At 42.8% G+C, this 144,179-nt stretch overlaps 4 long non-coding RNA genes across 7 annotated transcripts; 2 read left to right on the plus strand and 2 right to left on the minus strand.

Annotated features, from left to right (window-relative positions):
* Positions 1–34,950: 34,950 nt before the first annotated feature.
* On the plus strand, positions 34,951–37,401 carry LOC127307236 (uncharacterized). Its single transcript, XR_007855341.1, has 5 exons — positions 34,951–35,234; positions 35,325–35,468; positions 35,673–35,789; positions 37,096–37,238; positions 37,328–37,401. It is a non-coding gene; the product is annotated as an uncharacterized lncRNA (long non-coding RNA).
* On the plus strand, positions 37,400–112,575 carry LOC127307237 (uncharacterized). 3 transcript variants are annotated; one of them, XR_011747315.1, is made up of 3 exons: positions 37,400–37,436; positions 111,849–112,343; positions 112,558–112,575. It is a non-coding gene; the product is annotated as an uncharacterized lncRNA (long non-coding RNA). The 3 variants fall into 3 exon arrangements; XR_011747314.1 differs by having other exon boundaries at positions 111,854–112,343; XR_007855343.2 differs by lacking the exon at positions 37,400–37,436 and adding an exon at positions 111,110–111,291 and having other exon boundaries at positions 111,854–112,343.
* LOC127307235 (uncharacterized) lies at positions 41,331–41,966 on the minus strand. The gene is made up of 2 exons (XR_007855340.1): positions 41,697–41,966; positions 41,331–41,602 (listed from the first exon to the last, which is right to left on the minus strand). It is a non-coding gene; the product is annotated as an uncharacterized lncRNA (long non-coding RNA).
* Positions 43,043–49,874, minus strand: LOC127307234 (uncharacterized). Of its 2 annotated transcripts, XR_007855337.1 has the most exons (8): positions 49,426–49,874; positions 48,979–49,169; positions 48,447–48,628; positions 47,277–47,685; positions 46,729–46,890; positions 46,525–46,585; positions 44,476–44,599; positions 43,043–43,568 (listed from the first exon to the last, which is right to left on the minus strand). It is a non-coding gene; the product is annotated as an uncharacterized lncRNA (long non-coding RNA). The 2 variants fall into 2 exon arrangements; XR_011747313.1 differs by lacking the exons at positions 46,525–46,585; positions 46,729–46,890; positions 47,277–47,685; ... (1 more) ...; positions 48,979–49,169; positions 49,426–49,874 and adding an exon at positions 45,757–45,823.
* Positions 112,576–144,179: the final 31,604 nt, after the last annotated feature.

Here is a 144,179-nt window from a genome sequence, read left to right on the forward strand (position 1 = left end):
CCACAAAGATGCAAAGTACTCAAACTAAAGATAACAAGAGCATCAACGCCCACAAAACCATTGTGTTCTACTCGTGCAACCATCTATGCATAGACATGGCTCTGATACCACTGAAGGATAATGTTGCATAGAAAACAAAAAATTTCCTACCGCGAACACGCAATCCAAGCCAAGATCCAATCTAGAAGACGGTAGCAACGAGGGGGTATCGAGTCTCACCCTTGAAGAGATTCCAAAGCCTACAAGAGGAGGCTCTTGTTGCTGCGGTAGACGTTCACTTGCCGCTTGCAAAAGCGCGTAGAAGATCTTGATCACGATCGGTTCCGGCGCCACGAACGGGCAGCACCTCCGTACTCGGTCACACGTTCGGTTGTTGATGAAGACGATGTCCACCTCCCCGTTCCAGCGGGCAGCGGAAGTAGTAGCTCCTCTTGAATCTGACAGCACGACGGCGTGGTGTCGGTGGCGGTGGAGAACTCCGGCGGAGCTTCGCTAAAGCTACGCGGGAGATATGGAGGAGAGGGGGGCGGCTAGGGTTTGGGAGGGGGTGGCCGGCCTCAAGGGGGTGCGGCCAACTTGTGGCTTTGTGGTGGCCGGCCCCCTCCCCTATGCCCCTCATTATATAGGTGGATCCCCAAGTGTTGGTGTCCAAGTCTTCGAATAAGACCCGAACCAAAAACCTTCCATATGAGGGGGAAACCTAGCCAAGCTAGGACTCCCACTAGAGGTGGGAGTTCCACCTCCCATATGGGGGGCTTGGCCGGCCCCCTAAGGGGGAGTCCACTTGGGACTCCTCCCCCACTAGGGTTGGCCGGCCATGGAGGTGGAGTCCCATGTGGACTCCACCTTCCTTGGTGGTTTCTTCCGGACTTTTCTAGAACCTTCTAGAACCTTCCATAGAACCTTCCGCGACATTTTAATTCACATAAAATGACATCCTATATATGAATCTTATTCTCCGGACCATTCCGGAACTCCTCGTGATGTCCGGGATCTCATCCGGGACTCCGAACAAATATTCGAACTCCATTCCATATTCAAGTTCTACCATTTCAACATCCAACTTTAAGTGTGTCACCCTACGGTTCGTGAACTATGCGGACATGGTTGAGTACTCACTCCGACCAATAACCAATAGCGGGATCTGGAGATCCATAATGGCTCCCACATATTCAACGATGACTTTAGTGATCGAATGAACCATTCACATACGATACCAATTCCCTTTGTCTCGCGATATTTTACTTGTCCAAGGTTTGATCTTCGGTATCACTCTATACCTTGTTCAACCTCGTCTCCTGACAAGTACTCTTTACTCGTACCGTGGTATGTGGTCTCTTATGAACTCATTCATATGCTTGCAAGACATTAGATGACATTCCACCGAGAGGGCCCAGAGTATATCTATCCGTCATCGGGATGGACAAATCCCACTGTTGATCCATATGCCTCAACTCATACTTTCCGGATACTTAATCCCGCCTTTATAGCCACCCATTTACGCAGTGGTGTTTGGTGTAATCAAAGTATCTTTCCGGTATAAGTGATTTACATGATCTCATGGTCATAAGGACTAGGTAACTATGTATCGAAAGCTTATAGCAAATAACTTAATGACGAGATCTTATGCTACGCTTAATTGGGTGTGTCCATTACATCATTCATACAATGATATAACCTTGTTATTAATAACATCCAATGTTCATGATTATGAAACTAATCATCCATTAATCAACAAGCTAGTTTAAGAGGCATACTAGGGACTTCTTTGTTGTCTTATATATCACACATGTACTAATGTTTCGGTTAATACAATTATAGCATGATATATAAACATTTATCATAAACATAAAGATATAAATAATAACCACTTTATTATTGCCTCTAGGGCATATCTCCTTCATTCATATGGACAACAACCAGGTGCTTCATCAACTAACTAACTTACCGCGCGTTATATGGTCTAGTAAACACCGTGAGTGCCTCTTGAAGTCGTGGACTACACATCGCCCATGAAGATCCTTCAACTGAAAATGGAAGATCGACGACTTCTTTAGAAGCCCCAGACAGAGCCACAAGGCAGAAGCTCGGGTTGCTCTGAAAACCCCCGACGAAAAATCTTAAGGGTGGAAGACTTCGTCTCCCACTAAAAATTTATGCTAGCCCTAAAATTTTAAACCTTTCTAAAAACACCGTTGGGAACTTGGGATGAACTAACTCCCCTTGAAGTTGTGGATTGCACCTCGCTCCCTGAAGATGCTTCAACTCAAGACGAGAGAAAGATCACTTCTTCGAAAGCACCGACAAGACCGTGGCCGAAGCTTAGAGTTTCTAAACCCCCTCTATGAACAATTTTAAGGGTGGAAGACTTCGTCTTCCACAAAAATTTAAAGTTAACTCTAAAAAGTTTTCAACCCTGCTAAAGCACCGCTAGAGTGCACTAACTCTCCCAGAATCTTGAACCCCCGCTAGGATCGCTTAGAAGCTACAGATCTAACACCTACATGGAGTAGTCAACCTCTTCATGAAGCTCGCCATCGGCAGGAATCCATCGTGTCTCCCAGAAGATGAAGCAACGACCTTCTCGGCAACGGCACATCTACATAAGAATGGAGTCTAACTTTAGTTAAACTTTACAACCCCTCTAGTCCTACGCTTATTTATCTCGGGACGAGATTATTTTAAGGGTGGAAGATCTGTAACACCCCAACTTTTGCAAGCATGTTTATTTATCCAAAATGCAAAAATTAGGGGGAACAAAAACTTTTTCTATAGACTAATTAAGAATGAATTGCCTTGATCTGTTGATAGATGAATTGTCTTGATCTGCTTGTTGAGTTTTTTTTTTTGAGCTACCTCAAAGAACAACACCTCTAGTGACAAAAAAATCTACCAACTCACCTAATTCTAGTCTCAAGAAAAATAGATTAGCTATGGTCACTCTTGTATTACCGTAACCTCCTTCCTTCAAAAACATTTGAGAAAGCATTCCACCAAAGATAACCAGAGCTCTTTATTTTGTCCTATAATTGAAAACCTTAATTCAAAGGACCTTGCCAAAAACCTTTCCTTTTAAATTGGCTATGATCCCCTTAGATCATACTACCACAAAATGGTGTTCTAAAGATATTTTGTTTTAAAAACAAAGCATTTTTTCCAAAGACCTACCCTTACTTTGTGACTCTAAAATTTACATAAAGGTTTTATATGCAGCTTTGGTTACCTATAATAAAATAGAATGATCCATATTTTCTTTCTTTTCTATGGATCATTCACTTCCAAAACCCTCTCTCTTTTTCTTCAAATACTTCAAGTAAGGTTTCTTATTTAAATCAAAATCAGGGCCATGGACACCAAATTAAAGGATATTTGATCTGTGATCAAATATCCATAGCATTGTCTTTGCCATTAAAACATCTCACATATCTACCAATCAAGTTCACCACTCCATCTATTCTTGATCTTGGAAAATGATCTTTTGTCCAACCAACAAGTAATCTCCTCTTGCATCTCTATCTCTTCAAGATAATCCTACTTAGCTTAACCAATTTTTACCTTGATGACCCCTCTATACCATCTTGTCTAAGACCCACTCCTAAAATCTTCACCCTTGAGAATTTTTCTAAGAGAATTCCTTTCTAACCCTAGAACCTTTTCTACACCTTACCAAAACCCTCTCTTGGGTTTTTGGGGCAAAAACCATTTTGTTTAAAATCTTGAGACTGAGGCCTATGCCATATTCTCACCACTTGGCTTTTCCTTTTAAAAATTTCTTTCCTCTACTTACAAAATGGTGCACCTACCTCTCCATGTTTTTCTTAACCAAAAAGTTCTATGTGGTGAACCATGAGCATTCAAGTCCCTAGTGACTTGTTCAATTTCCAAAACCCTCTAAAATATCACCCCTACTTCTTTATCTCTCTACCTTCTTGCATTTTAAGGATCACCTTGACATCACCATTATAATCCCACCTTATTGTGTTCCTCCTTTTCAAGTATTGCAATCTTGTGCAACCCTTGTCATCACTTGTTTAAATTAATGTCCACCATACTCACCATCTACCCTTCTCTCTTTTTCCTCCCTCTCTCTCTTACCAAACCCTAGCTAGGGAGCTTCTCTTTTTCTTTCTTCTTCTTCATGGCCGAGCCAAGATCTGCTTGGGCACCAGCCATTGCTCCCTCCATGAGCTAACCTTAGACCCTCAAAGCCCCACCCCTGGATCCCCTCTCCTCTCTTTTTTTTTTCAACCTCTTGTTTTTCTTCTCTTCTCTAAAATTCTTAAAAAGTGGCCAGGCCACCTTCTCCATTGAACACCAACCCTTGCACCCCTTCTGGGCCGACCCCAAGGCCCTAACCTAGTCCCTCCCTCCCTCTCCAAATCGCACCAGGCCACCAGGCCCAAAGTAGACAACCACCGAACCCTCACACGAACAGAGGCACGGCACGATCGTGCCAAAACCCGCCTCCCGCTGGACCTTCCCTCGTTCCCGCGCCTGCTGCCCCCTCTGATGATGCCAGCACCCTAACGTCACCCTCCAGCACCGCCCCTACGTCATCCCTCGCCTCTCCATTGGCCACCGCCACCGCACGCCTCGCCGCCCGTTGGCCAATGCCACCACCCACGCTCCCAGCTCGGCTATAAAAGCCCCTGCCCTACTCACTCCTCTCCCTCACAGCAGCCTCCCACTCCATCCCTCTCTCTTACCACCACAAGCCAGGAGCTCCGCGACACCTTCTCTGGCCGCTGCTCGCCGGAACAGACCACGCCGACATGGTTACCGCGAGGATGGCGAGCCAAGCTGCGCTCGTCCCCGACGCCCTTCTCCCGCCCTTTCTTCCCTATCCTGCTCACCGTCGTCTCCCCGTCCTAACGCACCCTTTTTCGCAGCCTAGGCCCGTCGGGAGCGGCCGCCGTCGTCGCCGGCCCGAGGAAGACGTCGGGAAAGGAACAGCACACGCTACTGCCGGGAGGAGCTGCCGGACGAGAGGAAGGCGCCGAGCGAGCCCTGGAGCAACCTCCGCCGACCACAGCCCCGCCCCAACGTCTCCGTCGACCTCCTCCGCCCGTAGGTAACCCCCCCTGGCCACCATCGCCCGTCTCTCTTTCCGCTCGCGAGCAGGTCTGGAGGGAGGCGATGGCCGATCCTCCCGAGCGTGCGCGTGCATGGCCTAGTCGCCACGTCGGCCCATGCACCTGGGCCCCGCCACGGGCCCCCTTCTCCCCTCCATTTTCCTTTATTTTTCTTCCCTCCACCTGGATAAATCACCTGGGCCGGCCCAACGCTGCCACCCCGCACGGCCCAGAGTTTCCCGCCCTAGTAATCCGTTTAAAATTTTGAAAATTTCTGTAAAACCAGTGACACTAATTTGTGAATAACTCCATATCTACACGCCCAAATCGAGTGATTCAACGTTCCACGGTTAGCTAATGAAAAGATCTACGACTTGGCACTGGTCTCATCCTCAAATTCATTATATATTTTTCTGGGTAAATAAAGTTCTGAAAACATGCAGAATCACTGTTTGTTAGATCTAAATTTTTCTACAAAACCTTTTTGAGCAAACTCAACTGTGGGTGCCAGCCCTATTAAATAGCTTCATTTTTCCATAGGTGCCACTTCAAATAAAGTCACAAATTTGAAATGGTTAACAGATCAAGTTCTGGTCAGATCTGACTTTGTCTAATTAAACCAGGAGCTTGGAAATTAATTTGAGAATGAAACCAATTGCATAAGTTCACAAATTAGATTATCTTTCCAATGCCACTGGTCCCATAGTTTTACGATTTTTGTACAATTTTTGGTGGATTAAACTTCTTCTATGAGTACTGCAGACTCTAACAAATTCCTAAAATTGTACGATTAATATTTTTGGGTGAATCCAATTGGGTTAGTCTTGATTTAGTACTTGCCATCTAGGAAAAATATTGTTAGTCTATGTTCATGCATATTTGTTACTATTAGTATGTGTATGTGTGACATGGATAGTTGAACCAAAACTTTTTGGATTTGTTTAAAAACTTTAACCACCTCTTTGTATTAAAATTGATCAACCAATGTTTTATTCTTACAAAACAAAACCTCTGCAACTTAAACTTAGTTTCAATGTTGAAAGTGCATGGAGCCCCAATGTGTGGTTTTGGTAATTAATGACAATCCCTATGGACTAATGTTTGCATTGAGTTATATTTGTAGGTGTTGTCCATAGGCAATGTTTGAACCATATGTTGGCTTCAAGGTTGCAATAAGAAGAAATTGATGAAGGATATCAAGTGTCAAGTATGTCTTGGTTGCAATAAGAAGAAATTGATGAAGGATATCAAGTGTCAAGTAAGTCTTGAAGATGAAGATGAAGTGAGCCCTCAAGTTACTTCAAGACATCAACATGAAGAAATGAAGTGCAAGTTCAAGATGAGCCAACTTGAAGAGATCATATGCTTGAAGCTTTACATGAAGAAATGAAGTGCAAGTTCAAGATGAGCCATCTCGAAGAGATCCTTTGCTTGACTCTTGCCATCCATATGGTGATCATGGATATGTGAAGATGCGCCAAATAAGAAGCTCTCCCATGGTGGATTATGGGGGAGCAATCCACAAGACTTCGTCAAGCAAGCACAATCAAGAAAGGCGTTCTATCTTGTTGAGGTCAAGATCGTCATCATCGAGCTCAAGTGGAATGCGCAAGTATAAGGTTTGCTCTTGATAGGGTTTCTTTCTCACCGGTCTCATAGTGTAGTTGGAGACCGGTTTATAGTTTAGTTGCCGTACTATCAAGAGGGCTCTCGAGTGAGTAACTCGATCGTATCGTTCGGAGAGAGCTCAAACCTTTGCATCCTTGCATCATCTTTCTTGGTTGTTATTTGGATCTTATCCATGTGATATTTTAGAGCTTGTGCTTATTCTCATGACAAGCTCTTAGTTCATCGAAAACGGATTTCGCATAGACAACTTGTTGCATTTTCAAGGTTGGAGGTTTTCACCGGTATGCCTTTTTTAGATAGGTCAAACCTTTCATCATTTGTTTCTATCCTACATTGTTGTATTATGATGGTTCCCTGCATGATCTTGTAGAGCTTGTTCCTAGCTTTAAAACAAGCCCAAGATCATCAAAATCGGAGTCCGGATGCTAAAGTTATGCCCGTTTCAGTTTGATGTTTCTGCCAGTTTTCGGGGCGGATATTCCGCCCCAAACTTGGGGCGGATAATCCCCCGAAAAATCCGGTTTTTGGGCAAATCCGGCCAAATATCCGGCCAAATATCCAGCCCCCTTGCTGAGAGCAGTTTTCTCATGTCCTTAGCCGTTTTTTGGGGCCCGGATATTTTGCAAATATCCGGCCCGGAAAATCCGGCCTGAGCACACCCAAACGGTCATATTTCGATGGGAGGGGGTATTTAAGCCCCCCTTCTTCCTCCTTGGGCAGCTACCTCTTCCCCTTTGTGCTCTCCACCATTGTTGACCTTGAGAGCTTCCATTTCCCTCTACTCCTCCTATGCTTCTTGAATCTTTTTGAAGGAAAAGGAAGAGGAGATCTAGATCTACATTCCTACCAATCAAATCCCTCTCTTTGTGAGGGGAATCCACTAGATCTAGATCTTGGAGAATTTTGTGTTCTCCTCTTTGTTCTTCCTCTCTTATTCCCCCAATAGCTTTTGTAGCTTTGTTGGAATTTGAGAGAGAATGACTTGAGCATCTTTGTGGTGTTCTTGCCATTGCATTTGGTGCATCGGTTTGAGTTCTCCACGGTGATTCGTGGAGGTGAAAGCAAGAAGGTTGTTACTCTTGGGTTCTTGGAACCCTAGACGGATTCTAGACCTTTGTGGTGATTTGTTGGGAGCCTCCAATTAAGTTGTGGATGTGTGCCCCAACCTTTGTGTAAGGCCCGGTTTCCGCCTCGAAGGAAATCCCTTAGTGGAACCGTGACCTAGGCCTTTGTGGCGAGGGTCACCGGAGATTTAGGTGACGTGCCTTCGTGGCGTTCGGTGTGTGGTGTGAGTACCGCATCTTGGGGTGAGGCCTTTGTGGTGTTGGTGTGCATCGAGCAACCACACCTCAAGGTGAGCCTCTTGTGGCGTTCGGGAGCACTAAGCCACCGCACCTCTCCACCGGAGATTAGCACTCGCAAGAGTGTGAACTCCGGGATAAATCATCGTCTCCCGCGTGCCTCGGTTATCTCTATACCCGAGCTCTTTACTTATGCACTTTACCTTGTGATAGCCATCGTGCTTGAAGTTATATATATCTTGCTATCACATACTTGCTTGTATTGCTTAGCATAAGTTGTTGGTGCACATAGGTGAACCTTTGCTTAGAATAAGTTGTTGGTGCACATAGGTGAACCATAGTTTATAGGCTTTGGACTTGACAAAGTAAACGCTAGTTTTATTCCGCATTTGTTAAGCCCATCTCGTAAAAGTTTTAAACCGCCTATTCACCCCCCCCCCCCTCTAGGCGACATCCGTGTCCTTTCAATTGGTATCAGAGCAAGGTCTCTCATTTTAGGCTTCACCGCCTTGAGATTAAAGATGTCGGCTAGAGGATTAGTGCATGATAACACTCTTATATTAGATGGCACAAATTATGATGTTTGGAAAATTTGCATGCTTAGTCATTTTCGGGACATTGACCCTCATATGGAGAAAATTGTAGATATAGGTTTTTCTCCTCCTATGGATTCACAAAATCTATCGTTAGAGGATGAGAAAAATGTATATCTCAATTCTCAAGCTTCTTATGTTCTTATGAATGCTTTGAGAGATGTAGGTCTTTTTCCATACTTGCCTTTTTGGAGCGCTCATGAGTTATGGACAAAGATTCAAGATAAATATGATGTGTTCAATATTATTAAGGATGATTGTATTGCTTCCACTTCCGGCCGTGATGAGGTCTCATCTTCTTCCACTTCACCAATGTGTGGCAAGACACAAGGTAATGATATGGTGAGTGGTGATGAAAATTGCAATGTTGATATTGAGCTTAATATTGATGATACTTCATCTCTATCTCATTGCAATGCTTCATCTATGGACATAAACACATATAGCACTATAAATCATCTACATGCTTGTGTTAATAGTCCTTGCATATCATGTGTAAGTTTGTTGAATAAATCTCAAGATGATATGCTTTCTTTGTCTTGTGACCATGATAAAAATGCTTCTATTTCCTCTAGTTGTTATGTGACTAACAATGTAGAGGAAACCAAAAATTCTATTGGTCAAGACAAGATCTTGAAAGGAGCCTCAAGTAACTCCTCATCTTTATCTCACGGTCCTCATATATGCCTTATGGCCAAGGGTTCCACGGTACCTCCTACCATGGAACCTAATATTTCTCGTGGTGATAAGGATGAGGATGAATATGAAGAAGAGGATTGGGTGGTCTCTCTACGCGATAAGGGTATGAGTGTATTCAAGGTTCTTTACAAAGATAAAATTGCTAGCTCTCACTTCTTTCAAATCTTGACTACCGCCATTGAGATCCAAAAACTTATTTGGATGCATGAGAACACCATTGATAAAAAAGGGTGCTCTTGAATGAGAGTATGCCGATGATGTAGAATCATTAAAGAATGAACTTGAAGAAGAACAAACCATCAAGGAAGCTCTTGAGGAGACCTTTGCTCTAGAATTGTCTAGAGAAAAGGAAAACCATGATAGAGCTCTTGAGATGGCAAATGAACTAAAGCTAAAAAATGATAAGCTTGTGTTTGTTAATGCTAAACTCCTTGAGGATTTTGAGCAACTCAAAAAGGGCTCAAGGGTCATTGAGAGTGCACTCACCAAACTCACCGAGTCGCATGAGCAACTTAAAGCTTCTTATCTAAAAGAGCATGCCATCTTGCCTTCTCCTATTGCTATTGATAATGATGCTTGTGCTACTAACTCTACTTCTTGTGAAGCATCTACCTTGAAGGAGAATGTTGAGCTAAGGGCTCAACTTGATTTGCTAACTAGCAATTATGGGAAATTGGAAGAAAATCATGGAAAGCTTTCTAGCTCCCATGAGGATCTTCTAGCCTCTCATGATAGGCTAAAGTTAGCTCATGAGGCTATCATATCAAAGCAAACACCTTGTGAGCCTCATGTGGATACTAGCACTACTACTCAAAATGATATATTGCCATGTGCTAGTCCTAGTAATTCATCCACTCATAATATTGCTAAATCTTGTGATGAATTATCTTCCTTGCCTTGTTGCTCTAACAATGAAGATTCTACTTCCTCTAGTACTTGTGTTGTTACTAACCATGTAGAGGAAATCAAAGAGCTCAGGGCCCAAGTCACTTCTTTGAAGAATGACTTGGTAAAGAGTCATGAAGGGAAATGCAAACTTGACACGATGTTAAGTGTGCAACAATCCCCCAGTGACAAGAGTGGACTTGGATTCAAATCCAACAACAAGAACAAGTCCAATAACAACAAGAATAAGAATGGCCAAGTACAAGTCAAAGACCCGGCCAAGATTGTTTGCTTCAAGTGCAATATTGAAGGGCACCATGTTAGATCTTGCCCTTTGAAGAAGAAGCAAAAAGGGAAGCGGCCTCAAGATCAAACTCATATTCAACCTCAAGTTGAAGAAATGCCACTTCCCAAGAAGAAGCAAGCCAATGCTCCCATTGTGGAGAAATCTAGTGAGAAGAAGGAGAAGAAAAGAACTTGCTACATATGCCGTGAGAAGGGCCACATCTCCTCCTTTTGCACTATCGGTACCTCATCCAACTCTATCACCATTGATAATGTTTATTCTCTTCGTAAGGATGAGGGTGGCAATGTGTTTGCCAAATTTGTTGGTGCTCAAAGTGGGGTCAAGAAAAGAACCATTTGGGTTGCCAAGCCTATTGTGACTAACCTCTTAGGACCCAACTTAGTTGGGGACCAACAATCCAAAGCTTGATCAATAGGTGCTTGTTGGAGGGCATTGGAGACTTGGCTACATCATGAAGAATTGAGGTATCTTCATCATTTATATTATCTCAAGCCAAGTCTTTTGGTTATCTTACTTCTATCATATACCCAACGTTCCTCCTTGCGGTAACATGTGCTCAACTCATTTATATTGAAAGTTACTTGCCCCTTTGCATGTGTTAGTTTTGTTCCTAACATGTGTTTGTATATGTTGTGCATCCTACTTGTTTTTCTTGAGAAATCAAGTCTATGAATGTTAGGTTGCACACCATGTATTTGTGCTTGTGTTGGAGCCTCTTTGCATCTTGTTGTATCTTATATGGCTCTTATGAGAGATTAATGGACTATAACATTTTGGGGGAGTGATATGCCTTTAGGAATTTCACAATCCTAACAATGTGTGTACATGAGGAATACCACTTAGAATTGATATTGCAAGATTATCTAGTCTCTATGTGGTATGTCATCTTCATGAGAAATTCAAATTCTAATGTCCATTAATATCTCTAGTTGGATCTTATTTGCCTCTTGTGAAAATAAATTCCTTATCACATTATGGGGGAGTAATAAGCTTTGTGCATATTACAAGCCTAGGAAATGTGAACATTTGAGGTTGTGTCACATAGAATTGATATTGTAAATTATCTCTCATATGTGACATGTTTTCTCAAACAAGTTCCAATTTGCCTAAATGGCTTCATTGCTAATATATTTGTGGATCTTTTTTGTGAAAGTTTTTCTTGGCATGGTTTTTCACAATGTGTCCCTCAATACATTTTTGGAAAACCATATGCTTCAAGTCATACTGTTAATTGCTTTGCATGTTGGTATGAATACTATTAATTGCTTTGCATGTTGGTATGACTAATTGAAGCTATCAAGAAACTCTCTTTGCATGATGGTTAACTCTTATCTTTTACCATATGCTTTATTTGGTGTAAATATGATCTTACATATACTTACAAACTACCACCGGGAAATATTTCCTAATACCTTGTGTCCTAGGACAATTGGCAATCTATTATGTGGTAGAAATTTATTGATCATATTTACACTGGCTCGTGTGTTTAAATTATCTTATTTATTGCCATGAATGTGTTGTTCTTTGACTCCCATGTGTCTTCCTTGCATCTTATGGATTTAATTTGTTTTTTCAAACTTTCTTAGCATTTTTAGTAGATATAGGTAGCGTGATGATCCTAGTTTTGTGCATTTTGTATTCATATGCAAAATCCTAGATAATGCACTAATCTTGTTGGAGCTCTCCTATATTTGCTAGAAGGCTTAACATCTCTTGATCATTATCAACAATTTGGTTTTGGGAGACATAAATTTTCTTTTTGGTACTTTGTGCCATCATAAAAAGTTTCGAGGGTTTGGTTTATGTGTTGGAACCTTGCTCTCTTGGGAGTTGGTTATATCATTCCTTGGTGTTTAGGTTTAATTAGCTTCTTATAATGAGATAATTCGTTGGAGTCAATCTTGTGTTGATTTGATTCTTTGATATAATTTGGACAACCATTGTCTCTTGATTTATTTGGTGTTTTGTCCAAATTATATCTTCCTTTGGTTCTTAAAAGTATTGTGCATGCATCTTTAATATATGTCTATCTTATGGCATGTGTTACTTTCTTTGATCCAATATATAGGGTAAACTCCATCAAATCCTAATTTGGCTAAGATGTGCATGAAATTCAATTTCATATCTATATGCACATAGTATTGTGGAGTTTGTCCTATATGTTGTAGTGTGTCTAACTACTTCGGACCCAATTAGTTTGGGGACCTTTTTGTACTTACCTTTGTGTTAGGTACAATGGATATGCATTGGATGCTTGTCTCACTCTTGGGGAGAAGTGGTGACTCAATGGTAACTTGAGGCAAGCTAGGATGGTCAACGAACACATATCTACTACATCCACACCAATGCTATCTCGGTAACAAGTATCTTCTAATGCATATTTTTCTAGCATCCAACCATGTGGTTGCATCTTGGCATGAATCTCTTGATTTGCAAATATTGTGCTTCTTGCTAAAGTCTTAACGAAACCTCTTTATTGCGAATGTGAGTAATTTGATATAAGTACATATGTTGGGAAGTATATAAAATCGTGCTCATGATTCACCCATCCCATCTATGCCCATCTAGCAATTTTATTGCATATCAATTCCTCAAGGCTCTCACGTGTGTAATATAGATGAAAGTGCAAATTTAGTTATTTCTTTTGGTATCCTCGTTTGTGATACTTGTTGCCTTTATAAATGCATCTCAACTAACTTCTATCCCTTGTTGATATTTGTGATGTATTTTAGATGTTTGTGGTTGAAGTTCATGAATGTACAATAAGACAAAATTGAGCCTTTGGCCATGCTATTAAGCAAAAATTCTTATTGGTATATTGCATGACTTCATTTTGGGATATCATACTATATTTCTTGAGTATCCATTTTGTGTGTGCATGTTTCTTTGTGGATAAATATCTTTGTGATATTGCTCACTTAGAGAAACTTATACACATAAGAGATGATACATCTCCATTTGATATCTTATTTATTTGTTGCATGTTGATTGGTCATGCTAAGCAATATAATTCATTGAAGACTATGCTGATGCTTTTTGCTCATCCTTGTAATAGTCTTATAATATGTTTTATCATGCCTTTCACATATCCTCTTGGTTGAGCCTTTTATTATGGTGCCTCCTACTTGTTGCTCAACCATTTGTTTGTTGCAAGTGTTAAGCTTAATTTTCTATCTATGATCTATTGCAAATGTTTGTGTTTTAAATGGTAATGAGGGAGTAAGGATTCCATGTTATGCATATTGTATTCAAATGCAACATTTTAATTTATGCATGTACCTTGGGTAGCTTCCTCATTCTATTTAAGGCACTATTTTGTGGTGATCATTAGAGTTTGATTCACTTAGTATCTTTTGTTTTGAATGATATTATGGGAGTGATGATTCCATGTTTGTGCACTTTATTCTCCAATGCAATTTGTCTAGTTTTGTGCACAAACCTTGGGGAGCTTCCTCACATTATTTAGAGCAATCTTCTTGATCTTATCATAATATCTATCTTTCTTTTGGTATCTTCTTTGTGGTTCATTTGGTTGCTTGCTTCATTTGTTGAAGCTTCTTGACTTTGTTATCTTTTTGCAATCTTTGATCCTATCTATGGTGTGATTCCTTCCGAATATTCTTTATTGGATATGTGCATTTGATTCCACTCAAATTATAAGAAATGCACACGCTATGGAGGAACTCTCACTATATTGGCCTTCTAAATTTTTCACCCATTTCGGCAATTGGTGCCAATGGGGGAGAAGTTTGGAGGTTTTAAGGGAATTTGGTTATGTCTTTGCTTTGTGCTTAAGCATGTGCCTTTATTGCATTGCATCTTGTTGCTTTGCATAGTTGAATATTTAGAGGAAACTCCACTAGGCTTTGAATGCCAATATATGCAATGAAAGTCAAGATCATTCACACATGCGTATATTATGGGGGAGTTTGCTCTATATATTCAACTTGTTTGTTACTTAAATTCCTTATATAAACCCTCTCAAAGAGATTGTAATCAATTACCAAAATGGGGGAGATTGAAAGTGCATGGAGCCCCCATCTGTGGTTTTGGTAATTAATGACAATCCCTATGGACTAATGTTTGCATTGAGTTATATTTGTAGGTGTTGTCCATAGGCAATGTTTGAACCATATGTTGGCTTCAAGGTTGCAATAAGAAGAAATTGATGAAGGATATCAAGTGTCAAGTATGTCTTGGTTGCAATAAGAAGAAATTGATGAAGGATATCAAGTGTCAAGTAAGTCTTGAAGATGAAGATGAAGTGAGCCCTCAAGTTACTTCAAGACATCAACATGAAGAAATGAAGTGCAAGTTCAAGATGAGCCAACTTGAAGAGATCATATGTTTGAAGCTTTACATGAAGAAATGAAGTGCAAGTTCAAGATGAGCCATCTCGAAGAGATCCTTTGCTTGACTCTTTCCATCCATATGGTGATCATGGATATGTGAAGATGCGCCAAATAAGAAGCTCTCCCATGGTGGATTATGGGGGAGCAATCCACAAGACTTCGTCAAGCAAGCACAATCAAGAAAGGCGTTCCATCTTGTTGAGGTCAAGATCGTCATCATCGAGCTCAAGTGGAATGCGCAAGTATAAGGTTTGCTCTTGATAGGGTTTCTTTCTCACCAGTCTCATAGTGTAGTTGGAGACCGGTTTATAGTTTAGTTGCCATACTATCAAGAGGGCTCTCGAGTGAGTAACTCGATCGTATCGTTCGGAGAGAGCTCAAACCTTTGCATCCTTGCATCATCTTTCTTGGTTGTTATTTGGATCTTATCCATGTGATATTTTAGAGCTTGTGCTTATTCTCATGACAAGCTCTAGTTCATCGAAAACGGATTTCGCATAGACAACTTGTTGCATTTTCAAGGTTGGAGGTTTTCACCGGTATGCCTTTTTTAGATAGGTCAAACCTTTCATCATTTGTTTCTATCCTACATTGTTGTATTATGATGGTTCCCTGCATGATCTTGTAGAGCTTGTTCCTAGCTTTAAAACAAGCCCAAGATCATCAAAATCGGAGTCCGGATGCTAAAGTTATGCCCGTTTCAGTTTGATGTTTCTGCCGGTTTCGGGGGGCGGATATTCCGGCCCAAACTTGGGGCGGATAATCCGCCCCGAAAAATCTGGTTTTTGGGCAAATCCGGCCAAATATCCAGCCCCCTTGCTGAGAGCAGTTTTCTCATGTCCTTAGCCATTTTTTGGGGCCCGGATATTTTGCAAATATCCGGCCCGGAAAATCCGGCCTGAGCACACCCAAACGGTCATATTTCGATGGGAGGGGGTATTTAAGCCCCCCTTCTTCCTCCTTGGGCAGCTACCTCTTCCCCTTTGTGCTCTCCACCATTGTTGACCTTGAGAGCTTCCATTTCCCTCTACTCCTCCTATGCTTCTTGAATCTTTTTGAAGGAAAAGGAAGAGGAGATCTAGATCTACATTCCTACCAATCAAATCCCTCTCTTTGTGAGGGGAATCCACTAGATCTAGATCTTGGAGAATTTTGTGTTCTCCTCTTTGTTCTTCCTCTCTTATTCCCCCAATAGCTTTTGTAGCTTTGTTGGAATTTGAGAGAGAATGACTTGAGCATCTTTGTGGTGTTCTTGCCATTGCATTTGGTGCATCGGTTTGAGTTCTCCACGGTGATTCATGTAGGTGAAAGCAAGAAGGTTGTTACTCTTGGGTTCTTGGAACCCTAGACGGATTCTAGACCTTTGTGGTGATTTGTTGGGAGCCTCCAATTAAGTTGTGGATGTGTGCCCCAACCTTTGTGTAAGGCCCGGTTTCCGCCTCGAAGGAAATCCCTTAGTGGAACCGTGACCTAGGCCTTTGTGGCGAGGGTCACCGGAGATTTAGGTGAGGCGCCTTCATGGCGTTCGGTGTGTGGTGTGAGTACCGCATCTTGGGGTGAGGCCTTTGTGGTGTTGGTGTGCATCGAGCAACCACACCTCAAGGTGAGCCTCTTGTGGCGTTCGGGAGCACTAAGCCACCGCACCTCTCCACCGGAGATTAGCACTCGCAAGAGTGTGAACTCCGGGATAAATCATCGTCTCTCGCGTGCCTCGGTTATCTCTATACCCGAGCTCTTTACTTATGCACTTTACCTTGTGATAGCCATCGTGCTTGAAGTTATATATATCTTGCTATCACATACTTGCTTGTATTGCTTAGCATAAGTTGTTGGTGCACATAGGTGAACGTTTGCTTAGAATAAGTTGTTGGTGCACATAGGTGAACCATAGTTTATAGGCTTTGGACTTGACAAAGTAAACGCTAGTTTTATTCCGCATTTGTTAAGCCCATCTCGTAAAAGTTTTAAACCGCCTATTCACCCCCCCCCCCTCTAGGCGACATCCGTGTCCTTTCAAATGTTTTGATTGAGTATTCAAAATAGTGTGGCATATTGTTTACTTCTTTTTATTGGGTAGTGTTTTATGAGAAAAATAAAAGAGGAAGAATGAGTTGTGCTTTACCAAAAATGATTGAAAATATAATGTGAATGTTTTTAATACCAAACTAATGTACTTCTCCTCTTTATAATGTTATCTACCAGGGGATATTTGGTTTATGCCATGGTGATAACCGAGAGAGACAATTGCTAAGCATGATACTCCCATGCCTTTACTAGGTAAATAAATTGGTCTTATTTTAAAATTGTTTTGGAGTAACTATAAGCTCTTTGTATGTTAGCCCCTAGTAAAGTGGTTAGCTATTGCTTGTTGATTGTTGAATGTTGTTTTGTTGGTGCAATGTGTTTGATTGTGTTCCTTTTATATTTTCCGGCGTTAGATGCGAACGTTTCCGGAGAAGGAGAAGAAGTGGTTCGGACAAGGATTTTATTTTTATTGACGGGATTCTTATATTGATGAAGTTGAAGAAGTCCAGGGACAAATAAGCCAAGGCAAGCCATCTTTTGATCTCTTGCTAATTATCCTCTTTGTTGTGTTCATTGTTCCATTATATGCTTGGTTCCTTGTATCTTGTGTTATGATTGGTCCTCTACTATGCATACTTGCTCCCAAGTATGTTGAACCCCTTGCTGATGTTATGCATGCTTACCCTAAGCATGTATGCCCCCTTGACCACATATATTATTATCTTCTTAGTGGTATGATGATTAACATCATGACCCTTGTTTAATCATACTACTTATGTTGTCCCTACGCATGCTTATCCTAAGTATGTATGATCCCCTTGACACCTCTTTTATCACCTCCTTAATGGTATGATGGCTAGCATCATGCCATTGTTGTCTCTTAGTTCTTACATGAAACTATAGGTTGGGAACCCCTTGGAAAAATACCTTGTTGAAAAGAATTTTTGGAAAACCTTGGGTGAGTTGGACTTACCTAAGTGTGTGTTTATGAAAGAAAAGGATCTTGGCAAAGATGGTTGGAAAGAGAATCTTGTTTATGAAAACTTTGGCGTCTAAGTATTCACTCGTGACAATTAACCCGCGCAACCACAGCTACTCCAACGTGGGCACGGAGCTTAGCTTGACGTTTGTTCTTCTTAGCATGAGGCACCGCACAACTATACAAGGGTACGGTTACCCCCGAGTCCGGGTTGTCATGATTGGGACAATAGTATAACGGGAGGCCTTCGGGGCTGACCCGTCCGGAAGACACTATGGGTCTCCTGGCTTGGCGGTGGAGCCACGCTCAAGAGGAGGTGAGCTGCCACGGTGCCGGGGAGGTACATACTCCATAGGGTAGGACCTCTTGCTAAGTCGAATGGGCGAAAGGCTATGTTCGGGTATCCATCGTGGCATATGTTGTTATGCAGGGATGATGCCCACACGATAGGTATCCGGATAGAGGTGGGGAAAGTGTGCAAACTCTGCAGAGTTAAATCTATTCGAATATCCGCGTCCGCGGTCATGGACGGTTGGAATGGTTGTTGCTTAGCCTGATGAGTTTTGTTTTACAAAATTGTTTGACAAAGGAAAGGAAAGAACTTGTTTTGAAGCACCGGAAGGGTACGGGAAAGGATGTGTCGACTATATGGAGATGGTTGGGAAGGATAAATAAAATTGGGTTACCCCATCCTAGTGTTTTATGTTGTGGAACTCTTTTGAAGTATCTTCTTCCACAAAGATATAGAGATGTCATAGAACCCTCTTAGTGTCCCCTTCAACTGCGATGTTGGGATGCTATATCCACAAGAGAAACTGATTCTCTTTCACATGCTATATCCACAAGAGAAACTATCATTCCTCTCTGGTCTCTTTTAGTTAGCATTGTTAGCACCTTTCTTGATGGTTTGCGAGTACAATTCCAATGTACTCACGGCTTTGTCCCTGGCTATTTACTTGGCCAGACCTGGAGGACTTCGACAGATGAAGAAGGAGTTGACAACGTCTATGCGAGCTAGGAACGTCTTCCCAGTCAGTTGCCTGTAGGGTTAAGGCAGATGACTTGGGCTCTACGCTGCTGAAGTGATTCTGCTACTCTGATGATTAGATTAGGCCCTTCGAGGCTATCTTGTAAAGATGGGTCATGTGACCTTATTGTAATTTTTCTTATTCCGTTTTGTAAAGGATGATGTAATTTGATATCAGTTCGGTTATGTGTTCACGGCACACTGATCATGGGAACGTGAACTGTATACATAACAGGGTATTTCGGACAGCTAGTCCGGGGTCCCCACACTCGCACCTCCTGCGCACTGACAAACCCTGCACAACCAGAAAAAGGATAGACACCATAAATAAGAGGGGCCCCGTGACTGCTCTCCCTTCTTCTCCTTCCGTGTGACCCCTCTTCCTCCGAGTTTCACTGGACGGGCAAACACACATGTGTTGCATAGTAATAATAAAAAAGTAAAAAAATTGACCTATGAATCTATGATTAAATAGGTCAAATCCTGGGTTTGACCAAGGTTTAAACAAGTTTAAAACATGAAAATGAATAGGTAAGCATGCATGGATCCTTCTTAGTCACTCTAAAATGAAGCTTTCGGGAGGTTTTTGAAATTTCCATGTTTGAAACCCAAAACCACTTCTCTTCATGCTTGACTTCATAAGACAGAGTTTAGGGTTAGGGGTAGATACATGCTTTTTCTGGTTTGAATATGTCTAGACCTTGTTTATCAACTTGAATGCTTACTATATGACATAAGAAGGCTATGTTCTTTGGTTTTTCATTTTTCTGATTTTTTTCTGATTTTGTATGCCCATTTGAATCTTTGTCAAATCCTAGGTTTTACCAAAATTTAAATAAGTTTAAAACATGAAAATGAAAAGGTAAGCCTGGATCCCGCTTCTTAGTCACACTCTAAAATGAAGCTTTTGGGAGGTTTTTGAAATTTCCATGTTTGAAACCCAAATCCACTTCTCTTCATGCTTGACTTCATAATTAAGATAGAGTTTAGGGCTATGGGTAGATACTACATGCTTTTTCTGGTTTGAATATGTATAGACCTTGTTTATCAACTTGAATGCTTACTATATAACATAAGAAGGCTATGTGATTAGGGTTTTTTATTTTTTTAATTTTTTTCTAAAATTTTATGCCCATTTGAATCTTGGCCAAATCCTAGGTTTGACCAAGATTTAAACAAGTTTGAAACATGAAAATGAGAAGGTAAGCCTTGATCCTTCTTATTCACTGTAAAACGAAGCTTTTGGGAGGTTTGTGAAATTTCCATGTTTGAAACCTAAAACCACTTCTCTTCATGCTTGGCTTCATAAGACAGAGATTAGGGTTAGGGGTAGATACATGCTTTTTCTGGTTTGAATATGTCTAGTGCTTGTTTATCAACTTGAATGCTTACTATATATATGACATAAGAAGGCTATGTTCTTTGGTTTTTCATTTTTCTAATTTTTTCTGATTTTTTATGCCCATTTGAATCTTGGTCAAATCCTAGGATTGACCAAGATTTAAACAAGTTTAAAACATGAAAATGAAAAGGTAAGCCTGGATCCTCCTTAGTCACTCTAAAATGAAGCTTTTGGGAGGTTTGTGAAATTTCCATGTTTGAAACCCAAAACCACTTAAGACCGAGTTTATGGTTAGGGGTAGATACATGATTTTTCTTGTTTGAAATATGTCTAGACGACCTTGTTTATCAACTTGAATGCTTACTATATGACATAAGAAGGCTATATATGTGCTTTGGTTTTTCATTTTTTGATTTTTTTCGAATTTTTTATGCCCATTTAAATCTTGGTCATATCCTATGTTTGACCAAGATTTAAACAAGTTTAGAACATGAAAATGAAAAGGTAATCATGGATCCTTCTTAGTCACACTCTAGAATGAAGCTTTTGGGAGGTTTTTGAAATTTCCATGTTTGAAACCCAAAACCACTTCTTTTCATGCTTGACTTCATAAGACAGGGAGTTTAGGCTTAGGGGTAGATACATGATTTTTTTGGTTTGAATATGTCTAGACCTTTTTCATCAACTAATGCTTACTATATTACATAAGAAGGCTATGTTATTTGGTTTTTCATTTTTTCTGTTTATTTCTAATTTTTTATGCCCATTTGAAAATTGGTCAAATCCTAGGTTAATTTGACCAAGATTTAAACAAGTTTAAACATGAAAATGAGAAGGTAAGCCTGGATCCTTCTTAATCACTCTAAAATGAAGCTTTTTGGGAGGTTTTTGAAATTTCCATGTTTGAAACCCAAATCCACTTCTCTTCATGCTTGACTTCATAAGACAAAGTATAGGGTTATGCATGGGTAGATACATGCTTTTTCTGGTTTGAATATGTATAGACCTTGTTAATCAACTTGAATGCTTAATTACTATATATATGACATATATAAGAAGGCTATATATGTGCTTTGTTTTTTTATTTTTATATTTTTTCCTGATTTTTTATGCCCATTTGAATCTTGGTCAAATCCTAGGTTTGACCAAGATTTAGACAAGTTTAAAACATGAAAATGAAAAGGTAAGCATGGATCCTTCTTAGTCACTGTAAAATTTAGCTTTTGGGAGGTTTGTGAAATTTCCATGTTTGAAACCCAAAATCACTTCTCTTCATGCTTGACTTCATAAGACATAGTTTAGGGTTAGGGGGTAGATACATGATTTGCCTGGTTTGAATATGTCTAGACCTTTTTATCACCTTGAATGCTTACTATATGACATAAGAATACTATGTGCTTTTGTTTTTCATTTTTCTGATTTTTTCGAATTTTTTTATGCCCATTTGAATCTTGGTCAAATCCTATGTTTGATCAAGATTTAAACAAGTTTAGAACATGAAAATAAAAAGGTAATCATGGATCCTTCTTAGTCACACTCTAGAATGAAGCTTTTGGGAGGTTTTTGAAATTTCCATGTTTGAAACCCAAAACCACTTCCTTTCATGCTTGACTTCATAAGACAGAGAGTTTAGGGTTAGGGGTAGATACATGATTTTTTTTGGTTTGAATATGTCTAGACCTTGTTTATCAACTAATGCTTACTATATTACATAAGAAGGCTATGTTATTTGGTTTTTCATTTTTTCTGTTTATTTCTAATTTTTTATGCCCATTTGAATCTTGGTCAAATCCTAGGTTAATTTGACCAAGATTTAAACAAGTTTAAAACATGAAAATGAGAAGGTAAGCATGGATCCTTCTTAATCACTCTAAAATGAAGCTTTTTGGGAGGTTTTTGAAATTTCCATGTTTGCAACCCAAATCCACTTCTCTTCATGCTTGACTTCATAAGACAAAGTATAGGGTTATGCATGGTTAGATACATGCTTTTTCTGGTTTGAATATGTATAGACCTTGTTAATCAACTTGAATGCTTAATTACTATATATATGACATATATAAGAAGGCTATATATGTGCTTTGTTTTTATTTATTTTTTTGATTTTTTTCCTGATTTTTTATGCCCATTTGAATCTTGGTCAAATCCTAGGTGTGACCAAGATTTAGACAAGTTTAAAACATGAAAATGAAAAGGTAAGCATGGATCCTTCTTAGTCACTATAAAATGAAGCTTTTGGGAGGTTTGTGAAATTTCCATGTTTGAAACCCAAAATCACTTCTCTTCATGCTTGACTTCATAAGACATAGTTTAGGGTTAGGGGTAGATACATGATTTGCCTAGTTTGAATATGTCTAGACCTTGTTTATCACCTTGAATGCTTACTATATGACATAAGAATACTATGTGCTTTTGTTTTTCATTTTTCTGTTTTTTTGAATTTTTTTAGGCCCATTTGAATCTTGGTCAAATCCTAGGTTTGAACAAGATTTAAACAAGTTTAAAACATCAAAATGAAAAAGTAAGCATGGATCCTTCTTAGTCACTCCGAAATGAAGCTTTTGGGAGGTTTTCAAAATTGCCATGTTTCAAAAACCAAACCACTTCTCTTCATGCTTGACTTCATAAGACAAATTTAGGGTTAGGAGTAGATACATATGATTTTTCTTGTTTGATATGTCTAGATATTGTTTATCAACTTGAATGCTTACTATATATGTGACGTAAGAAGACTATGTCCTTTGGTTTTTCATTTTTTGGGGTTTTTTCGAATTTTTTATGCACACTTGAATCTTGGTCAAATCCTAGGTTTGATGTAACACTCTACATTTTAATAAAGGCAAGATACCTGTGTATAGTGCTATTCCCGGAATCACTCACACACATTACAAAATATAGTAATCATTGCAATAGTATCAAATTACTACATCTTGATCCAGAGGGTAAAGTAAAACCTTACAAATTGCATAGTCACATGGACTAGCTCAAATAAATTGTTCAGAATAAACACAGCGGAATGTAAGTCATCAATGAGCTTTCATCATCTTCATGTGCCACAGGCAGTCATGTTGGAATGTAGACTCGAGATCCTACCGAGTACTTCTCCTTAGAAAATCCTGCACGTTTGAATATGCAGCCCCATGAATGGAGGTCAGTACAATGATGTACTGGCAAATGACACTTATTTAGCGGCAGTTTTAGACATGAGTATCTACATGATATTTGGCTGGTGGAGTCTTAGGCTAATTTGCATAAAGCTAATTTTATCCTATATTTTATTTAAAACAAAACATTTTGAAAATCTTTGAATGACATTAGGAAATCACACCACGGTTAAATCCTCCATGGGTTTTAGAATAATCACATGGTTACATCTCCCATGAGTTTTTCAAAGGTTGGTCAAATTTTAAGTACATTCAGAAAAGGTGATGAGATTCTTCCGTTCATTCCTTGCCTAGGAGCTCAAATTGTCCGTAACCGGGGACACTGCTAAGATCTTAGGTTTAACTCTCGAGAGGTTGTGCACTTTCACCTTACGACCCACCCTTCCCAAGAGAAGAATGAGACAAGATCTTTCAGAAGAAGAATTCAACCATACAAACTAGACCCGTTCCCTTGGCCGTCGCCTCCACCCACTGTCTAGCCACAAGTTGAATCATCACAACTTAATTAATCTTGGCAGAGCCCATAATACCATAAGGCTGCACTGGAAGCTATCTAAAACATGGACGGCATGGTAATCTCTTTAATCCTGGGTGGCCAACCATAAGTGCACTCTCAAGCGACGACAACCACATGACAAGTACTAGACAGGAGTCATGTGGCCCTGAGTGGCCCTGAGTAGCCACTCAACATTTGCGCACCCTCAGGCGAAGACAACCACATGACAAGTACTAGACAGGAGTCATGTGGCCCTGAGTAGCCGCCCACCAATTAATACCAAATCCACCCAGGTGTTTCATTAAGGTTGTTAATTTTAATTTTTCAAACAATCACATTCAACAACGAAACAACACTTGGCATTTGTTCTTGCAGGCAAAAGTAAAGCATCCTAGCAATGGGTTCAGGAGTAGCTACACACTACTAGGGTTTGCTAAGCATAGCATAATACTTTACTTTTGAAAACAAAATCCTACCATGCATACTAGTTTCAAAACACAAATGCATAAAGAAAATAAGTAGGATTTGAATGTCACTTGCCTTTTTGGTAATTGAAGATCGTTCACTTCTCTCAACCAAACGCGTCGCTCTTCACACGAACTATAAGATAAAATATAGCACAACATAAACACACCATTCAACAACAACAACAAAATCAAACAAGACAGCAATCGGAAATCGCTCTATGGTACTAAGGTGTGGCATGAGGTTTGGCTTGCAAGATATGGCGGTGAGAGTTTGGATGGCAATTCATATGTTTAGGAAGTAATGGACCATCTAAGATAAAATTGTAGAATCTTTATGCTTTAGAAAAGCATGAAAAGAATTTGGAATGGCTCATGAGAATTGAATCACATAAATGACAAATAGTGCAACGATAATACTATTGAATAAGTGTGACAACAATTACTCAAAATAGTATAAATTACACATAGGCTTGGGTATGGATTTTGTGGTATATTGAATTGCTCAGTTAACTCATTTGTAAATTGAATAGTTCAATATAAGGCAATAAGATTAAGTGGGCATGAGGTTGAATACGGATGATAGGTGTCGGGATTTGGTTCGCGGTTCCTAATGGATAACGAGGGTTTAACACATGGGATATGTAGTAGGGTTTCTTGGCCTCCCCGGAGCAAGGTGAAAGTCTAAAATAGAACATGTCACACTTTACTCAAATAACTCAGTTGTTATTTGAATAATATGAACTAGGATAATATTATTTGGAGAGATGTGAACATAGAGCAGGATGAATGTGTCTAGATGTGATCATGGGTTTGACTAAAGGATTCACCTTTGTAAGGATGAATCTTGTTTAGAATAATTAAAGAAAGGCATCTACAATGGAAATACTCAAATCCTCATGTTTGAATTTGAATAGTCGCAAAGGGTTGAACTAAATTTGATGTTTGTGCAAGTGGACATAGGGCATAAAAATGATCCATTGGCAAAAGAATCACTTGATTTGGGTTTATAGAATTTGAGTTATGTCAAAATACTCAAATTCACATATTCAAATTTGAATATTTGAACATTACTCGAAAGTCAGATTTAAATTCACATTGGTGTTCTAAACATTTTTATGAGTCCAGCCTCCAGCGGTATATTATTTGTCAATTTTGGATGTGTAATTATTTTTCTATAACTTTTACAAGATTAAACATGTCGCGGTTAAATTTTGATGTTGTACGAAAAGTTGCCAGAAAATGTTTTTCGGATGGAAAAACTTTCTAAACGAAAGTTGTAGATAATTTGATTACGAACTTAACGGAAGAACAACTATTCAAAACGAAGCTCTAGATGGGCAGTTACCGAATTTCAAAGTTTTCAGAAGTAATCTAGCCAGCACCATCTACGTTGATCGATACGGTTGTATGGAAAAGAAAAGAACTATACGTGGCAGATCTTGAGTGGAGGATACCTTCCATGTTCCAACGATGTCAAGAGAAAAGGCCACGCCATGCTGTTTTAGTCATTGAACACGCACACATGCAGCGGCGGCCAGATCGGTTGCTCCGTGTCGTCCATGACTCGATGGCCTCCAGACTTGGGAGAAGTGTGCAGGACGTATGGAGGTTGAAGCTGAATACGATGGCCCAGATCGGTTCCGTTCATATGCTAAGCCTGGAAGCGGCTGCGATGTCGGGGCGAACTCCGGCTGCGAATATCCATCGTTGAACCATCGATTTGAGAGTAGATGGTGTAAGAGATAAATCAAAAGGAAAAAAGAACCAATGCCTGCTTTACCTCGTCGCGGTCGTTAGAAACTCGCGGCGGCCGGCGAATGGAGTGGCGGAGGCACGACCAACAGAGACGATGTGACACACGAACATGTCCTGAATATAGGCGACGGATTGGAAACTATAAGGTTGAAAGGAATTAAGTTATAAGCTACTGGATACGACGTACCGTCGAGATGGACTCCGACGATATCACGGCCAATAGCAACAATACAAAGCGGCACCATGTCCAGGAGGTACACCTTGACGAGGGGAGTCTCGAGGTGTGAGGACTCTCAAAGATGATTAGTGTACACGACGTACGCATCTGAAGAACTCGGCAAAAGGCACGTGAAGACGTCGATGCTACGAGCCGTAGAGGGATTATCTGGGGATGATTTGAGAATGAAAGTGAGAGAGGACGACTAGGAACACGCTTTGGACATCTCGGTTCGTCTTTGTATGGCCTAAGCAGTGAGATCGGGGAGAAGTATGCCGATAGATTGCATTCGGTTCACGACGCCGGTTCCGGAAATTAAGTCCATTAAATGGGAAAGTAATAACCTGAACGGAAACCCCACTGAATTCTGGACATTTTTCGTCTTGAAGTCTAACCGAAAATATCAATAGAATTAATGGGAGGAGGAGAGGAAGGGGTGACTGCCATGGATGTAAGAGCAGGTCTAACAGACCCCGTAAAAGGGGCAAACCCGTATAATAACCGCCGGTTTGAGGGTTTCGCGTCTACCCGGCCGTCTAGCACGCCCCGTAAAAACGGCCCCCGAATCGTTTTTTGCTGTTTTGGAGTACGGGGCGGGTCCTCGCCCCCTACTTGTGCGGGGTGGGAGCGGGGATAGTGGGCGAAACCACTATCGTCCACTCCACTGCGCGGGAAGCATTTCGCTGAAGCCAACTGCCGCCGCCGCCGCCCGATCTCCTCCCCCGCGCCATTCCCGGCCGGATCCGGCCGCCATGGACCGTCCGCAAGAGCCGCCTACCGCCGGCGGTACACCTCCTTCGGGCGCGGTGGTTGATGTCTGCTAGAAGCGCCGCCGGCTGCCAAGAAGACAGGCCGGGTGAAGACCAAAGCCGCCGGGCCGAGGGGTGTGGCGCCGGCCAAGGTGCGGACCAAGGCCATCAGCCGCATCGGCCTCGCGCCTCCGCCGGCCTCCAAGGTCACGACCCCTCCTCCGTCCGTTCCGGCCGTTGCGCTGCCCGCGCCGCCCGCGCCGCCGCCAACCACCATCGACGTAGACAAGGTGTTCGATGTTGAGTCCACAACATCGTACATGGACATGCTCAACGATTCCGCGGTGAATTTGGACGCCGGTATCGGTGCATTCGATGGGGAGTGCAATGTTGAAGATATTGATGAGGAGGAGGAGGAGGAGGGTGACGAGGAGGAGGTGGTTGAGGTTGATCCGGCTGCCGCCGGTTCTTCGTCGACGCCGAAGCCACGCACGGCGAACTACAGCGAGATCGAGGACGTCATCTTGGTCCGTGCTTGGAGCAAGGTGGGGATGGATGCGTGCACCGGAGTGGACCAAGGCGGCAAGCGCTATTGGCAGCGCATTGAGGATCAGTACCACCAGCTGAAGCCTCGCACGAAGAGCATGGCGGACAGATCCTACCGCTCCCTTGAAGGCCGATGGAACATCATCAAGCCGGCTTGTTCTCGTTGGAGTGCTGCCATGGATCAAGTGGCCGACAACCCTCCTAGTGGATGCGTACCGGAGGACTATGTAAGTTTTCCTTGTGTTCATGATGTGCAAACATCACAAGCTATCCATATTGTGTTGATGATGTGGAAACATCTCCTCAAACTATTGTTGTGCAGCCCAAGTATGCTCAAGGTAGGTACAAGGACATGCCCGGCTCAAAGAACAAGGAATTTCAATTTGAACATTGCTTCTCCATCCTTCAACATCTTCCTAAATGGAAGTTGCGGGACAACGAGCCAAAGTGCAAGAAGGAGGCACTTGTCACCATGGATGATGAAGCGGAGGACATGACGGGGAGAAACACCGGCAAGCCCGAGGGCAACAAGAAGGCCAAGGAGAGGGTCAAGGTAGAACTTGAAGCAGCTAGCTTCCGGGAGAAGTTGGATCAACTCATGAAGTCCAAGGAGGCATTGACGATGAAGACGTTGGAGACCAAGCTCATCATCACCGACAAGAAGAGTGAGGTGAAGCTTGCCAAGGTGCAAGCAAGGAAGGAGCTTGACATGAAGATGATCGCAGCCAAAGAAGCCAAGGCCATGAAGGAGCTCTTGGCCGAGGAGAGGGAAATCATGATGATGCGCACCGACGGCATGGACGAGGATCAGCTGGCGTGGTGGAAGGAGACCAAGGCGGACATCATTGCGAGGAAGAAGGCTGCGCGTCAAGCTCGTGAGCCCGGTGAGTCTCCGGCGAGCGGTGGCGCCGGTGGTGATGGATCCGTTGGGAATTGATCACATTTGGGAATTCCGTGGCTTGAACATTGCCTATGATCGTGTTGTGATGTTAAAACTATGAATTATGCATCACATATTTTGGATGTGCTATGTTTGATGTGAAATTGTTGTGCAAATTGGTGTCTAAAACCCTGTTTTGAGGGGCCGGAAACTCGGACGAGCTAGCAGAGCCCGTATCCCCACCCCGTAAAACAGAATATTCTGTTTTACGGGGTGGGGATACGGGCTCTGCTAGCTCGTCCGAGTTTTTGGCCGGAGAAATCCGGATACAGGGCCCTCTACTCGGCTTTTACGGGGCGAAAAAATACGGGGCCTGTTAGACATGCTCTAACGTATGTAAGGTTGTAGGTGCCCAGGAGGAAGAAGACTGAGCGCTTCCTCCCTCGCGAGCGGGTGCGGTATTGGGCCGGCCAGCTGGGCTTCCTTGGCTGGTCGGCCAAACCGGGTCCGTTTCAGTTTTCTCAATTTTTTTCCGTTTTCTATTTCTCTCTCTCTTTTTCTTTGAACATCCAATTTGATTCAAAACTGAATCAAATCATTTCAGAAAAACTTAACAAAATACTAGTTCAAATAAAATTTAAAATAGAAGCTTTTTGTGCTGTATTTATTTGAAAAATAAAATTATGAAAATTAAAATGTTCCACATAAGCTATAGGGCTTATTATAAATGGATTTTCTTTTGGGTTTTGTTTTATCAAATAAAATCCTTTTCCAACACATCAATACTACATATACGGTTGGTTTAAAATATTTTGAAAACAAATGTTCAAGAAAGCTTTATTTTGGGAAATACTTTTAAATACAATTCAAAAGGTTTTAATTTCTTGTGAAATTTCAACAAACACAAACAATTCAATCAATTAAATTTATTATTTTAACATTTCAAAATTTGGAAAATTTTGGGATGTTACATACTACCACCCTTAAAAATAATCTCGTCCTCGAGATTCGAGAAAGGCTAGGAATAAAAAAAAAGTTTTGGGTTCAGGTCTTCTAGAAGGTTTGTCGTCATTGTTGTTTCTTTTTCGAACATCTCCGAGGAGATTTCGGAAGTTAACCTTGGGCTTTGAAAACTTTACACTAAACCATATGCGGTTATACCATCAACGGTATCCATTCTTATTAGGGTACCCCACTCGATCAGGGGAAACTCCTTATAATACCTTATCCAAGTACCATCTCATGCGGCATCTGCTGTAAACCATAATCCAAGGGTATGGCTTCTACCACCCTTAAAAGAAACTTTTGTAGATAGTCTCGGGTTTTGTGTTTAGGCTAAGCTCTTCTTGGATATGACTTGGCACATCCTAGGATATGATTTGACAACATGTCATATTTGGAAAACATCCATGGCTTGGGGCTTCTGAGTTAATATCCAATAGGTGGTTGTTTATTCACATATAATGAACAACATATCTCTCCAAGGTGAGTCGAATAGGTTTCCTTTATAGTACAGCTTCTAATCCAAATGGTTGGTTGAACTAATTTTGATACTGATGGGTTACTCCTTGGGTCAATGGATTACTTCAAGGCATCCTTCATTTTCCTACTTGTCGGTGTCATTGACGGTCTTCTTCTATTCTTCATGTAGTAGCTAGATCTTCAAACTAAACGTAGTCCTACGCTTGGCAGCACTTGCCTACTATAGGGTATAATATCTCTCCACCCTAAGGTTTAGCCTTATTCGCCGACATCTCTTTTGTAGGTATGTCTCTCTAGATTCGCAAAGTCAATATTACGAAAGCGAATAAGAAGAGTAGTAGGAATGGTGATCAATCCATCCTGCACCTAAATCATTACTTCATATTTGATTTATTGAATCTCGTATTCTAACTCTTGGTCAACCTCACAAGTTTGATGAAATTTCCATGGAGAATTGAATCAATGTTTCAGTCCCCATTATTGAATTGTTTTGAAAACACTTCTATCGATCCTTAACTAGGGTTTTGCGTATCTCGCATTCTACGCTTCTTCATCTTGATAGGAAACATCAAGGTTGGTTTCGCTACTGTTGTCTTCATAGCGAGTTGCCGAGAAAAAAATTCTGGACTGGGTATAGATTAGAATAGATAGAAAGATTCTACAGAAGATTCCTACCCAACACCGCAGGTCAAAGCAATTTGGCAAACAACAATCATCTAACAAGAATCAAGCAATATTTTTCAAACACAAGCAAGGTAGTATGGTCATACCTCAATTTGGTAAGATCAATACTTTGTTACTTTATCGTTGGTTCGCTAAAAGAGAACTAATGGTGGTCTGGTCCATTTCTATATTGGATGTTTCAAGTTTCCTATTCATCTTCTTCGTTGTATCTTTGAGTGTTGTGAGGTCTACGCCGAGGTCTTCCTTCAAGTTCTTCACTGATCTTCCATGCAACCCTCCTTGTGGAGTCGAAGAATATCATATGAAGCATCAGTCTCTCACATAACGCACAAGGTCATCATCTCTACTGCCTTGAAGGTTTTCATGAGGTAGGTCATCTAAGGTAAGAGGAAATTTTTTTGAAGGTGGAATAGATGAGAGTACTAGAAGTTCACAAAGCAAATCTTTTTGATTCAAATAGGATTAGACAAATTTTTCATCCTAGGATCTTCCTATTTCTAATCCAAACCTAGGGTCTCGATCCTACAAGCAACACTATGCTCTGATACCATTCTGTAATACCCTACCTTTTAATAAAGGCAAGATACCTATGTATAGTGCTATTCCCGGGATCACTGATAGCACACACATTACAAAATATAGTAATCATTGCAATAGTATCAAATTACTACATCTTGATCCAGAGGGTAAAGTAAAACCTTACAAATTGCATAGTCACATGGACTAGCTCAAATAAATTGTTCAGAATAAACACAGCGGAATGTAAGTCATCAATGAGCCTTCGTCATCTTCCTGTGCCACAGGCAGTCATGTTGGAATGTAGACTCGAGATCCTACCGAGTACTTCTCCTTAGAAAATCCTGCACGTTTGAATATGCAGCCCCACGAATGGAGGTCAGTACAATGATGTACTGGCAAATGACACTTATTTGGTGGCAGTTTTAGACATGACTATCTACATGATATTTGGCTGGTGGAGTCTTAGGCTAATTTGCATAAAGCTAATTTTATCCTATATTTTATTTAAAACAAAACATTTTGAAAATCTTTGAATGATATTAGGAAATCATACCATGGTTAAATCCTCCATGGGTTTTAGAATAATCACATGGTTACATCTCCCATGAGTTTTTCAAAGGTTGGTCAAATTTTAAGTACATTCAGAAAAGGTGATGAGATTCTTCTGTACATTCCTTGCCTAGGAGCTCAAATTATCCGTAACCGGGGACACTGCTAAGATCTTAGGTTTAACTCTCGAGAGGTTGTGCACTTTCACCTTACGACCCACCCTTCCCAAGAGAAGAATGAGACAAGATCTTTCAGAAGAAGAATTCAACCATACAAACTAGATCCGTTCCCTTGGCCGTCGCCTCCACCCACTGTCTAGCCACAAGTTGAATCCTCACAACTTAATTAATCTTGGCAGAGCCCATAATACCATAAGGCTGCACTGGAAGCTATCTAAAACATGGACGGCATGGTAATATCTTTAATCCTGGGTGGCCAACCACAAGTGCACTCTCAGGCGACGACAACCACATGACAAGTACTAGACAGGAGTCATGTGGCCCTGAGTAGCCACTCAACATTTGCGCACCCTCAGGCGAAGACAACCACATGACAAGTACTAGACAGGAGTCATGTGGCCCTGAGTAGCCGCCCACCAAGCAATACCAAATCCACCCAGGTTTTTCATTAAGGTTGTTAATTTTAATTTTTCAAACAATCACATTCAACAACGAAACAACACTTGGCATTTGATCTTGCAGGCAAAAGTAAAGCATCCTAGCAATGGGTTCAGGAGTAGCTACACACTACTAGGGTTTGCTAAGCATAGCATAATACTTTACTTTTGAAAACAAAATCCTACCATGCATACTAGTTTCAAAACACTAATGCATAAAGAAAACAAGTAGGATTTGAATGTCACTTGCCTTTTTGGTAATTGAAGATCGTTCACTTCTCTCAACCAAACGCGTCGCTCTTCACACGAACAATAAGATAAAATATAGCACAACATAAACACACCATTCAACAACAACAACAAAATCAAACAAGACAGCAATCGGAAATCGCTCTATGATACTAAGGTGTTGCATGAGGTTTGGCTTGCAAGATATAGCGGTGAGAGTTTGGATGGCAATTCATATGTTTAGGAAGTAATGGACCATCTAAGATAAAATTGAAGAATCTTTATGCTTTAGAAAAGCATGAAAAGAATTTGGAATGGCTCATGAGAATTGTATCACATAAATGACAAATAGTGCAACGATATTGAATAAGTGTGACAACAATTACTCAAAATAGTATAAATTACACATAGGCTTGGGTATGGATTTTGTGGTATATTGAATTGCTCAATTAACTCATTTGTAAATTGAATAGTTCAATATAAGGCAATAAGATTAAGTGGGCATGAGGTTGAATACGGATGATAGGTGTCGGGATTTGGTTCGCGGTTCCTAATGGATAACGAGGGTTTAACACATGGGATATGTAGTAGGGTTTCTTGGCCTCCCCGGAGCAAGGTGAAAGTCTAAAATATAACATGTCACACTTTACTCAAATAACTCAGTTGTTATTTGAATAATATGAACTAGGATAATATTATTTGGAGAGATGTGAACATAGAGCAGGATGAATGTGTCTAGATGTGATCATGGGTTTGACTAAGGGATTCACCTTTGTAAGGATGAATCTTGTTTAGAATAATTAAAGAAAGGCATCTACAATGGAAATACTCAAATCCTCATGTTTGAATTTGAATAGTCGCAAAGGGTTGAACTAAATTTGATGTGTGTGCAAGTGGATAGAGGGCATAAAAATGAGCCATTGGCAAAAAGAATCACTTGATTTGGGTTTATAGAATTTGAGTTATGTCAAAATACTCAAATTCACATATTCAAATTTGAATATTTGAACATTACTCGAAAGTCAGATTTAAATTCACATTGGTGTTCTAAACATTTTTATGAGTCCAGCCTCCAGCGGTATATTATTTGTCAATTTTGGATGTGTAATTATTTTTCTATAATTTTTACAAGATTAAACATGTCGCGGTTAAATTTTGATGTTGTACGAAAAGTTACCAGAAAATGTTTTTCGGATGGAAAAACTTTCTAAACGAATGTTGTAGATAATTTAATTACGAACTTAACGAAAGAACAACTATTCAAAACGGAGCTCTAGATCGGCAGTTACCGAATTTCAAAGTTTTCAGAAGTAATCTAGCTAGCACCATCTACGTTGATCGATACGGTTGTATGGAAAAGAAAAGAACTATACGTGGCAGATCTTGAGGGGAGGATACCTTCCATGTTCCAACGATGTCAAGAGAAAAGGCCACGCCATGCTGTTTTAGTCATTGAACACGCACACATGCAGCGGCGGCCAGATCGGTTGCTCCCTGTCGTCGATGGCCTCCAGACTTGGGAAAAGTGTGCAGGACGTATAGAGGTTGAAGCTGAATACGATGGCCCAGATCGGTTCCGTTCATACATATGCTAAGCCTAGAAGCGGCTGCGATGTCGGGGCGAACTCCGGCTGCGAATATCCATCGTTGAACCATCGATTTGAGAGTAGATGGTGTAAGAGATAAATCAAAAGGAAAAAAGAACCAATGCCTGCTTTACCTCGTCGCGGTCGTTAGAAACTCGCGGCGGCCGGCGAATGGAGTGGCGGAGGCACGACCAACAGAGACGATGTGACACACGAACATGTCCTGAATATAGGCGACGGATTGGAAACTATAAGGTTGAAAGGAATTTCTTCCTATAAATGTTGCAAGACTACCCAGCCATATCTAGGGGGTCTGAGAGGGACAAAACAATCTGGTTCGTTCGTTTCGTCAGCCACAATCCCACTTTTCACCACAGCCGTCGGATGTGGTACTTTTTTTTCCACCGATTTTTGCTTGTTCTGAATGCATGACGGTTGGGCCCGTGCTTGCGTGGGACCATTTGTTTGAGACAGTGAGGGTACGTTCTCGCGTCGCTCAAAAAAAGAAAACGGTGAAAACCCTAACTTTACCGAGAGCTTCCTCTCCCCAATCCCGTGCCTCCCTCTCCTCCCCTCCCCAATCCGCCGCCTTCTCCACACGACGGCTGCGTGGAGGTACTTGTGGCCGCCGGACCAGGAGCTGGAGGGCGTGCCTGCAGGGAGGCGGGAAGAGGCGGCGCCGTCGCTCCGCTGCGTCGACATGGGGCAAGATCGAGGAGGGGCTTGAGGAGTTACTCCATCGCGGTCGCCGTCTCCGAGCTAGCCCACGTCGCCCTCGTTGCGCCGCTCGTCACCTGCCGCTGGTGGGCGTGGGAGAGCAGGCTGCGGCCGGCGATCTCGCGGAGGCACGCACGGGTGCGGCCACCGCCGGCGGACGCAAAGGAGGAGGCGCGCCTGGCCTAGGTCGGGTGGGAGGAGGTTGCGTGGCAGCGGGCGGCGGACCAAGATCCGGATCTCCTGCTCTCTCTCCTCCTGGTCTTCAACGACACACGACAGATGGGGAGGATGGCCGGGAGGTGGTGACCTGCTTCCCAAGAATCCATGAAGAAGCTGGAGCTTGTGGCACCCTTTTGCTACAGGCCTAGGTATGTGATGCCGTGCATCCTTTCGTTCTTTGGCAGACCCTCCTCTTTCTCGCTTCATCTCTAACCCTTTGGTTTCTCTAATTTCTGCAGGAACCAATGGAAGAAGGAATGGAGGAGAACAGCAGATGAAGATGAGTACCAGGACGATTGGACAAGAGCAACATCAATACACATGTTGCTGGCAGGAGAGTGATGCAAATATCTGCTGGATTCATGATTTCTTCTCTGTCCTAGGTAATATGCTAGAATTAATTTTGAAGTTGGTAGGTCAAAGCTGCATTGTTTGCGTCTGGTTGCTTTTGTAAGCTGTCAGAGGACTTCTCATGCATCACCCTTCAAATTCTGGCTGGTTTAGTTACCTCACCAACATCAGAAGCTCAAGTTATTATAGCAGCAATTAGACTCGAAGCTTGATTGTACGTTGGCTGTTATCCGTAGAGTTCGTGAGTTGGAAAGGAGATGCTACTAGGCTGCCTGGAAGATGTATTCAAAGCTGAAACGCTCTTCACACTGTCTAGGATGGCGTCCAAGTCAATTGTTTTCTTTGGTGACCAGGTAATGTAACCCATAACTTGCCAAGTGATGAATTTATTTTGCTAAATTGACTCGATGTCATCTCTGCGAGTATGTTTCCTGAATCCTAATATGTCATTAAGTTCATTTCACCATAAGCAAATGTTAGTGTTTTAGTTGTTTATTAAAATAAATATACAGTTCTCCTTCAAAATACATTTGCTATCTTCAACAGATTTTGGTAATTGGCAACATATATTTTAATTCATATTAATTTATTTTAGTTTTCCTATGATTTACATCTTTGTTAATATGTAATGGTCAAATGTCCAATGCTCGGTAATTTTTTGAATATGTGCTTTCCTTCTGTAGTCTCGGTTTTCGGATCTAAAGGGCATCAAAATGTTAGTTTTTTCTATTTTGTTTCAATTGCCATTTTTAGACAATTATGTTACTTCAGATATCTTTCGTGCTGAACTGTTGATATGATATGTCTCTGCACGTTGCTTTTATCACGTGGGTTCTTCGCTGCAGAAGTGTACCAATTGTGTTTAAAGAAGTTAAGAGGGTTTTCATTTTTCCTCAAGTAAAAGTAGTCAGCTCATAGGCTGGCGTGCAAGTCATAGTTTGTAGAAATTTGTAAGATAATTTTTTGGAATATGATGTTTTCTGAAGAAAGAAGGCATACACCCAGATTAAATTTGTAGAATAAATATTTAGAATATGATCTGCAGCAGCTAAATTATATGAGGTTTGTTAAGCCTCCAGCTGAATCGTCAATCTTGTTGTTCTCTAATGGAGATGGTGAAACTGGTTTTCTGTTTTAGATGTCAACCTCCTGCTGTTCTACCCGGCTACGACGGGCTTCGTGTCTCTTTCTTTCCAATAAGTGGCTCGGCTTCTCTGTCAGGCTTCGGGTTCTTGCTAGTGCTTAATTATTGCTTACATGTAAATGTGGTAGGTTTATCTAATCAGCACTAGGGCCACGGCGGTGAAATGGTCAGGGGAAGGGTACGGAGTCCCTAGAGGATGTGGTTATTATTTGTGGCCTTATAACAAGAATTTACCTAGCCAATATGTAAATAGTTTGATATGTGGTAGTTTGATTACTTACCTTATTGCGGAACTATATTAAAAGTGTAGATCTGTTTTAGTTGTCAGTTCTCTCAACCTGTGTTTGGCATGTCTATCAACTCTACATAAATGATTTGTTTTTGGTTATTTGGAATATCAGTGGCTTATCTTATTAGAAGTATGGTGACTGTTTTTATACCTAATGCTCAATGGCGAATGCTTAGTTTTAGCTTCAAAACTGAATGTCAAGCTAATTCTGATGGGTCTTCTACAGGGTAAAAAAAATGTTCATGTTTAACTAGGCACGGTTACAGATGCCAATAAGCCTGCTGCTATTGTTTTACAATTGGAATTGATCAACTGGTTTGGTGATGCTGAGTGCAGAGCTGCAATTCATCTTCTTTTCCTCTAGACCGTGTATGTCTCTCTATCTCTGATCCCTCCTCGTTTAGTTGATTTGTTCGGTATGTTATCAGATCACTCGCAATCATTTTGTTTACTTACAGGCTGATGCAAAAGAGTTCTCTATAGCTGTCATTCTACTTCTAAAGACCGCTAGGATACCAGGCCATACGAGACAGACAGAATGTAGATAGTTTGATTCAAGAGTCAGAGGTGCATTATGAGTTTATTTTGTACTTTTTTATGCCTGCAGACTGCTATTTTCTTTTACTTTTTAGCATACAGTTATTGGTTGGAATAAACAATGCCAAAAATTCGTTCTGAGGTTTTTGTGCACTTCATTATGGATAAGCATTCCGAAATAGTGATACGTCCATTTTGCATCACTATTTTATATCATAATTTACTGTTATTCATTGATATATTTCATATTTAGAGATGATACTTATGTTATTTCACCTATTTTGCATGTTTCATGATTATTGGAGAATCATTCACCGGAGTCAGGATTCTGCTGGAAAAAGCACCGTCAGAATGCAATATTTCTGGAGATCAACAATTGACGGAAATTACACCGAAGATCTTATTTTTCCAGAAGAATGAGCCAGCCAAAAGGAGGAGCCGAGGAGGGCCACCATGGGCCCCCCATAGGCCGGCACGGGCTCCACCCTGGCCGCGCCGCCTTGTGGGGAGGGGGCCCACAGCCCCTCTCGGCCTCCTCTCTTTCGCGTACTTCATCTACCCGAAAACCTAAGGCACGGAGAATAATCACGGAGAGACACAGCCGCCTCTGCGGGGCGGAAAACACCAGAGAGAAAAGAGCTCTCCGGCGGGCAGAAATCCGCCGGGGAAATTCCCTCCCGGAGGGGGAAATCGACGCCATCGTCATCGTCATCGAGCTGGACTTCATTGGGATCATCATCACCATCATCTCCACCATCGACACCGCCATCTCCACCGCTGCACCTCGTCACCGCTGTAACATCTAGGGTTAAATCTTGATTGTCTCATAGGGGAAACTCTCCCGGTGTTGATCACTCCTTGTTATTGATGCTATTGAGTGAAACCATTGAACCAAGGTTTATGTTCAGATTGTTATTCATCATCATATCACCTCTGATCATGTTCCATATGATGTATCGTGAGTAGTTCGTTTAGTTCTTGAGGACATGGGTGAAGTCTAAATGTTAGTAGTGAACTATGTTGAGTAATATTCAATGTTATGATATTTAAGTTGTGGTGTTATTCTTCTAGTGGTGTCATGTGAACGTCGACTACATGATACTTCACCTTTATAGGCCTAGGGGAATGCATCTTGTATTCGTTTGCTAATTGTGGGGTTGCCGGAGTGACAGCAACCTGAACCCCCGTTGGTATATCGATGCAGGAGGGATAGAGGATCTCAGAGTTTAAGGTTGTGGTTAGATTTATCTTAATTACTTTCTTGTATTTGCGGATGCTTGCAAGAGGTATAATCACAAGTATGTATTAGTCCTAGGAAGGGCGATGCATTAGCATAGGTTCACCCACACAACACTTATCAAAACAATGAAGATTAATCAGCTATATGAAGTGAAAGCACTAGACTAAATTCCCGTGTGTCCTCAAGAACGTTTGGTCATTATAAGTAAACAAACCGGCTTGTCCTTTGTGCTAAAAAGGATTGGGCCACTCGCTGCAACTATTACTCTCGCATTTTATTTACTTGTACTTTATTTATCTGCTGTATCAAAACCCCCTGAATACTTGTCCGTGAGCATTTACAGTGAATCCTTCATCGAAACTGCTTGTCAACACCTTTTGCTCCTCGTTGGGTTCGACACTCTTATTTATCGAAAGTACTACGATACACCCCCTATATTTGTGGGTCATCAAGACTATTTTCTGGCGCCGTTTCCGGGGAGTGAAGCGCTATTGGTAAGTGGAATTGGTAAGGAAAACTTTTACTGTATGTGCTGATTTTATTTCTGCCTACTGCTATAATTCATTATGGAGAGATCTTCTCTTGAATTCCTATTTGGAAAATCTAGTACTACTGCAAAGGTAGTGGATGAGGCGTCAGGTGAGAAAGAGGTTCCATATAAAATACCTATGAAAATTATTGAACGTGTTGTGGATAACCGCTATGAAGGGGATGGAACTGTCCATCCTGGAGATCATTTACTGTTTTTACATGAATTATGCGGGTTATTCAAGTGTGCAGGTATTGCTATGGATGAAGTTAGGAAGAAATTATTCTCTATATCGTTGTCTGGTAAGGCGGCGCATTGGTATAAATTGCTGAAGAATGGAGATTCTCTTGATTGGAAGGATATTGTGCCTCTATTTTATTCTAAATTTTATCCTCCAAGTGAAATTCACAAAGACCGGAACCACATATATAATTTCTGGCCTCATGATGGAGAGAGTATTGCCCAAGCATGGGGGAGGTTGAAGTCCTTAATGCTCAAATGCCCCATTCATGAGCTTCCTGGTAATATCATTATTGATAATTTCTATGCAAGACTTTCTTTCCAAGATAAAACCTTGCTGGATACTACTTGTTCTGGATCATTCATACGCAACAAAGAAGATTTTAAATGGGACCTTCTTGATCGGATCCAAGAGAATACTGAAGGATGGGAGAACGACAAAGGTAGAGAGTCGGGTATAAATTATGATTATGAATGCATTGAAACTTTTATGGATACTGATAAATTTCGTAATATGAGTGTTACTTATGGTCTTGACTCTCAAGTTGTTGCAAATTTTTATAAAGCTTTTGCCTCTCATTTTGGATTGCCTAGGAAGAATTTTGATAAGTATCATGAACCTTATAAAGATAAAACTAATTCACCTATAGGTAAGTATGTTGAAATTAAAACTGTTGATCATATTCTTCCTGGAGCTTATATTGAAAAAACTCCTTTTCCTGCTAAAATGAAGGAGTATTCTGTTATAACTAGTGCGGTTAATAAAAGTGCAAAGAAACCTATAGAACCTGAAGAGCAAATAAAGGTTGAACCTGCTATTGCAATAGTTAAAGATCTTGTGACTGAAAATGTAGTAGATGGTCATATCATTTTTTGTGAAGATGCTTCTAATATTGTTTCGCATCCTAATAAGTCTAGGAAAGCCAGTGTTCCTATGCTCTCTGTTAGAATTGGTGATCATTGTTATTATGGTTTATGCGACATTGGTGCAAGTATTAGTGCCATTCCTTATGAGCTTTACACGGAAATCATGCATGAAATTGGTTCTTGTGAACTTGAAGATATTGATGTGGTTATTCGGCTAGCTAATAGAGAAACTATCTCTCCTATTGGTATTGTTCGAGATGTGGAAGTTCTATGTGGTAAGATTAAATATCATGCTGACTTTTTGGTACTTGGTTCTGCTGCTAGTAAGACTTGTCCTATTATTTTTGGTAGACCTTTTCTAAATACTTGTGGAGCTATTATAGATTGCAAGAAAGAGAAAATTGTGACTAAATTTGCTGGTGAATCTTATGAGTTTAATTTCTCTAAATTTGCCAAAACTCCTTATAAAGCTGATTTGCCTAACGATGATTTTAGAGTTGAACAGTGTGCATCTATTGCTCTCGCTCCTAATAATCCTTTGCAGCAACATTTGGAGGATAGTGAGAGTGAAGTTTTTAGGGAAGAAAGGAATGAGCTTGATGAAATTTTCCTTCGTCAACCTATTCTTAAACACGACTTGCCGGTTGAAGACCTAGGTACAATACGACCACCAAAGGAAGATCCTATTTTCGATTTGAAACCATTACCTGATAATCTTAAGTATGCTCATATTGATGATAAGAAAATATATCCTGTTATTATTAGTTCTAAGCTTTCAGAATTTGAGGAAGAAAGGTTATTGGAAATATTGAAGAAACACCGAGGAGCTATTGGCTATACTCTTGATGACTTGAAGGGGATTTCTCCTGCTATTTGCCAACATGCCATCAACATGGAAGATGATGCAAAGCCTGTTGTTGAACATCAGCATCGTCTAATTCCTAAGATGAAGGATGTGGTAAGGAATGAGGTATTAAAACTATATAAACCAAGAAAAGTGGTACAGAGTTCACTAAAGAGGAGTTTATCTTCTGAAAACGATCATCTCTCAAAGAGACGTCCACTTATATAAATATAGAAACCAACATTCTGCAATAAATTAAGCACAATTACACAAATATTACATGGGTTAATTTCTCCTGCAGCTTCTCTGGATTATTGTCGAACACCTTGAAGGCATAGATAAATGGCATCTGCACAAACAAAGGTTAGAGCTTATGGAGATTAATCTGAGGAGAGATCACGAGACAAATAAAGGAAGAGAAGAGTGCGGCTACCTCAAGAGGTCCAAATGCGTCAATATCTCGGGTGGATCCGGTGCTGCAATGTGAAGGATGTTCCATGTGTGAGTGCCCTAGAGAGAGAGAGAGAGAGAGAGAGAGAGAGGGGGGGAGAGGGGGATACAAAGCAACACCTGGGCTTGATGTTGTGACGCATCACAGAGGAGGAGCACCTTCCGCCTCCATCCCCGCCATCCTCTTGTGGGCGCTATGCATGTGCAAGACGATTCAGCGACTGTGCCGATTGTGGACGAATCGCTGGGCAAAGATCTTCACGTAGAGAGATGGGGGATGGTGGAGGCAGAACTTGGGGCATGGAACGGAGGAGGTGGACTTTGAGGAGTTCTTGCAGCGCTTCCTCCCTCTCGCCGCCACGGCAATCTCGTCCGGCTCCATCTGCTCACCCGCCGCCTGAAGCTCACCTTGTCGAGCGCGGCGGGTTCGAGGGCGGCGACGGAGCCCTGGAGACGCCGGAGGTCCCCGTCCAGTGCGACCGCGCTGCCCCGCAGCGCGTCCTCGTCGGCGGCGCGGCGCACGGCGAGGGCCGCCGCCGCCTCCCGCACCGCCTCGGCCGCGGCCGCCGCCGCCGCCTGCTCCTCCAGGCCGCGCGCGTCGCCGTCGGCCATTGCTTCCGCCTGCGCCTTCCTGGCCTGGCGCGCGGGGGAGATGGCGGTGGTGGGACCGGCGGCGGCCTGAGCAGGAGAGAAGCCACACGGGATTGGAGGAGGAGAGACGAACAAGGAGGGGATTGGGGGTGGGAATCGAGAGACACGACCGTGAGGAGACCCCTGCCTTTTCCCCTCCTACCGCGTGATGTCGAAACCACCCCTATCTACCCCGCGCCGATCCAGATATTTTGCTCGGCCAGCGCGAGCCTTACCGCACCGGCGGAACCAGCTGCAGCGGCTGACGAGCGGAGCCACCCAGCCGTAGGACCCAAACGCATTCACAGGCGGGTACATAACGGCCGTTGCATCATTTTCTCTAGCGGTAAGGAGCGACGCGATCAAAAGCACACGCAGCGGGCAGCCAATCAGATGGCGCTCTGCTGCCAAGAATAGACGGTTGAGATTGGACAGTGCCCATGGACAGTAAAAATCGGACGGTCCACATGCTTTAATCTCTGTGAGTGCCCCATGGGGGGCATCAATTATACCTTTAGACTAGATTTAGATATGCGCCTTGGCGCACGACCCTTGAAATTCGTATAGATTTATATTTTATATAACAGTAAAAAAACATCCAGGAAAATGATAATATGTTCATTTAAATTTTGCAAAACAAAGTCCGTAGGTAAAATTAGGATAAAACACATGGAATCAAGCACGGAGCAGTAAACACTTATATACAAAGAAAATAGGGAAATATATTTCAGTAACACTCATAAATGATAATAACATAATTATGCTGAATAATATATGTATACGATGAAAATGAAAGTTATAAGGTCATGCTCAAAAACAAAAACAAAATAGATTAATTTTAGAAAAATGCTTTGCCTAAAGCAAAATGGATCAAAATGGCAAACACATAAATCGAGCATGGCGCAATAGTAGAAGCTCCATGCACATAAGGTGCATAGAAACACCGCCGCAACGGTCACTTAGGTCATATTTACAGGACACCAATGAAAGGAATCAACACGATCTTCAGAACCCGGCGTACACAAACAACATAGAAATATCATTCACCTCCAACTCGCATCACCAAAATTCACCACCGTTGGAAAATTTTGTTGCATGTTTTCTTCCTCTCGCTCAGCTTCCGTGCATAACCTGGTTCATCGAAGGGAAATGCAAGCACATTGGACGGGCTTATACGTGTAAGCCAATTTTAGTTAAGAAAAGAAGTTACCTCTTATCTGTTGGAGTCATGGTAGACTGATTTAGAACAAATAATCATGAGGCATACACTAAATTACCTCTGTTGAAAGATTAGTGAATGATGGGGTGGTTCGGATCAAACCGATGTGACAATTAAGCATACATAGATCCAGTCCAAATAATCTGGAAACAATGAACTTAGTATTTAAGAATTCACCTCTCCGGCCAGAGTCCCTCTAAGCGGATACAATTTTAATGTATGATGTATAAAATTATGAACCACATGCATAAATTCCCAGGAATACTAAGTAGGGACACCATGTAGAGTTTCACAAGTGTAATTGATTCAGCCTACGCATCTTCTAAATTTGGCACAAGTTGTCGATTCAGCCTACAACTGCCAACTGTGGAAGCTCTCCTAAGCTAGGATGCAGATCTACACATTGTGACAACTCGCATGAGAAACTAAACAGCCACAAAGATAGTTCAAGGTGAGTTAAAAACAGGGGCCGAGTCCAAATAATCAAGAAACAATTGAACTTAGTGTGATTGAAATACATATACGGATGCATGATCGAAGAAGGAAGAAAACACATAAGTGTTTGTTCAATTTTACCATGCACTAATTAGAATAAAGAAATGTGAGAATTAATTATCATTGTCACAGAAAATACCTCAGCACACATACAAGTTCAATACCATGCGTGAACTGGCTTTCTTGAAAAATATATATCTTTGTTTTCTCAGTGTCATATTTCATTAATCCCATCTGTCACTACAATTTGTCCACAAAATATATGTTTCAGATAAGTTCAATATCGCAGATCTATGACAGTCCAAATTCATTTTTTTGCATTGTTGTTGGGCTAGTTTGTCAAGCTGATGATCTACTTACGTATTCCATTTACACTAAATAAGACCTAAGGAGGGATGTCTTATTTAGTGAGAACAATATCGACCATTTTTAGCTGGCAGGGTGAGAGGCGGTGCGATTTATTTGGTTCCATCCCTATAACTTGAGGCCAAAGTGTAAAAGAAGCAACATTATTTTGCTAAATAACATCACAAATAGTGAAATCTTGTGAATTACCTAGGAAAGTCCAACTGATATCTGTCTGCGATATCCAGCATCGAAGGACAAAGTTTTGTGCGCACCTATCATTGGGGAATCCTTGAAGCCGAAGAAGAGTGGGAACACTATTCAGCACATGCACCTGAATAGAAATGGTTATCTGAATTTAAATACCCAGTAAGAGAATGGAAGAAGCATGTCTGTTCTATGGCAGGATACCAAAATGCATGTTGTTGTGTGGACTTTCATCGGCTACATTAATGGCACAAGAATCAGAAGGCTATACTCCATGCACACAATATATGTGGTGTAAAGATGGAACACACCAAAGAAACAAAATGAAGCAAGATAAGACTTTCAGTTTGTGAACACGGTGCAAACATAGCCAGTGCAATGGAATGTGTAATCTAGAAATAACTTAAATACATGTCCAGTAAGATCAGCAAGAACACAGTCCATACCCTCGCAATCAGTTTATACTTGCCAACTCTACAAAGAAAAAGCTTCACTTGCCACCAACAGAAGAACGGTCTACAAACCACACAAATTCCATCAAACAGAAAGCGACACATATTTACAAAAATAGGAAACCATTAGTTCGTTCCTTTATTACATATATTATGTGAAAATATAGTCTGGTATGAAACTAAAATCGCAGTGGTACAAGAGCTAAATTTTCCGTACTAAAATAGTGCACTGAAACAAGTTACGAAATATAGAATGTCATGGCTAAAAGGCTGGTAATTCCACTTCTAGACTGCTATAACAACTGAATCTTGAATGCATGATTCTCTGAAGCAAAACAGTACCATGGAGCTGATTATTTATTCATACTTTCTACCTCCTCGGTTGTTCGTTCATCATTAAGGTAAAAATGACAGAAGTTTACGTAAGAGCGTAAGTGTCGAATAGTCTGGGGTTTGTTTTTCTATAAAAGAGTATCTCCTCATGCTGCCCACAAAACCTAATGCCATATAATTTTGAATATCCAAAAGTGAAAGCAAATAACAGAGGCATTCGAGAGTTGTAATGGTTTATTTTGTTTTTCACATGGCATCACTCCATCGATTATAACGAATCATGCCAAAGAAAAAGTATCTATTGATGATGTGCCTAATAGATTAGTAATTAGCTCCAACTGGCAAACCACATATTCACCTATGGTTTTCCTATAAAAACATGTATTATCACAGGCACCTAGACTTAGCCTTTCCTTTAGCAGTTCCCACTCCGCTGAGAGCAGTCAACAAAAACCCTATACTGCAAAAATAGAATTAAAAAGCTAGAAGAACACCTCACCCAGTGAATGGATCTGATGAGGCTTACAGGTAAAATTGAGATCCATAAATTTTCTTCATCAATTACAAAATAATTAGATAGTTGCATTTAGAATAAAAAAAGAATAAGCTACTTATTAGATAGTTGATATATCATGATTTTTTTATCCTAAGCCACAGATGCATCATATTTACATAGCAAACCTATGTCACAAAGTGGAGTCTAAGAAATATCAGAAGGTGTTCAGTAAAAGAAGCAGGATTGCAGCAGGTCATGTGCACCTTGGAACTGCTCGCCACCATCCAGCAGCAACTAAAAAATATATATAACAATGTTTCATATTATGGGAAGAAAGAAACATGCATTCTTGCAAGTACAAACATAACCGAATCTACAACTGAACTAAAACTATGAAGAAAATCCACTTCTAAGTAAGGTATCTTCAAGTGGCATCTTTGCTAATTAAACTATTAGCTACTATTTAGTTTTGGAAATTCCACCATATATAAGAATTGGAAAATATATGAAAAGGGCAGGGGGATCAAATCTGCAGATGATATCATCAAGGCAGTAGCATGCCAAAGCATAGTTTCAAAAGGAGAAAGTAAACATAATTGATTTCACTATATAGAATGCACTAAAAAATACAAGGAAAATGCACGAAAAACAGGTATCTAACATCTTCAGATGATATCATCGAGGCAGTGGCATACTGAGGTATGCATGCAAAACTTCTCGTCAATGTGGTCATGGTGCATTGAAAAGAAAGTGGTGTTCAGGATAACTCACCTCCATGTATAATCTTTTGTGATTCTAGTGGATGAGCCAAATATTGCCTTCAATTGCTGGACTGCATGGACAACCAAAATATGAGGTCACATGAGGGGAACAACCAATTAACATTCTTGAACTGAATCTGAACGGAACAAAATCACGGCCTACCAAAATCCACAACTAATGTTTTAGTGTTTCTATTTTTATATAACGATCCACCTTGAAATTTGCAGGCATAGCTCCTGCTCCAAGATTGAACTGGTCTACCATTTAACGTGAGCTTTGCAAGTGGAGAGTTTTCAATAGGGAGTTCATCACTATTCTAGGCTCTTTGTTCATCAGAAAAGCCAATGCAGTGGGAACAAAATCGCCGACAAAAACCTGCCATTGTAAGGATGAAATCATCAAAATTAAATCGTCAGATGACAATTATTTAAGTCAAATAGAAAAAAAATGTAAACCATGACTACAAGCAAGTAGAGTATCAAAAGCCTTACTGCCCATGATAATCAAATTACAAAGCAAAATTCATCAATTAATATCAAATAATACAGGCCCCAAATGAACACCTTCCGTTTCATCAGTTTATAATAGATATTATCCTCAAAATACCACAGAATAATGTAGAATCATCATTATTATACCTACAACATGTGAATGAAGAAAATTACAAGGCAACCGGAGATGCTAAATTACGGATTTAGATATGTCAGTATCTAGAAAATAAAGAATGGCCTGTTTTCATATATGCTAAAGAAGGGTCTTACCTGATCATAATTGAGCATTTCCTCACATGCATGATCTACCGCAACAACTGTACCAACTGGTTGGCCACGAAAATACACTATAGATTTCCTGAGTGCCTCTCATGCCTCAATCACGGGGGGTGTGGTCCACTTGGCTCACCAAAGTGTGTTCTTATTGAAAATGGCGAGTGAAACCCAATATGGAATGCAGGTGATTGCATTAAACTATCAAAGCCATTGTTTTATCGATGGGTGAGCTCGCACCACGACTGCTCATCAAATGTCCTCTTTTACTCCAGCGTGAACCATGTCTTATGAATTAGTAACCGCGAGAGTTCAAGATTGATTTCAACCTCTGAGGCAATGGAGACGTGCGATTAGACCCTCTTCATGATATACCGTTTCGGTCACCTGTTATTCAGTTGAAGTTCTACGAGAAAATTTTACATCAGGTCAGGTCCAAACAATGGTTACTTACATACAAACATTGTGAGAAATATAGGTGCAGAAAGTTTTTCTATGGATTGTAAAAAATGGTAAATTATCAAGGAAAGGTAAAGCCCAGTTTACAAAAAGTTCCTGCATAAATAATAACTGCAGCTACTACGAGCGAGGCTAAACATGTTGAACGAACATAAGATGTGGATATAAAAAAAACTTTGTAGATAGCAAGCTTCAGTTAGTCAAACATAAGCTCCTGCATAAAAGGACACATAATCAAGAGGTAAAGCAATATAATTGAGACTGGGTCACTCGCCAACTTTATTTAATTCTAGCATCATACTTCAGCATTTAGATATTCCATTTTCTTTGCGTTTGCGCCTAAATGATTCTATTTGTAAATTTTGACATTTCTTCGGCTCTTACATAGTTTATAACCATTTCTCTAACGAACACCAATAATACCTACATACATAAATTTAGGTTTACTATCATCGCAGCTATCAGACCCCTGACCTGATCCTTCCCTTATATTGCTCATTTCTCTCATTCAACACATGACATTGGACCTTAAAAATCTTCGCTGAATGACAGAGTTTCGATATAATTAATTAAGGAGCCCAGGCCAAAATAAGAAGCTGCGCTCTATGAACTTATGAACAACAATGCAAAAGAGCCCACCTTTCTAAACTTATGAACAAAGATGCAGAAGATAGAGAAATCAGCTAGACATGTCGCTGGTATTGGTACCTTCAAAGGTGGAAAGGTCACAAATGCCATCAAACAACGACTAGAATCACTCCTTGGTGGATACAGCATAAGGAGGGGGTGACCCCATGCATCACGGTCATCACTGAACTTGAACCATAGATGGGGCATCGCCAAGCCATCCGAGCAGCTATCCATGCAAAATACTCAATTTGCAAATTTTCCTAGAAGGTGACCAGAAATATTGGTTATTATCAAAGCAAGATAACCAAAGGAATGAAGAATTTATATGTCTTCAAGATAGAGCTGCATTCCTGTATCATACAAGAACGACACAAGCTTCTTATTTCTACATGACACTATAGTTTAAAATAGGCATACTTCATTCCATTTGTTATTCTCAAAGCAAGATAAAAAATAGACTCCAAGTTAATCCAAGATATAAACAGCTAACAATACTGAAATTTGGCTAATGCACAAAATACAAAACGATGTAATAGAATAAATCTGGTCATGAAGTTATGCGCATGGTCACTTATGTCAAATGATGCATAACAAGAGCATTAGCACTGACCTATTGCACGTGCTGACAATAATTGTATCTGAGCACATCACGAATGCAGCTCTGAATCCCCCACTCTTATTTACACCTGGGCATTGCAGGAAGCCCTCCAATGTATCCCTCCGAGTAATCCAATGTGTGGACAACATCTGATGCCCACCTTGGCGAGAGTTGTGACTGCACACCACCATGGTGGCACAAGGCTACATAGAAAGCAAGCACAATTAGCAAAGTTCAGTTACAAGATGAAAACTTTTCTCTGTTGGGTACAAAATTTCTAGGCACCACCAAGATTCGTAGCATTTTAAGAAGAGGGTGTGAATCTACGAGCATAAAAAATCAAATATTGACCGAATAGTGGCACCACACAACATGATAGCTGAGGTGTTCCAACTATATTAGTGAAAAGGGGGCGAGGGGAAGAAGACGAACAGCGTGGCTAGGGATGTCAATGCTTACCGTCCCGCAGTCGGAGTTGGCGCCTCTCTGGCTGTGCGGCGGCGCTTGTACGTGACGATGAGCTCGGACGAGCACAGTTCTCCCGAGGCGCAGCGCTTGGGCGTGGCCGGCGTCCGGGCGGGATCGGAGTCCGGACGGCGCCGTACTGGTAGGGCATCTTCCGGCGGATCAAGCGGCGCCGTCCTGGTAGACCGACCGAAGAGTCACGACGATGGGGGCGACGAGGAGAGATGCGGCAGCGCGGGCGAGGGGATGTCGGTGGCCGCGCCCTAGAAGAGGCGCGCGCTGCATCCGAGCACATCGTGGCCCAGGTAGACCGCGACGAAGGCGAGGCTCCGGGAGGCGCAGACGATGGAGTGAAGGGGGGATGGAGGAGGGAATCATGCCGGCCGCCATCGGAGATGAGGGAGAGGAGGGGCCAGGAGGAAGGAGGTGGGATTGGGGAGAGACCGACGGCTGCGGGAATTGGGGTAGGGTTTCATCTGCATGCTACTTTTGTCTCACCTTTTCCTCTCATATGAGCCAACCAAATCGCACCACGTGGATAGGCTCTGAGGCCCCCGTGGGGGGGCATCATATATACCCCTGGATGCCTGCACGTAAAGGTCTTATCAGCTCTGTAGTTCATCAGAGCGGTCATAATGTCATCAGAGCGGTCATGATGTTATTTGTTTTTCTATTTGCTGCAGAAGAACCTCCAGGACATAGCTTGTTTGGACCTTGCAGATTTTGTTATCTTCTTTTTGACTGTAAAATACTTGTAAGAATTTAAGAATAAAGAAGCATTATTGGCCGAGGATGTGGAACCTGGCACACGCAGAGAGAAGAAGACTAGCGGGTACTAGGGAGGAGTAGATTCTTTGTTGTAGCTATAGCTGCTGTGGGTCTGGGTGGCTATGCCACATGTAAAGCCTTGTAAATCCATTTCTCTGCCTTAATGAAAATGACAAGCAACATTTCGCTGGTCCATGAAAAAAAAGATTGTTTTACAAGAGACAAATACAACAATGAAAAACATGCGGCTGTGAGATACTATTTGCATTACCGGCAGCCTTATGATTTATTTTGAACTGCACTGGAAATGGCCGACGACAAGGGGGCCATTAGCCCCCGCTAAGCCTGTGCAAAAACGGTTTGGGCAGTTCGGCCGGTTTCTGCTAGTTCAATATTTTGTACTAGCTCCGGAGTTTGGATTTGATTTGTGAAGGAGATTGAACTACGAAATCCCTGACCGAGCGGTTTCGATTTTTGCACACCCTTAGCCCCCGCTGTCAAAAAAAGCAACCAGCCTAGGCGCAAGCTGCTGAGCACCTGAAAATCAACACCAATTGGCAAATAGCTCTATAGCGGTCTTGTCGTTGCCTAATCGACGGTACCTCGGAGGAGGGATCCTCACGAGGGGGAGAAGTAGTAGGGGCCATAGGGCGGAGTGCACACGGGACGGTGGTACGCGAGTTACCCAGCTTCGGAACACCTGCACGATGACAAGGCCTACTGCTACTTGTCTGGAATTATCTGGGCGCTTTCGCGTTGTTACAATGAGTTGAGGTTGTGCCTCTAGGGCTCCCAGGATCCGGCTTATAAAGGCGCACGGATCTAGGGTTTACATGGAGAGTCCTAGCCGGATTACAGACAGCCTAGCTACGGTACAATATCTTACCGTGCACGTCACGGATCCGCCTTCCATATACATCGTACTGGATCCGGGTTCCTCATGGGCCTCCATGGATCCGGGTTACTCCTAATGTCGGTACGGATCCGGCTTACTGATCCTGGGCTGGACTTCTTCCTTCATGATCAACAGCAACTGGGCCGCCCGATGGGCCACATGCCTCATCACCGTCTGTGGGCCACCCGGGCTTGCCGGATCTAGGCACTGTCGATGGTACACCCATGAAGTATACCCACAACAGTAGCCCCCAGAGTTCTCCGAGTTTCACTTGCAGTTTCCGCCTCGCTAGTCCATCATGATCTCCGGCAAACGTCGGTAACGCGGAGAAACTTGAAGAGCTCCAACTTTGCATTTTCTTCCTTTTCCAACTTATAGCCGGAAAATGCTCCCATCCCGCGGGACTTCATCCATCGACGTTCCAAAGAACATTTCCGGGTTACTCCCTGCTCGAATGAGAGCCAACTTATCCTCACGGAATTACCCGGAATCTTAAAAGACTCAAACGGTTCCGGAAATCCTTCATCTTCAGATCATACTTAATCAACGGAAGTTCCACATTTCCCGTGCACAACTTCCTCATTTCCCGCGCTAAATTTTCGCAGATGCAAATCTTCAGCCGGAATTTTCGGGAGCGCATGGTTAAGTTACCTCCACGTCGTTTTACCGCAGTTGACCTAAACACGTGTCATCCATCCAACGGCGTGACCGTTCAGTTTCCACCGTCATATCCGGATCCCGAATCTCCGCGCGCGGCCTATAAATACCCCGCGGCCCGGTAAAAATCCATTCTTTCACCCCTTCTCACCACCTCGTCTTCCTCCTCGCGCCGCGCCGCCCGCCAGATCTCGATTCCGGCGAGCTTCGCCACGGTGAGCTTCGTGCGCCGCCAAACCAAGGCTCCCCTCGCACCAAGATTCTCACGTTTGAACGAGAAATTCGCTCCGCCGCCGATTCGTGGTCACGCGGGACGATTTCCTTCAAGTTCGGCGACCTCATCTTCGCCGGAGCTCCGTCGAGCCACCGCGCCATTAGCGGTAAGTACGCCGGCCTTGTAGAAGACAACCTAGTGTAGAAGATAGACTTAGTGATCCGGGTACTCAAATACTTTGTATGGGTGCAGCCGGAAGCATGCCACTCGAATCGTCGCATTGTACTGGTAGCTCTCCGAGTAGCCCGGATCCCAACCAAATAGAACCCATATGCCCGGATCCCATATCATTCCTGCCACCATATGTTTCCGACATCAGACTAGCTCAACCTTTTTCCGCATCTTCCAGCACCACTCCAGGCCGGATCCCTTCCCTCCAAGAGCTCCAAGAAGAACTCGAGGGACAAGCTCGGATGGCAGCAAAGGTGCAGGAGGCGGAAAACAAGAGGGCATCCAAAGCCCGGATCCGCGAAGGAGAGCGAGGTCAGTGGTGGCCTTGCGCCACTACCGATGTGGAGCTTAGAGAGCTCCAGAACGAGGGCATGATCTCCACACATTGGAGTTTCACGCGCGACTCCGACGTCCCCAAGCCTGAAGCCGGAGAAATTGTTATGACCAAAGCTTGGGTGGAACGCGGACTCTCACTTCCCTGTTCGGAGTTTTTTCTCTCCGTCCTCAACACATATGGGCTCCAGCCCCACAACATCTGCCCAAACTCTTATCTTCTTTTGTCCAATGATACGTCCAAAACGTATCTACTTTCCCGAACACTTTTGCTATTGTTTTGCCTCTAATTTGTGTATTTTGGATGCAACTAACACGGACTAACGCTGTTTTCAGCAGAATTGCTCTGGTGTCTCGTTTTTGTGCAGAAATCCAACTTTCGGGAAAAACCTCGGAATTTATGCAGAAGGCCCTATTTTCCCAGGAAACTAACGGAGCCAGAAGGGCAATTGAAGTGGAGGCCTGAGGGCCCCACACCATAGGGCGGCGCGGCCCAGGGGGGGCCCGCGCGGCCCTGTGGTGTGGCCCCCTCGGCCGGCCTCCGACGCCCTCCTTCGCACTACTTATTCGCCTCGACCTAAAAACGCCAAAAAAGAAGTCGAAGTCGCCAGAAACCCTCCAGAACGCCGCCACATCGCGAAACTCCGTCGCGGGAGCCAGAAGTCTCCGTTCTGGCACTCCGCCGGGACGGGGAATTGGAGGAGATCATCACCGCCATCACCGCCAACGCCTCTCCATCAACCAGCAATGTTTCCCCCATCCATGTGTGAGTAATTCCCCCGCTGTAGGCGAAGGGGATGGTAGGGATTGGATGAGATTGGTCATGTAATAGCATAAGATTGTTAGGGCATAGTGCCTAGTGTCCGTAATTGGTACTTTGATGATATTGTTGCAACTTGTTATGCTTAATGCTTGTCACTAGGGCCCGAGTGCCATGATCTCAGATCTGAACATGTTATTGTTTCATCATGATATTCATTGTTTATGGTCTTACCTATAAGTTGTATACACATGTCGCTGTCCGGAACCAATGGCCCCGAAGTGACAGAAATCGGGACAACCGGAGGGAATGGTAGTGATGTGAGGATCACATGTGTTCACGGAGTGTTAATGCTTTGCTCCGGTACTCTATTAAAAGGAGTACCTTAATATCCAGTAGTTTCCCTTGAGGCCCGGCTGCCACCGGCTGGTAGGACAAAAGATGTTGTGCAAGTTTCTCATTGCGAGCACGTACGACTATAATTGGAACACATGCCTATTGATTGATTAGTACTTGGACACCGTTTTATTACTATCTGCAAATGCCCTGCTATGATTGTTACATGAGTTTCTCTCATCCATGCAACGCCCGTTATCCGTCCCCGTGCCTACAGTATTTTAATCCTGCTGTTTACTAAAATCACTACTGCTGTCTTTGTTACTCTGCTGCTGTTATTTCATTACTGCTACTGCTATAAAACTGTTACTACTGATAAACTCTTGCGAGCAAGTCTGTTTCCAGGTGCAACTGAATTGACAACTCCGTTGTTAAGGCTTCCAAGTATTCTTTGTCTCCCCTTGTGTCGAATCAATAAATTGGGTAATACTTCCCTCGAAGACTGTTGCGATCCCCTATACTTGTGGGTCATCAAGACTATTTTCTGGCGCCGTTGCCGGGGAGCATAGCTTTATTTGGAAGTTCACTTGGATTAATATTGTTCGCTGCAAATTCTCCATCATGGGTAAACCTCGCGATACTAAGATCGCCATATTACCATCCACTACAAGAAAAGGTACAATTCTGAATACCTCTGCTGCTCTTGATTCACCATCTGTGATTGATAAACTTGTTTCACCGCCACATGCTTCGCATGCGGGTACATCTGCTGAATCTGAACACTCTCATAATATTGATAATGTTTCTGCTGTGCTTGATGATAGTGGTTCATTGGGATCTTTTCTAGATGCTACAATTGCTAAGTCTAGACAAATTGAAAATACTGAAACTCCTAATGCTACTACACCTGTTAGTTCACCTGAACTTGATTATTTTAGTGATGATCTTGAGGAAGATTATGTGGAGCTTGATGATGATTTTATTGAAAAATGCAATGCTACTACTGATGCAAGAAAAATTAAAAAGTTGCTTGCAGAACATACTGTTAGATATAAACTGTCTCCTGATCCTAAATTTGCCACATCTCCTATAAACATTAGGGATAAAGATTATGATTTTTCTCTTGATCTATCTCATATAGCTATTGTTGAGAAAACACCTTTTTGTGGTACTGAAAAAGAAAGTGCTGTTGAACACATGACTGAGTTATCTACTTTGAGTAGCTTGTTTTCTGATGATGTTAAGAAGCGTACTTACTTTGTTGCTAAAATATTTCCATTCTCATTGAAGGATGACGCTAAAACTTGGTATACTAATTTGCCACCAAATTCTATTAAAATTCCAAAAGAATTGCTTGCTGTTTTCTTTCGGAAATACTTTCCTGCTAGTGCTCAACATGCTGCTTTGCAGAGAGTTTATAATTTTGATCAGGGAGATGAAGAGAAATTGCCTGAGGCTTGGGCGAGATTTTGCTCTCTTATTAGAGCTTTGCCTGACCATGATTTAGAAAAGCATGATTTACTTGATATATTTTATAGTGGACTAACCATTGATTCTAGGGCATACCTGGATAGTTGTGCTGGTTGTGTTTTCAGGAAAAGAACTCCAGACGACGCTGAAGAATTATTGGCTAAAATAGGCCGGAATTATGATGATTGGAATACGCCTGAACCAACTCCAACGCCAATAGTGAAGAAGAGGGGTTTAATTAAATTGAATGATGAAGATATGAGGGAAGCCAAGAAGTCTCTCAAGGAGAAAGGTATTAAATCTGAAGATGTGAAGAATCTACCTCCTATAGAAGATATATGCGAGATAATTCCCCCTTCATCCATGGTTGAGGTAAACTCCCTTCAACGCTTTACTAGGGAAGATATTCCGTATTCGAAACCTCCTGCACAATGCTTAGATGAGTTTGATAATTATATTGTTAAGCAAGAAAATTTTAATATGAGAGTAGAGAATCATTTAATGGAAAATTCCCGAGCTATTAGTGAATTGCATGGTATTGTGGAGAGAACCTCCAATGATGTTAAGATGCTTGTTAAACATTTTCATATGATTCAAACTCAAAATGATCAACTCACTAAAGTGCAAAATGACTTGTTAGGGAATAATTCTAAAGAGAAACATGCTTATGAAGTAACAACTAGAGGTGGTGTCTCTACCCAGGATCCTCTATATCCTGAAGGGCATCCCAAAAGAATTGAACAAGATTCTCAACGCATTGAACCTAGTGCTCATTCTAAGAAGAAAAAGAAAAAGAAACATAAAAATGTTGTAGAATCCTCTGAACCTGTTAATGATCCTAATAGTATTTCTATTTCTGATGCTGAAACTGAAAGTGGTAATGAACATGATAAAGATAATGATAAGAATGATACTCCTGATAAAGAAGAGGTAGAAAAAGAACCTGAAAAGCATGCTAAAAATAAAAAGTACACTAAAGAAGATTTTATTGCTGAGAAACATGGTAATGAAAGAGAACCTTGGGTGCAAAAGCAAATGCCTTTTCCTGCTAAGAAACTAAAATCAAAGGAAGAAGAACACTATAATAAATTCTGCGATTGGATGAAACCTTTATTCTTGCAAATCCCTTTGACTGATGCTATTGAATTGCCTCCTTATTCAAAGTATATGAAAGATATTGTTACTAACAAAAGGAAAATCCCCAATGAGGAAATTTCCACTATGCTTGCTAATTACTCTTTCAATGGCAAAATTCCAAAGAAGTTGGGCGACCCAGGTATACCTACTATTCCTTGTTCTATTAAGAATAATTATGTTAAAACTGCTCTATGTGACTTGGGAGCCGGTGTTAGTGTTATGCATTTTTCTCTTTATAAGAGACTTTACTTAGATAAGTTGATACCTACTGATATATCTTTGCAAATGGCTGATAAATCTACTGCTATTCCTGTTGGTATATGTGAGAATGTTCCTGTTCAAGTTACTACAAACTGCTTGATATTAACTGATTTTGTTGTATTGGAAATGCGTGAAGATGATAATATGTCTATTATTCTTGGGAGACCTTTTCTTAACACCGCAGGGGCTGTTATTGATTGCAATAAAGGAAAGGTTACTTTCAATGTTGATGATAAGGAACACACCGTCTATTTCCCCAAGAGGATTGAGAAAGCGTGTGGAGTTAATACTATTTCTAATGTGAGAACTATCAAAGTGGGAACCATCGATTGTCCTATATATGAGCCTAAAGAAGAATATCAAACTCTTGTGATTGGATCGATATCAATACAATTCAAGGTAACATGATTGATTTGAGGTTTATTTCTTCATATGCTATGTAAAATTTATTTGGTGGCAAGACTTGATCAACCTTGTTAACAAATACTTTTTATATGCATAGAGGAGGTAAACAACACATCTTTCTTCCTCCACTTGCTCTAGTTGCTGTAGCACTTTTAATTTGTAAAGTTCTTTGGTTATTTGAAGTTTTCGAAATTTTTCCTGGCCAGTAATAATAAACTAAATACCCAGAAATGTGCGTTTTTCAAAGTTTTCAAAAATTCACAAAAATTATACCGTTGGTCCTATTTTTCGACGAGGCACCTGGGAGCACCAGAGGATGACCTGTGGGGCACCAGAGGGCGCCAGACCACAGGCCGGCGCGGCCAAGGAGGTGGCCGCGCCACCATGTGGTGTGGGTCCCCCTCTGCCCCACTTTGTCATATCTTTCTCCCAGCACTTTCTCTCTCCCGAAAAAACTCGTACCAAGTTCATCTCTCTCGCGTTTTTGCTCCAGAGCTCCAGATTTCTCGATCTCTTTGCTCAGCCCAGATTTCTGTCTGAAATTTGGCACATTTGCTCTTCGGTATGTGACTCCTCCACCCATCCAAGTAGAATTTCGTTTGGTTGAGTATATCTTGAATATTTTGCTGCTGTAGGTAACATGTTTAGTGAGCTTGCATGCTTGTTCTAAGTGGTAGAAACTAGTTTTGATGCATGATTAGTACTCTAGCAAGTTCCTGTGGTAGTTTCCCTCAATTATATGTCACCAAATCAAATTTTTATGTCATTTGTTGAAAATTTCAGAGAAGCTATGAAGAAGTTTAGCTTTGGAGAGTTGTTCAAGAAGGGGACAACCAGCACCGGGAGGCCTTCTAGGGCCGCCACCCGGATTAGGCGATCATACAATGAAGACATCCTCGCGCCTAGCTTCGCGCCCGAAGAGGACAACGGGCCTCCTAATGCTTCTACTTTTCCATGCTATGATTTTCTAAGGAATGCAGGGATATTGGAGGATTTCTTGACCCTTGTTAACAGGGCAGGGTTAACCACCTATATGGGCGATGAAAGGGAGCAATACTACATGCTCACCAAGATTTTCGTTGAGAGTTTCCAGTTCAACAACAAACAATATGAGCCAACGGTTGCATTCAGAATCTATGGTAATACTGTGACTATGCCGTTGAAGGATTTTTGTTGTGCCTTGGATATTGCCCCTGTAGGTACAGCAAGTAGGATTGATGACAACCCCCGGGACTTGCTGGAGCTCTACCGAGGGATCACCGATGATGACTGTCGCACCATTCAGCGGGGCAAGATAAGGAACATCCAACTCCCCGCCATTAAATATTTTGCATACTACATTGCTACTAGCATTCTTGGTAGGGAGAACACTAGTAATATTTCTAGCTACCATCTTGCTTTCTTGAATATTGCACTTACTGGTCAAACATCTTATCACCTTGGTGCTCTTATTGCTCGCCGCCTGACTACCAGGGGGCCTATTTTTGGAGGAACCATTGCACTTCGTGTTTTAACATTTCTTAATCTTCCTATTGATCCTAATGATGTGCCATTGGCCCCTAGGAGACTCGATATTACTGCTATGAAGAGTCATCATTTTGTTACAACTGACTCTACTTTGGAAAATATGGTGTATAGAATGTTGTTCTCTGACGGGGAGGAGAAGGAAATTCCTCTTCCCCAACCTGGTTTGTTAAGTATTGACAGGCAATCATGGTCGTGCACTAAGGAGGAAGTGGATGAGCATTTGAAGATAAAAGACTTCCAGCAGCAACATGACTCCGAGGACGTCGGGACCTCCTACGACCACACCGTCACATATCCGGGTGCTTCTTCTAGCACATACCCGGAATACGACCCATCTTCATATTACGGAGACACTACTTCATGGGATCGATGGGATTGAACTCCACTTAGGCCAAAAGCCTAAGCTTGGGGGGAGGTATACCGGCATCACTCATTCTTTGCATATTATGATTGCTGGATACTTGTATATACTTGGTTAGTCTCTTTGAGTGGTTTTCTAATGAGAGGAAGATGATATTTGGGGAAGTGCTGCCTGAAAACAGATTCTGGAACGTTACCGTAAAAATTCTCAAAAATAGCCAGAGCGTCATTTTGAACTGCAAATTTTTGTGCAGGTTCCCCAGGTTGTTATCTAACTTCCATTAGTTGAACACTTTTTGAACTGAGCAACGTAAGATTTTTGTAAAAATCGATTTCTGTACTGCTGTCAGGTTTTGGCAGATTTCTGCCATCTCGTTTTTCTGTGTTTCTTTTAGTTTGCTATTTCTTGTTTTTGCTTTGTTTCCTTTCTAAAACACAAAAAGACCAAAAATATTTCTGTTGTTTCTCTTCACCATTTGCTTATCTTGGTTTCTTGCATTTGTTTCACTTTATTTGCTATTGCTAGTTTGCCATAAGAAAACCCAAAAAGATTTTGCTTTGTTTGCTTGTTTCCTTTTGTTCTTGTCTCTAATTCGAAAACACCAAAAATATTTGCTGTTCTTCTTTGGTTTGTAAAGTTCTTTATGAGTTCAATGGTCTTCGGTGGCTGGAGCGTGGTTTTCATTTCATATTATCCAAGCTACACAAGTGAAAAGGCGATAATGACGATCTACGACAATCTGATTGTGGTGAGAGGCTGGTATGAACTCTATTTGTTTTCATTTTTGTACATATACTCATCCATGTGAGCATGCTTAGTTTGTTCATGTGAGGTATATGTTATTTGAGAAAGTCTAGTAGTTTATGATCTCTCATGTTTAGCTCCAATCTATTAATATGAGTAGCATGTCATGGATGTTTGCTTGCATTGTTTTATTCATAAGTAAGTATGGCATTGTGGTATCCTCCTCTGAATAATTCATTTATATCGACTTGGCACATGCTCACGCATGCATATGACTGAACAAAAAGTCAATTAAGCCTCGATGATCTATATTGCTTCAGAGTTCTTGTATCACTTTTATGCCTCCGTTAATTTATTTTGCCGCAAGCATGATTATGACGATTCTTGCTCTCTTGATTTGTCGCTCCCTAGTCTATTGCTAGCCTTCACTTGTACTGAGCGGGAACGCTGCTCGTGCTTCCAACCACATGAAAACCAAGTTGTTCCAAAAGTGTCCACCATAAATACCTATGCATGGCATTTCAAACCATTCCAAGTAAATTCTCATGCGCTACCTTTAAAACCTTCAAAATGCTTCTCAATTTGTGTTTATGTTTCATAGCTCATGAGGAAGTATGTGGTGTTTAGCTTTCAACCTTGTCATTTACTTTTGACGGACTCTCATATGGACTAGTGGCACATCCGCTTATCCAATAATTTTGCAAAAAGAGCTGGCAATGGGATTCCCAGTCCCGAATTAATTAAACTTAAATAGACACTCCTCCATGGTTTGTGATTGATGGACGGCACCCGAAGGATTCGGTTAGCCATGGCTTGTGTAAGCAAAGGTTGGGGGAGTGTCATCATCATAATAAAACTAAAATAAAAAGGCACTCCTTCATGGTATGAGATTGTTGGCAGGCACCCGAGGATTCGGTTAGCCATGGTTTGTGCAAGAAAGGTTGGAAGGAGTGCCACATAAACATGCAAATAATTCATGGGAGCCGCTCTTGAAAGTCCGGTTGGCGAGGTAGTTAGTGTACCCATTACCATTCGTTGACAACAACAAACACCTCTCAAAATAATTTTACTCCTGATTTATAAAAATGAAAAGCTTTAGCGCATGTTAATCCCTGCTTCCCTCTGCGAAGGGTCAATCTTTTACTTTTATGTTGTGTTTCCATTATTTCTTTGAGCACTATCTTGAGAGCACAACTGTCATTCTTAGTATAATATGCTTGTCTCAAAATATGATTGATTGTGGTATAACTTTGATGAATTTATCTTTTGACAATCACTACTTCTAGTCTTTTTATGAACTCCAGAGGTGCCCGGGCATTTATGTTTTGCCAATCAAATACAGGCAAGCGAGATACCACTTTATCATACTCTCTTATGAACATTGCAATCCTGCTCATATACATGATTCATGATGCTTATTATTAATTGTTGGTACCTCTCCATGATTGACATAGCTGTTAGATCATCTTATTTGCATGTGTCTCATTATGAACTGCTTAAGTATTAGCCATAGCATGAGAATATATACATCATATGAGCAAATGTGTTCGTGAAAGTTCTTTTATCGCTCAGTTGTTAACTGAATTGCTTGAGGACAAGCAATAAGCTAAGCTTGGGGGGAGTTGATACGTCCAAAATGTATCTACTTTCCCGAACACTTTTGCTATTGTTTTGCCTCTAATTTGTGTATTTCGGATGCAACTAACACGGACTAACGCTATTTTCAGCAGAACTGCTCTGGTGTCTCGTTTTTGTGCAGAAATCCAACTTTCGGGAAAAACCTCGGAATTTATGCAGAAGGCCCTATTTTCCCAGGAAACTAACGGAGCCAGAAGGGCAATTGAAGTGGAGGCCTGAGGGCCCCACACCATAGGGCGGCGCGGCCCAGGGGGGCCCGCGCGGCCCTGTGGTGTGGCCCCCTCGGCCGGCCTCCGACGCCCTCCTTCGGACTACTTATTCGCCTCGACCTAAAAACGCCAAAAAAGAAGTCGAAGTCGCCAGAAACCCTCCAGAACGCCGCCACATCGCGAAACTCCGTCGCGGGAGCCAGAAGTCTCCGTTCTGGCACTCCGCCGGGACGGGGAATTGGAGGAGATCATCACCGCCATCACCGCCAACGCCTCTCCATCAACCAGCAATGTTTCCCCCATCCATGTGTGAGTAATTCCCCCGCTGTAGGCGAAGGGGATGGTAGGGATTGGATGAGATTGGTCATGTAATAGCATAAGATTGTTAGGGCATAGTGCCTAGTGTCCGTAATTGGTACTTTGATGATATTGTTGCAACTTGTTATGCTTAATGCTTGTCACTAGGGCCCGAGTGCCATGATCTCAGATCTGAACATGTTATTGTTTCATCATGATATTCATTGTTTATGGTCTTACCTATAAGTTGTATACACATGTCATTTGTCCGGAACCAATGGCCCCGAAGTGACAGAAATCGGGACAACCGGAGGGAATGGTAGTGATGTGAGGATCACATGTGTTCACGGAGTGTTAATGCTTTGCTCCGGTACTCTATTAAAAGGAGTACCTTAATATCCAGTAGTTTCCCTTGAGGCCCGGCTGCCACCGGCTGGTAGGACAAAAGATGTTGTGCAAGTTTCTCATTGCGAGCACATACGACTATAATTGGAACACATGCCTATTGATTGATTAGTACTTGGACACCGTTTTATTACTATCTGCAAATGCCCTGCTATGATTGTTACATGAGTTTCTCTCATCCATGCAACGCCCGTTATCCGTCCCCGTGCCTACAGTATTTTAATCCTGCTGTTTACTAAAATCACTACTGCTGTCTTTGTTACTCTGCTGCTGTTATTTCATTACTGCTACTGCTATAAAACTGTTACTACTGATAAACTCTTGCGAGCAAGTCTGTTTCCAGGTGCAACTGAATTGACAACTCCGTTGTTAAGGCTTCCAAGTATTCTTTGTCTCCCCTTGTGTCGAATCAATAAATTGGGTAATACTTCCCTCGAAGACTGTTGCGATCCCCTATACTTGTGGGTCATCATCCAACTTCGTGACTCTCTGCGAAGGGCACCTTGGGATCCGGCCAGACGTCAAGTTATGGCAGTTCTTTTTCCGGGTGAAGAAGGAAACCAAGGACAAAGCAATGGTGAACTGCGGAAGCATGACGTTTATGCTCCGCCCTAACCGCATGTATCCTCCCCACGACTCGCACGAATCCGTCCGGTACTGGAATGCCGGATGGTTCTATGAGAAGAATGCTTCAGTTCCGGAAGTCCACGAAGGCCTGCCCCAGTTCGTCAACGAACCTCCGGAAGAACTTGCAAGCTGGAGCTTCGTCCCTTCACTCGCCCTGACCCCAATTTTGGAGAAGGCTGCGCGAAGAATCTCCTGGCTAGTCCACGACGGACTGACCGGAGCCCAGCTCACACTTAGCTGGTTCTCCCGGAGAATCCAGCCTCTACGCTACAACGCGCGCCTGATGTGCGCTTATACCGGGGCGGACGATCTTCTCCGGGTTACCCGCCACGATCTTCCGGCCGACTCTCTGAAGAGAAGGATCAAGACGCTGGTGAAGATTCCGAGGGGCCAACAGGTCCCGGAACTGTTCAAGGACATTTACACGAACGACCAATGTCCTCCGGTAAGCTTTGTTTTTTCCGTTGCTTCAAACTCCACAAGTTTTTTGATGTTTAACTTTAACTCTTGTTCATTTTCCTTCCAGCTCAACACTTTGGCGGAGGAAAGCTTCCGCACCATTCTTCGCGTCCCCGTCACCGGCGACACGGCGGAGGAGGCTCCGGAAGACGACGAGGAGGAAGAGGAACAGGCACCCCGCAAGGCGGCCCCTTGACCTACAAAGCGTCCCCGCGCCAAGGCTTCCGGCTCTGAAGCTGGAGCTAGCGGCGAGGCCTCCGCCAAGAAACCGAAGACGACAAAACCACCTCCACTAGACTCAAGGAAAGCGGAGCGTGCGCGTCTAAGGATGCTCTCAACGGCTGGCCAAGGCACGCGCCCCATCATCCCCGGCGCCCCGTAAGTTTCCGAACATGATGCAACTTTAACTTGGCGAAATTATCTCTTGTCTAAACCCTTTCACTTGTTTGCAGGAATCCAAAAACCGCTGCCACACGGACCACCAGCCAGGAGCCCATCACAAAATACATGAAAAAATCTCCGGCTGTTGGTCCTTCTACTCCAGTTCCACCAAGTGCCTCCCACCCAACTCCTCAACCGTCTCCCCCCCAGGCTGATCCATCTCCCCCTCCTGCCGCAAACACTCCGCCGGAAATAATTCCGGTTAGCAGCGGGCATGGGGGCGGAGAAGATCCTAAGGCCAAGGGTCCTTCCCAAGAAGAGGCGGAAACACAAGGCCAAGGAGAGGCTGAAGTCACTTCTTCTGAGAAAGCTGGAGAGGGCGCTGGCGACATGGTCATTTTTCCGAAGAACTTTGGAGATCCGGCTGACACCACTTCCACCCCCAAGGCGTATGCCACTAAGTTTTTCAACAAGCTGTCCGAGGCGGAGAAGTGGGAACTTGAACAAGACCTGCTCAACGCCATGCTGAACAACGCCTGGGGTAAGCCTGACGCCGCAACCTCGGAAATCCAGGACTTCAAGAAGGATGTCGGCCAGTTCTTCGACAAGCTCATCTGCAAGCAAAAGGTACTCCCCAGTAGCCCCCAAGCATGTAGGCGGAAACTCAAATAATAGTTAGCGCTTAGATGCTTAGAGAAATATTACTTCCGGGAAAGTTTTTTAGAATGGACCAGTAGCCCCCCAAGCATTATGGCGGAAAGGTTCCGGCAATGATGCTTTGAAAGAAACCACTGCTACAGGCAGAATTTTTACTCCTGCACTGTTGAAATTTTACAGGAACAGCAGGCGCTGCACTACGAGCTGCACAAAAACATTGCCCTGCAGCGCCGCGTTACTCTGAGTCAGGCGGAAAATATCCGGACTCTGAAGGATGAGAATGCGGAACTGGCTAAACAACTGGCAGACGCCCAAGGTTGGTTTCCGCCTTCTTCGTCATTAACCAAATTCCGACTTTGAACTTGCTGTTAACTTATGTTATTATAGGCGCATCCTCCTCCCTTGCAACAGCTTCGTCTGAACTTGAGAACCTGCGCTCCTCGTACCAAGAGTTGGAGACAAAACTAAAGGAGGCGGAACTTAAGAAAGAGCAGGCCGAAAAGCAGCTGGCGGAGAAAAACTCCGAGCATATCAGGGAAAAGGGTGAGCTGGAACTGAAAAAGAATGCTGATAGCGAGACCATCAAGAGACAGCAAAGAGAGCTCAATGGACTCCGGAAATACATGGAGACAGCGGAGCATCACTGGGACTTGCTCAATGAGAACATTTTGGGTAAGACATAAAAACCTTGTCCAGATGTGTGCTCCGACTTTTACTTTATGCTCAAGCTGCATGCTTATATCCTGATTATCTTATGCAGAGCCACTTGGTTATCCGGAGCAGCACCGGAATTTGTTCCCACGGGATGACCTTCTTCAACTTGCAGGCGATGACTGCAAAGATCTCATCTCCGCCTCCCGCAAGATATGTTATAACTTATCCATCAAGAGGAGCCGCACTTGCAACGTCCGGAAACTTGTTGGAAAGATGGATGTTCTGCCGGAGCTAGTGACGGATCTGCAAGCATCATCAGCCCGAGGCGCAGCTGCAATGGCCTTGACCATGTGCCTAGCACATACTCCGGATCTTGATCTTGATGAAGTGACCACGGGCGTTCCTCCGGATGCGGATGTCGGCGCACTGCTGGATGCAGTGAGCGGCTACGACACCCGAATTGCGCGCAGGATCCGGCATGGGGAATTCTACGACAAGGTCGTTCTGCCCGCAGACGAGCCCTTGGAAGCGGAACTTCAAAAGGAGCTCGAAGCGAAGGCGCGACCCGCGGAATCCGGGACCCAATATACCTGGACCAGCTCCAAGGACGCTCCCCAGAAGAACCCAAGACCAGCACTGCAGCTTCCGAAGAAAAAGAAAGTGAAGAAGACGTGTCTTCTCCGGCCGAAGGCGCCAAGGAACAGGATCCAGAGGGCATGACTTCTCCGGCTAAGGGGGAATGAAAACTTTTATTCCTGCGGGAAAGACAAATGCATCATTTTGGCCCCAGCGAGGGTTTGTAATAAGACTTTAAATTCTTAAGTAGTTAGGAGCGAAACGATTATGCATGGGGCGGAAAACACTTATCCTGCTATCCGTTAATATTAAGTGCACGTTTCGTTTTAAGTCGAAAAGCAAGTGCTGACTTCATTGTTTTCCGGCTTGCCCGCTTTACCTTCCGCGAGCCGGAAGACCTTAGCCGGAGATACTCGCCAGCGGCGATGAAGCCCAATGGCAATCCGTCCATAACCGCGGAAACAAGCCCCCAGGCATAGGTGCCAGAAATCGCTACTAGGAATCCACGAGTTCGCAACAGATAACAACTTTATCAGAAAACTTAAGCTTACGTCCTAAAGGACGGTTTTGGAAAATCACAACTTTCATACACGCCTAGGCGGAAATATCCAGCTCTGCGGTTTTAGTCGGAAAAAACATACATGATCTAAAATGAACAAGTAAAGGAGGTAAAAGACTCAAAGAGTGAACCATAAGCTTTATTTCATTGATCATGTATAACTATTACAGAGTTTATAACTCGGAAAAAATATGCTAAGTGTAGAAAGGACGTAGCTGTGCGATGTTCCAAGGGCGATCTGTTTCATCGTAGATGTCATCCGGATCCTCACACTTGCGTTTCCGGTGCCAATTAGCAGGTCTATCCCTTAGCTCGCGGAAATCAACAAGGTAGTATGACCCGTTATGAAGCACTTTGCTAACGACGAAGGGTCCTTCCCATGAAGATTGCAGCTTATGGTCTTTCACCTGTCGAAGGCGGAGGACCAGGTCCCCTGCCATAAAGGAGCGTTTCCGAACTCGACGACTGTGATAACGTCGGAGCTTCTGCTGGTAGATGGCGGAGCGCTGGTCAGCTAAGTTCCGAGCTTCCTCGATCAGGTCCACAGATAGCTGTCTGGCCTCGTCAGCTGTTTCTTCATTGTAGGCGGAAACTCGTGGTGAGTCGTGGATGATGTCGGAGGGAAGCACGGCTTCGGATCCGTATACCAGAAAAAATGGGGTAAACCCTGTTGATCTGTTAGGGGTAGTTCGTAAACTCCACAAAACAGCTTCCAACTCGTCAGCCCAAGCTCCAGCTGCGCGTCGCAGCGGTTCTTCAAGGCGCGGCTTAATTCCTGATAATATTAGACCGTTAGCCCTCTCAACCTGACCGTTAGATTGTGGATGGGCCACAGATGCAAGGTCCAGTCGAATCCCCATTGTGTCACAATAATCCCTCAACTCTCCTTGAGCGAAGTTTGTGCCATTATCTGTGATTATGCTGTGTGGGATGCCGAATCTCATCACGAGGCTGCAGACGAATTTTAGTGCCGTAGCACCATCGGCTTTTCTCACTGGCTTAGCCTCGATCCATTTGCTGAACTTGTCAACAGCGACCAGGAGGTATTCAAAACCGCCAGGAGATGATCTCTTTAACTTACCAACCATATCGAGCCCCCAGACCGCGAATGGCCAGGTGATAGGTATGGTCTTCAGCTCTTGGGCTGGAGCGTTTGGTTGAGTAGCGTAATACTGACAACCTCGGCAGGTCTTGACTATTTTATCAGCGTCTTCTTTAGCTGTTAGCCAATAGAAACCTAACCGAAAAGCTTTTGCAACGAGTGACCTGGGAGCGGCATGATGCCCGCAGTCCCCTGCGTGGATCTCTCTGAGGATGTCAATGCCATCTTGATTAGAGACGCATTTAAGAAATACCCCTGCTGCACTTCGTTTATAGAGCTGTCCATCAACTATCGTGTAGGTTCTTGCTCGTCTGACGATCTGTCGTGCGAGGACCTCATCCTCAGGCAACTTCTGATCGATGAGGTAGTCCAGGAAAGGCTGTGTCCAAGCCGGAATGATAGCCATCACTTCCCTAGCCGGAGACACTGCCACCTCTAGGTTTTCCGGGTTAGCGCCCTTAACTGAGGGTATCCGGAGATGCTCCAGGAAAATGCCAGGCGGAATTTGCTTTCTGCCGGATCCGAGCTTGGATAGCATGTCTGCCGCTGTGTTGTCGTCTCTCCTGACGTACTTGACTTCGTATCCGAGGAAGCTCTTGGCGATCTCGTCAACTTCGTCTCTGTAGGCCGCCATGACGGAATTTCTGGCGTTCCAGGTTCCGGCTACTTGTTGTGCCACCAGGTCGGAATCTCCATAGCATATGATGTGCTTGATCCCAATTTCCTTAGCGATGCGCAGACCGTGTAGTAGAGCCTCGTATTCCGCCATGTTATTTGTCGCTTCGAAGTGGATCTGCAGAACGTACTGCAATTCTTCTCCGGTAGGGGACTTCAGGGTGACTCCGGCTCCTGAGCCTTGATGCTGCTTGGACCCATCGAAGTGCATGACCCATGTCTCTGGTTCCGGCTCCAGACTTGCATCCGGAGCTTCTGTCCAATCTGCAACGAAATCTGCCAGAACCTGGGATTTTACCGCGGTCCTTGGCTTGTAAGCGATGTCGAAGGCGGATAGTTCGATGCCCCATTTAGCCGTACGTCCTGTTGCGTCAGCGTTGTTGAGAATTGTTGACAACGGAGCCTTGCTCACAACTGTTACTGGGTGCTCTTGGAAGTAGTGCCTCAGCTTCCGGCTGCCTAGGAACACACCATAAGCTAGCTTCTGAAAGTGAGGGTATCTTTGCTTTGACTCCGTCAGCACCTCGCTAATGTAGTAGACAGGTCTCTGTACGTCATATTCATGACCTTCTTCCTTTCGCTCCACCACGATGACGAGGCTGACGACCTTGTTGGTAGCCGCCAGATAAAGGAGCATTGGCTCTGACTCTGCTGGGGCTGCCAAGATAGGTGGGGAGGTAAGTATTTCCTTCAACCCTCGAAGAGCTGCGTCGGCTGCGTCGTCCCAGACAAATTTGTCTGTTTTCTTCAGCAGCTTGTACAGAGGTAGTGCCTTCTCGCCAAGACGGCTAACAAACCTGCTGATTGCTGCGACGCAACCAGTTAGTCGTTGCACATCTTTGAGACAAGTTGGCCGTTTGATACACAGGATTGCCTTGATCTTCTCCGGGTTCACCTCAATGCCTCTGTGAGAGACTATGAAGCCAAGGAGTTTTCCGGCTGGTACGCCAAAGACGCACTTCAGCGGATTCAACATCATCTTGTACCTGCGGAGGTTGTCAAAGGTTTCTGTGAGGTCGCTGATCAAGTCGGATCCTTTCCGGGTCATGACCGCGATGTCGTCGACGTAAGCGTGCACGTTCCGGCCAATTTGGTCCTTCAGGCACCGCTGCATCGTACGTTGGTAAGTAGCACCTGCATTTTTCAAACCAAAAGGCATAGTAACATAGCAGTAAGTACCAAACGGGGTTATGAATGAAGTTGCCTTTTGGTCGGATTCCTTCATCCGGATCTGATGATACCCGGAATACGCATCAAGAAAACACAGAAGTTCCGCCCCCGCCGTCGAATCAATGACTTGGTCAATGCGCGGCAAGGGGAACGGATCCTTCGGGCAATGTTTGTTCAAGCCAGAGTAATCGATGCACATTCTTAGTATTTCAGTGTTCTTTTTGGGTACAAGGACGGGATTCGCGACCCAATCGGTGTGGATAACTTCTATTACAAAACCTGCTTCTAGTAACTTTGCTAGTTCCATTCCTATGGCGCGGCGCTTCTTGTCTCCAAAGCGTCGCATAGCTTGCTTCACCGGTTTAGCCCCCGGATTTATGTTGAGGTAGTGCTCGGCGAGTTCCCTAGGTACTCCGGACATGTCAGAAGGTTGCCATGCGAAGATATCCATGTTAGCGCGGAGGAACTCGACGAGCGCGCTTTCCTATTTGGGGTCCATGTTGGCTCCGACTGAAACCTGCTTGGAAGAGTCACCTGGAATGAGGTCATGCTTCTTGGTTTCTATCGCGGGCTTGAAGGAGGTTTTCTGCTCGGAGATCTGCTTCTTGGTGGTCTGCATCTCAGTCGGATCCACCGCGGCTCTGTAGCCTTTCAGCTCTTCTCCGGATATCACAGACTCTGCGAAGGCGGCTTCGCCTAACTCGCACTCATGAGCCTTTTTGTAGTCTCCGGATACGGTAATCATACCTTTAGGACCCGGAATCTTGAGCTTGTTGTAGATGTAGCACGCTCTTGCGTGGAACTTGTGGTAGGTGGGCCTGCCGAAGATGACGTGGTAGGAGCTCTTGAAGGGCACAACTTCAAACGTGATCTTCTCTTCGCGGAAATTATGAACATCGCCAAAAGCCACGGGAAGTGTGATGCTGCCGAGGGAGTTCGCCTTCTTACCCGGAACCACACCATGAAACTCAGTGGTGCTGTGTTTGAGCTGTTCCTTGGTGAGGTTCATCCGCTCTAGAGTCTCCAGGTACATGATGTTCAAGCTGGCTCCGCCATCCATGAGGCACTTGGAGAAGTCATACCCGTCTATGCGGGGACTTACAACCAAGGCGTAGCATTCTTTTGGCACAATTGCGGGGTGATCCTTCCTATCAAAAGTGCACGGGATTTCCGACCACCTGACATACTGCGGCACAGCCGGAACTATGGCGTTCAGGATCCGGGTAGCTGACTTGGAGGCGCGTACTGTTGGGGTTCCGAGGAAAGTGTGGTAAGCCCCCATGCTCTTTTTGTCGAATGGATTGGATTTACCTGCGACTCCTGCCTTGGGATCCGGCGAGTTATCTGACATAGGCATCCCAAATGGGCCTGCCGAAGATGGTACTCGGGGTTTACTGGAGGCCCAATACCCGAAGAATAAGAAGATTCGGGAGCCCAAGATTTACTAAGGAAAGATAGAGTTGTAATAGGAAGTGTTGTTTGTAATCTGGCGAGATGAGTTAGAAACCGTCCCGGACTCTGTAAACTTGTATAGCACGAATCCCTCGGCTCCACCTCCTATATAAAGGGGGAGTCGAGGGACAAAGAATCAATCGAATCATTGTCTGCAAACCCTAGTTTTCATAATCGTCGAGTACTTTTCGGCTGAAACCTTCGAGATCTACTTGCCCTCTACTTCTAACTAAAACCCTAGCCTACAATCCATAGGCATTGACAAGTTAATCCCTTGTCAATTGGCGCCGTCTGTGGGGATTAGAGGCGTAAGGAGCTGATCTCGATGGCACGCTCAAGATCTTCGACATCGTCAACCGCAAGCAATACAATGGATCGAGGTAAACAGATCGCTACTGGTCCTGTCGATTTTGTTCCTCACCCACCCTCCCGTTTGGATGCATATGCGTATCTGGCGGAGCCCATGGAGATGACGTTCGGAAGGTTCCACTTTCGCGTCGAGAAGGAAGGATCGTATCGTGTCGAGATTCCGATTTCGTCGGGATCATCGGTGGCCGATTCCGATTTTTCAAACTATGCATCGTCAAACGAGTCAGGAGAAGAAGAAACCTCGGCGACACGCTACGTCAGCACCAGAACAAGAGAGAAACTCGCCAAGATCTTCAACGACATGTCGTTTGAGTCATCTGCGGACTCATATATAAGCGATGGCTCAAGCGATGTCGACAGTTATGATTTCATCGACAAATCTATCACAGTGGGCAAGGTCTTCATCAATCTCAACAATGATGTCACCAAACCCAACGTAGATCTAAGTACAAAGTATCATCAGATTTACGCCATTGAAGATCAAGAGGAAACATCTGAGGCTTTCGACAGTTTGGGAAATCCATACGTCGATCCCTCCAATCTGCGGCAAGGCCTGGGCAACAAATACGTCGGGCCAGAGCCGCGAGATAGAGTTCAACTTTCACAAGCAGCGTGGGACAGAGCCGCGAGAGCTATGAACGGCACAGAACCAATGGCTACCACGGCCACACCAGAAGAGCTGCAAGCATATCAATATAGGCTCGCACGAGCTGCCAGGGAATTGGAAAAACAGACAGCTGAGTTGAACAGGAGAAAGGAGGCAGCCTCTGCATCTAGCAGGAGAAGGGCAGATCTAAGTCGACAATCTAGAACTTCGGGTGATAGCCACAGGGAGGCTCGAAACAGAGGAAGATCAAGGTTACAACACATACCCGAAGCAGAAAGAGAGCACTTGGTTCAAAACCTCGACATGTCTTTTATGTCAATAGACACAAGAGGAAACATTATCCCTAAGACACCAGAAGCTGGGTATATGGCGACACAAGCTTTTATCCTCGCATCTAAACCACCTCCAGGTGATCCAAGGGAAACACTATACAATATGGCGATAGCAGGAGTTGGAGCTATGGGGACAGCATTTATATCAACGCCTCCCGAAGGAGCGGCAAGGCAAAATAGTCCACGACCCGCAGCAGCAACAGCGGCAGCACCTGAAGGGCCAAGTGGAGCAAGAGACACAGCAGCACAAGCAAGAGTCGATAGAGCGCGGCAGAGCAGAAGGGATCATCGGCAATCCCCAGAACTTAATGACGAAGATATGTGTGGCTTACCATGCTTCACGAGGAGAGTCCGAAAAACTCGAGTCCCCTCAGGATTCAAGTTACCCGATAATTTCAAGAAGTTCGACGGCCTTCAAGATCCAGAGGATTGGCTAGTCGACTATCTGGAGACGGTGAAGCTGACAGGAGGAACTAGGGCAACAGCCATGCAAAGCATCCAGGTGCACCTGAGTGGTGCCGCACGATCATGGATAAAGAAACTCGCTCCAGGATCCATCGACAGCTGGGAAAGTTTCGAGGACGTGTTCGTCAAGAACTTCAGATCCACATGTAAAAAACCCGCGTCGTTAGAGGAGTTGAGAGCGTGTCGACAAAAGCCAGATGAGCCAATGAGAAAGTACATCCAGAGGTGGAATATCATCAAAAACTCGGCAGAAAACATATCTGACGAGAGAGCAATAGATGCGTTTGTCGCAGGAGTCAGGCGTGGAGACTTTGTCGAGGACTTGGGAAGGACCAATCCAAAGACAGTATCCGCGCTAATGGAGATAGCAAATAAATGGGCAGATGGAGAAGACGCTGTCCACAACAAACGACACAGGTCGCCAGAGGAGGACCGTGGTCGAAACTATCAACCGAGGCGAAGATTTCCTCGGACGTACCAGAACTACGACGCTCCAGGACAAATTTCGGCAGGTTTTCGGACAAATACAGTAGGCAACAGAGATGATTACCAGAGAAGCAGTGAACAGCGAGGTGATAACAGGGATGATTCACGTAACAGGCAAAATAGTGGGCCGAGGTTTCCAAGACATTTCGTGTCCCCCGAGGAAATGCTGAACGGACCGTGCCAGATGCATTTCTTCCTCGATAACAACGGGAAAAGACAGTCAGGGCACCTGCAGAAAGACTGTCGAAATTTTCAGGCAATGTTCAGATACGCAGAAAATGCTCACGCTCGAGCAGCACAGAGAAACCCTCGGGAGCCTAGGAGCGAAGTTCATCTACCGCCACCTCCCGCGATTACAGAGGACAATCGACACCAGCTAAGAATAGCGGCAGCACCTGCACCACCACCCTATGTTGATCCTAACTCCAACGGAGCAGTGTCGATGATTCAGAAGGGAAGGCCGTCCAATAGAGCTCAAAAAGTAATCTCACGACAGGTGTTTATGGCAGAGAAAATGCCTCCACCAACAGTTGAGTACCTTAATTGGTCAGGACAAGATATCGGCTTCACAATAGCAGATCATCCGCAGCAAGTTCCTCGACCAGGGCAGTCAGCACTTATTCTCGCGGCGATTATCGCAGGATTTGATGTCTCTCGAGTGTTCATAGACGGCGGCAGCAGCTTGAACCTCATGTATGCAGATACATTGAGGAAGATGAACATATCCTTAGCAAACTTGAAACCAACAGACACAAGGTTCCACGGCATCACACCAGAGAAACCAAGTTATCCATTGGGAAAAATCAATCTCGACGTTCAATTTGGGACCCGAGAAAATTATAGAATTGAGAAGCTCGAATTCGAAGTCGTGGATTTTCCATCACAATACCACGCTCTGTTGGGACGACCAGCATATGCTAGATTTATGGCAGTGCCACATTATACATACCTGTTGTGGAGGTTGCCCGGACCAAAAGGACCAATCACAGTCAAGGGAAGCTTTGCCATAGCCGATAAGTGTGACAAGGATTTTCACAGGTTGGCAGAAACTTTCGGGATGCAAGCTGAGTACTTGGCGTCAAAAAGCATGACTGATTACGACGTACTGCCAGACGTTGGAAGGCCAAATAAAGAATCAACTTTCAATACAGAGAAAAATTCTAAGGAGGTGCAGATTCACCCGACAGATCCAAAAAAGACGACATCTATCGCAAACGACATGGATATCGCATAGGAAAGCGCGCTCGTCAAGTTCCTCCGTGAGAACTGGAAAATCTTTGCATGGTGTCCAGCTGACATGCCAGGAGTACCCAGGGAACTTGCCGAGCACCACCTAAATTTGGATCCAACAGCGAAACCAATCAGACAACCTTTGCGGCGTTTTTCGGAACCAAACCGCAAAGCCATGCTTTCAGAAATAAATCGACTCGAAGAGGCTGGTTTTATCAGAGAAATATCTACAGAAGCCACATGGGTAGCTAACCCAGTGATGGTGCCGAAGAAAAACACGACAGTCCTTCGCATGTGCGTCGACTTTACGTGTCTCAATAAACATTGTCCTAAGGATCACTTTCCCCTCCCAAGGATCGATCAAATTATCGACTCCACGGCAGGTTGTGAACGTCTTTCCTTTTTGGATGCATACTCTGGTTATAACCAGATCAGATTAAAAGAAGATGATGAAGCCAAGACAGCGTTTATTACACCTTACGGCGTGTTTTGCTACAAGACAATGCCTTTTGGTCTGAAAAATGCGGGAGCAACATATCAGAGGATGATGCAGAAGTGTTTAGCAACACAGATCGGGAAAAACGTGCAAGTATACATCGATGATGTCGTCATAACATCAAAAAAGGGGACAACGCTGATCGAGGATCTCAAAGAAACTTTTGACAACCTCGACAAATTCTGCCTCAAACTGAACCCGACGAAGTGTTCTTTTGGCGTCCCAGCAGGGGAACTTCTGGGGTTTCTAGTCTCAGCAAGAGGGATTGAAGCAAATCCCGACAAAATACAAGCCATAGTAACAATGAGAAAGCCAACGAAGTTGAAAGAAATACAGCAGCTAACTGGGCGAGTCGCAGCTTTGAGCAGGTTCGTCGCCAGGTTAGGAGAAAAAGCGTTACCATTTTATGCGCTGATAAAACAAGGAGATAAATTCCAGTGGAACGAAGAGGCCGACAGAGCTTTCGAGGATCTGAAGCGAAAAATCTCGACACCACCAATCCTGGTGGCTCCAAAGGAAAAGGAACCTCTCCTGCTGTATATTGCAGCCACGCCCCAAGTGGTTAGCACGGTATTAGTTGTCGAAAGAGAAGAAGAAGGGAAAATCCATGGAGTGCAGCGGCCAGTATACTTCGTGAGCGAAGTCTTGTCGCCCTCAAAACAAAGGTACCCTCAGTACCAAAAGCTAGCATATGGAGTGTTCACGACAGCACGAAAATTGCGCCACTATTTTTCGGCACACCCGATCATAGTGGTCAATGAAGCTCCCTTGTCAAATATACTGAATAACCCAGAAGCTACGGGTCGTGTCTCCCTTTGGGGAATAGAACTTTCCCCTCGGGACATCATGTATGAAAAAATAAAAGCAATAAAGTCGCAAATACTGCCAGACTTCATCGCAGAATGGATGGAGTTGCAAAATACAGGACCTCCAGATTTATCGAGAACTTGGACCATGAACTTTGATGGGTCCAAGAGACTAGAAGGAGCTGGCGCAGGAGTAGTACTCATATCACCTGAAGGCGACAAATTGAAGTACATCCTCCGGATGACGTTCCCCAACGCATCTAACAATGAAGCAGAATATGAGGCTCTCATACACGGGATGAAGATGGCGAAAGCCTGCGGAGCAACTCGATTAAAAATCTTTGGCGACTCACAGTTGGTGGCTCAGCAAGTTATGAACCAATGTGATGCAGTCAATGATAGCATGATGGCATACAAGGAGGTGTACAACGAGCTTGAGAAGTTATTCGATGGATGCGAAGTAAATCATATTAGCAGGTTGAGCAACGACGAAGCCGACGTTCTTGCAAACATCGGGTCACAGTACCTTCCAGTCCCGCCAGGTGTATTCTGGGAAGAGATAACAGAGAGATCCACTAAGCCAACAAAGTCAAAAAAGAAGGAGAAGAAACCCTCGGGGGCTACCAAGGAAAAGCAAGAGGACGAAGAAGAAGATCAGGACTTGGTCATGGTGATACAGATACCATGGATGCAGCCGTACATATCATACATCATGAGGAAAGAAATACCTGATGATCCAGTTGAGGCAAGGCGAGTAATTCGACGCTCCAAAGCTTTTACGGTGGTCAAGGGAGAATTGTATAAGCGAAGTATTTCAGGCGTCTTGCAAAGGTGTGTTACACCCGAAGAAGGAAGAATAATTCTGAAGGATGTACACGAAGGAATATGTGGCCACCACGCAAGTAGTCGAGCTATCGCGGCCAAGGTTTTTCGGGCAGGATTCTACTGGTTGACAGCAATTGAGGACGCCAAGGACATAGTAAGAACTTGCGACGCGTGTCAAAGGTTCGCCGCAAAGCCTCACTCTCCAGCAGCAGAGCTAGCACCAATACCATTGTCATGGCCCTTTGCTCAATGGGGACTTGATATGGTGGGCAAGTTACACAAATCCTGGCCAGGAGGAAAGGAGTACATGCTAGTAGCTGTCGATAAGTTTACAAAGTGGATAGAAGCAAAGCCGATAAATTCACCAGATGGAGCATCCGCAGTAAAATTCGTAAAAGGCCTCGTCTTCAGATTTGGAGTGCCCCACAGCATCGTCACAGACAACGGCAGTAACTTCACATCCCATGAATTCAAAGATTATTGCGAAGAGGTGGGTATCAAGCTGAACTTTGCGTCAGTCGCACATCCTCAAACCAATGGGCAAGTCGAGAAAGCCAATGGCATCATCTGCAATGGCATCAAGAAGCGCTTGTTAGGACCACTGGAAAAAGCTCGACATACCTGGCCAGAAGAACTACCAAGCGTGTTGTGGAGCATCCGAACAACACCAAACACAGCAACGCAGGAAACTCCGTTTTTCCTGGTTCATGGAGCAGAGGCAGTACTACCAATCGAGATAGAGCACAACTCTCCATGTGTCGCCGAATATGATGAAGAAACGTCGAGAAGAGCGCTAGAAGATGACGTCGACGCACTCGATGAAGCTCGAGATGAAGTATTATCTCGGGTAACCAAATATCAGCAGGACTTGAAAAATTACCATAGTCGAAGATTGCGGCCAAGATCTTTTCAGGTGGGAGACCTAGTTCTTCGGCTCACGCAAAAAAGTCATGAAAAACTCGAGTCACCATGGCTTGGCCCTTACATTGTCACGGAAGTAATCGGAGGAGGAGCATACAGGATAAAGGACAAGAAGACAGGGGTGGAGGAGCCAAACCCCTGGAACGTGGCGCAACTTAGGCGGTTCTACGCCTAGAGTTGAAATATAGTCTTTGTAAAGCTTCAATGTACTGAAACACCCGCGAGTTTTCAGACGCACTCTTTTCCTTTTTCGGGGCACCGAGTGGGGCCGGAGAAGGTTTTTAATGAGGCGGGCTCGTGGTGCTGCAATATAATAAAGATAGTGGAATTATATACCTTTTTCTCGACAGGTTCAGGGGTTTTTCCCCTAAACAATACAATATAGATACAAACATAGTGTCGACAAACGAAAAAGAAGCATCTCGCCTTGGTAAAAATACCTCGCCAAAATAAAAGAGATACAGACAAAATAGTGATCAACAAAAGGCTCGGGGGCTTGCACCCACTAAAAACAGTACACAGTGTATATTATCTTGCCTTGGGACAACCTCGCATTATAATAAGCAACAATATCGCAATCAAAACGCCCGGGGGCTTGGCGACAAAAAACAATATAATGACTTTACAATATAGATCATATACACAGGATATAAACTTTGGAATAAGTTCATCTTCAAGGATTTCCCAATATATTGTCTATGGTCAAGCGCTCATTATTTACAGTGCGAGTGCTGTGCTCAGCATAGCTACCCTTCACGAAGAATTCAGAATCCAACCGAAGAAGTTCATCCATCATATCTTCAGCAACAGGAGTAACAATGTCATCATACTTGCCGAAGTTCCTTCTCCGCTTCGACATCTTCTCCAAACACTTTGGAACAATTTGCCCCATGTCTAACTTCGGGCAGCAGATTTTTATCATGATCATCGCAAACCTTGCGCCAGCTGCTAGTTGGGCTCGAACAAAGCCATGAATACGAGGAGCATCTCGAAACTTGTCCATCAAAGCAGGAAGAGTCTCTGGCATCTTATTGCGAGGAAACATGGTACCGTAGACCAGGGACAAAGTCCTTGTACAGAAGTCAAGATACTCGCGAACCTGAAGCGCACGATCTTGAAATCTCACGATCTGGCGAGTCCGCTCAGGCGTGCCCCAAAAGGTCGACCCATGTTCACGTGCAAGCCGAAGAAGAACATTGGAACGAGCCTCGACACGTTCATCTTCAGTAGAAACATCCAAAAAAGCACCTATTGTTTTTTCCAACAGGACAATATGTAATAAGGAGGCAAGCAGCAAAGGAAAAGAAGCACAACAAAGATAAATGAAACATACCCGCCATATCCACGCTAGCATCCATTAGCAGCTGGAGCATGGAATTCTCCCGAGACGCAGCTGCAGCAGCTTCAGCAACAGCAGAGTCCTTTTCAGCAATAGCAGTTCGAGCTTGTTGGAGTGCAATTTTTTCTCTTTCAGAATATTCTCGTGATTGTTCCATGAGCTTAAGTGATTGTTTCCTCGTGGACTGAAGCTGCTGTCGAAGTTCATCCAGTTCTTGCGACAAGGTATCATCGACAGGTGCAGTATCAGCAAAAGCTCTCCTCGCACGAGAAGAAGGCGACGACACATTGGAAGGAGCAGAAGTTGGAGTATAGTTATCAAAAATCAACTGAAATTTAGACAAGGCAACATCAAATGACAGATAGAGTTTTTCATTAATCTCTTGGAACAATTACAAGGGCATTACAGTGGAGCTAAGGAAATAAGTGTCGCCAAACAACTACTTTGGCGACAAGAGCAAAAGAAACAGAAAGAAAAACAGAGGCATGCAACTAGACCTCCGGCCTTGACGAGCTAGGAGTCGACGCTGGCTTAATCCCGAGATAGGCCAAGATCTTCTTTGTGTTGGGCTTGGCTGCCTTAATCAGCGACCTCCACCGTGATTGTTCTATCTGCTCGGTATCGCCAACTTTCATCCAGTCGACAGTCTGTCGACTGTCAGCAACCAATGCGACAGTGTTCTCAACGGCAACCTTCATATTTTCTTGGCGCACCTTCAGTCCAAGGTCTTCCGAAGTATTGAACATCTTGGCGAGGTTAAGGAAAGTTGCGGGTTCTTCTTTCTTCGGGAAGAAGTAAGGGAACAACACTGATAATCCTGCATTAGCATTTGCCGCGCCTTCACGAATTTCGCGCCCATGAAACTCCAGAAGAGAAAGTGCGTCAAGGAGAGGATCGTTGACGGGATTATCCAGATCAAAATCCTGGTTTGTTTGGGCTGCCACACGAGACAAGACATCAGTCAACAACCAAGAAACAGGAAGTGCAATAAAATAAAAGGGATTGATAATATTACTCAGAGTACGTCGACTTTGTGACTTCAGACGCTTGAGGATTCCTTCTTCACGAGAAGCTTGTGCAGTTTTGTGCTCATTTAAGGCAGCTGTCGCATCCTCAAGTTTCTTCTGCAGTTCCTCGACACCAGCAGCTTTCGCCTTAGCTTCATCAGCTTCGACCTTGGCTTTGCTAGCAGCAAGTTCGGCTTTCTTGCGAGCCGCCTCACTTTGCTCAAGTTTTTGAGCAAGTGCGTCGGCGCGTTCGTTGGCCTCTGCAAGTTTTTCTGTCGAGATATGGAAAAGAGAGAGAAGAAAGATCAAAAATCGCGGCAAGCAACAGGAGTGACAAATCAAGGAAAAACAGCAAGTATGAAAGTCGTTACCTTCGGCTCTATTAGCATATTCACGGTACCCAATAAATTGGGAACCGATGCGGAGAAGATCCTTGATCATAGGCTGTTCAACGTGAACACAGTAAGAGAAACATCGGCATGAAAAAGAGAAAAGGTGTGAAAAAATAAAATAAGGAAAATATAGATGTCGACAGACTTACATCATCTAAGAGCAGAGTCGACGAACTGCCCAACTGAGGGGCAGGATCAACAATCTTTTCAACCCTTGCCCTTTTTGGTGAAGGGGCACGGGGGCTTGATGGCGGAGTAGTGGTGACGACGTCTTGTTGAGGAGGCGACGTTTCTTCTCCTCCAACTAGCGTGTCTGAGGCAAGTACAGTACGTGACGTGCTTGTTCGAGGAGCCACGTCAGTAACTGGTACTTCTTCCTCCTCATCACTGTTGATCAAAAAATCGGCAGTATAAAAAGCAAGACAAGATAAATATTTCGAGTACAAAAATAGAGAGAGATAGATGACTTACGAGCTGACGAGGGATTCAACATAAGGATCGTAAGCTGCCTTCGGATTAGAAGGACCAGCTTCTTCAGCCTTAGAAGTGCCAGAATCTTCAGCATCAGTCCTTTTCCTTTTGTTCCTTGGAGAAACAGCAGGAGGAAGGGATTGCGTCGACTCACTGGCTTCAGACTCAACTTCTTTTTCCTGAGAAGCCGCAGATTTGTGAGAACCCGCGACTTCACTTTCAGGAACAGAAGAGCCTTGAGTATCTTCGGCAATGACGGCCATTTCTTCGACTTCTCCACCCTCAGGAAGAGGAGGAAGGGAAGTCATAGTAGGATGGTTCTGTAAAAAATAGTGACAAAAGGGAAATTAAAGAGAAGACAATACAATGAGATGCCGAACAAGATAACAACTCGGGAAGACAAAATACCTCGGGGAGTGGATTGGTGGAGCTGTACGGTTCCACGCGACTTGAGGAAGGAATTGGGTCTTTACCCAGACGAGAAAGTCTTCGAAGCAACTTCTCGAAGTCCTTGGTGGAAAGATCTTCGGAGATTCTGTTGGCGTCATTTTTACCAGAGTACGTCCAAAGGGGATTTTTGCGAGCCTGAAGAGGCTGCACTCTAATCTTAAGGAAGTAGGCAGTGATTTGAACACCAGACAGCTCCTTGCCTCGAGTGTTTTGAAGCTGATGAATACGAGACATGAGTGCCTCTGTCGCCTTTTTCTCTTCTTCAGAAGCTTCGGCATCCCAGGAGCGGCGGCGCTGGATTTTGGCACTTCCGTCGAAAGGAATTATGTTGTGCTCAACAGAGTTGGCATTTTCTTCGTGAATGTAGAGCCACTTTTTGCGCCATCCTTGGACAGAATCGGGAAACTTGACGTCGAAATAGTCGACATCAGTACGAACACAGATAACAACGCCACCTATGTTATAAGTGGCGTTGTGGGAGCCATTGCGGCGAAGGCAGAAAATGCGTTTCCACAGAGCCCAGTTGGGAGGGATTCCGAGGAAACATTCGCAAAGCGTGATGAAAATAGAAATATGAAGGATTGAGTTGGGGGTCAACTGGTGCAGTTGAATCCCATAGACAAAAAGGAGGCCGCGGAGGAAATCGTGGATGGGGGTCGAAAGGCCGCGGATTAGATGATCAACAAAACTAACCCGGTACTCCATTGGAGGATTGGGGTAGCTTTCTTCGCTAGGAAAGCGGATGGCGCCCTCCTTCTTCATAAGGCCAAGCCTCTTCAGCGTGTTGGCGTCTTGGTTGGAGATTTTGGATCTCTCCCACTCAAGATCCTCGGCGGCCATCCTGGATTCCGGAGTGCTGTGGCGAGTCAGACGCGTGCGCGGTGGCATCAATGGCAATGGGCAGAGCAATGTATGTGCGTGCGGAAGATCGGAGAGAGTTGGGCGCAGGGGAAGTTTTGCGAAGAAGAACAGGTGAGCGGCGCAAGCGAGGGGATGAACGGAGGTTGAAGAAAGGTTTATATAAGACTCGGGCGAACCAGTGTGCCGTTGGATGAAGAAATCGTGTGGTGAGAATGGATCTTCTAGATACAAGGGCAAAAAGGTATTTTTACTGAGATAGGCGTTACCGTACGTGCGCCAGAAAAAGCGGAGGACGTGTGTCCCCCACTTGCACGACGTGTCAAAGTGGTAGAAATAATGGACCCACAGGGCAGAAAAATCACGACTATTCGAGAAGGATGAAATAAATTTGATAAAGGGAAGCATGTCGACAAGAAAAATAAAAGAAGATTGGCGACAGAAAGAATTCTTCAATACTCCGGGAGCCTTTGACCAAATACAAGTTTTTGCCCAAATGCTCGGGGGCTACTTTGGAAAAAAGTAAAATTTCGAGTATGACAATATAGAAATTGCGGGAGCCTACAACCAAGCACAAGTCCTTGGCTGTAGCCTCGGGGGCTACTCCCATCGGGAGCGCTGTTCGCGCACCCGAGAGATAAAGAAGAAGAGATCATATTGGGAAGTAATGAAAATATAGCGACAAGGTGGACTAAAATGTTGAGCCTACAACCAAGCACAAATTCTTGGTTGTAGCCTCGGGGGCTACTCCCATCGGGAACGCTGTTCGCGTGCCCGATGAAATTAACAAAGAAAAAAAAAGAAAAGCAAGAGAGTATATTTCGAGTTATAATTAACTCTACATATACTCCCATCGGGAGAGCAACATAAGTCATGTGTGACTCGATAAAATGAGCCATTCCAACAGCCGGAAAAGCACTCGACAATATATTCTCAGAACGCCGAAGTTGCGATCAATTTCTGAATGCCGCAAATTTGCGAAGGTAAGACCCCAGATCCGTTCTGCTGGGCGTGGCATCGCCAAAGACTGCGCTGCACTTTTATCCGTATCAACAGATACGAAGAAAAATCCTAACGGACGCGTTAGGTACCCGATAAATTCGACTGGGACTCGACAGAATGGTAAGACCTTAAGCGGCACCTGTCGAAGTTTACACCAGTATCCCGAGATCATGTCCAGGGACGTGATTTTGAAGTAGGTTTTTGCGGATTGCCACTAGAGCAGTTAACTAGTACCTGATCCGTCAGATGAACTAGCCCCAACTACCATTATCCCTGTACAATATAGAATTTTATGTGAAGAAGTATAAAAAAGTTAAGGCTTCCGAATAAAAATAAACAGTGGAGATTTTCCCTGACTCTACGATTCAAGCAAAATCTCGGGGGCTACTGACATAGGCATCCCAAATGGGCCTGCCGAAGATGGTACTCGGGGTTTACTGGAGGCCCAATACCCGAAGAATAAGAAGATTCGGGAGCCCAAGATTTACTAAGGAAAGATAGAGTTGTAATAGGAAGTGTTGTTTGTAATCTGGCGAGATGAGTTAGAAACCGTCCCGGACTCTGTAAACTTGTATAGCACGAATCCCTCGGCTCCACCTCCTATATAAAGGGGGAGTCGAGGGACAAAGAATCAATCGAATCATTGTCTGCAAACCCTAGTTTTCATAATCGTCGAGTACTTTTCGGCTGAAACCTTCGAGATCTACTTGCCCTCTACTTCTAACTAAAACCCTAGCCTACAATCCATAGGCATTGACAAGTTAATCCCTTGTCATTATCATCCTCATCCATCGCCTCGGAACTATCGTCCTCTTTGTCTTTGTTCTTGCCCTTGCCACCTTTTCCGCGTGGGCGGTGCTTCCGGGCGCGCTTGTAGCCTGCCACCGAGTCGTTTTTTAGGTCATTGACCCACTTGCAGTTGCGGTTGGTGTGAGTGGACTTCCCTGTAACCGGATCCAGATGGGCCAGGCAGGGCATGTCTCTGTACTCCTCGTAGGTTTGCGGAGCGCGGGATCCGCCAGCAGTGACCTCGGAGGTATGCTGCTGACCCCTGCCGGCTCCGCCTCCACGTCCGCGTCCTCTTCCGCCTCCTGGACCTCCGCGTTGAAACGCCATGGCGACCATCTCGGATCCGCCACCCTTCTGGTCATCAGGGTTCTTGCGCTTATGGCTGCTGCTGCTACCGTTGTCACGGTTCTTCTTTTGCTGATGCAGTGGGATTGCTGTAGCTGCGAGATCACCGCCTGCGTCGTCATCGGCGGCAGTGTGATCGCTGGCGATGGTGATCATGTCATCCAACGTCAGTTTATTTGCATTGACCAAGCAAGTTAGCTTGTGCCGCAGCAATCCTCCTCGCTGCAAGCCCCCAATGAAAGCGTGCATTGCTGTGCGGTTGTCGACGTTCTCGCACTCGTTTCTGCATGCCAACCATCGGGTGAGGAAGTTCCTCGATGTTTCGCCCTTCTTCTGGATGCATGCCTGCAGGTCGCTTGTTGTGGCAGGTCTCTTGTAGGTGCCCCTGAAGTGTTTCTCAAAAGCGTTCTTCAGGTCGAACCAGCAAAAGATGGAGTTCTTCTCGAGGTCGCTGAGCCAGATCCGGGCTGGACCTACAAGGTACAACTGAAGCTTCGGCAGGCGATGTTAGGGGTTCCTCCGGCGAAGGTTACAGCATTATAGTAATCCTCAATCCAGGTATCCGGCCTTTCGGTGCCATCATAATGCTTCAGATTTCCGGGTAGCTTGAGGTTCATCCTTGGCTTTGGTTCCTCTCGAATCATCCTACCAAAGCACTTCGGACCGATGTAGTCGGTTCTATACTCGTTAAGGCGGTCCCGCGCGTCGCGCGAGCCGTGGCGAGGGGACTTTGAGCGAGAGCGAGATCTCCGGCCATTGCCTCCGCCTCCACCTCCGCCGCCACCGCTAGGTGGTGGTGAGGGAGACCTGCGAGGTGGGCGGTCTGACTTCTTGCTTCCGCCATCTGAATCTCCTCGGCCTTCCTGGTGCTGGCTCCGACTCCTGTGGCTGCCTTCGCCTTGGCGCTGGCTGCCCTGGTCGTTCCGGCGAGGCTCCGGGTCACGACTCCGGCGAGGCTCTGGGTCCCGGCTCCGGCGAGGTTCTGGATCGCGGCTCCGACGAGGTTCTGGATCGCGGTTCCGGCGAGGTTCTGGATCGCGGTCCTCATTCCGATTCCTCCTGGGCTCGGGCTCATGAACATTGTTCTGGTTCCGGCGAGGTTCCGGCGAGCGCTCCCTGTTTCTGTTTCTTGGCAGCACGTTGTCGCGGATAATAATCCCACCATGCCCTGGGGGCCTGGTGTTTCCGGCTGGACTACGGCGGCGAGGGGGTCGCGGGTAACCATTGGGCGGAGGAGAGGGGTTGCGGTATTTGTCTCGTCCGGAGTACATCGCGTCCTTTCCCTTTCTTGGATCTGACGGAGGCGTCTTTGACGGAACGGGGATCGGATTTGGGTGTTCCTTGGTCCTTCTTCTGCGCTCCGAGGATCCGGTGTGTGATTCATCGTCGGGATGTCGATCAGCGCGGGCGTCCTTCTGCGCGGTAGATACGCAGTTATCCGGATTGGATTCCAGCCTGCGCGAAGTATCCGCCTTGCTCTGCTGCTGCATTGCTGAAGCGACAAGTGTGCGGAGATAGTTGATATCAACTTCTTCGTCCTTCTTCTTCAAAAGTTCCGCAGCTTTTTGCATGTTGTCCTTTGGGGTTTCCAGCGGCTAGTGCTCTGCGGGTGTGTTGAAGGGTATCCTGCGAGGCGGAATTGCTTCTCTAACAATTCGATCGGCCTCCGCCTGCGCATAGATCATCTTTACTTCCCACTCAGCCCTCATGCTCTTGACCTGCTCGAGTGTGGCAGTAATCTCGCGGTCCTGTCTGTCGAAGTTTTCCACCCAGGCTGCATGATCTGCCCTCCCTACCTTTAACGCAGCTTCGGTATCGGCGAGCTTCTTGGCTGTGGCCAGCATTTCCTTTCTGGTGGTCTCTAGGGCCTCCAGATCTGCGGCGTCGCCCGGGGTTATAGGTGTGTTAAGAACTGCTCGCGCGGCCACCTCCTCTGCTGACAGGATTTCCTCCGAGGAAGAATCCCTTTGGGGTCGCACCCGAGACATTGGTGATCCTTGTTGGGATGGTTGTGGGTCAGATTGGCTAGCTTGGTCTCCAGATCCAGTTTGTCCCAGCGCTGCTACCGTTGCGAGAACTTGCTTAGGCTGGGCGGAGTCGACTTCAGGCTGATCGCCGAAACCGTAATCCCCTAGCTTGCGGACGAAGTCATCAGATTCCATGGAGGGGGTATCTCCGGAAATTGGGCTCAGATTGCCCAAAATCGACTCTTCAACCGGAGCTTCGCTTTCTCCGACAGGCTGAGCCTGATCCGGATCTGCGCCGTTTTCCGGTGCCTCTACCTGCTCAGGACCAGCTCCGTCTTCTTGAGGGGCGGTTCCGGCGGTATGGGCTAAGAAGTGTACGAAGTGGCACCTCTGCTTTTCTAACACCTGGGAGACCCAGGCGGATCTGCATTGGTCTTCCACCTTTGTTTCCTGCTCAGGGGCGGATTGGGTGGGCTTTGAAATTTCCAGATCTAAGGCGGAATCTTCCTTGGGAAGCTCCTGCATCTCAGATCGGATCTTCGCGACAGCGTCCAGCTCTGCGGCGGTCGCGTCTGCGTTACTTACCAGTGGGTTTCCGTCGGAATCGACGGTTTCCCCGATGAAGATGTGTATGCCGCCAATTGGGACGATGGAGAGCTTGACGGGGTTTGCCCTAGCCGGAATCCAGCACTCATCCGGAGGGACGATCGGCAGATTTCCGGCGTAAAGGACTCGCCCCACAGCAATGGTGTCGTCGTAGCTTCCCATGGCGGAACCCTCCCGGTTCCGGCCTCCAGACGCCACAGGCCCCACGGTGGGCGCCAACTGTCGTTGCCTAATTGACGGTACCTCGGAGGAGGGATCCTCACGAGGGGGAGAAGTAGTAGGGGCCATAGGGCGGAGTGCACACGGGACGGTGGTACGCGAGTTACCCAGCTTCGGAACACCTGCACGATGACAGGGCCTACTGCTGCTTGTCTGGAATTATCTGGGCGCTTTCGCGTTGTTACAATGAGTTGAGGTTGTGCCTCTAGGGCTCCCAGGATCCGGCTTATAAAGGCGCACGGATCTAGGGTTTACATGGAGAGTCCTAGCCGGATTACAGACAGCCTAGCTACGGTACAATATCTTGCCGTGCACGTCACGGATCCGCCTTCCATATACATCGTACTGGATCCGGGTTCCTCATGGGCCTCCATGGATCCGGGTTACTCCTAATGTCAGTACGGATCCGGCTTACTGATCCTGGGCCGGACTTCTTCCTTCATGATCAACAGCAACTGGGCCGCCCGATGGGCCACATGCCTCATCACCGTCTGTGGGCCACCCGGGCTTGCCGGATCTAGGCACTGTCGATGGTACACCCATGAAGTATACCCACAACAGGTCTATGTCATCATGTTCCAACTTCTCGTTCATGTCCTTGTGGATCTTCTTGACCCATTTCTCCATTTTCTCATGCTCCTGCTTCAACGCCAGATCCATGGCCGCACGTTCTTGCATCACCTTCCGGTGCATCTCCTCACTCTCCGACTTCACCTTCACTTCCGTCTCCTCATGTATACTTTTTTAACTTAAAGTCCATCTTCTTGCGCTCTAGCCTCATCACCAGGTCCACGGCTTCACGTTCCTGCCTCACCTTCTTGTCCATCTCATCAAGCTGGCACTGCACCCTCTTGTCTTGTCACGCGTGTGATGCACATCTTATACACCTCCACACTATTGTGATGCACCTTTGAATCCATGGTTCCTACAACATGTAGCATTCAGTCCTTCAAGGTCTAGAGAGAGTGCTTCATTTTCTAAATCTACCGCTGAGTAAAAACACACTTCATATACCATGGATTTAATTTCTTGCAGGTAAACGGGAGGCAATTACAATGGACATGACTTGTACGCAGCATGAATCAGAAATATTCATTTAGGAAACAGAACTTTATTATGAAGCACCGAAGATAGAGTAAAAGAGAAATCATGCATGCCAATATTATTAATACCCCAAATCTGAAGTGCGCGCCAAGCGGATGGAAGACGCACTATAATAGTGCATGGATTAATTTTGCTTCTTAGCCTAACCCAGCATGTAAGAATAGTTGAATTTGCCTTTCTATACATTACACAAGATGCAATGAATGTACCCCTGGACTGAGATTCATTAGCTGATGGAATTAGTAATTGTTTGAGCTTTAATAAGTGCAACACAAATTAATGGAGAATCCGCACATGCCTTTGAGCCTGCTACTGAATACTATCTAGACATCAAACAAAGGAAAAAACAGATCTCAATAAGTATGCAAATACAGAGAGTGAGATATTATAAGAAGCTATAAAGTCCATGAATTTTAGGGAGCCAATATAAGCAATAGATGCGGAAGAGACTTGTATAGGATCTCTCCATAAGGTAGGATCATAGGATCAACCTAAAAAAACATACTTTAAACATGCGAAAAAATCTGAAAATAATAAACAACATGCATATAGGTTGTATCTACAACTTCAAGAAATTTCAGCTTAAAATCTGATCTACACTTGGAGAAACAAAAAAGACAAATTTTATTGTGAATAGTGTCAGATCTGTTTAACTAGTATTTCACACTATTCACACTCAGATTTATCTTTTTTGTCTCTCTCAATGTATGTCGAATTTGAAGTTGCGAATTTTGACGTTGCATATATAACATAGATGTGTGTTGTGATTTATTTTCAGAATTTTTGAACATGTTTTGTCTTTGCAAAAAAAATATTCTCATAGATCCTATCTAAAACCTGATCCTACCTAAGTCTTCCCCCAATAGATGCAATAACGAAGTCAATGAATTGCAGTGTATTAGTGAACCTGCAGATTACTCCCAGATTACACAAGATGCAACCAGTGTATTTGGTACCAAATAATCATAGTATCAGAAGTTGTTTTGCCATTTTGTGATATTGCTAGATCCAACTCATCGCATATTTTGTGCACAAGTTTTGTCCTAAACCCTACACAGGTAACTGAAACAGACGCTAAAAGATACTAGACGGCTGACTGACTAATGAAAACTAAAGCTGTTAGCCGAAGAAAAAAAAAAGCATTGGCTTGATCTAAAACAGGCGAGCTTGGCCGAGTTGGGGGCAGAGGCGGGTAGCCGCAGCATGCCGTAGAAGGCGAGCGTCTTGCAGACGGTGATGTGCGGGTGGATCACGTCGTTCTGGGTGACGAATCTTGGGCGGAGCTGCACGGCGCGGCCGCTGGCCAGCACGGTGCTAGAGTGGTGGCCGGAGAGGCCTGCCGGAATTGGGAATTTTTGCAGGGGCTAGGGGCGAACGGGCGGCGAAGCAGTATGTCGTCGAGGAGGGGGAGGGGGTGGGAGGTGAGAAGAGTGTCGGGCGACGCGGAGAGGGGATAGGACGACGGCCGCCTCCATGGCACAACGGGATGGTGAGGATCGGAGAGACGAGGGATGCCATCTGAAAGTGAAATTACGTAACTACCTTTTATTGAATTAAAATAAATGAATAATTTCAGTACTTTCCTGTACTTCTCAGTACTTATTTTCCAGTACTTTTCAGTACTACTATTTTTTCCACCGTTGAATTAAATAGCTTGAACGGCTTCCAAATTCCCCAGTCATAGTAAAAGTTGTACTAAAGAAAGCCTTAACAACTGCTCATGTAGTTGAACCTCCTGATTGGAACTTACCTTTTGAAATTATGTGTGATGCTAGTGATTTTGTTGTAGGTGCTGTCCTTGGACAGCGAGTAGATAAGAAGTTGAATGTTATTCATTATGCTAGTAAGACTCTTGATGCTGCTCAAAGAAATTATGCTATAACTGAAAACGAACTATTAGCTGTTGTTTTTGCTTGTGACAAGTTTAGATCCTATATTGTTGATTCAAAAGTTACGATTCATACTGATCATGCTGCAATTAGATACCTTATGGCAAAGAAAGATGCTAAGCCAAGGCTTATTAGATGGGTGCTTCTTTTGCAAGAATTTGATTTACATATTATAGATAGGAAAGGTGCTGATAATCCTGTTGCTGATAATTTGTCTAGATTGGAAAATATTGCCTATGATCTTGTTCCTGTTAATGATAGTTTTCCAAATGAACAATTGGTTGTAATAAAGGTGAGCTCGCGGGATAGTCTTTGGTATGCTGATTATGCTAACTTTATCGTTTCGAAGTATTTGCCTCCAACCTTTTCAGCTTAGCAAAGGAGGAAATTCTTTTATGATTTGAGGCATTATTTTTGGGATGACCCACACTTATATAAAGGAGTGGATGGTATTATGCGAAGATGTGTCCCAGAATATGAACAACAAGAGATATTGAGTAAGTGTCATGGTAGTGTTTATGGAGGACATCACGCCGGAGATAGAACTGCGCAAAAGGTTCTACAATCAGGTTTTTATTGGCCGACTCTCTTTAAAAATGCAAGGAAGTTTATCTTATCTTGTGATGAGTGTCAAAGAGTTGGTAATATCTCCAGACGCAATGAAATGCCTATGAATTACACTCTTGTTATTGAACCATTTGATTGTTGGGGATTTGACTTCATGGGTCCTTTCCCTTCTTCAGAAGGTAATACTCATATACTTGTTGCTGTTGATTATGTTACTAAATGGGTGGAAGCCATACCCACAAAAAGTGTTGATGGTGAGACTTCTTTAAAAATGTTTTAGATATTATTTTTCCTAGGTTTGGAGTACCTAGATATATTATGACTAATGGAGGTTCTCATTTTATTCATGGTGGTTTTAGAAAAACTCTTGCTAAATATGGTATTAATCATAGGATTGCTTCCGCTTATCATCCTCAAACTAGTGGGCAAGTAGAATTATCAAATAGAGAAATTAAATCTATCTTGGGAAAGACTGTTAATAAATCTAGGAAAAATTGGGCTAGTAAGTTGAAGGAAGCGTTGTGGGCTTATAGAACTGCTTATAAAAATCCTATGGGGATGTCTCCTTATAAAATGGTTTATGGAAAAGCTTGTCATTTACCTTTAGAACTAGAGCACAAAGCTTATTGGGCTGTAAGAGAACTTAATAAAGATTTTAAACTTGCCAGTAAGAAAAGGTTGCTACAATTGAGTTCTTTAGATGAATGGAGAAGTGAAGCTTATGAAAATGCTAAACTTTTTAAGGAGAAGGTTAAGAAATGGCATGATAGAAGAATTATTAAAAGAGAATTTAATGTTGGAGATAAAGTCCTATTGTATAGGTCTCGTCTCAGATTTTTTGCAGGGAAATTACTCTCAAAATGGGAAGGGTCATATGTCATTGAGGAGGTGTATCGTTCAGGAGCAATTAAAATTGGTTCTCTGAAAGGTGATGCCACACAAGTAGTGAATGGACAAATGCTCAAGCACTATATTTCTGGAGATTCTTATAATGAAGATGTTGATGTTATTCAAGTGGTGACTCCGGAAGCTTTCATCAAAGGTCAAATTGACAGTTCTGCAGAGTTCGACTTTGAATAGGTAACAGTTTTGGTAATAAAAAGTCCGCGTTTAACTTTCCGAACAATATTTTTGCTATTTTCGGAAAATATGGAAAATTACGAGATCGAAACGGAGAGGAGGAGACGCACGAGGGCGTGCCCCCATAGGATGGCGCGGGCCCCAGCCTGGCCGCGCCGCCCTATGGTGATGGCGCCTCGTAGTCCCTCTCCAACTCTGGTTCGATCTGGTACTTTCCTTCTGTCGTGATTTTTTTTGCTATATAATCCCCCGGATCCCCAGAGGTCCGTATATCGTTTTCTTGTCGTGTTTTGTTTCGATCTGTTTTCTGCCAGGATCTGTTTTTGATCTAGAAGCACCATGGTCTCCAACAACAAGGGCAAGGGGCTTTCGGAGGAAGATATTCAAGATCCCGAGTTGAAAGAAGAAATCAAGGAGGAAGTGAAGGAGATGTCATCAAGAGAGTGGCAAACTGTGAGGAGTAAGCCAATCTTGGTGGGATCGGTTAACACTGGACGTTCTTTTTCCCATAACTTGCAGGGACCTTTACCACCTGCTCCTATCCTCAACTCTTTCCCTGCTGTGGAGGAAGCATTACGGGTTACCGATGAGTTTTGTGATCAATACCGTGTTCTGAGAAGGGAAGTGGAGATACTTCAGGAGGAGAACAACCGACTTCGCAGGATGCTAGAGCGGTTCCTCACTCCCATCGGGGTCGTTCCACCATCACCGCCGAAGGAGTAATTCATCATAGGTATTGGCATCCCCTTGGTTTGTTCCAAGCTTGGGGGAGTGCCGCGGTATCACATCATCACTATCTTTTATCTTTTTACTATCAAGTAGTGTCATATCATGAATAGGGAAGTTATCATATAAGATGGTTTGCAATGTGGAAGTATCTCTCTCTTTAGATTGGTTATCTATGTATCCCTTGGTGTGAGTTATCGTTATGGAATATTAATGAGAAGTTTTATCATTTACTTTTTTGCACACCTTATTTTAGTTTGCAATTGCTGCTATATGATTGATCTTGTTGTTAGTATTGGTATCACTTTGGGAGCATCAAGTAAATCTATTTGGTTTTGGCAAATGATACGTCTCAAACGTATCTATAATTTCTTATGTTCCATGCTACTTTTATGATGATACTCACATGTTTTATACACATTATATGTCATTATTATGCATTTTCCGGCACTAACCTATTGACGAGATGCCGAAGAGCCAGTTGCTGTTTTCTGCTGTTTTTGGTTTCAGAAATCCTACAAAGGAAATATTCTCGGAATTAGACGAAATCAACGCCCAGGGGCTTATTTTTCCACGAAGCTTCCAGAAGACCGAGGGAGAAACGAAATGGGGCCACGGGGCGCCGCCACACTAGGGCGGCGCGGCCTAAGGGGGGCCCGCGCGGCCCTAGCATGTGGGGCCCCCATGACTCCTCCGACTCCGCCCTTCCGCCTACTTAAAGCCTTCGTCGCGAAACCCTCTGTACCGAGAGCCACGATACGGAAAACCTTCCAGAGACGCAGCCGCCGCCAATCCCATCTCGGGGGATTCAGGAGATCGCCTCCGGCACCCTGCCGGAGAGGGGAATCATCTCCCGGAGGACTCTTCATCGCCATGATCGCCTCCGGATCGATGTGTGAGTAGTTCACCCCTGGACTATGGGTCCATAGCAGTAGCTAGATGGTCGTCTTCTCCTCATTGTGCTATCATGTTAGATCTTGTGAGCTGCCTATCATGATCAAGATCATCTATTTGTAATGCTACATGTTGTGTTTGTTGGGATCCGATGAATATTGAATACTATGTCAAGTTGATTATCAATCTATCATATATGTTGTTTATGTTCTTGCATGCTCTCCGTTGCTAGTAGAGGCTCTGGCCAAGTTGATACTTGTAACTCCAAGAGGGAGTATTTATGCTCGATAGTGGGTTCATGCCTCCATTGAATCTGGGACAGTGACATAAAGTTCTAAGGTTGTGGATGTGTTGTTGCCACTAGGGATAAAACATCGATGCTTTGTCTAAGGATATTTGTGTTGATTACATTACGCATCATACTTAATGCAATTGTCTGTTGCTTGCAACTTATTACCGGAAGGGGTTCGGATGATAACCTGAAAGTGGACTATTTAGGCATAGATGCATGCTGGATAGCGGTCTATGTACTTTGTCGTAATGCCCTGATTAAATCTCATAGTACTCATCATGATATATGTATGTGCATTGTTATGCCTTCTTTATTTTTCAATTGCCCAACTGTAATTTATTCACCCAACATGCTATTTATCTTATGGGAGAGACACCACTAGTGAACTGTGGACCCCGGTCCATTCTTTACATCTTAAATACAATCTACTGCAATTGTTCTTTACTGTTCTTCGCAAACAAGCATCATCTTCCACACTATACGGTTAATCCTTTGTTTACAGCAAGCCAGTGAGATTGACAACCTCACTGTTACGTTGGGGCAAAGTACTTTGATTGTGTTGTGCAGGTTCCACGTTGGCGCCGGAATCCCTGGTGTTGCGCCGCACTATACTCCGTCACCAACGACCTTCACGTGCTCCTTGACTCCTACTGGTTCGATAACCTTGGTTTCATACTGAGGGAAAACTTGCTTCTATACGCATCACACCTTCCTCTTGGGGTTCCCAACGGACGTGTGTCAATTGCACGCATCAAGCACTTTTTCTGGCGCCGTTGCCGGGGAGATCAAGACACGCTGCAAGGGGAGTCTCCCACATCCAATCTCCTTACTTTGTTATTGTCTTGCTTTACTTTATTTTATTTACTGCTTTGTTTGCTCTTATATCAAAAACACAAAAAAAATTAGTTGCTAGCTTTACTTTATCTACTATCTTGTTTGCGTTCTCTATATTAAAAACACAAAAAAATTAGTTACTTGCATTTACTTTATTTAGGTTGCTTTATTTACTACTATTAAAATGAATACTCTTGAAAACACTAAGTTGTGTGACTTCCCTAGCACAAATAATAATGATTTCCTATGCACGCCTATTGCTCCACCTGCTACTGCAGCAGAATTTTTTGAAATTAAACCTGCTTTACTGAATCTTGTTATGAGAGAGCAATTTTCTGGTGTTAGTTCTGATGATGCTATTGCCCATCTTAATAATTTTGTTGAACTTTGTGAAATGCAAAAGTATAAGGATGTAGATGGTGATATTATAAAACTGAAATTGTTTCCTTTCTCATTAAGAGGAAGAGCTAAAGACTGGTTGCTATCTTTGCCTAAGAATAGTATTGATTCATGGACTAAATGTAAAGATGCTTTTATTGGTAGATATTATCCTCTTGCTAAAATTATATCTTTGAGAAGTAGCATAATGAATTTTAAGCAATTAGATAATGAACATGTTGCTCAAGCATGGGAGAGAACGAAATCTTTGGTGAAGAATTGCCCAACCCATGGACTAACTACTTGGATGATCATCCAAACCTTTTATGCCGGACTGAATTTTTCTTCGCGGAACCTATTGGATTTAGCTGCTGGAGGTACTTTTATGTCCATTACTTTGGGGGCGGCTACAAAGCTTCTTGATGATATGATGATAAATTACTCTGAATGGCACACGGAAAGGGCTCCACAAGGTAAGAAGGTAAATTCTGTTGAAGAAACCTTCTCCTTGAGCGATAAGATTGATGTGATTATGTCTATGCTTGTTAATGGTAGATCTAATGTTGATCCAAATAATGTTTCTTTAGCTTCATTGGTTGCTCAAGAAGAGAATGTTGATGTGAATTTCATTAAGAATAATAATTTCAACAGCAATGCTTATAGGAATAATTCTGGTAACAACTATAGGCCATATCCTTCTGCTAATAGTAATGGTTATGGTAATTTTTATGGGAATTCTTACAACAATAATAGGAATGTACCCTCTGGTCTTGAAGCCATGCTTAAAGAATTTATTAGTACACAAACTGCTTTTAACAAATCTGTTGAGGAAAAGCTTGATAAAATTGATATTCTTGCTTCTAAGGTTGATAGACTTGCCTCTGATGTTGATCTTTTAAAATTGAAAGTTATGCCTAATAAGGATAATGATAATAAGATTGTTACTACAGCAAACGCCATACAAGTTCGAATTAGTGAAAATATTAGATTAATGGCTGAATTGCATGCTAGGTGGGATAGAGAAGAAAACGAAAAACTTGCTAAAGAGAATAATGTAGCTAAAGTTTGGACTATTACCACCACTAGTAATGTTGATGCTTCACATGTTCCTAAACCTCCTACTATCAATGGTAAAATAATTGGTGTTGGCAATGTTTCTACTCCTAGTGCAAAGCGTGCAAAATTACCTGAAACTGCTAAAACTGCTGAAACTGCTTGTGATAAAACTGCTGAAATTTTTCAAAATATTGGGGACAATGATCCCATTGTTGTAGATCATAATGGTTTAGATTTTGATGATTGTCATATCTCTGAAGTTATAAAGTTCTTACAAAAACTTGCTAGAAGTCCTAATGCTAGTGCTATAAATTTAGCCTTTACAAAACATATTACAAATGCTCTCATTAAAGCTAGAGAAGAGAAATTAAAACTTGAAACTTCTATTCCTAGGAAGTTAGAAGATGGTTGGGAGCCCATCATTAAGATGAGGGTCAATGATTTTGATTGTAATGCTTTATGTGATCTTGGTGCAAGTATTTCTATTATGCCTAAGAAAATCTATGATATGCTTGACTTGCCACCATTGAAAAATTGTTATTTGGATGTTAATCTTGCTGATAATGCTATGAAGAAACCTTTGGGGAGAATTGATAATGTACGTGTTATGGTTAACAATAACCTTGTCCCCGTTGATTTTGTTGTCTTGGATATTGAATGCAATGCATCTTGTCCCATTATATTGGGAAGACCTTTTCTTCGAACTATTGGTGCTACTATTGATATGAAGGAAGGTAATATTAAATATCAATTTCCTCTCAAGAAAGGTATGGAACACTTCCCTAGAAAGAGAATGAAGTAACATTATGATTCTATTATTAGAACAAATTATAATGTCGATGCTTCATCTCTTGATAATACTTGATTCACACTTTCTGCGCCTAGCTGAAAGGCGTTAAAGAAAAGCGCTTATGGGAGACAACCCATTATTTTAATACAGCACTTTTGTTTTATATTTGAATCTTGGAAGTTGTTACTACTGTAGCAACCTCTCCTTATCTTTATTTTATTGCATTGTTGTGCCAAGTAAAGTCTTTGATAGCAATGTTGATACTAGATTTGGATTACTGCGTAGAAACAGATTTCTTACTGTCACGAAATTGAGCAGCCCCGTCTGTATATAACTCATAAAATTCTGCCAATTTACGTGCGTGATCCTAAGATATGTACGCAACTTTCATTACATTTGAGCATTTTCATCTGAGCAAGTTAAGTGCCTCTGTAAAATTCGTCTTTATGGACTGTTCTGTTTTGACAGATTCTGCCTTTTATTTCGCATTGCCTGTTTTGCTATGTTTGATGGATTTCTTTGTTCCATTAACTTTCAGTAGCTTTGTGCAATGTCCATAAGTGTTAAGAATGATTATGTCACCTTTGAATATGTGAATTTTTGATTATGCACTAACCCTCTAATGAGTTTGTTTCGAGTTTGGTGTGGAGGAAGTTTTCAAGGGTCAAGAGAGGAGGATGATACAATATGATCAAGAAGAGTGAAAAGTCTAAGCTTGGGGATGCCCCCGTGGTTCATCCCTGCATATTTCAAGAAGACTCAAGCATCTAAGCTTGGGGATGCCCAAGGCATCCCCTTCTTCATCGACAACTTATCAGGTCACCTCTAGTGAAACTATATTTTTATTCAGTCATATCTTATGTACTTTACGTGGAGCGTCTGTTTGCTTTTGTTTTTGTTTTTGTTTGAATAAAATCGGATCCTAGCATTCTTTGTTTGGGAGAGAGACACGCTCCGCTGTTTCGTATGAACATATATGTTCTTAGCTTTATTCTTAATGTTCATTGCGAAGGTTGAACTACTTCGTTCATTGATATATGGTTGGAAACGGAAAATGCCGCATGTGGTAATTGGTATAATGTCTTGAATAATTTGATACTTGGCAATTGTTGTGCTCATATAGATCATGTTTAAGCTCTTGCATCATGTACTTTGCACCTATTAATGAAGAACTACAGAGAGCTTGTTAAAATTTGGTTTGCATGATTGGTCTCTAGAGTCTAGATATTTTCTGGTTAAGGTGTTTGAACAACAAGGAGACGATGTAAAGTCTTATAATGCTTACAATATGTTCATATGTGAGTTTTGCTGCACCGTTTTATACTTGAGTTTGCTTCAAACAACCTTGCTATCCTAGCCTTGTATTGAGAGGGAATTCTTCTCGTGCATCCAAATCCTTGAGCCAAAAACTATGCCATTTGTGTCCACCATACCTACCTACCACATGGTATTTCTCTGCCATTCCAAAGTACATTACTTGAGTGCTACCTTTAAAATTCTATTCTTTGCCTTTACAATACATAGCTCATGGGAAAATAGCCTTAAAAACTATTGTGGTGAAGAATATGTACTTATGTATCTTATTTCTTAATAAGTTGCTTGTTGTGCGGTAACCATGTTTCTGGGGACGCCATCAACTTTTACCTTTGTTGAATATCATGTGAGTTGCTATGCATGTTCGTCTTGTCTGAAGTAAGGGAGATTTTCATGATCAAATGGTTTGAGTATGCATATTGTTAGAGAAGAACATTGGACCGCTAACTAAAGCCATGAATCATGGTGGAAGTTTCAGTTTGGACACAAATCCTCAACCTCTTATGAGAATATTATCTGTTGTTAAATGCTTAAGCATTAAAAGAGGAGTCCATTATCTGTTGTCTATGTTGTCCCGGTATGGATGTCTAAGTTGAGAATAATCAAAAGCGATAAATCCAATGCGAACTTTCTCCTTAGACCTCTGTACAGGCGGCATAGAGGTACCCCTTTGTGACACTTGGTTGAAACATATGTTATGCAATGATAATCCATGTTAATCCAAGCTAATTAGGACAAGGTGCGGGCACTATTAGTATACTATGCATGAGGCTTGCAACTTATGGGATATCTTATACATAACACATATGATTTATTACTACCGTTGACAAAATTGTTTCTATGTTTTCAAAATGAAAAGCTCTAGCACAAAAATAGTAATCAATGCTTCCTTCTGCGAAGGGCCATTCTTCTACTTTATTGTTGAGTCAGTTTACCTATTCTTTCTATCTTAGAAGCAAACACTTGTGTAAACTGTGTGCATTGATTCTTACATGTTTACCTATTGCACTTGTTATATTGCTTTATGTTGACAATTATCCATGAGATATACATGTTGAAGTTGAAAGCAACCGCTGAAACTTATATCTTCCTTTGTGTTGCTTCAAAGCTTTCTACTAAGAATTTATTGCTTTATGAGTAACTCTTATGCAAGTCTTATTGATGCTTGTCTTGAAAGTATTATTCATGAAAAGTCTTTGCTATATGATTCAATTGTTTACTCATTGTCTTCATCATTTCTTCGAATCGCTGCATTCATCTCATATGCTTTACAATAGTATTGATCAAGATTATGATAGCATGTCACTTCAGAAATTATCATTGTTATCGTTTACCTACTCGAGGGCGAGTAGGAACTAAGCTTGGGGATGCTTGATACGTCTCAAACGTATCTATAATTTCTTATGTTCCATGCTACTTTTATGATGATACTCACATGTTTTATACACATTATATATCATTATTATGCATTTTCCGGCACTAACCTATTGACGAGATGCCGAAGAGCCAGTTGTTTTTTTCTGCTGTTTTTGGTTTCAGAATCCTACAAAGGAAATATTCTCGGAATTGGACGAAATCAACGCCCAGGGGCTTATTTTTCCACGAAGCTTCTGATACGTCTCCGACGTATCGATAATTTCTTATGTTCCATGCCACATTATTGATGTTATCTACATGTTTTATGCACACTTTATGTCATATTCGTGCATTTTCTGGAACTAACCTATTAACAAGATGCCGAAGTTCCAGTTGCTGTTTTCTGCTGTTTTTGGTTTCAGAAATCCTAGTAAGGAAATATTCTCGGAATTGGACGAAATCAACGCCCAGGGGCCTATTTTTCCACGAAGCTTCCAGAAGTCCGAAGACGAGACGAAGAGGGGCCACGAGGCAGCCAGAGCATAGGGCGGCGCGGCCCCTGCCCTGGCCGCGCGGCCCTATGGTCTGGGCCCCTCGCGCCGCCTCTTGACCTACCCTTCCGCCTACTTAAAGCCTCCGTGACGAAACCCCCAGTACCGAGAGCCACGATACGGAAAACCTTCCAGAGACGCCGCCAACGCCGATCCCATCTCGGGGGATCCAGGAGATCGCCTCCGGCACCCTGCCGGAGAGGGGAATCATCTCCCGGAGGACTCTACGCCGCCATGGTCGCCTCCGGTGTGATGTGTGAGTAGTCTACCCCTGGACTATGGGTCCATAGCAGTAGCTAGATGGTTGTCTTCTCCCCATTGTGCTATCATTGTCGGATCTTGTGAGCTGCCTAACATGATCAAGATCATCTATCTGTAATTCTATATGTTGCGTTTGTTGGGATCCGATGAATAGAGAATACTTGTTATGTTGATTATCAAAGTTATATCTATGTGTTGTTTATGATCTTGCATGCTCTCCGTTACTAGTAGATGCTCTGACCAAGTAGATGCTTGTAACTCCAAGAGGGAGTATTTATGCTCGATAGTGGGTTCATGCCTGCATTGACACCTGGGACAGTGACAGAAAGTTCTAAGGTTGTGTTGTGCTGTTGCCACTAGGGATAAAACATTGATGCTATGTCTAAGGATGTAGTTGTTGATTACATTACGCACCATACTTAATGCAATTGTCTGTTGCTTTGCAACTTAATACTGGAGGGGGTTCGGATGATAACCTGAAGGTGGACTTTTTAGGCATAGATGCAGTTGGATGGCGGTCTATGTACTTTGTCGTAATGCCCAATTAAATCTCACTATACTCATCATGATATGTATGTGCATGGTCATGCTCTCTTTATTTGTCAATTGCCCAACTGTAATTTGTTCACCCAACATGCTGTTTGTCTTATGGGAGAGACACCTCTAGTGAACTGTGGACCCCGGTCCAATTCTCTTTACTGAAATACAATCTACTGCAATACTTGTTCTACTGTTTTCTGCAAACAATCATCTTCCACACAATACGGTTAAACCTTTGTTACAGCAAGCCGGTGAGATTGACAACCTCACTGTTTCGTTGGGACAAAGTACTTTGGTTGTGTTGTGCAGGTTCCACGTTGGCGCCGGAATCCCTGGTGTTGCGCCGCACTACATCCCGCCGCCATCAACCTTCGACGTGCTTCTTGACTCCTACTGGTTCGATAAACCTTGGTTTCTTACTGAGGGAAACTTGCTGCTGTACGCATCACACCTTCCACTTGGGGTTCCCAACGAGCGTGTGCTTTACGCGTTATCAAGCTAAATTTCTGGCGCCGTTGCCGGGGAGATCAAGACACGCTGCAAGGGGAGTCTCCACTTCTCAATCTCTTTACTTTGTTTTTGTCTTGCTTAGTTTTATTTACTACTTTGTTTGCTGCACTAAATGAAAATACAAAAAAAAATAGTTGCTAGTTTTATTTTATTTGTTATCTTGTTTGCTATATCAAAAACACAGAAAAAAAATTAGTTACTTGCATTTACCTTACTTGATTCATCATGTTTCCTTTTAATTTTACCACAAAAGACATACCGGTAGGACGTGGGTCTATAGTTGGGAGAAATAATATAGAAGAATTTTTCAATCATGTTAGTACCATTGAAAATTTTGAAGATAGACACTTGGTAGACCTTGCGCCTACTTATGAAATTGCTGCTGCGCATTTAGTTCGCCTGTTGGAAACTAAATTTGTTAATCTTAATCCTATAATCCAACACATGTTTCTCACACTTGGTGATATGGAAGAAGGGGAAAAGAAAGATTTTGTTTTAAAAACCCTTCTTAGAGAATTTGGTGGTCTAGCAAGAGAAGCTAGAAAGGTCTTTGCTAAATTTAATATGCTTGGTTCTCATACTAATTTTGTTAGTCTCCTTGAAAAGATAGACATGGATAGAATAAGATACACTAATAATATTGATGATGGAGGGGAGATCAAAGCACCAATACCATGTAAACTCTTAGCTATGAATGATGCACTAGAAAATAACTATGCTTGGCTTGTTCCTGAAAATTTGTTTGATGAGAGTAGCACGCCTAAGACTAATGAAAAGGGAGATGCTAAAACTTATGTATCTAATATGTTATGCCTGGTTGAGAAAACTCCGCACCCCGCTGAGAATGCACCACTCTTTGATAATATTTGATACACACTTTCTGCGCCTAGCTGAAAGGCGTTAAAGAAAAGCGCTTATGGGAGACAACCCATGTTTTTACCTACAGTACTTTGTTTTTATTTTGTGTCTTGGAAGTTGTTTACTACTGTAGCAACCTCTCCTTATCTTAGTTTTGTGTTTTGTTGTGCCAAGTTAAGCCGTTGATAGAAAAGTAAGTACTAGATTTGGATTACTGCGCAGTTCCAGATTTCTTTGCTGTCACGAATCTGGGTCCACCTCCCTGTAGGTAGCTCAGAAAATTAAGCCAATTTACGTGCATGATCCTCAGATATGTACGCAACTTTCATTCAATTTGAGCATTTTCATTTGAGCAAGTCTGGTGCCATTTTAAAATTCGTCAATACGAACTTTTCTGTTTTGACAGATTCTGCCTTTTATTTCGCATTGCCTCTTTTGCTATTTTGGATGAATTTCTTTGATCCACTAATGTCCAGTAGCATTATTCAATGTCCATAAGTGTTAAGAATGATTGTGTCACCTCTGAATATGTTAATTTTTATTGTGCACTAACCCTCTAATGAGTTGTTTCAAGTTTGGTGTGGAGGAAGTTTTCAAGGATCAAGAGAGGAGTATGATGCAACATGATCAAGGAGAGTGAAAGCTCTAAGCTTGGGGATGCCCCGGTGGTTCACCCCTGCATATATCAAGAAGACTCAAGCGTCTAAGCTTGGGGATGCCCAAGGCATCCCCTTCTTCATCGACAACATTATCAGGTTCCTCCCCTGAAACTATATTTTTATTCCATCACATCTTATGTGCTTTTCTTGGAACGTCGGTTTGTTTTTGTTTTTTGTTTTGTTTGAATAAAATGGATCCTAGCATTCACTTGATGGGAGAGAGACACGCTCCGCTGTAGCATATGGACAAGTATGTCCTTGGTTTCTACTCATAGTATTCATGGCGAAGTTTCTCCTTCGTTAAATTGTTATATGGTTGGAATTGGAAAATGATACATGTAGTAATTGCTATTAATGTCTTGGGTAATGTGATACTTGGCAATTGTTGTGCTCATATTTAAGCTCTTGCATCATATGCTTTGCACCCATTAATGAAGAAATACATAGAGCATGCTAAAATTTGGTTTGCATATTTGGTTTCTCTAAGGTCTAGATAATTTCTAGTATTGAGTTTGAACAACAAGGAAGACGGTGTAGAGTCTTATAATGTTTTCAATATGTCTTTTATGTGAGTTTTGCTGCACCGGTTCATCCTTGTGTTTGTTTCAAATAAGCCTTGCTAGCCTAAACCTTGTATCGAGAGGGAGTACTTCTCATGCATCCAAAATACTTGAGCCAACCACTATGCCATTTGTGTCCACCATACCTACCTACTACATGGTATTTTCCGCCATTCCAAAGTATATTGCTTGAGTGCTACCTTTAAAATTTCATCATTCACCTTTGCAATATATAGCTCATGGGACAAATAGCTTAAAAACTATTGTGGTATTGAATATGTAATTATGCACTTTATCTCTTATTAAGTTGCTTGTTGTGCGATAACCATGTTCACTGGGGACGCCATCAACTATTCATTGTTGAATTTCATGTGAGTTTCTATGCATGTCCGTCTTGTCTGAAGTAAGAGCGATCTACCACCTTATGGTTAAGCATGCATATTGTTAGAGAAGAACATTGGGCCGCTAACTAAAGCCATGATCCATGGTGGAAGTTTCAGTTTTGGACATATATCCTCAATCTCAAATGAGAAAATTATTAATTGTTGTTACATGCTTATGCATAAAAGAGGAGTCCATTATCTGTTGTCTATGTTGTCCCGGTATGGATGTCTAAGTTGAAGAATAATCAATAGCGAGAAATCCAATGCGAGCTTTCTCCTTAGACCTTTGTACAAAGCGGCATAGAGGTACCCCTTTGTGACACTTGGTCAAAACATGTGCATTGTGATGATCCGGTAGTCCAAGCTAATTAGGACAAGGTGCGGGCACTATTAGTATACTATGCATGAGGCTTGCAACTTATAAGATATAATTTACATGATACATATGCTTTATTACTACCGTTGACAAAATTGTTTCATGTTTTCAAAATCAAAGCTCTAGCACAAATATAGCAATCGATGCTTTTCCTCTATGGAGGACAATTCTTTTACTTTCAATGTTGAGTCAGTTCACCCATTTCTCTCCACCTCAAGAAGCAAACACTTGTGTGAACTGTGCATTGATTCCTACATATTTGCCTATTGCACTTATTATATTACTCTATGTTGACAATATCCATGAGATATACATGTTACAAGTTGAAAGCAACCGCTGAAACTTAATCTTCTTTTGTGTTGCTTCAATGCTTTTACTTTGAATTATTGCTTTATGAGTTAACTCTTATGCAAGACTTATTGATGCTTGTCTTGAAGTGCTATTCATGAAAAGTCTTTGCTTTATGATTCACTTGTTTACTCATGTCATATACATTGTTTTGATCGCTGCATTCACTACATATGCTTTACAAATAGTATGATCAAGATTATGATGGCATGTCACTCCAGAAATTATCTGTGTTATCGTTTTACCTGCTCGGGACGAGCAGAACTAAGCTTGGGGATGCTGATACATCTCCGACGTATCGATAATTTCTTATGTTCCATGCCACATTATTGATGTTATCTACATGTTTTATGCACACTTTATGTCATATTCGTGCATTTTCTGGAACTAACCTATTAACAAGATGCCGAAGTGCCGATTCTTTGTTTTCGCTGTTTTTGGTTTCAGAAATCCTAGTAAGGAAATATTCTCGGAATTGGACGAAATCAACGCCCAGGGGCCTATTTTTCCACGAAGCTTCCAGAAGTCCGAAGACGAGACGAAGAGGGGCCACGAGGCAGCCAGAGCATAGGGCGGCGTGGCCCCTGCCCTGGCCGCGCGGCCCTATGGTCTGGGCCCCTCGCGCCGCCTCTTGACCTACCCTTCCGCCTACTTAAAGCCTCCGTGACGAAACCCCCAGTACCGAGAGCCACGATACGGAAAACCTTCCAGAGACGCCGCCAACGCCGATCCCATCTCGGGGGATCCAGGAGATCGCCTTCGGCACCCTGCCGGAGAGGGGAATCATCTCCCGGAGGACTCTACGCCGCCATGATCGCCTCCGGTGTGATGTGTGAGTAGTCTACCCCTGGACTATGGGTCCATAGCAGTAGCTAGATGGTTGTCTTCTCCCCATTGTGCTATCATTGTCGGATCTTGTGAGCTGCCTAACATGATCAAGATCATCTATCTGTAATTCTATATGTTGCGTTTGTTGGGATCCGATGAATAGAGAATACTTGTTATGTTGATTATCAAAGTTATATCTATGTGTTGTTTATGATCTTGCATGCTCTCCATTACTAGTAGATGCTCTGGCCAAGTAGATGCTTGTAACTCCAAGAGGGAGTATTTATGCTCGATAGTGGGTTCATGCCTGCATTGACACCTGGGACAGTGACAGAAAGTTCTAAGGTTGTGTTGTGCTGTTGCCACTAGGGATAAAACATTGATGCTATGTCTAAGGATGTAGTTGTTGATTACATTACGCACCATACTTAATGCAATTGTCTGTTGCTTTGCAACTTAATACTGGAGGGGGTTCGGATGATAACCTGAAGGTGGACTTTTTAGGCATAGATGCAGTTGGATGGCGGCCTATGTACTTTGTCGTAATGCCCAATTAAATCTCACTATACTCATCATGATATGTATGTGCATGGTCATGCTCTCTTTATTTGTCAATTGCCCAACTGTAATTTGTTCACCCAACATGCTGTTTGTCTTATGGGAGAGACACCTCTAGTGAACTGTGGACCCCGGTCCAATTCTCTTTACTGAAATACAATCTACTGCAATACTTGTTCTACTGTTTTCTGCAAACAATCATCTTCCACACAATACGGTTAATCCTTTGTTACAGCAAGCCGGTGAGATTGACAACCTCACTGTTTCGTTGGGACAAAGTACTTTGGTTGTGTTGTGCAGGTTCCACGTTGGCGCCGGAATCCCTGGTGTTGCGCCGCACTACATCCCGCCGCCATCAACCTTCGACGTGCTTCTTGACTCCTACTGGTTCGATAAACCTTGGTTTCTTACTGAGGGAAACTTGCTGCTGTACGCATCACACCTTCCACTTGGGGTTCCCAACGAGCGTGTGCTTTACGCGTTATCAGCTTCCAGAAGACCGAGGGAGAAACGAAGTGGGGCCACGGGGCGCCGCCACACTAGGGCGGCGCGGCCTAAGGGGGGCCGCGCGGCCCTAGCGTGTGGGGCCCCCGTGACTCCTCCGACTTCGCCCTTCCGCCTACTTAAGCCTTCGTTGTGAAACCCTCTGTATCGAGAGCCACGATACGGAAAACCTTCCAGAGACGCAGCCGCTGCCAATCCCATCTCGGGGGATTCAGGAGATCGCCTCCGGCACCCTGCCGGAGAGGGGAATCATCTCCCGGAGGACTCTTCATCGCCATGATCGCCTCCGGATCGATGTGTGAGTAGTTCACCCCTGGACTATGGGTCCATAGCAGTAGCTAGATGGTCGTCTTCTCCTCATTGTGCTATCATGTTAGATCTTGTGAGCTGCCTATCATGATCAAGATCATCTATTTGTAATGCTACATGTTGTGTTTGTTGGGATCCGATGAATATTGAATACTATGTCAAGTTGATTATCAATCTATCATATATGTTGTTTATGTTCTTGCATGATCTCCGTTGCTAGTAGAGGCTCTGGCCAAGTTGATACTTGTAACTCCAAGAGGGAGTATTTATGCTCGAGAGTGGGTTCATGCCTCCATTGAATCTGGGACAGTGACAGAAAGTTCTAAGGTTGTGGATGTGCTGTTGCCACTAGGGATAAAACATCGATGCTTTCCCTAAGGATATTTGTGTTGATTACATTACGCATCATACTTAATGCAATTGTCTGTTGCTTGCAACTTAATACCGGAAGGGGTTCGGATGATAACCTGAAAGTGGACTATTTAGGCATAGATGCATGCTGGATAGCGATCTATGTACTTTGTCGTAATGCCCTGATTAAATCTCATAGTACTCGTCATGATATATGTATGTGCATTGTTATGCCTTCTTTATTTGTCAATTGCCCAACTGTAATTTGTTCACCCAACATGCTATTTATCTTATGGGAGAGACTGTTGACCGCCAAAAGCCACCGGCGGGCAGCGGCGAATCAACACAGGTAGAGCCGGGAAGAGCCTAAAGCTGCGGCTGGCTGAGACCCCTCCGAGCGACGGCCCGCAATGCTCTTCTGGTCACACGCGGCGATGCGAAGTGCAAGGGCGTGCCACCTGACCTATACCTGGTCAGGAAGGTGATGGGGATGCCTCGCTTAGGTTCCTGCATGGCATACACGTAAACATTTAAATACGAGCCTCGATCGGCTCTCAGGTTATCCTGTGAATCGGCTCAAAGAGCCGATCCACCCATGATCCGTACGGGGTGCACGAATACTTGGTGATCCTGCTTGATCAAGATATAGCTAATGAGATCTACGACGATTTAGGGTTTTCACCGCATAATCGGATCATCCTACTCCAGGTTGGGCCTCGCGGCCACGCACGGTGCTCATAAGCCGATCCTAAACAAGGCCACAAAACCAACATGAATGTTGATCCTCGGAACATCCTGTTTAGGACTTGCGAACGCCACCCTACGTGCCACTGGATCCTCCCCCCCTTTGTAAGGCCTAACTATTGCAGATATTAAACTAATCCTTGCATAACAAGGAGCAATCGTAACGGATCAGATCTACTAGATGATGAACAAGCAGGGTGCCGCCCCCACACCTGAGATAGGCGTGAGGGCGGCTAGACATGCAAGGGTTGCACTACGTAAGCATGTTATACGAAGAACTATGCTAACCCTAACACATCTATGATAACTACGTTGCGCGCCATCAAAGATGCTTCAGTACGCGCAACGCATGAACAACGTGGGGCTTGTGCTGCCTAGATCGCAAGATGCGATCTAGGCAGCATGTCGCTTACCTGATTGAAACCCTCGAGACGAAGGAGTTGGCGATGCGCCGAGATTGGTTTGTTTTGGGGTGAACGTTGTGTTGTTGTTTATTCCATAAACCCTAGATACATATTTATAGTCCAGGGGACTTTCTAACGTGGGAATATCCCACCGTGCACGATACAAACTCTAACTTTTGATCTAAGATAAAATCTACTATAATTAAAGATACACGGGCAATCTAGCCCAAATTCTCCGTGCAAGGCCGCTTCAGAGATCTTCCACGTGTAGTCTTCCAAGCCCATCTCTCGTACGGCCCACCTCTGGATTTGTCCAAAATCTGGTGATAACACATGCCCCACTAGTGAACTGTGGACCCCGGTCCATTCTTTACATCTGAAATACAATCTACTGCAATTGTTCTTTACTGTTCTTCGCAAACAAACATCATCTTCCACACTATACGGTTAATCCTTTGTTTACAGCAAGCCGGTGAGATTGACAACCTCACTGTTACGTTGGGGCAAAGTACTTTGATTGTGTTGTGCAGGTTCCATGTTGGTGCCGGAATCCCTGGTGTTGCGCCGCACTACACTCCGTCACCAACGACCTTCACGTGCTCCTTGACTCCTACTGGTTCGATAACCTTGGTTTCATACTGAGGGAAAACTTGCTTCTATACGCATCACACCTTCCTCTTGGGGTTCCCAACGGACGTGTGTCAATTGCACGCATTAGCAAACTTAGCATTTGTCAATAGCAACAACACTTTGAGTTTAAGTAGAAAAGAGGAAATATATGTAGATATGTTAGTTCATTATCTTTCTTTCTTGATTAACTATGAGCTTAGTGTTCTGAAGTTAAAATTGTTTGTGCTTACAAGTAAAATGCATGATTGTTTCTATCACATGTATATTTGTTTGTTTCCCTCAACTCTTATGCTTGCTAACTAACCTTGCTAGCCAAAGACCTAAACTGAGAGGGAATGCTTCTCGTGCATCCAAACCCTTAAACCAAACCTATGACATCAGTGTCCACCATAATTACCTATTATGTGGTATTTTGCGCCATTCCAAGTAAATACTTCATGTGCTACCTTTAAACAATTCAAAAGTTATTATCTCTTATTTGTGTCAATGTTTTATAGCTCATGAGGAAGTATGTCGTGTTTTATCTTTCGATCTTGTCATTTACTTCTGACAGACTTTCACCAATGGACTAGTGGCTCATCCGCTTATCCAATAATTTTGCAAAAAGAGCTGGCAATGGGGTTCCCAGCCCCAATTAATTAATTAACTTGCATTAATAATTCTCTTCACATGCTTTGCCCTGATCTATCAGTAAGCAACTTAATCTTGCAAATAGACACTCCTCCATGGTATGAGAATGTTGGAAGGCACCCGAGGATTCGGTTAGCCATGGCTTGTGTAAGCAAAAGGTTGTGAGGAGTGTCATCAATAATGAAACTAAATACATGTGTAAACAAAAGAGAAGAGGGATGATCTACCTTGCTGGTAGAGATAACGTCCTTCATGGGAGCCGCTCTTGAAAGTCTGGTTGATAAGGTAGTTAGAGTGCCCACTACCATTCGTTGACAACAACAAACACTTCTCAAACTTTACTTTTATGCTCTCTATATGATTTCAAAACTTAAAAAGCTCTAGCACATGATTTGATCCCTGCTTCCCTCTGCGAAGGGCCTATCTTTACTTTTATGTTGAGTCAGTAAACCTATTTCCCTCTATCCTAAGCAAGCAATTGAGTTGTTGTGATCCAACCATTTATATTGTGATCTATTTAATCGTGCCTATTATTCTTCCTTGCTTCGGTACAAGTTTTATCTGAATGAATATAGCTTTGAAAGTTATCAATGATTATGAGGAGATTATTATGATTGAGTATGCAAGTTTTGCCATATAAGCTTTAATATAAGAGCGCTGCTCGATAGATAAGTACAATCTGTCAATTGTTCTCTGACCAAGAACGAAGTTTGCCATCACCAATTATGATTTTCTATGTACCTTTATTTGTGATTTCCTTCTACTTGTTTCAAGTTGAATTATATGAGGAAGTTGTTCACTAGAATGTCTTGTGTGAATTGATATGATGCTTCTTGTCCTTATTTTATTTATCGACTCTTCACTCCATAAACATGTGGTCTTGTTTACTGAGTTCAGTTTTGCTTGGGGACAAGCGAAGTCTAAGCTTGGGGGGAGTTGATACGTCCATTTTGCATCACTATTTTATATCATAATTTGTTGTTATTCATTGATATATTTCATATTTAGAGATGATACTTATGTTATTTCACCTATTTTGCATGTTTCATGATTATTGGAGAATCATTCACCGGAGTCAGGATTCTGCTGGAAAAAGCACCGTCATAATGCAATATTTCTGGAGATCAATAATTGACGGAAATTACACCGAAGATCTTATTTTTCCAGAAGAATGAGCCAGCCAAAAGGAGGAGCCGAGGAGGGCCGCCATGGGCCCCCCATAGGCCGGCGCGGGCTCCACCCTGGCCGCGCCGCCTTGTGGGGAGGGGGCCCATAGCCCCTCTCGGCCTCCTCTCTTTCGCGTACTTCATCTACCCGAAAACCTAAGGCACGGAGAATAATCACGGAGAGACACAGCCGCCTCTGCGGGGCGGAAAACACCAGAGAGAAAAAAGCTCTCCGGCGGGCAGAAATCCGCCAGGGAAATTCCCTCCCGGAGGGGGAAATCGACACCATCGTCATCGTCATCGAGCTGGACTTCATTGGGATCATCATCACCATCATCTCCACCATCGACACCGCCATCTCCACCGCTGCACCTCGTCACCGCTGTAACATCTAGGGTTAAATCTTGATTGTCTCATAGGGGAAACTCTCCCGGTGTTGATTACTCCTTGTTATTGATGCTATTGAGTGAAACCATTGAACCAAGGTTTATGTTCAGATTGTTATTCATCATCATATCACCTCTGATCATGTTCCATATGATGTCTCATGAGTAGTTCGTTTAGTTCTTGAGGACATGGGTGAAGTCCAAATGTTAGTAGTGAACTATGTTGACTAATATTCAATGTTATGATATTTAAGTTGTGGTGTTATTCTTCTAGTGGTGTCATGTGAACGTCGACTACATGATACTTCACCTTTATGGGCCTAGGGGAATGCATCTTGTATTCGTTTGCTAATTGTGGGGTTGCCGGAGTGACAGCAACCTGAACCCCCGTTGGTATATCGATGCAGGAGGGATAGCAGGATCTCAGAGTTTAAGGCTGTGGTTAGATTTATCTTAATTACTTTCTTGTATTTGCGGATGCTTGCAAGGGGTATAATCACAAGTATGTATTAGTCCTAGGAAGGGCGATGCATTAGCATAGGTTCACCCACACAACACTTATCAAAACAATGAAGATTAATCAGCTATATGAAGCGAAAGCACTAGACTAAATTCTCGTGTGTCCTCAAGAACGTTTGGTCATTATAAGTAAACAAACCGGCTTGTCCTTTGTGCTAAAAAGTATTGGTCCACTCGCTGCAACTATTACTCTCGCATTTTATTTACTTGTACTTTATTTATCTGCTATATCAAAAACCCCTGAATACTTGTCTGTGAGCATTTACAGTGAATCCTTCATCGAAACTGCTTGTCAACACCTTCTGCTCCTCGTTGGGTTCGACACTCTTATTTATCGAAAGTTCTACGATACACCCCCTATACTTGTGGGTCATCAAATAGCATCCCTTCTTTCCCATTTTGCTAGCTCTGAATTCAAGGTCCCAAATCAAGGTTTGGTCTATCTTGATTATCTCTTGTTGAGTTGCTTTCTGCTTTACTACTTCATTCTTGTTCCTAGGGTGTGTTGCATGTTGGTGTGGTCTGAATACACAATTTAGGTGCTGCTTTGGACCAGTAAAATGGTGCGTGTGCAACCTTGCCAAGCTTCATGCTCTATATGATTTAAAGATTGATGGAAAAATTAAGAATCCATATCTAATTATCTGGTAGATGTGGAGATGTTAGCGGAAGTTAAGATGCCCAGTGCATTTTTAAGGATTTTAATATTCATAATTTACTTGATGATTATGTTTGAATACTTGCAGATTTCGGACTTAGTTAGCCTAGATTAATTATTGTCATGTCTTTCTATCGGTTATCAGGATTAGTGCTTTTGGTGGTCAAATTTGGCAAGAACACAAAGAAGGCTGAGTTGGTGATGGCCCCTTAGGAGAGTGGCACTGGTAACAGGAAGCTTCTATGACGTCGAAGAGGGTGTTGAGCAACCCACAGGTAATGTAGCTTACAGAACTGTATTTGTGGCCTTACAACATGAATTTACCTAGCCAATATTTAAATAGTTTGATCTGTATAAGATTATTTACAAAAGTTTGATTACTTACCTTATTGCGGAACTATATTAAAAGTGTAGATCTGTTTTAGTTGTCAGTTCTCTCAACCTGTGTTTGCCTCATGCAAGGGAAGGTCTTGATTTCAGAGCGCGGTGGAGGCTTGCCGGACGGCCGGCATGCCTAGGAGATGCGGGTAAAGCGGCACCACGGGGCTGAGGTTCGGCTTCTCCCTCCTCTCTTTCTCTGTCTCTTCCTCTTTGTCTATCTCTCTCTCATCTCTCTTTCTCGTTTCTCTCTTCTTTTCTGGTGGATGAGGGCACAACTACAGGGAACGGGGGCCAGATGCTTCGGAGGAAAGGGTGCGGTGGGTTGAGGACGTTGGTGGACTACTGGATGCCTAGAAGGAAGGAAGAAGGACCAGTGGCATGGCCTCAACGGGATGAGGAGAAGGCGGATTCCGGCATGGCATTCACGATTGGATTTTCTTCTCAGTACCTTCGCTTCCATGGGTGTTTGTGCTGGCTCATGTTGCGATGGATTACGTCTGGCTTACAACAGGCGCCTGCAGCCCTGTTTCCCCAATGAAATCAGGTTCCAGTGAACTAGGTGGCTGCATCCACAAGGTAGTATGTAGGACCTTAATTTGTTAATTCATTGTAGATGCTTTGTCGATTCCAGTTAGAGGTTATTCCAGATCAATGTATCAGAGTTTGCCATTTACTCTATGATGCCTGATTTGCAGGACTTTGTTGTATTACTTTTTTCCTCCTACTGTTTCCTTTTATATGTCTTGATAAGATATTGGCTCTCCTGATCCACATGCTATACATGATGTAGGTACTGAGTTAGCCGGTTGATGGCGTGTAACTCACACGTTCGTTGGGAACCCCAAGAGGAAGGTATGATGCGCACAGCAGCAAGTTTTCCCTCAGAAAGAAACCAAGGTTTATCGAACCAGGAGGAGCCAAGAAGCACGTTGAAGGTTGATGGCGGCGGGATGTAGTGCGGCGCAACACCAGGGATTCCGGCGCCAACGTGGAACCTGCACAACACAACCAAAGTACTTTGCCCCAACGAAACAGTGAGGTTGTCAATCTCACCGGCTTGCTGTAACAAAGGATTAACCGTATTGTGTGGAAGATGATTGTTTGCAGAAAACAGTAAAACAAGTATTGCAGTAGATTGTATGCGATGTAAAGAATAGGACCGGGGTCCACAGTTCACTAGAGGTGTCTCTCCCATAAGATAAAAGCATGTTGGGTGAACAAATTACAGTCGGGCAATTGACAAATAGAGAGAGCATAACAATGCACATACATGTCATGATAAATATAGTGAGATTTAATTGGGCATTACGACAAAGTACATAGACCGCTATCCAGCATGCATCTATGCCTAAAAAGTCCACCTTCAGGTTATCATCCGAACCCCCTCCAGTATTAAGTTGCTAACAACAGACAATTGCATTAAGTATTGCACGTAATGTAATCAGTGACTACATCCTTGAACATAGCACCAATGTTTTATCCCTAGTGGCAACAGCACATCCATAACCTTAGAGGTTCTTGTCACCCCTCCAGATTCACGGAGACATGAACCCACTATCGAGCATAAATACTCCCTCTTGGAGTTACTAGCATCAACTTGGCCAGAGCCTCTACTAATAACGGAGAGCATGCAAGATCATAAACAACACATAGGTAATAACTTGATAATTAACATAACATAGTATTCTCTATCAATCGGATCCCGACAAACACAACATATAGAATTACAGATAGATGATCTTGATCATGTTAGGCAGCTCACAAGATCCAACAATGAAGCACAATGAGGAGAAGACAACCATCTAGCTACTGCTATGGACCCATAGTCCAGGGGTGAACTACTCACTCATCACTCCGGAGGCGACCATGGCGGTGAAGAGTCCTCCGGGAGATGAATCCCCTCTCCGGCAGGGTGCCGGAGGAGATCTCCAGAATCCCCCGAGATGGGATTGGCGGCGGCGGCGTCTCAGTAAGGTTTTCCGTATCGTGGCTCTCGGTACTGGGGGTTTCGCGACGGAGGCTATTTGTAGGCGGAAGGGCAGGTAAAGAGGCGGCACGAGGGGCCCACACTATAGGTCGGCGCGGCCAGGGCCTGGGCCGCGCCGCCCTAGGGTGTGGCCACCTCGTGGCCCCACTTCATCTCCTCTTCGGTCTTCTGGAAGCTTCGTGGCAAAATAGGACCCTGGGCGTTGATTTCGTCCAATTCTGAGAATATTTCTTTACTAGGATTTCTGAAACCAAAAACAGCAGAAAACAGCAACTGGCTCTTCGGCATCTTGTTAATAGGTTAGTTCCAGAAAATGCACGAATATGACATAAAGTGTGCATAAAACATGTAGATATCATCAATAATGTGGCATGGAACACAAGAAATTATCGATACGTTGGAGACGTATCAGCATCCCCAAGCTTAGTTCTGCTCGTCCTGAGCAGGTAAAACGATAACAAAGATAATTTCTGGAGTGACATGCCATCATAACCTTGATCATACTATTTGTAAACATATGTAATGAATGCAGCAATCAAAACAATGGTAATGACATGAGTAAACAAGTGAATCATAAAGCAAAGACTTTTCATGAATAGTACTTCAAGACAAGCATCAATAAGTCTTGCATAAGAGTTAACTCATAAAGCAATAAATCAGAGTAAAGGTATTGAAGCAACACAAAGGAAGATTAAGTTTCAGCGGTTGCTTTCAACTTATAACATGTATATCTCATGGATAATTGTCAACATAGAGTAATATAATAAGTGCAATATGCAAGTATGTAGGAATCAATGCACAGTTCACACAAGTGTTTGCTTCTTGAGGTGGAGATAAATAGGTGAACTGACTCAACATGAAAAGTAAAAGAAAGGTCCTTCAACGAGGAAATCATCGATTGCTATATTTGTGCTAGAGCTTTTATTTTGAAAACATGAAACAATTTTGTCAACGGTAGTAATAAAGCATATGAGTTATGTAAATTATATCTTACAAGTTGCAAGCCTCATGCATAGTATACTAATAGTGCCCGCACCTTGTCCTAATTAGCTTGGACTACCGGATCATCGCAATACACATGTTTTAACCAAGTGTCACAATGGGGTACATCCATGCCGCCTGTACAAAGGTCTAAGGAGAAAGCTCGCATTTTGGATTTCTCGCTTTTGATTATTCTCAACTTAGACATCCATACCGGGACAACATGGACAACAGATAATGGACTCCTCTTTAATGCATAAGCATGTGGCAACAATTATTATTCTCATATGAGATTGAGGATATATGTCCAAAACTGAAACTTCCACCATGAATCATGGCTTTAGTTAGCGGCTCAATGTTCTTCTCTAACAATATGCATGCTTAACCATAAGGTGGTAGATCTCCCTTACTTCAGACAAGACGAACATGCATAGCAACTCACATGATATTCAACAAAGAATAGTTGATGGCGTCCCCAGAAACATGGTTATCGCACAACAAGCAACTTAATAAGAGATAAAGTGCATAAGTACATATTCAATACCACAATAGTTTTTAAGCTATTTGTCCCATGAGCTATATATTGCAAAGGTGAATGATGGAATTTTAAAGGTAGCACTCAAGCAATTTACTTTGGAATGGCGGAGAAATACCATGTAGTAGGTAGGTATGGTGGACACAAATGGCATAGTGGTTGGCTTAAGGATTTTGGATGCATGAGAAGTATTCCCTCTCGATACAAGGTTTAGGCTAGCAAGGTTATTTGAAACAAACACAAGGATGAACCGGTGCAGCAAAACTCACATAAAAGACATATTGTAAACATTATAAGAATCTACACCGTCTTCCTTGTTGTTCAAAACTCAATACTAGATATTATCTAGACTTTAGAGAGACCAAATATGCAAACCAAATTTTAGCATGCTCTATGTATTTCTTCATTAATGGGTGCAAAGCATATGATGCAAGAGCTTAAACATGAGCACAACAATTGCCAAGTATCACATTATCCAAGACATTATAGCAATTACTACATGTATCATTTTCCAATTCCAACCATATAACAATTTAACGAAGAAGAAACTTCGCCATGAATACTATGAGTAGAAACTAAGGACATACTTGTCCATATGCAACAGCGGAGCGTGTCTCTCTCCCATACAGTGAATGCTAGGATCCATTTATTCAAACAAAACAAAAACAAAAACAAACCGACGCTCCAAGCAAAGCACATAAGATGTGACGGAATAAAAATATAGTTTCAGGGGAGGAACCTGATAATGTTGTCGATGAAGAAGGGGATGCCTTGGGCATCCCCAAGCTTAGACGCTTGAGTCTTCTTAGAATATGCAGGGGTGAACCACCGGGGCATCCCCAAGCTTAGAGCTTTAACTCTCCTTGATCATATTGCATCATACTCCTCTCTTGATCCTTGAAAACTTCCTCCACACCAAACTCGAAACAACTCATTAGAGGGTTAGTGCACAATAAAAATTAACATGTTCAGAGGTGACATAATCATTCTTAACACTTCTGGACATTGCATAAAGCTACTGGACATTAATGGATCAAAGAAATTCATCCAACATAGTAAAAGAGGCAATGCGAAATAAAAGGCAGAATCTGTCAAAACAGAACAGTTTGTAAAGACGAATTTTAAAATGGCACCAGACTTGCTCAAATGAAAATGCCCAAATTGAATGAAAGTTGCGTACATATCTGAGGATCACGCACGTAAATTGGCATATTTTTCTGAGCTACCTACTGGGAGGCAGGTCGAAATTCGTGACAGCAAAGAAATCTGAAACTGCGCAGTAATCCAAATCTAGTATGAACTTTTCTATCAACGACTTTACTTGGCACAACAAAACACAAAACTAAGATAAGGAGAGGTTGCTACAGTAGTAAACAACTTCCAAGACATAAAATAAAAACCAAGTACTGTAGTAAAAACATGGGTTGTCTCCCATAAGCGCTTTTCTTTAACGCCTTTCAGCTAGGCGCAGAAAGTGTATATCAAGTATTATCGAGAGACGAAGCATCGACATCATAATTTGTTCTAATAATAGAATCATAAGGTAACTTCATTCTCTTTCTAGGGAAGTGTTCCACGGAAATTCAATTCGGCTCCCGGGTGCATATGCTCCCTCTACCAACAAAACATATTTCAAAGTGTGGAAAATTTTTGACAAAAAATTCTACATGTACATCTCCATAATATATGTGTGCGCGTCAAGTTTCACGAAAAAATAATATTTTATGTGACCTATGTAAAAAAGAGAAAACTTATCCTGTGAAAAACATTGTTTTAAGCACTGAATTTTATCTTTTTTACACACGTCACATGATAAGTTCATTTTTTATGAAACGACTTTGTGAGCGCGTAGCACATGAAGATGTACGTGCAAATTTTTTATTTTAATTTTTTTGAAATTTAAAATATGTGTAAGATGCATTTTAAATTATAGGGAGCATATGCTCCCATGTTCCAAAACACCACTCCCTGAGCGGAAATTGATATTTAATATTACCTTCCTTCATATCAATAGTAGCACCAACGGTTCGAAGAAAAGGTCTTCCCAATATAATGGGGCAAGATGCATTGCATTCAATATCCAAGACAACAAAATCAACGGGGACAAGGTTATTGTTAACCATAATATGAACATTATCAACTCTCCCCAAAGGTTTCTTTTTAGCATTATCAGCGAGATTAACATCCAAATAACAATTTTTCAATGGTGGCAAGTCAAGCATATCATAGACTTTCTTAGGCATAACAGAAATACTTGCACCAAGATCACATAAAGCATTACAATCAAAATCATTGACCCTCATTTTAATGATGGGTTCCCAACCATCCTCTAGCTTTCTAGGAATAGAAGTTTCAAGTTTTAGTTTTTCTTCTCTAGCTTTTATGAGAGCATTCGTAATATGTTTTGTGAAAGCCAAGTTTACAACGCTAGCATTGGGACTCTTAGCAAGTTTTTGTAAGAACTTTATAACTTCAGAGATGTGGCAATCATCAAAATCTAAATCATTATAAGCTACAGCAATGGGATCATCATCCCCAAGGTTGGAAAAAATTTCAGCAGTTTTATCACAAGCAATTTCAGCAGTTTTAGCAATTTCAGGCAGTTTTGTACGCTTTGCACTAGGAGTAGAAACATTACCAACACCAATTATTTTACCATTGATAGTAGGAGGTGCAGCAACATGTGAGGAATCAACATTACTTGTGGTGGTAATAGTCCAAACTTTAGCTACATTTTTCTCTTTAGCTAGTTTTTCATTTTCTTCTCTATCCCACCTAGCACGCAATTCAGCCATTAATCTTATATTCTCATTAATTCTAACTTGGATGGCATTTGCTGTAGTAACAATTTTATTTTCAATATCCCTATTAGGCATAACTTTCGATTTCAAAAGATCAACATCAGAGGCAAGACTATCAACCTTAGAAGCGAGAATATCAATTTTATTGAGTTTTTCCTCAACAGATTTGTTAAAGACAGTTTGTGTACTAATAAATTCTTTAAGCATAGCTTCAAGTCCAGGGGGTGTATTCCTATTATTATTGTAAGAATTCCCATAAGAATTAGCATAACCGTTACCATTATTATAAAGATATGGCCTATAGTTATTACTAGAATTGTTCCGATAAGCATTGTTGTTGAAATTATTATTTTTAATGAAGTTTACATCAACATGTTCTTCTTGGGCAACCAATGAAGCTAACGGAACATTATTAGGATCAACATTTGTCCTATCATTCACAAGCATAGACATAATAGCATCAATCTTATCACTCAAGGAAGAGGTTTCTTCGACAGAATTTACCTTCTTACCTTGTGGAGCTCTTTCCGTGTGCCATTCAGAGTAATTGATCATCATATTATCAAGAAGCTTTGTTGCTTCACCAAGAGTGATGGACATAAAGGTACCTCCAGCAGCTGAATCCAATAAATTCCGTGAAGAAAAATTTAGTCCTGCATAGAAGGTTTGGATGATCATCCAAGTAGTCAGTCCATGGGTTGGGCAATTTTTAACCAGAGATTTCATTCTTTCCCATGCTTGTGCAACATGCTCAGTATCCAATTGTTTAAATTCATTATGCTACTCCTCAAAGATATAATTTTAGCAGGGGGATAATATCTACCAATAAAAGCATCCTTGCATTTAGTCCAGGAATCAATACTATTCTTAGGCAGAGATAGCAACCAATCTTTAGCTCTTCCTCTTAATGAGAAAGGGAACAATTTTAATTTTATAATGTCACCATCTACATCTTTATATTTTTGCATTTCACACAATTCAACAAAATTATTGAGATGGGCAGCAGCATCATCAGAACTAACACCAGAAAATTGCTCTCTCATAACAAGATTAAGTAAAGCAGGTTTAATTTCAAAGAATTCTGCTGTAGTAGCAGGTGGAGCAATAGGTGTGCACAAGAAATCATTATTATTTGTGGTTGTGAAGTCACACAACTTAGTATTTTCAGGAGTGTTCATTTTAGCAACAGTAAATAAAGCAAACTAGATAAAGTAAATGCAAGTAACTAATTTTTTTGTGTTTTTGATATAGAGTGCAAGACAGTAAATAAAGTAAAGCTAGCAACTAATTTTTTTGTGTTTTGATATAATCCAGCAAACAAAGTAGTAAATAAAATAAAGCAAGACAAAAACAAAGTAAAGAGATTGGGAAGTGGAGACTCCCCTTGCAGCGTGTCTTGATCTCCCCGGCAACGGCGCCAGAAAAAGAGCTTCATGGCGTGTAACTCACACGTTCGTTGGGAACCCCAAGAGGAAGGTATGATGCGCACAACAGCAAGTTTTCCCTCAGAAAGAAACCAAGGTTTATCGAACCAGGAGGAGCCAAGAAGCACGTTGAAGGTTGATGGCGGCGGGATGTAGTGCGGCGCAACACCAGGGATTCCGGCGCCAACGTGGAACCTGCACAACACAACCAAAGTACTTTGCCCCAACGAAACAGTGAGGTTGTCAATCTCACCGGCTTGCTGTAACAAAGGATTAACCGTATTGTGTGGAAGATGATTGTTTGCAGAAAACAGTAAAACAAGTATTGCAGTAGATTGTATGCGATGTAAAGAATAGGACCGGGGTCCACAGTTCACTAGAGGTGTCTCTCCCATAAGATAAAAGCATGTTTGGTGAACAAATTACAGTCGGGCAATTGACAAATAGAGAGAGCATAACAATGCACATACATGTCATGATAAATATAGTGAGATTTAATTGGGCATTACGATAAAGTACATAGACCGCTATCCAGCATGCATCTATGCCTAAAAAGTCCACCTTCAGGTTATCATCCGAACCCCCTCCAGTATTAAGTTGCTAACAACAGACAATTGCATTAAGTATTGCGCGTAATGTAATCAGTGACTACATCCTTGAACATAGCACCAATGTTTTATCCCTAGTGGCAACAGCACATCCATAACCTTAGAGGTTCTTGTCACCCCTCCAGATTCACGGAGACATGAACCCACTATCGAGCATAAATACTCCCTCTTGGAGTTACTAGCATCAACTTGGCCAGAGCCTCTACTAATAACGGAGAGCATGCAAGATCATAAACAACACATAGGTAATAACTTGATAATTAACATAACATAGTATTCTCTATCCATCGGATCCCGACAAACACAACATATAGAATTACAGATAGATGATCTTGATCATGTTAGGCAGCTCACAAGATCCAACAATGAAGCACAATGAGGAGAAGACAACCATCTAGCTACTGCTATGGACCCATAGTCCAGGGGTGAACTACTCACTCATCACTCCGGAGGCGACCATGGCGGTGAAGAGTCCTCCGGGAGATGAATCCCCTCTCCGGCAGGGTGCCGGAGGAGATCTCCAGAATCCCCCGAGATGGGATTGGCGGCGGCGGCGTCTCAGTAAGGTTTTCCGTATCGTGGCTCTCGGTACTGGGGGTTTCGCGACGAAGGCTATTTGTAGGCGGAAGGGCAGGTAAAGAGGCGGCACGAGGGGCCCACACTATAGGTCGGCGCGGCCAGGGCCTGGGTCGCGCCGCCCTAGGGTGTGGCCACCTCGTGGCCCCACTTCGTCTCCTCTTCGGTCTTCTGGAAGCTTCGTGGCAAAATAGGACCCTGGGCGTTGATTTCGTCCAATTCCGAGAATATTTCTTTACTAGGATTTCTGAAACCAAAAACAGCAGAAAACAGCAACTGGCTCTTCGGCATCTTGTTAATAGGTTAGTTCCAAAAAATGCACGAATATGACATAAAGTGTGCATAAAACATGTAGATATCATCAATAATGTGGCATGGAACACAAGAAATTATCGATACGTCGGAGACGTATCACCGGTTCCGAGAATTGTTGATTTGGCTAACTAGGGCAGCTCAAGTGGAGCGCCTAAGAGAGGCGAGCACCGGCGCTGATCCGTCTCCTTGCTTACTATACCCGAGGTGATTCTTGCCATTTGGCGCAGCCACAAATATTTGTTAGCCGATCCTTTCTCACCTCATGCATCCTCTCACTCTGATTTAGTCTTCTACTAGAAGGCTAGACATATTTAAAAGGAGACGAGGGAAATTACCAACATGATAGACTTCGAGTTCTGAACTGAAATGAACACTTGTTTCTCTTCTAAATCTTAATTTTCACTGTTTTTTGCAGCTTTCCCTTGAGTCTCTGACATATGCTTACAGAAGTACGACCTGAAGAGAAAATGAATGTTCCAGCACTGAAGCTCCAGCTGAAGACGACAATGATGTCATTGAGCTTCCTCATGTACCGGTTAAAGCACTAGAGATGCAATAAGCTCCAAGGATAACAGGTTTTGACCCCATGCTCTTTAATTTTTAAAGTATACCATATCTCGTTTGCATGTAATATTTTTTATCACTACAAGAAAAGTTGCCATGGCCGACGAAGTTGAAGTCGCGCCGTGGTTGCTGGTGTACCATGGCCGACGATTTTGGTCCCTCCGTGGTGCATGTCAAAACTTTTTTTTTCTCGTTTTTGAGGCCACCTAGCCCGACGAAAGCGGCCAAAACGTCGCGTATGGTGGCCCGGGACGTGGTGCATCGCGAATTCTCGGGTTCGCCGGCCGAGTCAACGCAAATCCGCACCGCCGAGGGATGTAGGGCCCAGATGGCAGCCTCTCTGGCATTGTTTTTTTTCTCGATCGCGCCATCTCGTTCAACGTTCTCCGATCGAGCCGTTTACGATGCAGGATCATGGGTCCCGCATGTCATCCTCTATGAACCAAAATTCTTTCTATTCTTGGATTTTTTTTGACCCCCTGATTTCTGGCTACTTCCTTTTTCTTTTGATCCCTTGCCGCCTTGGAAACGTTGAGACCGCTGCTGCTAAATGGGACCCGCATGTCATCCTCTATGTGCAATCAACTTTCTTTTCTTGGAGTTTTTTTTGGCACCTCAAATTTGGTCACTTGCCTTTTTCTTTCGATCCCCTGCCGCCTCTCAAACGGTGATAAAGCTGCTGCTAAATGGGACCCGCATGTCATCCTCTATGTACTATAAAACTTTCTTTTCTTGGAGTTTTTTTTGGCACCTCAAATTTGGTCACTTGCCTTTTTCTTTCGATCCCCTGCCGCCTCTCAAACGGTGATACCGCTGCTGCTAAATGGGACCCGCATGTCATCCTCTATGTACTATAAAACTTTCTTTTCTTGGAGTTTTTTTTGGCACCTCATATTTGGTCACTTGCCTTTTTCTTTCGATCCCCTGCCGCCTCTCAAACGGTGATACCGCTGCTGCTAACTGGGACCCGCATGTCATCCTCTATGTACTATAAAACTTTCTTTTCTTGAATTATTTTTGGCACCTCATATTTGGTCACTTACCTTTTTCTTTCGATCTCATGCCACGTTTGAAACGTTGAGGAACCTGCTGGCTCATGGGACCCGCATGTCATCCTCTATGTACTATAAAAGTTTATTTTCTTGGTTTTTTTTCACCCTCTGATTTTTGGCAATTTCATTTTTCTTTTGATCCCCTGCCGCCTCTCAAACGGTGATACCGCTGCTGCTAAATGGGACCCGCATGTCATCCTCTATGTACTATAAAACTTTCTTTTCTTGAATTATTTTTGGCTCCTCATATTTGGTCACTTGCCTTTTTCTTTCGATCTCATGCCACGTTTGAAACGTTGAGGAACCTGCTGGCTCATGGGACCCGCATGTCATCCTCTATGTGCTATAAAAGTTTATTTTCTTTAATTTTTTTTTCACCCTCTGATTTTTGGCTATTTCCTTTTTCTTTTGATCCCCTGCCGCCTTGGAAACGTTGGGTAAGCTGCTGACTCATGGGACCCGCATGTCATCCTCTATGTACAATCAACTTTCTTTTTCTTTTGATCTCAAGCCGCATTTGAAACGTTGAGACCGCCTTTGCTAAATGGGACCCGCATGTCATCCTCTACGTACAATAAAGTTTCTTTTCTTGGATTATCTTTGGCTCCTGATATTTTGTCACTTGCCTTTTTCTTTCGATCTCATGCCGCCTTTGAAACGTTGAGTAAGCTGCTGGCTCATGGGTTCCGCATGTCATCCTCTACGAACAATAAAAGTTTCCTTTCTTGGAGTTATTTTTTACCCCTAATTTCTGGCTATTTGCCTTTTTCTTTTGATCTCCTGCCCCCTCTGAAACGATGAGGACGCTGTTGGCAGGTCGGTCCCACATGTCATCCTCTATGAACAATAAAAGTTTCCTTTGATGGATTTATTTTGAACCCCTAATTAATTTCTGGATATTTCCCGCCGCCTTGGAATCGTTGAGGATGCTGCTGCCTCATGGGTCCCGCATGTCATCCTCTCAGAACGGTAAATGTTTATTTTCTTGGATTTTGTTGACCAAACGATTTTTGGCTTATTTTTTCTTTCGATCACCTGCAGCCTTTAAAACGTTGAGGACGCTGCTGGCTCACGGGTCCCACATGTCAACCTCTATGAACAATAAACGCTGAGGCTGCTGCTGCCTGGGTCCCGCATGTCATCCTCTCAGAACGAAAATGTTTCTTTTCTTGGATTTTTTACCAACAGATTTTTGGTTTATTTTTTCTTTCCATCCCCTGCCGCCTTTAAAACGTTGACGACGCTGTTGGCTCATGGGTCCCCGATGTCACCTCCCCGTACAAGAAACATATGATATCTTGATTATTTTGCAGACAATAAACAATGTATTGCGCTCTGAGCTATTTCAAACGGATAATTAAATCTTTATTTTTACATAAACAAACTTATATGTTGAATCTCCTTGTTTTTTTGTCTTTGCGAAGCATAGGACTTTCCTGTTTTTTTAGAAAATTCGGAACTTTCCTGTTTTGGAGTGGGCTGAAATTGTACGAGTCAAAAGGCCTAGCAGATAGTTCGAAGGCCCAGATGTCCAGATGCAGCCCAATTGAAATCTTTCTTCTTGGATTTTTTTCACCCCCTGATTTCTGGCTACTTCATTTTTCTTTTGGTTCTGTGCCGCCTTGGAAACGTTGAGACCGCTGCTGCAAAATGGGACCCGCATGTCATCCTCTACGTACAATAAAATTTCTTTTCTTGGATTATTTTTGGCTCCTGATATTTGGTCACTTGCCTTTTTCTTTCGATCCCATGCCACGTTTGAAACGTTGAGGAACCTGCTGGCTCATGGGACCCGCATGTCATCCTCTATGTACTATAAAAGTTCATTTTCTTTGTTTTTTTCACCCTCTGATTTTTGGCTATTTCCTTTTTCTTTTGATCCCCTGCCGCCTTGGAAACGTTGAGTAAGCTGCTAGCTCATGGGACCCGCATGTCATCCTCTATGTCCATCAACTTTATTTTCTTGGTTTTTTATTTAAACCCTAATTTCTGTCTACTTTCTTTTTCTTTTGATCTCAAGCCGCATTTGAAACGTTGGGACCGCCGCAAAATGGGACCCGCATGTCATCCTCTATGTAAATAAAGTTTCTTTTCTTGGATTATCTTGGGCTCCTGATATTTTGTCACTTGCCTTTTTCTTTCGATCTCATGCCGCCTTTGAAACGTTAAGTAAGCTGCTGGCTCATGGGCCCCGCATGTCATCCTCTACGAACAATAAAAGTTTCCTTTCTTGGAGTTATTTTTTACCCCTAATTTCTGGCTATTTGCCTTTTTCTTTTGATCTCCTGCCCCCTTTGAAACGATGAGGACGCTGTTGGCAGGTCGGTCCCACATGTCATCCTCTATGAACAATAAAACTTTCCTTTGATGGATTTATTTTGAACCCCTAATTAATTTCTGGCTGTTTCCTTTTTTTTCTTTGATCCCCTGCCGCCTGGGAAACGTTGAGGATGCTGCTGCCTCATCGGTCCCGCATGTCATCCTCTCAGAACGATAAATGTTTTCTTTTCTTGGATTTTTTTACCAACTGATATTTGTTTTTTTTTATTTTCGATCCCCTGCCGCCTTTGAAACGTTGACGATGCTGCTGGCTCATGGGTCCCTGATGTCAGCCTCCCCGTACAAGAAACATGTGATATCTTGATTATTTTGCAAACAATAAACAGTGTATTTCGCTCTGAGCTATTGCAAACGGATAAATTAAATCTTTATTTTTACAACTTATATCTTGAATCTCCTTGTTTTTTGTTTTGGCGAAACATAGGACTTTCCTGTTTTTTTTTGAGAAAAATCCGAACTTTCATGTTCTGGAGTGGGCTGAAATTGTACGAGTCAAAAGGCCCAGAAGGATAGTTCGAAGGCCCAGATGTCCAAATGCAGCCCAATTGAAATCTTTCTTTTCTTGGATTTTTTTCACCCCCTCATTTCTGGCTACTTCATTTTTCTTTTGGTCCTGTGCCGCCTTGGAAACGTTGAGACCGCTGCTGCAAAATGGGACCCGCATGTCATCCTCTATGTACAATAAAGTTTCTTTTCTTGGATTATTTTTGGCTCCTGATATTTGGTCACTTGCCTTTTTCTTTCGATCTCATGCCACGTTTGAAACGTTGAGGAATCTGCTGACTCATGGGACCCGCATGTCATCCTTTATGTACAATAAAAGTTTGATTTCTTGGATTTTTTTCACCCTCTGATTTTTGGCTATTTCCTTTTTCTTTTGATCCCCTGCCGCCTTTGAAACATTTAGTAAGCTGCTACCTCATAGGTCCCACATGTCAGCCTGTATGAACGATAAAGCTTTCCTTTCTTGGAGTTTTTTTTTTTGACCCCCTAATTTCTGGCTACTTTCATTTTCTTTTGATCTCAAGCCGCATTTGAAACGTTGGGACCACTGCCGCACAATGGGACCCGCATGTCATCCTCTATGTACAATCAAGTTTCTTTTCTTGGATTATTTTTGGCTCCTGATATTTGGTCACTTGCCTTTTTCTTTCGATCTCATGCCGCCCTTGAAAACATTGAGGAACCTGCTGGCCCATGGGACCCGCATGTCATCCTCTATGTACTACAAAAGTTTCTTTTCTTGGATTTTTTTCACCCTCTGATCTTTGGCTATTTCCTTTTTCTTTTCATCCCCTGCCGCCTTGGAAACGTTAGTAAGCTGCTGACTGGTGGGACCCGCATGTCATCCTCTATGTACAATCAAGTCTCTTTTCTTGGATTTTTTTTACCCCCTTATTTTTGGTCATTTGCCTTTTTCTTTCGATCTCATGCAGCCTCTGAAACGTTGAGGAAGCTGCTGGCTCATGGGACCCACATGTCATCCTCGATACTATAAAAGTTTCTTTTTTTGGATTTTTTTCACCCTCTTATTTTTGGCTGTTTCCTTTTTCTTTTGATCCCCTGCCGCCTTGGAAACGTTGATTAAGCTGCTGACACAAGGGGCCCGCATGTCATCCTCTATGTACAATCAACTTGCAAGATCTTCGGGCGGAAGAGCTTGTATAAGTGGGACCCATATGTTATCCTCTATGTACAATAAAAGTTTCTTTTTCTTGGATTATTTTTTGCTCCTGGTATTTGGTCTCTTTCGTTTTTCTTTCGATCTCATGCCGCCTCTGAAACGTTGAGTAAGGTGCTGGGTCATGGGACCCGCATGTCATCCTCTATGTACAATCAACTTTCTTTTCTGGGAGTTTTTTTTTACCCCTAATTTCTGGCTACTCTTTTTCTTTTGATCTCAAGCCGCATTTGAAACGTTGACACCGCTGCTGCAAAATGGGACCCGCATGTCATCTTTTATGTACAATAAAGTTTCTTTTCTTGGATTATTTTAGGCTCCTGATATTTGGTCACTTGTCTTTTTCTTTCGATCTCATGCCCCCTTTGAAACGTTGAGGAAGCTGCTAGCGCATGGGTCCCGCATGTCATACTCTATGAACAATAAAAGTTTCCTTCCTTGGAGTTATTTTGACCGCTAATTTCTGGCTACTTCCTCCTTTTCTTTTGATCCCCTGCCGCCTTGGAAACGTTGAGTAAGCTGCTGACACAAGGGGCCCGCATGTCATCCTCTATGTACAATCAACTTGCAAGATCTTGGAGCGAAAGAGCTTGTATAAGTGGGACCCATATGTCATCCTCTATGTACAATAAAAGTTTCTTTTCTTGGATTATTTTTTGCTCCTGATATTTGGTCACTTTCCTTTTTCTTTCTATCTCATGCCGCCACTGAAACGTTGAGTAAGGTGCTGGCTCATGGGACTGTACAATAAAGTTTCATTTCTTAGATTTTTTTTACCCACTGATTTTTGCTAACTTGCCTTTTTCTTTTCGATCATATGCCGCCTTTGAAATTGAGGTCGCCACTGGCTCATGGGTCCCACATGTCAGCCTCTATGAACAATAAACCTTTCCTTTGTTGGATTTATTTTTTACCCCTAATTTCTGGCTATTTGCCTTTTTCTTTTGATCCCCTGCGGCCTTTGAAACGATGAGGACGCTGCTGGCAGGTCGGTCCCACATGTCATCCTCTATTAAGAATAAAAGTTTCCTTTTTGGATTTATTTTTGACCCCTAATTTCTGGCTATTTGCCTTTTTCTTCTGATCCCTGCCGACTTCGAAATGATGAGGATGCAGCTGGCAGATCGGTCCCACATGTCAGCCTCTATGAACTATAAATGTTTCCTTTGTAGGATTTATTTTTTACCCCTATTTTCGGGCTACTTGCCTTTTTCTTTGAAATGTTGAGGACGCTACTGTCTCATGGGTCCCACATGGCATCCTCTCTGAACGATAAACCTTCATTTCTTGTTAACGACAGGTTTATCGCATTATTTTCAGACTAATACAAGCTCTTTGGCTCCAAGATCTTGCAAGTTGATAGATTAAATCAAGGAATTATTAGGATATGTTTTAAATTTCAAATCCACTTTATGAATTTTTAAAAATACCGTTATCCATGTGGGTATGGAGCGATCAAGGATTTTCATATTGGGCATGAGCAGTTTCAAAAATTGGAACCCTATAATTCAAAATAAATAAAAACAACTTTTATGTACAATCTCCGTGTATTTTTATTTGCCAATCATAGGATCTGTGTTTCATTAGAAAAGGGCCGAAATTGCATGAGCAGAAAGGCCCATTTGTAGTTATTGGGCTTCGACAGCCGGATCAAGTAGACCGATAACAATTACCATGTAGATGTTCCTTGGCAACCCAAAAGTGAAATATTGGGCCCAACAGGGGAAGGTTGAACAGTACTTTTTCTATTGGGAAGGTGGTACATGGGGTTATCCTGACAAAAAAAAATGGAACATGGGTTACTGAAGGTTGCCCATTTGTGCCTAATATGTTTGTCAGCAGGAGCTTTACCTTCCGCCGCCGCCGCTCCGCTTCCGCCGCCGCCGCCATGCCTCGTCGCGGGTCGAGCTACCGGTACGGCGACGTCTCGAGCTCGGGGTACCGCAGCGTCCGCGCGCGCCCCAAATTAAGGTACTTCCTCCTCGGGACGGCACCTACGATAGGCTCGGCTGGCCTTGGGGCATTTACCCCTAGCCTGTTCCATGCTCAAAGTTTTTGAAATGTTTCTGGCTCTGTTCAACACTGGATCAAATTTGTCAACATGACCATTCTTATGGAGTAGCAACGAGTTGAATCTCTCAAAACTCTTTAAGTTCTGCAATATAACGACTAATTGGTACTACCTTATACAAAATGATTACATATCCTTATTTTGGAAGCAAGCAATCACACACTTATAGTTTGCTAGTCAGCTGCACGTAACGTTAAAAATCGGCAATTATAATGAATAAACCTATAATTTTCACTTAAAATGCATTAAGGAGCATCAAATTTGACAAATCAAACCATGTCGTACTGAAAATTGACATGTCTTTCTCATGCAGAAATGTAAAATTATCCATGCATGTGCGTTTATACAGGTTAAGTTTTGCACGTATTAATTTTTGTAACTTTTCTGACTACCTTCAAAGCTCCAATCCTTCTTCATCATCTTTGTTGTACCGCACTGATGCAAGTGAATGCGAGCTGCTCGCCAGACGCGACTTCGTGTCCGATATGTGTACTATGCCTTCTCCATCTAGTGCTAGTTACGCCTCTGTGCTAATTAATTCAGCACAAACCTCTGTCATTGCAGCTGTGACTCACCTCGACCATTGGAGCCCAATCACAAGAGCGAGCTCAGTCTCAACCAGAGAGGCATGTGTCTCATGGTTAGCTATCTACAACTTGCTGTCTTACTAAAACCGTGCCTATCATAGAGATCACCTCGCTGGTGTAGCAATGGCTGCAAGTAGCTGCTAGCATGAGCGAAGGGGATAAGGAAGAAAAGATTAAAAAAATGGGTTGGGGCCAACAAGCAGGAAAGCTATCTACTAGCTTTATGGATGTTTCTGGAATTGGGTAGAAAATAGTAGATGACACTGTAGCAGCGAATCCCAGAGACCAAGGCCGTTGGATGATGTCTAATGAACGGCAGAACAAAATCGGCGAAATTAGCTTGAATTTTGATAATAAATCTTGGGCATTTTCCCTCGAACATGATTTATCAACTTTGGGTAGTCTCTGGACTAGTCTCCCTCGTCCACCAATTATTATCATACTACTGCGGAAAGTTGAGGGCAGTCCCTAGTCCCGAGCACTTCGCCCACTTCCCCTGGCCTCATCCCAGAGATCTCACACCAACCACCTCACCGTCGACTAGCCGCCAGTCTACAGCCCTCCGAAGAATCCCCAATGGCGGCGACGCCCCTACTAGAGCGCTCCTCACGCGAGCGCATCATCGAGTCTGGCCCACATGTCTTCCGTGCCTGCCGTGTGTCGGCAAGCACGACCGACTTCTCCGTCGGCGAGCCACCGGCCGTGGGCGAGGGCGAGGCGTCCCCGTACACTATGACAGTGCACATCTTCTTCTCGAGGACGTACGAGCTCAGGAGGATGGCCGGCCCCCTCCCTGCCCCACTGGATGAGGACGATATCACCACTACACCCTGCGAAGAGGTGGTGCTGGATCTTGGCTTGCCTCCGAGGGAGCTGCGTAGTGGGGGCAATGTCGTGCGAACTATGCGCGAGATTCTTGCCCGTGTATGGCTGCTCAAGAACCTGAACCTCACGGAGGAGGAGTGGGACATCATCATGCCTTACGATGTTATGCACCTGATGTGGCAGCAGGCGTGTCGTCGGCTCGGTGGCCTCCACTTCGACCTCACCCTTAGGGTGGACCACCGGCTCATCGTCAACTTGCCGGCGCTGCAGGACAGTTGGGTCCTAGTTGCGCCGGAGGACGGCCACTGCAGCATATGCATGCTGGGGCTGTCGCGGCGCACAACGGTGCGTCTCCGGGGATGCAAACACCCGTTCCATAGGAAGTGCATCTTCTCCTGGTTTGTAACGAACGCCGCCTGCCCTATCTGCCGCGATAAAGTGCTGACCCATCTTATTTTCGATTTGTAGCATAGTATGAATAAAACCCCTGTATGATAGGGATGCCATGCCAACTTGAATCCTATGTCAAGAGAAATTCTATTTGATTGTGGTTATAAGATATTCTGCATTAGTTTGATCAAGTATTATCATTCTATTTTCCTATGGGATATGACCCTATGAATCAAACAGCATGGGATTACTTCCACACAATTAAGTTTGACCAACTTTTAGTAGGACAACAAACATAAATAGTTAGTCATCATGGGATTACAATCCAACAGATAATTGTCTTCAGGACTCATACATTTTCCAAATAGAAAAATCAAAACAAATCATGGTTCTTCATCTCACAGCATGATACAGAGACAAGAGTCTAATCATCATCATCATCATCATCATCATCATCATCATCACCTCCGTCTTCATTCTGATATTCGTGCATGGTCTCATCCTGCTCGTCGTGTCCATTCTCCTCCTGAGATTCACCAGGTAGCTTCAGTTTATCCATCTCTTTGTCGACTATGCTAACCTCAACAGTGAAATCTACTTCTCCATCATGTGCAGGCATACCTGTATCCAACGAGGTTTCATCAATGTCAGCAACTTTAGTTTGCATACAACCAGCGAAATCATCTTGCTGGGCACCAATTATTGGATCTGCATTCTCATCCAAATCATATATGTTCCTTGCCACAAACTTTTGCACATACTGCCATCCTTTTCTAGATCTGTCTTCCAAGAAAAGTACCTTGGCCGCTTGAGGTACCAAAATATAAGGATCATCCTTGTACCACTGAGCAGTAGTATTAACTGATATGAAATACCCATCATTTCTGGCACCTTTGCCCTTGTTTGGATCTTGGTTGTACCAATAACACTTAAATATAACCACAGATCGGACAGTAACCTTATCACTATAGAACAACTGAATAACCTCTTCTATGTGACCATAATGGTCAAATGACTCTGATCTCTTCTTTCTGGTTGTCAAGTGATCTCCACTGGTTGTGATGCCACTATTTCGTGTCTTCAAATGTTGTTCACGCTCATAGGAGCTGTAATGGACACCATTGGCATTGCAAGCTGCAGCTACCAACACCCTCTTATCTGGACCACGTGATAGGACAAGGAGATCAGCACTAACAGCGCCTGGATTCTCCGCATGGAGTTTGGAGATCTACGATTACAAAATAGACAAGAGGTCATCTCATGTGAAAACACATAGACAAGTCAGAGTGCAATTGAACATCTTACATATTTCTCAAACCAGTCCTGAAACCCACTCCCACGTGCCGATAGCTTTCCATTCGTTTCCATGTACAACCTGCAAAACATAGCCAAGTCAGCTGAATATATTTCATTTTGATACAAGTTCATAGTATATGCGAGGAACTGAGTATTTCGTGTGCATAGTACTCACTTAACATATTCATCAGCCTCTGTAGCATTATTCAAGACATACCAAGACAATTGTTCAAATTCAGACTGCTCTAATGTTTTTTCGGTCCTCTTTCCTATTAGCTCAACACCATGATTAAAAACAGATCCTCCAACTTCCAAAATTCTGCGACCCCGGTTGAATCTGGTCTCAATATCAGGAATATATCTTGAGGCAAATGTATATGCTTCAGCAGCAATATACGCCACTGCAATGCAAGCCTCCGGTCTAGCTTTGTTCCTAACTGTATTCTTGAAAGTGCACAGTCGACGTTCTATAGGGTACATCCATCCATACTGTACGGGACCTCTTAAAAGTGCCTCATCAGGTAGATGAACAGCCAAATGCACCATCACATCAAAGAAGGCTGGAGGATATATCAGCTCTAGCTTGCACAGGATTACTGCTATGTCCACCTTAAGACGTTCTACAACAGCTCTGCTTAGAGTTTTACTACATATTTCCCTAAAGAACCTTCCCAACTCTGCAATCACGTTGTACATATTTGGCTTCACTAAATCTTTAATGCCAATAGCTAAAAGCCTTTGCAGCAGGATATGACAATCGTGAGTTTTCAACCCTTGGAGCTTGTTTCCTTCAGCATTGAGACAATTTGCAATGTTGGAAGCAAATCCAAACGGGAACATCACACCTCGGAGGTACTCACAAAATAATCTCCTTTTAGGCATCGGCAATGTGAATTCCGCGCCTCGAAATTTATAATGTTTTTCCTTGCCTTTGTTCACTTTGTCATTACGATCCAGTTGCAAGTGCCTGTTAACATTCAATGTTGCACAATCAATCCTAGCATTTGAGCTATCTTTTGTCTTGGATGGAATGTTGAGTAATGTGCCGACAATGCTGTCACATATATTCTTCTCCATGTGCATGATATCAATATTATGCCGAAGCTTCTTACCAGCCCAATACGGCAAGTCCCAAAGAGTGGTCCTGCGCTTATAAAATATTCTCGGTCTATCATTTTCCATTTCCTTCCTCTTGGTACATGCTGCTATTTCACCTCCCATCTTCCTTTTGGTAGCTGCTAGACTCGGTTCATCTCCTCTCTTCTTCCTTTTTCTATCTGCTACTACTGCTGCCGCATCTTCTCGTATCCTTCTCTCGCTGTACTGCTTGTGGTGGCTGGTGGTTTTCCTGGTTTAACATTTCTGACCGCTTCTAGGTGCGCCTCCAACTCGTGACTCTTAAAGTGCTGCGGTTTAGTCTTTTTACAGACCTGATCACCAATAAATTGCAATTTTTTTCTATTTTTCCGGAAACTGTGATCTAATGGAAGGAAACGGCGATGGCCCATATAGCATATCTTGTTTATTATCCTCACTGCCACCGATCGGTATCACGGTGAACACATGCATTATAACCTGATGTTACTCGCTCGACATAGTGCCCAAAGCTGGATAATCATGGGTGCAATACATCACAAGAAAGACGTAATAGAAAATTTTGTTCTTTAGGTTGACACACATCCCGTGTAGGGACACCCTCCCATAATGTTTGCAAGTCTCTAATAAGAGGCTGCATGAACACATCAAAATCCTTCCCAGGAGATTTGGGACCTGGGATGAGTAAGGCCATCATACAGTTCGACTGATCGGTGCATGTCCAGGGAGCCTGGTTGTAAGGTGTAACTAGTACTGGCCACATGCTATACGAGTTGCTCATGTTGCCAAATGGGTTGAATCCATCTGTAGCAAGGCCAAGTCTCAGGTTCCTTGGATCTGCAGCAAAATCTGGATGATCCAGGTCGAATTGCTTCCATTCATCGCCATCGCCAGGATGCCTCAAAAATCAGGGTCGGGCGTGAGAATCTCTTTGTGCCATCTTGTTTCCCGAGATGTTTGTTCTGAAGCAAACAACCTCTCGCAATCTTTGTACAAGTGGAAAGTATCTCAGAACCTTCCAAGGAATCTTTTTCTTACCACCAGCTCCATCATGTTTCCATCTTGATTCCTTACATACCGGACATTCATCGAGGTCATTATACTCCATCCAAAACAAGGCACGCTATTTTTGCAAAAATCAATCTTCTCATATCCAAGTCCCAGTACCTTGATGTACCGCTTCACCTCATAAAAGGATTTTGGCAGTCCAGCCCTGTGAGTGCATCGCTGTATGTCTTCGCAACTGCATTGAACGCTTTATTGGTAATCCCCTGGTATGACTTGTCATGAAGTAATTTCACAATTAATTCGAATCTTGACATAACAGAACCAGGGGCCACTAAGCGCTTAGCATCTTCTATCAGGTCATGGAAAAGAGGCTTTTTGTGATAACCATTGGGCTGTTGGCTTGCATATGGATACAGATCCCGTAACAAATTAGCAGTAGCCTCATCCTGGACGAGATCTTCAGCCGATAACCATCAGAATAAAGAGGATCAATAATGTCAGGCTGATCATAGTGTTCACCATGGTTAATCCACCTGATATATGTCTGGTCCATCCCATAAACGAATAAATGATCTGAGACTACATGTTGAAGCTTGGACCCAATATTCAAACATACGCGGCATGGACAAATCACTTCCTGTGTCTTGTCGCCGTCAAGAAATCACTAACGTGCTTCATGAAGTCTTCAATACCACTCAAATATGTTGGTGTGTTTAATGAGTGAAATAATATCCAAGTTCTGTCCATCCGTTGAGGAGATAGATGGTCGTAGAAGCGATAAGCTATTTCAACAAACAGGTCACCTACGAATGTAAGCAAACATACCTGAGCAAACAGGTCGAATATAAAACTATAAATGCTACATTATTTGAGCCGATTTCAGCAAACGAACTGAGTGCAAAACTACGGCTACCTAGCGAACAGATTTTTTTTAGGCTGGCCACTGGGTTTCCCCACTTTGTATTTTTTTATTAATAAAAAGAGGGAAATATGTACAAAAGTTGCTGGAGAGCAGCAACTAAAAGGATCATAGATCCCAAACAGCAAAATATATATAAAATGTTCTACCCATGATATGATTTCCTCTTTGCCTTATGAACAAGGAGAGCAATTTCATCCTTGAATCTCTTGTGCCATCTGTAAATGCTTGGGGGGGAGGGGCGAACAGATCTATCGAAAGCAATACAATACCAACACATTCTTTCTTCTTTTTTGCCGTAATTCCGCCGATCTATTAGCAGTGCAAAGAAGCCAAAAGTAATAAGATTACATACAGGTTCATAGACCACCAGGGCCGTACCTGAGAATACGGAGGGCCTGAGCAAAACAAGAAATAGAGGCCCTCAACATGATCATTGGCAACTAAAATGATTTTATATATACTACTCACTCCATTTCAATAAACAATGCACCCTTGTTTTTTGTATTTTATCTTCGAAAAAATATTAATCTATATCTCTCTATTTAAAAATGATGTTTCAATTTTATGTAGATATACATGTATTTAGATGAGTTTAGTTTGCAGATACATGCAAGTTTTGATGAAGTTGAAACATATTTTTCAGGATGAAGTATATATAAAAAATTGATATAAAACTGGTATCATTAGAAAGTATTTTCCAACACGATTCTAACAATGCTGCTTATGTATTATATGATCGTGATATTGTTGTCCTATTTATTTGGTCAAGGTTCACATTGAAATGTGGTAAAATAAATTAAAAGAAGTGCATCGTGTGAAAAAGCAATCTAAGAATTCAAAAGTGCTAATTGTTAGTCGAAACATGACATCATTGAGACAAAATATTAATATTCATTTGAAGACTAACTGAATTAGCTGCACTCGCGATGAAAGAGAAAGAGAAGATATGGGTAAGAGCAAGTACAATAAGGTACAGTCTTTTTTTGTTTGTTTGGGTTGCTCATCAAGCTTATCGCTCGATACAATAAGGTACAACAATGGGAGTGGTGTTTGGAACATGGGTGCATAGTGGGTGGTATCATAGAGTACTATCATAGATATGCTATATTTATTATAGTGGAGTATTGAAAATGGCATATATAGAAGGGGATATTGAGAATTGAGAGTGGCATAAACACAAATTCAGTTTTTGTAATGGCATAAACACAACTTGTGAATTGAGGAGTGGCATAGAACCAATTAACACTTGTTTCAATAATAGCCATCAAAAGCCAATCGAACGCACGAGAATGGATCCAAAATTTACCATTTTAAGTTTCACGAGAAAATTTTAAACTTAAAATTCGTACTGCCTAGAAGTTTTTGAAACAAAAATCCAGTAAATCTTATATGTCGGGTTATGCATTCTGGGGAGTTTCATCAGATTCAGCCATATTGTTTATCAATAAACCTCATTTTATGTTTTACAACCAACTTTAAACTTAAAATTCAAACTGTCCAAAGAAAAAGAACAACATTCCAAAAATCTTATATATTTCTTCTGCATTCCGGGAAAGATTGGTCGGATTCAAAAAAAATAGTTTGGGAATAAACATTGTTTTAGTCTGGAAACGACTTATTGTAGAGTGATTTTTGGTTGGATACATTCATGTGTGTTCGATTGGCTTTGGATGGCTGATATTGAACCAAAGTCAACGCTGGGCTTTTGACCTGAACGTCACTGGAGCTGCGTCAAAAGTCCAGCCATGACTTTGTCTCAATAACAGCCATCAAAAGCCGATCGAACGCACAGAATGGATCCAACCAAAAATCACTCAACCGCTGGAATTTTGACCCGAAAGTCATCAAGCTGTGTCCATACTTGCCCAACAGGTTGCGTATGAATGTAAACCAACATATCTGAGCAAACATGTCGAATATAAAACTATATAACTAAATGCCACGTTATTTGAGCCGATTTCAGCAAACCAACTGAGGTCTATTTTTTTTAGGCTGGACAGTGGTTTCCTCGCTGTGTATTTTTGACTGTAATAAAAAAGAGGGAAAATGTTACTGGAGAGCAGCAACTAAAAGGATCATAGATCCCAAATAGCAAAATCTAGCTAAAAAGGTTATACCCATGATGATAAGCCATGATATGATTTCCTCTTTGCCTTACAAACAAACAAAGGTACAAGACGAACGAATTCGAGCAAATAGGTAAAGCGGAAAACAATGTCAAACAAACACATCGAGAGGAAAACAATATCAACCGATCGATTCGAATGAACTAACGAACTTATAAGGGCTGGGCGACGGCGACTGACTTCGATTGAGCTATAATGAATCGTACTTGCCCAGGCCTGAAGATAGCATGCATACCGTGAGGATCTACCAGCTGACCGCGCCTGTCGGTGCGGCTGGAGAAGAACGGCGCCACCAGCAGTCGCCGGCTGACGCGGCTGATAGACAGCGTGGGGAAGTTTTGGTGCGCGGCCTGGTTCACCGAGGGTGTGTCTAGAGAAGAACAGCGCGCCGAAGGAGGTGTCTAGAGAAGAACAAGGTGGGCTGGGTGCTGAGTTAAAGGCGAGCGTTCGAAATATTGGGCGCGCGTTCGAAAATTTAGGTGCGCGAGGGAGGTGTCTGCTGAGTTAAAGGCGAGCGTTCGAAATTTCCCCGTCCTCTTCTTTTTTGGGCTAATCTATCTATACCTCTATTCTATCTACATGTTTTTTATTTTTTTTTCTATTCTATACATGAGTTTTTGAATTTGAATTTTTTCACTCTGTCAGCCTTCCGGCCAATGCTCATTTGAAGTAATTGAAGCTGTTGATTTGCAGCTTAGAGGTGCTATCTACCGCTCATCATACAAGGACTCTTCAGATCTAACGGCTGTGAATGCACGGATTCGTCACCCATCCTTCCCTTGGACTGACGATGCTGAAAGCCTGAAACACTGGAACCCTCTAGATACTTCGGGATACCTCACTGCCCCACATTATTAAACAGGCCATTTCCGACACGGGAAGTCAAAAGTTGGGGGCTCCATGCAGTACATATGAATACTCGCTAGCTGCATGGTCTAGAAGCAGACTAGAGTAAATCATCAATTCGTCAAATCAATTGGTGTATAATTTTTTTTGAGGAGCTAAGACGCCGGCATGAACCATTTTATCAACTTGAATGCTTACTACATGACATAAGAAGACTATGTACTTTGGTTTTTCATTTTTCTGATTTTTTAAATTTTGTGCCCATTTGAATCTTGGTCAAATCCTAGGTTTGACCAAGATTAAACAAGTTTAAAACATGAAAATGAAAAGGTAATCATGGATCCTTCTTAGTCACTCTAAAATGAAGCTTTTGGGATGTTCTTGAAATTTCCATGTTTGAAACCCAAAACGACTTCTCTTCATGCTTGACTTCATAAGACAGAGTTTAGGGGTTAGGGGGTAGATACATGATTTGTCTAGTTTGCATATGTCTAGACCTTGTTTATCAACTTTAATGCTTACTATATGACATAAGAAGACTATGTGCTTTGGTTTTTCATTTTTCTATTTTTTTTGAATTTTATGCCCATATATTTGAATCTTTGTCAAATCCTAGGTTTGACCAGGATTTAAACATGTTTAAAACATGAAAATGAAAAGGTAAGCCTGGATCCTTCTTAGTCACTCTAAAATGAAGCTTTTGGGAGGTTCTTGAAATTTCCATGTTTGAAACCCAAAACCACTTCTCTTCATGATTGACTTCATAAGACAGAGTTGAGGGTTAGGGGTAGATATATACATGATTTTCTGGTTTGAATATGTCTAGACCTTGTTTATCAACTTGAATGCTTACTATATGACATAAGAAAACTATGTGCTTTGGTTTTCATTTTTCTGGTTTTTTTATGCCCGTTTGAATCTTTTGGTCAAATCTTAGGTTTGACCAAGAATTGAACAAGTTTAAGACATGAGAATGAAAAGGGGAGCATGCATCCTTCTTAATTAGTCACTCTAAAATGAATTTTGTAAGAGGTTTTTGAAATTTTCGTGTTTGAAACCCAAAACCACTTCTCTTCATGCTGGACTTCATAAGACATAGTTTAGGGGTTAGGGGGTAGATACATGATTTGTCTAGGTTGAATATGTCTAGACCTTGTTTATCAACTTTAATGCTTGCTATATGACATAAGAAGACTCTGTGCTTTGGTTTTTCATTTTTCTATTTTTTTGAATTTTATACCCATATATTTGAATCTTTGTGAAATCCTAGTTTTGACCAGGATTTAAACAAGTTTAGAACATGAAAATGAAAAGGTAAGCATGGATCATCCTTCTTAGTCACACTCTAAAATGAAGCTTTTGGGAGGTTCTTGGAATTCCTATGTTTGAAACCCAAAACCACTTCTCTTCATGATTAACTTCATAAGACAGAGTTTAGGGTTAGGGGTAGATATATACATGATTTTTCTGGTTTGAATATGTCTAGACCTTGTTTATCAACTTGAATGCTTACTATGTGACATAAGTAGACTATGTGCTTTGGTTTTCATTTTTCTATTTTTTATATTTTATACACATATATTTGAATCTTTGTGAAATCCTGGGTTTGACCAGGATTTAAACAAATTTAGTACATGAAAATGAAAAAGGTAAGCTTGGATCCTTCTTAGTCACACTCTAAAATGAAGCTTTTGGGAGGTTCTTGAAACATCCATGTTTGAAACCCAAAACCACTTCTCTTCATGATTGACTTCATAAGACAGAGTTTAGAGTTATGTGTAGATATATACATGATTTTCTAGTTTGAATATGTCTAGACCTTGTTTATCAACTTGAATGCTTACTATATGACACAAGAAGACTATATGCTTTTGTTTTTCATTTTTCTGATTTTTTTTTGAATTTTATGCCCGTTTGAATCTTTTGGTCAAATCTTAGAGGTTTGACCAAGATTTAAACAAGTTTAAGACATGAAAATGAAAAGGGAAGCTTGCATCCTTCTTAGTCACTCTAAAATGAATTTTTAAGAGGTTTTTGAAATTTCCATGTTTGAAACCCAAAACCACTTCTCTTCATGCTTGACTTCATAATACAGAGTTTAGGGGTTAGGGGGGAGATACACGATTTGTCTAGTTTGAATATGTCTAGACCTTGTTTATCAACTTTAATGCTTACTATATGACATAAGAAGACTATGTGCTTTCGTTTTTCATTTTTCTATTTTTTTGTATTTTATACCCATATATTTGAATCTTTGTGAAATCCTAGGTTTGACTAGGATTTAAACAAGTTTAGAACATGAAAGTGAAAAGGTAAGCCTGGATCCTTCTTAGTCACACTCTAAAATGAAGCTTTTGGGAGGTTCTTGAAATTTCCATGTTTGAAACCCAAAACCACTTCTCTTCATAAGACAGAGTTTAGGGTTAGGGGTAGATATATACATGATTTTTCTGGTTTGAATATGTCTAGACCTTGTTTATCAACTTGAATGCTTACTATATGACATAAGAAGACTATATGCTTTTGTTTTTCATTTTTCTAATTTTTTTGAATTTTATGCCCGTTTGAATCTTTTGGTCAAATCTTAGGTTTGACCAAGATTTAAACAAGTTTAAGACAAGAAAATGAAAAGGGAAGCCTGCATCATATCCTTCTTAGTCACTCTAAAATGAATTTTTAAGAGGTTTTTGAAATTTCCATGTTTGAAACCCAAAACCACTTCTCTTCATGCTTGACTTCATAAGACAGAGTTTAGGGTTAGGAGGTAGATACATGATTTGTATGGTTTGAATATGTCTAGACCTTGTTTATCAACTTGAATGCTTACTATATGACATAAGAAGACTATGTACTTTGGTTTTTCATTTTTATGATTTTTTTAATTTTCTGCCCATTTGAATCTTTGTCAAATCCTAGGTTTGACCAAGATTTAAAAAAGTTTAAAACATGAAAATGAAAAGGTAAGCCTGGATCCTTCTTACTCACTCTAAAATGAAGCTTTTTGGGATGTTCTTGAAATTTCCATGTTTGAAACCCAAAACGACTTCTCTGAACTACAGTTTGTACATACTCTCAGATAATGGATCATATGTGCCCAGAAATGGCTCATATTAGAATAGTAGACTCATATTAGTGTTCTTGACATTCTGTAAAATTATCAGATTTTTCGAAGTTTGTTTTTTTGGACAAAATTTTACCAATTTCTAGACAGAACAGAAAATGTCAGTCTTTTTATGCAAATCTGCACATAAATGGCTCAAATTAAAACAGTATACTCGTTTCAGTGTTTTTGATTTCCTATAAAAAAATAGATTTTCCTGAGAAGTTCTAATTTTTGCCAGAATTTGAAAAATTTGGATTTCTTGTGTGCCCGAAACACCCAAAAGTCGCTCCAAATCTGAACACAGGATTATTTTGGTCAATACGAAAGTATAAACTGAAATACGACTATTTATTGAACCGTTTTCATGTTGTATTGTTGAAAATGGCATAGAAGGGGGTATTGAGAATTGAGAGTGGCATAAACACAACTTCAGTTTTTGGAATGGCATAAACACAACTTGTGAACTGAGGAGTGGCATAGAACCAATTAATCCTAGAACCAATTAACCCCACCAAAAATGGGTGATGCATGTCTCCTTCACCAAAACAGCAATACCTGTCTAAAACAAGTACATGAACACAAGTACACCACCATAATAATAATACTAGGTGACTCAACGACTCAACATTGACTCGACTCAGACACAACTACTACATTGACACAAGTACTAATATAACTAGTTGATACCCCGCGCTTTGCTGCGGGAACATGCTTAAAAATGCATAACTATTAGGTACAAAATGAACTTGATAATGCAAATGAAATGTAAGAGTTATGGATTTACATTTTAAAATAGAAGAATTAAATGTCAAGAACTTCTCGATGGTATCTTTGTTCAGTGTTGCTAAGGTAGAAGTTGACACTGTACACCCAAGCAACATTACCAAGACAATATGCAAGAAAAATCATGGTCCTGGTACTGATCAAGTTTCCTTTAACCTGTTCTATTGTATTATATATCTGGTCAGCCATCGTCCTCGAACTGTTCTTAAAAAAAGGAAGAGACACCCACGTAAGTGTTAGTAGCAATGGGAGCATGTGTAAGAATGAATTATCAATTGTACTTTTAAAAAATTGTAGTGAACAAAAGTATTGATACCAAATGTCAGCAAAATAGTGGACTGAAAAAGTACTTACAGCCAATAAATCCAACATGAATTGGGGTGACGTTTGCCGGATCGTATGCCTGCATAAAGATTTTCTTTCTTTACAACAGATACATCAACATGATATTTAACGAACCTCTGCTGCCTATCTGCATCCATAAGTTGTGTGCGTTTGAGCCTGCAGTCAGAAGCAGCATATGGCTATGTTTCAATAGTTAGATTAAGAACTGACTGGGTCATGAATTGAATTTGAGGATTGAGGAACATACATGCAGAATACTGAGATACTAAATCTTGCATGGTGATTCCTTCCCAATTCTCGCGGAAGAAATCAGCTGGTATTGTAATGAAATACCAAATGATTGCCGGGACACGATTTACCTGAAAGATATACTTTAAAAAACAATGGTTTGGGGCTTGACAATCATGCATCTCCCTTGCAATCGGCCCAACGAAATCTGAGAAAGTCGTCTGAAAAACTGGCAGAATGTTGAGAAGAGGCAAGGGTTACTCGTCGGTATATATTTGTGATAATCGCCTAGAAGCTAATCTAAATTGCCGGCTGGATGTCAGGAATGGATTGGCTCATGATAAGACCAATCAATTTAAAGGGAGACGATGACTGCTTGGCTGCCTCCATCAGTTCCTTCCTCACGATCTGCTGCCTTTCCATCAGTTTCTTATGTGTTATTATGGTGGAGGATCGGGAAGTGGAGCAGATAGAGAAGACAACGCAGTGGCATGCATACTGTTGGAGAGGTGACCTGCAGGATACAACTAATTAACGGAGAAGACCAAGGATCGTGCAGCAAGCAGATGACATGCTCGGGTTTTTTTTATTGAACTGTAGATAATGTGGGCTTTTAATCTGATTGATGACGTGGAGATTGCATGCTTAGACAAATAGGCAAATGATGTGGCATAGCTGCATGTTGAGAGAAGCCCTTGTAGTGGGGTGCTCCTATTTAGAAATAGAAGATAAAGTCAGAGTACTAGTTTGTTTACATTTCCACAGGCCAATTTTACGAACAAAATTTCGAAAATTAATCTTCAGAAACTCGGAAGCCAGGTGACACAGCAGTCATCAAGGATTGCAGCTAGTGGTACACAGTGACCTGGTCAAGATCTACCTTGAGCCTGCTTGACGCTTCAGCTCGGAGTTGAGAGCCTTCTCCTGTGACAGCTCGGCCTCTAGTTTGTCCGTCCTAACCGTGAGGTTCAGGATCAGTCCGGCGAGTTTGTCCATGGTCTCCGCCTGGCCGAGGCTCCGCCGCTGGATCTCATTACTCGCAGTGAACGATTTCATGGCGATATCGTCGAGAATGCGAATCCGGATCTTCTCGTGGCGAGCTCGTAATAAAGTCTCATGCACTCATCGGCGAGGGCGCTTCTGTCCGCCGTCTCGACGCAGAAATCGCCCATAACCATTTCTAAAATGGGCCCGATCTCGTAGCGGGGCTTCTATCAGATGGGGATGGAGCACAAAATCAGAAGTGTACCCAGAGAAGTACCAAGAAAGAGAAAATGGGAATCCCAATTTGCACGAATGTCTATACCTCGCTGCTTTGAGAACTTGGCTCCGTGGAAGATGTTTCCGCAGGCAGGAGGGCTGCGGGAAAACTAAGGCCGCCCGACCTGAATATACGATTGAGAGAAGGTAAGAAAAGGAGGGGATGATAAGTTGTGAAAGACATAGAAAGATGCGCAAGAACGGAGGATCGCCTGAAGGTGGCAGTCGCGGGCTGCGACGCCCTTGAAGACTCTTGCGCAGAAGGCACCTCGACAGCAGCACAGGGACGGCATTGCTGGGATTCCCTCAGCTTCGCCGCAGCCGCACGAGCCCTTCTGTGGCGAGACTTGCTCCCGGTCATGGTGGCGAAGTAGTATTCCAAGAGGTAAACAAAGTGGTGAACTGAGGAAGACGGCAAGAGCAAAGGTTAGTCCTTAAATTTGGCCTCCCCGTCTCCTCGGCATCTCGCGAGTAGTAATACTTATCTGGTCAAAGAGCAAACTTCGAGGCAGAGACTTGGTGGGCCATTCATCTCCAACTATACTTCCTCCGATCTTATTATACTACTACATTTATACAAAGTTTCCTATGGATTCAAGGGTACGAAAGCCAAGTTAAATCTTTTACATGACATTATTTTTTCCATGAAGCCAAGTTAACTCA

Source organism: Lolium perenne, chromosome 6 (assembly GCF_019359855.2).
Source record: "Lolium perenne isolate Kyuss_39 chromosome 6, Kyuss_2.0, whole genome shotgun sequence".
NCBI lineage: Eukaryota > Viridiplantae > Streptophyta > Magnoliopsida > Poales > Poaceae > Lolium > Lolium perenne.